This window comes from Anomaloglossus baeobatrachus, chromosome 4 (genome assembly GCF_048569485.1).
Source record: "Anomaloglossus baeobatrachus isolate aAnoBae1 chromosome 4, aAnoBae1.hap1, whole genome shotgun sequence".
In the NCBI taxonomy this organism is placed as follows: Eukaryota; Metazoa; Chordata; class Amphibia; order Anura; family Aromobatidae; genus Anomaloglossus; species Anomaloglossus baeobatrachus.
In genome coordinates, this window is record NC_134356.1 from 15,517,337 (window position 1) to 15,661,515 (window position 144,179).

Genomic DNA, 144,179 nt, shown 5'->3' on the forward strand with positions numbered 1-144,179 from the left:
GAGATCGGGGAATGGTAAGTATGAGAGAGGGGGGAACTGACCGACAGACAGCTAGAGGGACAGATAAGACAGAGAGACCGACCGACAGACATAGAGACCGACCGACGGACTGAGGGAGAGAACGAAACATAAAAAGAAAAAAGACTGACATGACATGAAAAAAGCACAAAACATACAGGGAACAAACAGAGATGCGTCCGTGTCACTCGGACGTGCGCACAGACCCATTGACTTTCATTGGGTCCGTGCTGCGTGTTGCGTGAATAAAACGGACATGCTGGCGTGAGACACGGCCCACAAAACGCATCACGGAGACGGACTAACGGACATAACCAAAAACGCAAGTGTAACCGCTGAGATATAGTAACATTGGTGCACGTTTGGCCGTGTCTCCAGTATACACGGAAACGGACCAAACACGCACGTGTTTCACGGATGTGTGTTTCAAGCCTTACCCTCATACATATTCGCTGCTTCCCCTCCCCATCGGCAGTATAAGCATCTGATTGGTTACAGTCAGACCGTGCCCCCATTTGGTATGACAGTATGTGTGATAGCTTGGAATCAGACGTTATCTGTGTCTCTATAGAAGTGTAAAAATAAATAAAATAATTGGCTTAAGGTCCTTCCATATTGTGATATCCAGCACAGATAAAGGCTACGGCTACAGGCTGCAGCTACAAAGCCCATGTGCTGATCTTGGCTGTATGTTAAAATAAAAGGGACTCTATGAGTTGTTCTTTTATTTTTCTTAATTATTTAAATAAATAATAAAAAAAACCTCTGTCATCCCCAAATTCTACACCCAGCAATGATAAAGCCGTCAGCTGCGGGCTGATATTCTCAGGCAGAGAAAGCCCATGTTTACTGGGCATCCCCAGTCTAAAAATAGCAACCTGCAGCCACCCAAATATGTTACATCCATTAGATGTAACAATCCCAGCACTTTACCCGACTCAGCCCGATTTCCTTGGCACAGTAAAAATCGTGGTAATACAAGTGGTTAATGACAGCTTACTGCTGCCACTAAGCCCTAGATAAGTAATGGGATGCTTTTTTCAGACCCATCCTCATTACTAATGCTATAAGTGAAAAGATATTAACCAACAGATAAAAAATACTTTATTTGAAATAAAATACAAAAAATCCCCACCCTATTTTTTAACCCCAACCACCCACTTGTGATGTAATCCACACTAGGCCCCACAACAATCCTGGATCTACTACATATTGAGGTCACAGCGGGCAGCCACAGAACATGACCGCACCCAATTGCGTCAGGCATAGTCTAACTGAGCCACAGCTGTGACATCACTCAGTTTATCTACGGTCACACCTGAAGGTTCCACGGTACCCCACCTGTGACCTGCAGGTAACCTGACCAAAGGTGACCTCATTGAACTCAGTGACCTCACCTCAGGTGAACAGAGTTTGCAGATCTGCATCTTCTGGCAGAAAACTGTTTTTCTTTTCTTTGTGGGGGTGTTGCCAAGAGATGCAGATTTAGTGCTGAAATTTATACACCATATTCCTGCACTGAATCTGCATCTTCTAGCAAAAAAGCATCAAAATGCAATGCGGCATTTATGCATTTTTTATGTTGGGGGTGGGGTAGTAGATGCAAGAATATGGTATATAAATTTCAGCACCAAATCTGCATCAGTAGATGCAGAAATCTGGTGAAGACGTTTCAGCACCAAATTTGTATCTTCTGGCAGAAAACCGCACCGAAACAGAGTCAAAACTATTTTTGTGTAGTTGTTTTGGAGGGAGGGGTTGCTAAGAGATGCAGATCTGGTGCTGAAATTTTTACACCATATCCTGCACCGAATCTGCATCTCCTACCCCCCACCTTCAAAAAAAAAAAAAACCAACAACAACAACCAGGGATGTGACTTACAGCCTAACATTAATTTGATTGCCATAGCAGCGGCTTTCAAATGTTGCCCTCTGCTGTTTCTTACGGCAGGGGACCTTTGCTTGACCTTGGGGTTTGATCGCTATGACTAAACCACTAAATACAGCGATCGGACTGTTTTGGGCTAAAAAAAATGCCCAAACCGTGCGATCCGGTATGATCCAGCAATGATTTGCTTCAACAGCATCAGATCATAGGATGGAGACCAGCAAACAGGGCATCATGGGGGTGTGTGGGGATATGCTGCAGAGCGCAGGATAAGAAAGAATCTACAGAGACAAGCTGCGGATGTGAAAAGTTATAAAGGCCTCTAGACAAGATGGAGATTAAAAGAAACATGACTCAGAGAAGATGGACCTGGATGTCACCGCTCACTGCATAGAGAGCGGCAGTTTTAACTGCACCTCTGTCACTTATTGACAGCCGTCCTTAATGATGACTTCCAAATGTGGCGCCCCTGAGGCTTCAGGCACCACAGGGTACTGCATCCCCGTTAGGGTGTAGGCTTAAGGGTACGTCTCACATAGCGAGATCGCTAGCGAGATTGCTGCTGAGTCACAGGTTTTGTGATGCACCAGTGACCTCATTAGCGATCTCGCTGTGTGTGACACTAAGCAGCGACCTGGCCCCTGCTCTGAAATCGCTGATCGTTACACACTGCTTTGGTTCATTTTTTGGTCCTCGGGCTCTCGCAGGTCAGCGCACATCGCTGTGTTTGACGCTGTGTGACAGTGTCCCAATGACCGCTGAGATCGTTATACAGGTCGCTTCTGCGACCTCTATTGTTAATGCATCGGTGGTAAGGTCTGACTGTGTGACATCTCACCAGTGACCTCCCAGTGACTTACCAGCGATCCCTATCAGGTCGTATCCAGGATCCAGGGAAGATTGGTACTGGTTCCCACCTGCACAAACATACAGTCAGTGGGTTGCCCTCAGCAATGGGGACTGGACTAGGGTCGGATCACAGTAGGGGGTCAATACAGCGGTGGGTTTATAGGACGTCACCACACCAGGGGCTCCCCAGATCCCCGGGACTGGAGACTCAGAGTCAGGGAGAAGCAACCACCAGGGTGAGTCAGCAGCACGCAGTGGGAAGAGCAGGTTGACCTAGTGAGAGTAGTGAACCAGCCGGTGGCAGCAGCTGGGGGTAACAGCTCAGAACACACAACACTACAGAAGGAGAACAGCTTCAGACACAGACAGAGCGGACGTGCCATGAGCAGATCTGTGGGTCAAGGCATTCAACATAGTCGCTGGGGAGAAGCAGGCGCTTTTGGGATACAAAATACTAGGACAGGAATACGTCACGTTGTCTACCAACTCTGCAAGGGTCACAGGGAACAGCTACAGTCACCAGACCCGTCCCACGAGTCTGTAGCAAGTAGCACATAGTATCCGGGGTTTAGTGTTTAGCGTGTGCTCCAGCATGTAAATGACTGGAATTGTCATGCTGATAATGGCATTGTCAGCGCTAAACATATTCCTCGCCATGTCGAAACTGTGCAGAAGGGTGCGTAGGTCCTTGATCTGAGACCACTCCATCAGGGTGATCTGCCCCACCTCTGCATCTCGTTGGCCCAGGCTATACGTCATGACGTATTGCACCAGGGCTCGGCGGTGCTGCCACAGTCGCTGTAACATGTGGAGAGTAGAATTCCAGCGTGTCGCCACATCACATTTCAGGCGATGAACCGGCAGGCCGAAAGACTTCTGGAGCGATACAAGTCGCTCAGCTGCGGCGGATGAAAGGCGGAAGTGAGCAGACAGTTTTCGTGCCCTGTTCAGAAGGCCATCTAGGCCAGGATAGTGTGTTAAAAATTGCTGGACAACAAGGTTCAACACGTGAGCCATACAAGGCACGTGTGTCACCTCGCCCAGGCGAAGGGCCGCACCCAGGTTTGCAGCATTGTCGCACACGGCCTTACCAAGCTGCAGGTTGAGTGGAGACAACCATTTACCAAACTCAGTCTCTAGAGCTGCCCACAACTCAGCCGCTGTGTGACTCTTATTTCCAAGACATTTCAAGATAAAGACCGCCTGATGCCGTTGCGCTCTCTTGCCAGCATAGTAATGAGGGGTGCGTGATTCCTTGTGCGCAGTTACAACGCTGGTGGCCTGACCAGGCAGGCTTGGGGCGGAGGTGGAGGAACCAGACGAGGTTGAGGAGGCAGAAGCAGTGGAGGAACTTGGACAGACAGAGGATTGATGCCCAAGTCGTGGGGACGGCAAGACTTGTGCAGCAGACCCTTCACCATCTATCACCATAGTTACCCAGTGCCCAGTCAGCGACATGTAACGCCCCTGTCCATGCTTACTGGTCCAAATATCAGTGGTGAAATGCACCCGTTCACACACAGAGTTTCTCAAGGAAGCGGTGGTGTTGTGTGCGACATGCTGGTGTAGCGCAGGCACACCTTTCTTAGAGAAGTAGTGGCGACTGGGCATCTGGTACTGGGGCACAGCGACAGACATAAGGTCTCGAAAATCCTGTGTGTCTACCAGGCGGAAAGGCAGCATTTAGGTAGCCAAGAGCTTACAGAGGGATAAAGTCAACCTCTTATCTTTGTCATGGGTCGCAGGAAATGGCCTTTTATTTGTCCACATCTGAGGGACAGAGATCTGGCTGCTGTTTGTAGACAGTGGTGAGTAGGGTGTCCCTGGAAAAATGCAGGTTTGTGAGGAAAGTGCAGGCGGAGACATGATGTTGCCTTCATCCAACGTTGGTGCTATCGATGTCTGAGAGAGCTGTACACATGCACTTGTTTCCCCTTCCAAACTAACTGACGACCTACCAAGAGTTTTTAAAGTGCAAAACAGTACAAATTTTTATTTAGACAAGGTGAGGGTAAACATCCAAAATATCATTAAAAACACATTAAAAGATTAATGACAGATTAGTCCCATATAAAATAGTGACATTGGCAATGGTGTACACGTAAAAAACACATGAAAGCAGCACTATCAGTTTTACAGGAAGGACACGTGGGCATTAGGTGTCAGTGAGCTGTTTCTCTAGATACCAAACAGCCCATAAGCATTACAGTATAAAATTGTATCTAGCCCAGATAGGGCAAATAGCCCCACTGCAACCCCTGCACCGATAGGCATGAATAGTGCCTATTAAAGAAGAAAACACCAATACTCAGCCAAAGAAGGTGGAGATAAGGGGGACACCGTCAGGAACGAGCCTCAAGATAACCTACGTACGTTTCGACTTTGACTAATGGTAATCTTCATCAGGGAGAGGCATCTCGTACCGCTCACTCCTGATGGCAGGCTTTAAATGTATGGTAGTAATCGCCACGGACCCGGAAGTCTCGCTAACGGCGGTTGCGCCAGTACGCCGAGCGAAGTCACGTGAGACGCTGGCTGTCACGTCACACTCGCACATGCGCGGGAGCGGGGACGCGTCTCCAAGGCTCCCGCGCATCAGATGATGGATCATACGATTAGTTTCTATGTCCTGTGGTGCTCTCCTGTGACAAATACGAACATGAAGTCCTCAGACAACTTCGTGACAGAAGCACCTATAAGAGACTCCCCTCCAACCCCCTGGTTGTGTTTTCCACCGAACTCACCGCGATATTACATAGGGCTCTGGATACCGGCCTCATCAATAAAAAGATGTTTGACGGATTATGTAAAAAACATCCCAGAGTTCCCACATTTTATATACTGCCCAAGATCCACAAAGATGCTGTCAATCCGCCTGGACGTCCGATTGTGTCCGGCATAGGGGGTTTATGTGATCCAATTTGCAAATTTATAGATTACCATTTAAAACCTTTGGTTGAGACATTACCCTCTTATGTCCAGGACACTACGGACATCCTTAGGCCCATTGACAGCATTTTTCTGGAGGATGACATGATCCTTGTGACAGCCGACATTGAGAGCCTCTACACGTGTATATCTCACACAGATGGAATATGAGCGGTCCGTTTCTTTCTTGAAGTGTCCGGTCGGGGTGGCGAGTTGAATGAGCTGATAATCGAGCTGCTTGAGTTTGCCCTGTCGCACAACTTTTTTGTATTCAAGGATGTCTACTATTTACAGCAGCGCGGCACTGCCATGGGCGCGGCTTGTGCGCCCTCGTACGCGGGCCTCTTCCTGGGCTACTGGGAGCCTGGGCTACTGGGAGAGGTTGGTCTTTGCTGACGAGGGCTCCAGGCTTAGTGCCCATGTGCAGTGCTGGCTAAGATACATTGACGACATTTTGTTTGTGTGGCAGGGCACGACTGAGCAGCTCGATCGGTTCATGGGACAGTTAAACATCAATAACTTTAATATCAAGCTCACTTATAAGAGTAGCAGATGTAGGACTGAATTCCTTGATATCTCGATTGAGGTGGATCAGAAGGGATCGATCCAGACGGATGTTTTCCGTAAGGAGACATCCGTCAACGCATTACTACATGCTTCATCTGCTCACAACCCCTCAACAATACGCGCCATCCCGACCAGTCAGTATTTAAGAATGAGACGGATTTGCTCTTCCAATAGTAGTTTTGAGGCTCAGTCGGCTGATCTCAGGGACCGATTCCGTGAAAGAGGTTACAGTGGCAGAAGTATCAGGGCAGGCTATAATCGGGCCAAGAGGACCTCCCCGCTACAGCTGCTCACGGATACCTCAAATAAACAGGCACAACGTGATGTCGCGGTGAGATTCATTGGAACATACAACCAGGAGTGGGAGACTATGCGTCACATCCTGAATAAGCACTGGCCGGTCCTAATGACAGACCCGGCCTTAACAGAAATACTTGCCCCGAACCCCTCAATGACCTCTAGGAGAGCAAGAAATTTGAAGGACCTTTTGGTCCAGAGCCACTACGTTCCACCTCAAGTGAATCCATTTGGGTCTCGGGGACCTCCACATGGATGCTTTCCATGTGGTCACTGTATGGCCTGCAGTAATGTCCTTCGGAGTAACACATTCAGTTCATCAGATGGACAGAAACAATTTAACATCAAACAATATATTACATGTGGAACTACATATGTAGTGTATTTTGCCACATGCACGTGCCCCCTGACCTACGTGGGACTCACCTCTCGGGAGCTCCGCGTTAGGGTCAGGGAGCACATGAGGGACATTGCTGCGGCCAAAACGGAGGAAGATCCGACGATACTCAAAACACTGCCCAGGCACTTCAGATCACACCACTCGTGTGATCCCTCGAAATTAAAGATTAGGGGAATTGATGTAGTAACGGGGGGAATCAGGGGTGGTGACCTTAAGAAACGCCTGGCGCAGTGTGAGACTAAATGGATAGTGACTCTGGACACATTAATTCCCAAGGGCCTTAATGAATCGGTGAGCTATGCTCCTTTTTTATAAATATAAGATGACACCGATCGTATGTATGTATATTTGTATATATGCATGTGTATGTGTGTGTATATGTATATATATATATATATATATGTATATGCTTGCTCCCTTTTATGTGGGTGTATGTGTATATATGTGTGTACATACTTGCTCCCCTGGAGATCATTGATCCCCACAGTATCTGGTCTATGCAATTACATATATTCATTTTTATATATGTGATACCTAACTACATGATATTAGGATTTTGTGATTTTGACATGTTTTCATTACCTGCATCCTTTATCTTTTAAGTTTTTTAACCTTTTTACCATGTGCTCGTACATCTCCCCCTGAAGTTCAGGCTTATGTAATTTTTTATATGTCCTTTTTGTTAATAGGACATAGAAACTAATCGTAGGATCCGTCATCTGAATAATTAAGATCTTTGTCCTACAAAGAAATCCAAGGATGAACTTCCTGATATGACGTTGTTATGCTCCATGAATATTGAACATCACAAGATGCGGATTACATGCACAGGGACTAATGTTTGTGATTACCTCTGCTGTTGTGATGCGCGGCTGTCTCTGTGCGGTCGCGCTTGGTGCCGGGGCTCTCCGCGCACAGCCGCGGCCGTCTATGCGTCGCGCGCATGCGCGGGAGCCTTGGAGACGCGTCCTCGCTCCCGCGCATGCGCGAGTGTGACGTGATGGTCAGCGTCTCGCGCGACTTCGCCCGGCGTACTGGTGCGACCGCCGTTAGCGAGACTTCCGGGTCCGTGGCAATTACTACCATACATATAAAGCCTGCCATCGGGAGTGAGCGGTACAAAATGCCTCTCCCTGATGACAATTACCATTAGTCAAAATCGAAACGTACGTAGGTTATCTTGAGGCTCGTTCCTGATGGTGTCCCCCTTATCTCCACCTTCTTTGGCTGAGTATTGGTGTTTACTTCTTTAATAGGCACTATTCATGCCTATCGGTGCAGGGGTTGCAGTGGGGCTCTTTGCCCTATCTGGGCTAGATACAACTTTATACTGTAATGCTTATGGGCTGTTTGGTATCTAGAGAAACAGCTCACTGACACCTAATGCCCACGTGTCCTTCCTGTAAAACTGATAGTGCTGCTTTCATGTGTTTTTTACGTGTACACCATTGCCAATGTCACTATTCTATATGGGACTAATCTGTCATTAATCTTTTAATGGGTTTTTAATGATATTTTGGATGTTTACCCTCACCTCGTCTAAATGAAAATTTGTACTGTTTTGCACTTTAAAAACTCTTGTTCTCTTATACTATGCTATGTTTTTGAGTTTGTGCTAATGGTGTGGGGTCCCAGCAGAATCTGGAACCACCCCTCAACCTTTTTGGTTCCTTGGAGTACCTTTTCCCTGACGACCTACCAAGTAAACTGCCTGTTGCGGTTACAGTGGTGGAAGGTGTGCGTGGAAAACCAGGTGTGACAGCTGTCCCCACAGTCCTAGAAGATGAAGAGCGCACGGATGCACTGGAAGGGGCAGGCGGTGGATGGTCCGCTCCGCTAGGCCGCATTGTAGCATGGTGAGCTTCCCACTGGGACATATGATATTTATTCATGTGACGATTCATGGAAGAAGTTGTCAAACTGCTGAGGTTTTTGCCTCTACTAACAGATTCCCGACACATTTTACAGATCACATGATTTGGGCGATCCTTTGCAAGGTAAAAAAAGGACCAGGCTAGGCAAGGCTTAGAGGACATGCGACCTGCTGAGCCACCACGACTAGTGCTCAGAGGCAGAGTGGTGGCTGAGGATGCAGTTGTAGACGTGCTTCCAGTACTCCTCCTCTGTCCAGGAAGGCGCAAGGTAACTTCGTCGTCAGTTGCATCCTCCTCCACGGCCTCTGTTGACCTCCTTGAGTGCCTGACTGTGGGTTGACAGTAGGTGGGATCTAGAACTTCCTCATCAAGCATTGTGTTTGCACTCCCCTCACCCTCAGACAGAGCTTCTTCCTGCCCTGACCGAATATTTAAGTTGTCATCCCAAACTAGTATCTGCGTCTCATCGTCATCAGTATGTTCCTTATTGTCTATAACAAAAGATGTTACAGTTTGTGAATAAGGGTCAACATTATGCTCAGAAACTTGGTCATCATGGCCTGAATCTGAGTCCTAAGGGTTCTGGGCATCACTGCAGACCATTTCCTAGTCTGTACTCACTGTAGCTTGGGAGCATACCTCTGATTCCCAGGCTATAGTGTGACTGAACAGCTCTGCAGACTCAGCCACCATACTGTGCAGGGCGGATGGAGACTTGAGAGCTGGGAGAAAGCAAGTGTGATTGGGATGACAACTCAGAGGACTGTTTTTTTTTTGGGATGCGGTAGTTGAGGTGGAGGAGAGGGCACTTGTTGGAGCACTTGAGATCCATTCAAGCATGTTCTTTTTGTGCATCATCTACCTTTCTTACAGTTGTTCGGGCCTGTAAAAAAGGAAGCACATCGGATTGTCCACGGAAAGTAGTAGACATCTTACTTTTGCTGGAAGATGGCCTATCTTCAGCAGATGTTAATGGAGCTTTGCCACCTTCCCCACAGACAAACTTTTTTTCCTTTGCCAACACGCCTGTTCCCCTTTCCCCCAGCATCTGTCATTTTGCCACTCATTTTGATTGCGACAAGATTGTCCACTTAAAATGTGGTAGAAAAAATTGAGAGGTGGTGTAGATTGCAGAGGTGGTCTAGCTTTATTGACAGCAGAAGAAACAACACTGACTATCCCTGACAATGCAACTACGGCCCTAAAACTGGCAGCACAGTTTGCTATTATAATAGCTTAGTAAAAATGAGTTTGAGGGTGCAATGCAGAGGTGCTGCAAATAGCTTTGCACCAGTGGGACACTAATGTAGTCCAACAGCCACTTTTTGGATGCCACTAAGTTTACTCAGTGTTTGCTATTATAATAGCTTAGTAAAAATGAGCTTGAGGTTGCAATGCAGAGGGCTGGAAATTGCTTGGCATCAGTGGGACACTAATGGAGTACAACAGCTACTTTTTGGATGCCACTAACTGGCAGCTCTCTTTTAAATTAAAATGGCTTTGCAAAAATGTGCAGGAGGGGAGAATGCAGAGGTGGTGGGACTTGCTTGGCACAAGTGCCACAATAATGGAGGACAGCAGCCACTCTTTGGATGGCACTAACTGGCAGCACTCTGCAATTAAAATAGCTTTGCTAAAAAGGGCAGGAGGGTACAGTGGCTGTGTTGTGGGTCAGTGTAGAGGAAAGGAAGCCTCACTTTCTATCCCTCCTAATGGTGAAATACAGCAAGGAAGTCCCTGAGCTTAGCTACACAGACGCTGCTATCTGTAGCTGTTAAAAACTGTTTCCACGGACCTGACTGCCACCTATGGCTCTGAGCCAGTTGTAATTAGTCATTAAAAGGGCTGAAATAAAATTCTGTCCCTAATCTGTAGAACGCTGTGTGTAGAGCGTACACAGCAGGATCGGCGACAGGAGCTGCGTGAGAGGTGACTGACACCCAGACGCAGAAGGCTGATAATGCCGTGCTGGAACAAAATATCCGTTTTTATAATGCAAGGACATGTGACATGGACATCCTATCACACATGCCCTTTCTTCTCTGGCAAAAAGTCCACTTAGCTGTGTGTGTGTGTCTGGGATTGGCTGACATGCTGGCCCGCCCCACTACACGCGCGCTTAGGGAAGGAAGAAAAGAAAAAAAAAATGTCGATCGCCATTATCCCAGCAGCAGTGATCTGAACGCGCAGCCCCCACACACTATACGCTGAAATTTCATAATAGTGTGAGTCACACTATTACAGCGAAAAGCCAGCTAGTAATTAGCTAGGCTTTTGCTGATAGAACCGTTCTCAAACGTAACTCGAGCTAACGAACTTTTAGCAAAAAGCTCGAGTTCTAGTTCGATCTAGAACAGCCCCCAAAATCTACTAATGATATTGCTAACATCAGCATGCAAATCCCAGTCACACACACACCAGTGGGTAGGTCTAGTGGAGAAAGGGCCGCCCAGCTAAGAGTCAGGAAGACTGTTGGGAGGTGACAGGGCAGTTGGCTTCAGGGGAGCAAGGTAGTGATGGGCAGGCCCGCTCTTTTTGGTGATCCAGTTCCCATGGCCGAGCTCACCAAAAAAACCTGGCTCTTTCAGCTCGTTCTTGGCTCCTTATTAAATATGTGTTCACCCCCAGTGAACCCATATTTAAGATTATAGTAACACCGCCAAAACCCCGCCCACCCGCGGCTAAACCCCGCCCACTTACAAGGGACCAAATATAATGTTGAGTAGGCGGAGTTTAGCCTTGGGTGGGCGGGGTTTCAGCAGCGAAAAGAGCCGTTTAGAGATTTTAGTGGCTCTCACTGGTGATCCGGCTCCTGTCGGTCACAGCAGGGAGCCGGATCTTTTGTGTCGGATCGTTCATGACCGACACATCATTAGAGCAAGGAGAGAGGAGTGAAGAAGTAGCTCTCCGGGGGAGAGAAATCAGGGGGTTGGAGCTCCCAGGATAGCGAAGCAGCAGCCCTTATGATGTGAGGGGCTGAGGAGTAGAAGCTCCCGGAAGGTCGGACTAGACTGGAACACAGCAAAGCAATATCATTGGGAGCGTACACCTGGACGGGCTCCCCTCCTGAGTGGGAGCGGTACTCCAGGACATTTGGTTTAACTACAGTCTGTGTGTGTAATGGCCTTCGAAAACAGAATCAACCTCATCCAGCACCATGACTACCAACCGTGAGTTCCCTGCTCCCTGCTTTCCAACCTCCCAAACCTACATCCCACGTGTGACCGATAGAAGCTGTATTGTGATATAGAATCAGCTAGCAACCAGCGGGATTAATAATGTGAAAAGGAGACAGGAAGTAGTTGTGGAGCTCCAGGGAATGCTGGGAAAAAAAGAGTGGTGTCCATGACAACCAGGTGAAAAACATCTGTGAGAGAGATTTTTTTGAGGGAACAGACCAGTGGGTTAGATCAGTGTTTTTCTTGAGAAACAGTCAATATAAATAAGGTGACTCAGGACAGACAAGATTCTGTATTATCTCAAGATAGGAGTAGAGGCAGCGTCAGACTGACTACCGGAGGAATCTCCAGTAATGCTTGGCCTGGATTCAGTTACCTGCTTTGCACTCCGGAGCTCTCAGCTGCAGCCCGGACCGATCTCAGAGTATGCAGGACTGCACCGCGAGTGCCGAGTGATGGATTCCCCGGCGATTGCGGTTCAGTTCATGACAGCTGCGGACAGGCCAGGCTGATCTCCGGGGTTCAGGTGAGAGCACTGGAGATCAGCCCGGCCTGTCCGCAGTTATCATGAACTGAACTGCAATCGCCGGGGAATCAATCACTCGGCGCTCGTGGTTCAGTCTAGGCTGCACTCTGGAGCTCAGGTGAGAGCTCCAGAGTGCAATGCAGGTAACTGAACCCAGGCCTGGCATTACTGGAGATTCCTCCGGTAGCCAGTCCGACGCTGAGTAGAGGGACAGCACAAACTATTTTCTTCCTACCACACCTCCATTGTATGAGGCGAGTACAGACTGCACAGTTCTAGACACGCTTTGAAGAGGACTGATCTGTGAGGAGAAATCCTTTGTATGGAGTTGTTGATGAGTTAAGGCCGCTTTACACGCTGCGATATCGGTACCGATATCGCTAGCGTGCTTACCTGCCCCCATCGTTTGTGCGTCACAGGCATATCGCTGCCCGTGGCGCACAAAATCGCGCGGACCCGTCACACATACTCACCTGCATAGTGACGTCACTTTGAACGGCATACCGCCTCCTTTCTAAGGGGGCGGTTCGTTCGGCGTCACAGGGACGTCACTGAGCGGCCGCCGAATCAAAACGGAGGGGCGGAGATGAGTGGGCCGAACATCCCGCCCACCTCCTTCCTTCCGCATTGCTGGCGGGATGTAGGTAAGGTGAAGTTCCTCGTTCCAACGGTGTCACACATAGCGATGCAGGAACGAGGAACAACATCGTCACTGCAGCAGCAACGATAATCGAGATTAGGGGGGGATGTCACCGTTTTTGTAACGTTTCAAAATCGCTAATAGCTGTCACAAGCAAAAACATCGCTAACGCGGCCGGATATGCATCACAAAATCCGTGACCCCACCGACATCACTTTAGCGATGTCGTAGCGTGTAAAGCGGCCTTTATCGTATGAAAAAAAGTAATTTCATGTATTGGAAAGAAGTTAAATAAAATCCCAATCATTACCTTCACTTTTGAATTGCGTGATAACTGTGCCTGAAGATCCGGCCCTCCCTTTACTGTACAGAAGAATAATGGTCGCCCTGTGTAAGATTTCCCTGGGATTCCAGAAGAACTCATGTTAAGTATAAGCCTTCACATACTGAGGGTCGTATTTGCAACATTGGTGGCCCGTACGGGGAATCCTGAGACGGAATAAGGCTGTAATTAAGCAGAGGCACAGCTATTGTAATGCACAGCAACACAACTCAGCTCTGCTAAACCATTTAAAAGGGACCAGCATTGTAAAAGCACTATAGCAGAATCAGTAGCGGTGGATGTGGAAACACAAATCAATAGTGTCAGTGAGCTGCTCCTGCAGTTATCTTTTGAGGAATTGAGTACAGTAACACAACAAAGTCAGCCACATTAGTGGGAAAAGAAAAGACCACGCCTGGACTCGACCTAAAGGAAAAACCACAGTTTCTGCTCAGCAACCAATTATCTGGACTTCAGATCACCAAGAGATGTTGGATGAATTAGTCGATTACCTTGTAAAACCACCTATAATGGCATATCCTGATTTCAACCAACCATTTGTTCTTCATTGTGATGCCTCTGAAAGGGGACTTGGAGCTGCCTTTTATCAGCATCAAAATGGTAGATTGAGAGTTATCGGCTATGGTTCCAGAACGTTGTCAGATGCCGAGAAAAAGTACCATCTACATTCTGGAAAACTGGAATTCCTGGCATTCAAGTGGGCTGTCTGCTAACGATTTAGAGATTATCTCTATTACAGTAAGGAGTTTGAGGTATACATTGATAACAACCCCATGACCTATGTCCTCACTACAGCTAATTGAATGCTACAGGTCAAAGATGGGTGGCTGAACTAGTTGACTTCAACTTTAGTATCAAGTATAGGCCAGGAAAAGGCAATGCGGATCCAGATGGATTATCAAGAATGCCAATAGAGCTTGAACAGTTGATGCAAGAATGCTTCGAAGAAGTCAGTCAAGAAGCTATTGTGAGCACCACTCAAGCAGTACAAGTGCATCATGCACACCGTTGTGGTGTCCGTTGACTGTAGCAACTACCGTGAAAGCACCAGAACAAGATCACCCTATGTACATGTCGCGGGCGGAGGAGGGGACGCTGCGCTCTCCCACTGCTCGGGTCCGGCTGCCTCTGCTGCTGCGGCCTCCGCTGCTCGGTGGCTCGAGCGATGGGCCGGATCCCGGGGACTCGAGCGGCGCTCCTCACCCGTGAGTGAAAAGGGGTTTGGTTTTGGGGATGTATTGTCCGTGACGCCACCCACGGTTGTGGTGATTGTGTGGACACCACCGCTGCTCTGTATGGGGATCCCGGGAGTGGTGACAGGGAGCAGCTTTGTTGTTATTTCTCCCCTCCGTGGGTAGGGGGTTGGTTGTCCCGGGGATCGGTGATGTGGTAGGGGTGGATGGCAGGCCGGGTGTGGGGCCTGGTGAGGTGCAGGGTCGCGGAGGAAGCGCTGTGCCGTACGGCACGGTGGTACTCACTCAGACTGAGACGTTGACACAGTTCTCGGTAAAACACACGGCTGGAAAGATGGTTCCCACGGACGGCTGCTGTTGCTTTTCCCCGGTAGTTAACGGTGACTGTCTCTTTCCCTGAACCTTGTGAAATGTTGGTAGCGATGGATTCCCACCGGTTACCCGCTCCCCGACTTGGATATGGGCCGGAGGAGCCCCTCTTTGCCCGCAGGCGCTGGCCCTTAGAAACTGGTACCTTGGCAGTGGCGGTGTCTCTCTCATACGGTTGGACGGTTGCCTTCAATCGGGACTTAGTTGTTTGGAGACCCGGAGGTCCCCTTCACTGACGGATTTGGCAAATTCACGGCGACTCCTAGCCTTGCCGGGATCCGAAAGGCCCCTGCCAATGGTGCTGGCTTCTCCTTGTATACCGGTCCTGTACCGCCGGGCCACTGCCCGTCCACGGTCCTTTCGGCAACCTTCGATCAGCCTCCACTGCGGTCACCGCCGTCTGCTAACCTTGCTGTCTCTGTCCGGGGCACACACCCGGACCAACTTCAGGCTCTACTTCTGTCACTTTTCTCCTCTCCACTCCTTTCCTCCTTCCACTTCCTCCTCCAAACTCTATGTGCCTGTGTTTTCCCTCCTCCAGGACTGTGAACTCCTCGGTGGGTGGAGCCAACCGCCTGGCCCACCCCCTGGTGTGGACGTCAGCCCCTGGAGGAAGGCAACAAGGATTTCTGGTCTAGCTTAGGTGTACCTAACCGGGGTGTAGGGTGTGGTGATGTCATTACCTGTGACCCCTGGCTTGCCCAGGGCGTCACATACATCCAACAGTTATCAAAAGAAACAATCTGGAAAGCTCAATGGGAAGATCAGATAATTAGCAGAATTCTACCTTATGTGGAACAAAACCGGTTTCCTAGGAAGAGAGAGAGAGATACAGAGTCACCAGCAGTAGCTGTGTTATGTAGAGAACGGGCGAAGATCTACCTCAGCACAGACGGTATCCTGTATAGAAAAAGAGGACAGAAGCAACAGCTACCGTGTTTCCCCGAAAGTAAGACAGTGTCTTACATTCTTTTTACCCCCAAAAGTGCCACTATGTCTTACTTTCGGGGTATGTCTTATATTGAAAAAATCCCACAGCAATCGCAGCAAGTATCCATGCAATGTACCGTATGGGGACTTGCCGCAATTGCGCCCTAAGTGTACCGCAAGTTAAGGAAACTTAACCACCAGCGGCTGCACATGAGGGCAATGAGGCTGCGTGATTTTGTATGTTGTCCATGGTCCTGATGGACCACGGACAACATTACTGCAACATTTCAACATTTCTCGGTAGCCGAGCGTTCAGCTGAGCGCCCGACCGCCGGCATGTGTCAGCTCTCAGCTGAGCGCTCAGCCGCAGGCATGTCAGGGCGCTCAGCTGAGCGCCCGACCGCCGGCATGTGTCAGCTCTCAGCTGAGCGCTAAGCCGCCGGCATGTCAGGGCGCTCAGCTGAGCGCCCGACCGCCGGCATGTGTCAGCTCTCAGCTGAGCGCTAAGCCGCCGGCATGTCAGGGCGCTCAGCTGAGCGCCCGACCGCTGGCATGTGTCAGCTCTCAGCTGAGCGCTCAGCCGCCGGCATGTCAGGGCGTTCAGCTGAGCGCCAGACCGCCGGCATGTATCAGCTCTCAGCTGAGCGCTAAGCCGCTGGCATGTCAGGGCGCTCAGCTGAGCGCCCGACCGCCGGCATGTGTCAGCTCTCAGCTGAGCGCTAAGCCGCCGGCATGTCAGGGCGCTCAGCTGAGCGCCCGACCGCCGGCATGTGTCAGCTCTCAGCTGAGCGCTCTGCCGCCGGCATGTCAGGGCGCTCAGCTGAGCGCCAGGCCGCCGGCATGTCAGGGCGCTCAGCTGAGCGCTCGGCCGCCGGCATGTTAGGGCGCTCAGCTGAGCGCTTTGCCGCCGGCAAGTCAGGGCGTTCAGCTGAGAGCTATCACATGCCGGCGGCATGTCAGGGCGCTCAGCTGAGCGCTCGGCCGCCGGCATGTTAGGGCGCTCAGCTGAGCGCTTTGCCTCCGGCTAGTCAGGGCGCTCAGCTGAGCGCTCGGCCACCGGCATGTCAGGGCGCTCAGCTGAGCGCTCGGCCGCTGTAACTGTACTATAAAGAAGAAAAAAAAAAAATAAATTTTTACTACGTCTAAAGCCCGCTACACACGCTTCAATATATCTCACAATCCGTCGTTGGGGTCAAGTTGTAAGTGACGCACATCCGGCATCGTTTGTGAGGTATCTGCGTGTGACATCTACTTGCGATCAGGATTGAACGCAAAACCGTTGATCGCAAACACATCGTATCATTCTCTAGAATTGAGCGTTTTGTTGCACGAACCTAGTGAATTGTAACGTGTGACATCCCTCATACGATTTTGGTGTCTGATGCTATGTGCGCAGGTGTGCGCTCTGCACCGCAGCTTAAAAAAGGTCTGCTTCAGAGCGCAGCTGAAAAGCTGCGTTCTGAAGCGCTTCACAATGTCTGTCATTCACTAATCTTGTCAGTCGGTCACTATCTCTGTCCCTCACTCTCTGTCCATGTCAGTCTATCCCCCTCTCTCATATACTCACCGATCCCCGTTCCCCGGCGCTGCACGGCGTTCACACTGCTCCGGCGGCTTTTACTGTTTTGAAAAAGCCGGCCGCCCATTAAACAATCTCGTATTCCCTGCTTTCCACGCCCACCGGCGCCTGTGATTGGTTACAGTGAGACACGCCCCCACTCTGAGTGACAGGTGTCACACTGCACCCAATCACAGCAGCCGGTGGGCGTGTCTATACTGTGTAGTGAAATAAATAATTAAATAATTAAAAAAAACGGCGTGCGGTTCCCCCCAATTTTAATACCAGCCAGATAAAGCCATACGGCTGAAGGCTGGTATTCTCAGGATGGGGAGCTCCACGTTATGGGGAGCCCCCCAGCCTAACAATATCAGCCAACAGCCGCCCAGAATTGCCGCATACATTATATGCGACAGTTCTGGGACTGTACCCGGCTCTTCCCGATTTACCCTGGTGCGTTGGCAAATCGGGGTAATAAGGAGTTATTGGCAGCCCATAGCTGACAATAAGTCCTAGATTAATCATGTCAGGCGTCTATGAGACACCTTCCATGATTAATCTGTAAATTACAGTAAATAAACACACACACCCGAAAAACTCTTTATTAGAAATAAAAAACACAAACATATACCCTGGTTCACCACTTTAATCAGCCCCAAAAAGCCCTCCATGTCCGGCGTAATCCAGGATGCTCCAGCGTCGCTTCCAGCGCTGCTGCATGGAGGTGACCGGAGCTGCAGAATACACCGCCGCTCCGGTCACCTCCACGCAGGTAATGAAGACAGCCGTGCGATCAGCTGCTGTCACTGAGGTTACCCGCTGTCACTGGATCCAGCGGTGGCCGCGGGTAACCTCAGTGACAGCTCAGCTGATCGCGCTACTCACCTCAGTTGCTGCGTGGAGGTGAGAGGAGCGGCGGTGAGTAGCGCGATCAGCTGAGCTGTCACTGAGGTTACCCGCGGCCACCGCTGCATCCACCGCTGGATCCAGTGACAGCGGGTAACCTCAGTGACAGCAGCTGATCGCTCGGCTGTGTTCATTACCTGCGTGGAGGTGACCGGAGCGGCGGTGTCTGCTGCAGCTCCGGTCACCTCCATGCAGCAGCGCTGGAAGCGACGCTGGAGCATCCTGGATTACGCCGGACATGGAGGGCTTTTTGGGGCTGATTAAAGTGGTGAACCAGGGTATATGTTTGTGTTTTTTATTTCTAATAAAGGATTTTTTCAGGTGTGTGTGTTTATTTACTGTAACTTACAGATTAATCATGGAGGGTGTCTCATAGACGCCTGACATGATTAATCTAGGACTTATTGGCAGCTATGGGCTGCCAATAACTCCTTATTACCCCGATTTGCCAACGCACCAGGGCAAATCGGGAAGAGCCGGGTACAGTCCCAGAACTGTCGCATATAATGTATGCGGCAATTCTGGGCGGCTGTTGGCTGATATTGTTAGGCTGGGGGGCTCCCCATAACGTGGAGCTCCCCATCCTGAGAATACCAGCCTTCAGCCGTATGGCTTTATCTGGCTGGTTTTAAAATTGGGGGGAACCGCATGCCGTTTTTTTTAATTATTTAATTATTTATTTCACTACACAGTATAGACCCGCCCACCGGCTGCTGTGATTGGGTGCAGTGTGACACCTGTCACTCAGCGTGGGGGCGTGTCTCACTGTAACCAATCATAGGCGCCGGTGGGCGGGGAAAGCAGGGAATACGAAATTGTTTAATGGGCGGCCGGCTTTTTCAAAACAGTAAAAGCCGCCGGAGCAGTGTGAACGCCGTGCAGCGCCGGGGATCGGGGATCGGTGAGTATGAGAGAGGGCTGCTAACTTCAGTAATTTAGGAGATTAGCGGTCACCGGTGAGTCCTTCACTGGTGACCGCTAATCAGGGCGCGACACAGACAGAGCCGCAGCATGACCGTGAAGTCGGGTGAAGTTCACCCGAGTTCATTCAGACAGTGCGGCTCTGTCTGTGTCTGCTGTCATCTGCCATTCTGCTCTGCTACATGGCTGTCTGTGTCTGCTGTTAGCGGCCATGTAGCAGAGCTGAACGGCAGATGACATAGTAAAAACACATCCCTACACAGTACACACGCTTGGCAAGTCAATAAATAAAAAAAAAAAAGGTGCCCAATGCATACGTCACAGAACACATGATCTAAAGGATCGCACACAAAATTGACCAATTTAACATAGACTACTAACGCTCGTGTGACAGCAAATGAACGACCAACGTGCAATCTCATAAGATCCCGTATGCAACCTGGGCGTGTCACATCGCAAATGCGATTGTACAACTAATTGCAACGTGTAAAGTGGGCTTTACTTTCGGGGTACGTCTTACATTAGCCGATCCCCCCAAAACCCCCACTGCGTCTTACTATCGGGGGTGTCTTACTATCGGGGAAACACGGTAGTACTACCAGCAAGATACCATCGACTGGTCTTCAAAGAACTACATGAAGACATGGGACATCTAGGTGTAGAAAGGACTACAATTTTGGTTCGGAAACAGTTCTTCTGGCCGTACATGCAGAGACATATCGAGAAGTTTGTGACCAGAGAGTGTGGTTGTTTGAAAGATAAGCATCCTAACACACCAACTCGAGCACCTATGGGCAACATCCAAATGACTTACCCATTTGAGCTGGTTTCAGTTGACTTTTTGCAGCTGGAGATGTGTAAAGGTGGATATGAATACATCTTAGTAGTGATGGACCATTTTACTCGATTTGCTCAAGCATATTCAACCACCAATAAGTCTGGCAAGACGGCGGCAGAGAAGATGTTCAATGACTTTGCTCTGAAGTTTGGGTTCCCAACCAGTCTACATCATGACCAAGCAAGAGAATTTGAGAACCAGCTCTTTGCCAAGTTAGGAAAATTCTGTAGGATCCAGAGATCTCACACTGCACCCTATCATCCTGAGGGTAATGGGCAAGTGGAACGCTTCAACCGTACATTATTGTCAATGTTGAGAATGTTACAGCTGACCAGAAAAAAGATTGGAAGAATTCTGTATCAAAAGTGATTCATGCCTACAATTGTACCAAGAGTGAGGCAACAGGTTATTCACCATTGTTTCTGTTGTTTGGTCGATCTCCAAGATTACCCATTGATATAATGTTCGATACTCCAGTTTCAGAGACTTATAAGACATACCCTGATTATGTTCAGAAATGGAAAGAACGAATGGCAGAAGCTTACATCATAGCATCGAAAATAGTTACAGAAGAGCAAAACAAGAGCAAAGAATACTATGATCGGAAATGTCATGGAGCGGAATTGATACCTGGAAGTCGGGTGCTAGTCAGAAACATACGTCAGAAAGGAGGTCCAGGAAAGCTTTGTTCGTACTAGGAAGACAAGGTATATGTGATCAGCAAGAGGATGTCAGACACCAGCCCAGTTTATGAGAACAGACAGGAAACGGGAGACAACAAAACTAGAATAGTGCATCGGAACCTGCTACTATCCTGTGATTACCTCCCACCGCAACAAGACATTCCAGAAGTGAATCATCGCCGATCAAAAACAGCAGAGAAAATACCACAGATTGAAAATTCTGAGGTGGACAGTGACCTTGAAAGTTCAGTTGAAGATCAAACTTTTGTACTTGAAAGTAAACTAAGTCGGTAAGCTCCAGTATTTGTACAAAGAAACTCAATGGAGGTCAATTTCCAATGTGATGATCAAACACAACTTGCTGGAGACATAGATAGGGATCTAGGATCAGAGAAATCATTGGAACATACAGAAATTGATGATCCGACAGAAGATTCAGAATCTACAGATATAGATCAAAGAGCATCGGAGGAAGTGCTGGAATTGAATTCAGAGGAAGAATCGGTATCAGCGGAACAACCTTGCAGGAGAACTTCAACTCGAGAAGTTAGAAAATCAATGATGCTGACCTATGATACACTAAGTGAACCGAGCAGAGCACCAAGGACTGTTGAATTGAAACAGGTATCACTGCCTATGGATAAGGTAAGCTTACCTGAGTGGAATCTCAGTGATGTACTTTACCCGAGATTTGACCTGAGTGAATAGACTCCTTGCCTGAACTTAAATTAAAAGACTTTGTAACCACAAGGAATGATAACCGTAGGTGAGACTAGTTAGCATTAGCGGGGTGAAGACGGACGGAAAGCTCCAGCTGAAGAGATGTTGATTGTTAAGTTGTTTTATGTTTTGCAGGAGATCTACAAGCAAGAGTTAGCTAGGATCAGATTGTGGTTAATATTGAACATACGATGTTATATGATTTTTAGCACCTTTTTCCATATACACAGATAAGGGACAATAACTCCTAGGATGGGTTAGACCATCGAGAAAGAATACGAATATCGGGACGACATTAAATTAGGAGGGAAGAGTGTGACCCATAGAAGCTGTACTGTGATATAGAATCAGCTACCAACTAGCGGGACTAACAATGTGAAAAGGAAACAGGAAGTAGTTGTGGAGCTCCAGGGAATGCTGGGAAAAAGAGAGTGGTGTCCATGACAACCAGGTGGAAAACATCTGTGAGAGAGATTTTTTTGAGGGAACAGACCAGTGGTTAGATCAGTGATTTTCTTGAGAAACAGTCAATATAAATAAGGAGACTCAGGACAGACAAGATTCTGTGTTATCTGAAGAGAGGAGTAGAGGGACAGCACAGACTATTTTCTTCCTACCACACCTCCATTGTATGAGGCGAGTACAGGCCGCACAGTTCTAGACACGCTGTGAAGAGGACGGGTCTGTGAGGAGAAACGCTTTGTATAGAGTTGTTGATGAGTTATCATATGAAGAAAAGTAATTTCATGTATTGGAAAGAAGTTGAATAAAATCCCAATCATTACCTTCACTTTTGAATTGTGTGATAACTGCCTGAAGATCCGGCCCTCCCTTTACTGTACAGGAGAATAATGGTCGCCCTGTGTAAGATTTCCCTGGGATTCCAGAAGAACTCATGTTAAGTATAAGCCTTCACATACTGAGGGTCGTACTTGCAACACAAGGCATACCCCACACCGAGTCCCAGGGCATTCCCCCTACCCGTGGAGGGTCACAACACCTGGCTGCCCCACTCCATCATCCCCGGGTACTCCCAACTGCAGCGGTGGTACTCCTAATTACAACATACCACAGGTGGCGTCACAAACTCTATAAAATCCCTTGTAAATAACCCCCTTCATTTGAGTGGCCGCATGACCCCGGGGTCCGGAGACCCTCGAGCCACTGAGAACCTGGATCCGAGCAGCTCGGCTGCTGATAGAGGGGCAGCACAGTAGGACGTGTCATGCACGCAGGCTTCAGAAGAAAGGAGAACAAAGATGGATGATAGAGGAGGCGCCGGTACAAGAGAACGGAGACTTCCATAAACATTAAAAGTTCAATAATTGCGTCATTTTCTAAAATGTTGCCAAATTTCTGATTTTTTCACAAATAAACACAAAAAATATCATCCTAAATTTAACAGTATCATGAAGTACAATATGTCACAAAAGAAACAATTTTATAATAACCAAGATTTGTTCAAGCTCCAGAGGTACTGCCTCATAAAATGACAGTGGTCAGAATTAAATTGAAAAAAAAATATTGACCTGATCAGGAAGGTGAAGAGTGGCTCTGGTGCAAAAGGGTTAATAGACTCTCGGCCGCAGGTTGTACAACGTCACATTTCCTGATATACGCCCTATAACAAACACTTTCAGTTTCCTTTCCTGAGAAAAACGAAGCCACAAAGCCATGGCGTCTGCTATTCTGAGTGAAGAGCTGCTCTGCTCCATCTGTCTGACCCTGTATACAGATCCTGTAACCCTGAGATGTGGACACAACTTCTGCCGGGAATGTATTGATCGTGTGCTGGATACACAGGACGAGGCTGGAGTTTATTCCTGTCCTGAATGTAGAGAAGAGTTTCAGGAGCGACCGACACTGAAGAGGAACATAACTCTGCGGAACGTAGCAGAACGTTTCCGGTCTACTCATCCACATCAGGAGCAGATCACCGGGATCCGCTGCACTTACTGCATTCACTCTCCTGTACCTGCTGTTAGATCCTGTCTGCTGTGTGAGGCTTCTCTGTGTGATGATCACCTGAGAGTTCACAGCAAAGGACCAGAACACGTCCTAACTGATCCCACCACTTCTCTGGAGAACCGGAAATGTTCTGTTCATAAGAAGATCCTGGAATATTACTGCACTGAGGACGCTGCTTGTATCTGTGTGTCCTGCAGTTTGGCCGGAGAACATCGGGGACATCGGGTGGAGATGCTGGATGAGGCCTCTGAGAAGAAGAAGATGAAACTGAGAAACATTCTCCAAAAACTGATCACAAAGAGAAAGAAGACTGAGGACAGAGTCCAGAGTCTGGAGGAAAACAGGAGAAAAGCTCAAGAAAAAGCGTCTGGAGAAGCCGAGAAAGTCACTGCTCTTTTTATGGGTATCAGGAGACGGGTGGATGAGTTGGAGAAGAAGGTCCTGAGTGAGATCTCCAGAGAGAAAAACCAGGTGTCACTGTCACTGTCTGATGTGATCCAGAAGCTGGAAATAAAGAAGGACGAGCTGTCCAGGAAGATGAGGCACATTGAGGAGCTGTGTAACATGACTGATCCACTGACCGTCTTACAGGAACTAGACACCGGTGACTTGTGTGATCCTGAGGAGGATGGAGGTGATGAGGACACAAGAGGACATAACAAACATGATATAGATGTGGATGTAATTACAGGGATGTTAGATGCAGGTTTCCGTGATATAATGACAATTCTACAGAACATCTCGCCTGCAAAACCAAAAGAAATTACAGCACAACCCTCCATTGCCCGATCTGTGACCAGTTACACACAAGATTTACATTTTTCGGGTATAAAATATGGGGGCAGTGATGTAATAGCAAGGACTAAGGGTGATCGGGAGAAGGTAATGGAGGGAGGGATCTATGGGGTCGGTCCTGCAGACATACTAATGGATGTAAACACGGCTGCTAATAATCTGCTTATATCAGATGACCTGAAAACTGCGACCTGGACAGGAATAAGACAGAATCGTCCAGAAACAGCAAAGAGATTCCAATGTCCTCAAGTGATGAGCAGGAGGGGATTTACCTCAAGACGACATTACTGGGATGTGGAGATCAGGAGATCACGTTGGTGGAAGGTGGGGATGTGTTACCCCAGTATAGACAGGAGGGGAGGTCAGTCACATATTGGAAATAATAACAAGTCCTGGTGTTTACAAAAAGGGCAGGGGTATAATAATCAGTGTTCAGTGACACATAACAGTAAAGTGATCCTGTTACCTCACCAGATCTCCAGTGATGGAGTCAGGATCTGTCTGGATTATGAGGCCGGGCAGCTGTCCTTTTATGAGTTGTGTGACCCCATCAGACACTTACACACCTTCACTGCCGCCTTCACCGACCCCCTTCATGCTGCACTGTGTGTATGGAATGGTTCTTTAAAGATAGGAGCAGTTGTGAGGAACCTTCATCATGGAAAAAAATCTACCCAGTAACTGGTGACATCACAGGGAGCAGAATACATGATTGGTGAAACATTCCGCCAGTGGGAGGAGCCTCATGAATGATTCTAGGGGTGTTTTTATATGAAATATTTTTGTCGCATATTTTACCGTTATTCTCTTTTTTTTCCCCCAAATACAAAGAATGATAGACAACAGATTATTCTGCTATCGCTCCTCAGAACAATTTCCGACCATATAAAAATTCTTTTAAAAGTTGCACTACTTTTTTGTAAAACAGGGAAAGAGATGATTTTCCTGAAGCTGTCACCAGAGGAAATGTCCCTGTATGGCCCGAGCCTTATATACGATATCAACCATAAACCTCTCATCACCGGGATCAGTGCAGATCCTGAAAAGAAGCTTCATTAATCTTTAAGGAGCGTCCACACTAGTCGGACACTGTGGGTTTTCTATACATGAATGGAGTGCAGAAAATCTGCAGCTTTTTACAACAGAAGCAAGAAGGATGAGATTTTAACCCATTCAGGACAGGACAATTTTTCTATATAGAGCTATATATAATATAATGTAGTGACAATGACTGATCACCATGATTCTGCAGGGCAATATGAGTGCGGCAATACCAAAACTCGGGTCGTTTATTGATATATTTTACTAGAGAAAAAAAAAATCTCAAATTCAAAAAAATAAATATTTTTTTATTTGTGGCACCAGTTTTTTGAGATCCATACCTTTTTTATTTTTCTATAGAGTTGTGTGAGGACTGTTTTTTTGCTTGGTGAAGCCGACAGTTTTATTGATACAAATTTAGTGCCCGCGCAGCAGATTAATCACTTTTTATTGTATTTTTGGGAACTGCGGAAACTGAAAAATCTCAAATTTTACTTTTTCAAAAAGTATAATTTTTAGTTTGTTAGACCAGACTTTTGTGGACTCGGTGATTCCAGTTTTGTTTATTTTTATTGTTTTTATTTTTTTTATTTTAAAACTTGAAAAAAAAGAATGGAGAGGATTTTAAAGTTTATTTTTTTAAGCATTTTTTTTAATTCAATTTTTTACTCCATCTAGGGGACAGGTAACCACAGTATTGCAATATATAGTATAAATTGCAGTCTCCGTTGAAGCTCGTCCTGTAGCTTCATACACGCGCAACCTGACTGTGACATATGGTTACGTCTGGGTGCAGGAAGGGGTTAAGAAATGTCATTAACTCAATGTAGAATAAAGTCCCAGATCTTCCCCATGGAACGTGACCGGTCGTGTGGATTAATTCTAGTTATTTTGTGGATTTTTACCCCAAATTAGAAAGAAATCTTCATCAAACCCTCAGTAATTATATTACAAATTTGTATTTGTCACTTCTGTTAAAGGAATTTTAATACTCATATTAACAATAGTCTGTATTCATTATAAGTATTGCTATAGGAATTGTAGTTTCATATAATCGCTGAATATTAGAAGTAATTTTAATACTCTGTACTCATCATTTCTGTATCTACTGATGTATTAGGAGGACGGAGTTACGGTAGTTATCTCCCCCCTTGCTTATCTACAGTGAAGGAAATAAGTATTGGATCCCTTGATGATTTTATAAGTTTCCCACTGACAAAGACATGAACAGTCTATAATTTTAAGGGTAGATTAATTTTAACAGTGAGAGAATATCCAAAATAATATCCAGACAATCACATTGTGTAAATTCTATAAATGTATTTGCATTTTGCAGAGAGTAATAAGTATTTGATCCCTCTTGTAAACAAGACTTAATACTTTGTGGCAAAACCCTTGTTGGCAGCAGTACAGTCAGACGTTTTTGTAGTTGATGATGAGGTTTGATGTCAGGAGGATTTTGCTCCACTTCTCTTTGAAGATCATCCCTAAATTATTAAGATTTGAGGCTGTCACTTCGCAACTCAGAGCTTCAGCTCCTCCATAAGTTTTCTATGGGAATAAGGTCTGGAGAATGGCTAGGCCACTCCATGACCTTAATGTGCTGTATGTTTTGGGTAATTTTCGTGCTGGAAGACCCAGCCATGACCCATTTTTAATGTCCTGGGGGAGGATGGAGGTTGTCACTCAGGATATTATGGTACATGACTCCATCCATTGTCCCATTCATGCTGTGAAGTAGTCCTGTGCCCTTAGCAGCATAGAAACACCCCTAAAACATGTTTCCACCTCCATGCTTGACAATGGGTATGGTGTTCTTTGGGTCATAGGCAGCATTTCACTCCCTGAAAACATGGCGAGTTAAGGTGAAAGAGCTCAATTTGTGTCTCATCTGACCACAGCACCTTCTCCCAATCACTCTCAGTACAATCCAGGTGTTAATTGCAAACTTCAGATGGGTCGGCTGCACATAGGCCTTCTTCAGACGGGCCGGCTGCACATGGACCTTCTTCAGCCAGGCCAGATGCACATGGACCCTCTTCAGACGGGCCGGCCGCACATGGACCTTCTTCAGACAGGCGGCTGCACATGGGCCTTCTTCAGACAGGCGGCTGCACATTGACCTTCTTTAGACAGGCGGCTGCACATGGGCCTTCTTCAGAAAGGCCGGCTGCACATGGGCCTTCTGAGCAGTGGGACTTTGCGGGTACTTCAGGATTTTAAGCCATTACGTCATAATGTGTTACCAATGGTTTTCTTGGTGACAGTTTTCCCAGCTGCCTTGAGATCATTAACAAGTTCCCCCCGTGTAGTTTTAGGCTGATCTCTGACCTTCCTCATGGTCCTGGAGACCCTATGAGATTAGATTTTTGAATGGAGCTCCAGATCGATGTTGATCGACACTCATTTTGTATTTCTTCCATTTTCTTACTATTCAACCAGCAGTTTCTCCTTCTCACCCAGCATCTTACTCATGGTTTTGTAGCCCATTCCAGCCTTGTGCAGGTCTAGGATCTTGTCCCTGACATCCTTAGAAAGCTCTTTGGTCGCCCATGTTGTAGAGCTTAGAGTCTGTGGATAGGAATCTACAGGTGAATGTAAGACAGCTGTCTTTAATGTAGGTAACGAGTTGATTAGAAGCATCTAAGGTGGGCTTTACACGTTGCGACATCGCTACCGATATATCGTCGGGGTCACGGTTGTTGTGACGCACATCTGGCGCCGATAGCGACATCGCAATGTGTAAATCCTAGGAGCGACAATGAACGAGCGTGGAATAGTCAAAAATCGCTGATCTGTGTCACGTCGTTCATTTTCATAATGTCGCTCCTGCTGCAGATACGATGTTGTTTGTCATTCCTGCAACATCACACAGCTGAAGCCGCAGGAACGACAAACATCTCCTTACCTGCGTCCACTGGCTATGCGGAAGAAAGGTGGGCAGGATGTTATGTCCCGCTCATCTCCGCCCCTCCGCTTCGATAGGCCGGCCGCTTAGTGACGTCGCTGTGACGCCGAATGCACCTCCCCCTTGAAGGAGGGATTGTTCGGCGGTCGCCGCGATGTCGCCGACCAGGTATGTGCTTGTGAAACTGCCGTAGAGCTATTGTTCGCTACGGCAGCAATCACCATATATTGCATGTGCGACGGGGGCGGGTGCTATCGCGCTGGACATCGCTAGAAATTGCTAACGATGTCGCAACGTGTAAAGTACCCCCTAGAGAGTCTGTGCCCAGTGTTGCCCAGGGAGGAGAAGAAGAAGAGAAAGAGGTGCTCTGACATTTCGGTCACATTGCATTGACCATTTTTTCAGCAATAAGTGTCTGTAGGAGCCAGAACTCTTAATGGATGGTAGGGGATCAAATTCTTGTTTCTCTCTACAAAATGCAAATAATTTTATATAATTTTTACAATGTGATTTTCTGGATTTTATTTTTGGATATTATATCTCTCACTGTTAAAATTAACCTGCACTTAAAATTACTAACTGTTCATGTCTTTGTCAGTGGGAAACTTACAAAATCAGCAAGGGGTCAAATAAATATTTCCTTCACTGTATGTTTCTCCTGCAAATCTCATGTGAACAATCCTATAACTGGCAACAGGTAACGGGAAATGTATTATATCTGTTTTTTCTTCCTGATCATTGTTATTTCCATGGTTGTATATTAGAGATCAGATGATAAATCCATGCACAGAGATTGTACGTTCTGTATTTGATACTTGGAGATATTAGGACAATCGCTGCCGCGGCTGCAGGATCCTCCTCTTTGTTGCTGCTTGATCAGTTGCTGAAAATCTACCAGAAAAGTCACAACCAAAATGGCGGCAAAAATCTTGTTATACTTTTTTACAATATGTCCGCCGACACAAACTGTAACATTTGTTGGGAGAAGGAATAAAAGTTTATGAAATGGTGAAAATAATAATGAAAGTGGTGACTGGTAATAAATATTCATTTCTGTAGCGATTGTCATTTATTGGAATAAATTTCTTATATTATCAGATAAAACATTACAGGAGTTTTTTTTTTTTTTTTTATTTTTGCCTGCCCCTAATTCCGGATTACACAGAAGCTGTGCGCTCCATAGAGCCTGTAAAAAAAGGTGTAAATTTCTCCGTGTCACATTTTGGACTGGAGGATGGATTAAAAAGTGGGATTAGAATAAATTGGCAGAGATTATTGTGCTGGTTTCTTCTAGCAGATTTGGGATGGGGGCGATGTCTGAGACAGACTAAGAACACCACGTTGTTCGAAACGTGTCCTCTTTGTGGGCTCCTACGACCCTGGAATGGACTTTTTAATATGCCTTTATAAATAAAGATTCTATAATTTTAAGAAAATAGCCGCTTTGGATCAGATTGCTGGAAACCCTCTCTTTCACCCCTCGATGCAAAGGTTTTGCCGACCTTCTCTTTTCCGTGCACGGTCCAAAGCAGTGGTCTCCATCTGAGCAGGTGAGCTGGATAAAAATCTTTTTCTTTTTTCTTGTAACATAAAAAGGAAGTCTTCGCATTCCACATTTCGGCCACTAAATGTAGACACAATTATGTGCAGCCTCTTCTACGGACACAGACAGGATAGGGCGAGTATATTGTGTGAATTCTATATATATTTGTGTCAATATCTTTAATGTCTGGAATCGTTATTTTTATTAAATCCTGGATGAAATATTGGAGCTTGGATTATGGGATGTTCTCAGGAATACCGCTCATATTTAAGTTATTTCTTCTGTTTCGATTTTCCAGATCTGCCATCTTTGCTTTTAGATTTTTTGTTTTCTCTCAGTTCTTTCTGGTCTTTATAAGTTGATTCTACGTCTTGTTCCATGTTGTTTATACACTTCCAGTTTTGTGTTAATATTTTGTATTGAGCTCTGGATAATATTACATTGTTTCTCTATATTTATTTGAATTGACTTGACAAACGCTTTAAAGACTTCTATAATATTCTCTTCTGTTGACGTTTCTTCCAGCTGTTCTTATATTGTCCCAATGATCTTCCTGATAGAGCTGGGTGGACTCGCAAATAACCGGGACTGGTGGGTCCCTGCTAAATTTTTAAAAAAAGCCCGGATGCGGTCTGGAATCTGGTACCCATATAAGTCTATGGGAATCAAAATCGGAAGATCAAATTTGTTGTTAGAAGGAGATAGAGGTGCTTCCAGGTCACGATTTCCCATCCGAAGCCAGCAATTAACCCTCATTGAATACAATGCTTTCCTCGCACATCGGCACATGTAATTGGTTGCAGTTAGACACGCCCCCACCCTGAATGGCAGTGTGTCAGCTGACTGCAACCAATCACAGGTGCCAGGATGGCCAGTGGGCAGAGAAAGCAATGCAAGTGTCTGCGGGTCAGTATTGGGGTATAAAAAAATAAATGAATTGATAAAACAATTGGTGCTGGATCTCAATATTTTGATACCAGCCCAGATAAAGGGCACGGCTGCAGACCCAGCTGCGGGCTGTATCATGGCTGTGTATCAGAATAAGGTCATAGTCACACACTTGCACGAGTCTTGCATCGCATCACCCGGCAGCAGCACACTTTCCTGACAGGAGGACGTCAGCCTTATGTATTTCTATGCAGCTGCACGCTCGTGTCCGGAGAGTGTGCGGCCGTTCCAGGGGATGCGATCCGATAGTCGTGCAAGTCATATGGCTCATGTAAGCGCACCGTAAGGCCGGAGTCATACTTGCGCGAGTCTCGCATCGCATTACCCGGCAGCCGCACACTCTCCTGACAGGAGCGGGTCGGCTGCATGTAGTTCTATGCAGCTGCACGCCCTGATGCGATGCAAGAATAGTGCGCGTGATACGGTTCGTGTGAGTGCACTGTAAGGCAGGAGTCACACTTGCACGAGTCTCGCATCGCATCACTCGGCATGGCCTGACGCAATCCAAACACGAGCGTGCAGCTGCATTGAACTACATGCAGCCGACCACGCTCCTGTCAGGAGAGTGTGTGCGGCCGTGCTGAGACTCATGCAAGTCCCTCTCAAGTGTGACTTCGGCCTAAGAGGAACCACATGCAACGTTTTTTTTTAAATTTAAGTAAATAATTTAAAAAAAAGGTTGCACAGTCCCCCCAATTTTGATACCCAGCCAAGATAAAGCTGATAGTTGGGGCTGTATTCTCAGGCTGGGGAGGTCCAGCCTAAAAATATCAGCCTCCTGCCGCCCAGAAGTGTCGCATCCATTAGATGTGACAATCCTGGAGCTTTATCTCGCTCTTCCCGCTTGCACTGGTGCAGTGGCAATTGGGGTAATTAAGAGTTAATGGCAGCCCACAGTAGCCACTAAATCCTGTATTGTAATGGCAGCGTCTATGACACCCTGTTACTAATCAGTGACAGTAAATAAACACAGACACCGAAAAAATATTTTATTTGGAATAAAATACAAAAAACACTTTCTTTCACCACTTTATTATCCCCAATACACCCTGCAGATCCGACGTAATTCACACAAGGTCCCACGACGATTCCAGCAATAATGAGCGGCGGCCGCAGGAGCAGCGTACAGCCGCACGGGAGCAGTTTACAACCGTTATGGAGCCTCGGTAAGTATGAAGCGCTCGTTTCACTCTTATTTTTTTTTCTTTTTTCTATTTAACTTTTCAAGTGCCGGATCCAGATCAAACAGCCGGAATCCCGTGCCCGACACCAGGGAAACATTGAAACCATGTGGATGCGGACTTGTACAGTCCGGTCCACTCAGCCGTACTCCTTGATCCTTATCTGAAGTATAGTAGATTGCTGATTATTTAACTTTAGGTGAGTCACCAAAATTTCTCCTGCGTTTTAATTTATTTGAGCTGTTGGAGGTGGATGAATATTCCGAATATTCTTCAACTTGTTCACAATCCTCCTCTGCTGCATCTGCCCCTGTAAGATTATGTTTATCTGAGTTTAGTGCTTTGTACAATGTTTCTGTGGGGTTTGTACCTCTTGTTTGGCTTTTGCTAATCTCGCTTCTTATATTAGAGGAGTAAGTACCTTGTGGGTAATCAGGGGTAAAATGTTCGGGCTTTCTGTAGAGACACTGATGTCTGCCTGCTTGATCTCGTTATGAGTGGACCTCTGACACATTGTACCCACTTCTCCCGGGACAGCACGTGATCGCTCATGGGAATCCCCACAGCCCTGGGAAGGTCTATGCCTATTCTGCTGCCACGAGGGAATGGCCCGAGTCTCTGACCTGATGGGAAAAGGATTAGACCAGCTCCACATCAGAACCTTGTCTTGTTTATCTAGCGTGGCAATGGGGTTTGTGTGTGTCTGAAGTGGTGGGCTCAGGCATCTAGGTATATCTTCTCATCGCCGCTGTGTATCTCTGGAGCTGCGGTGGAGGGTGCTGTGAGATTCTGTCATCTCCCGATCAGAGTGGTCTTTGCCTGTTGATACTAGTGTTGGGAACGGGTCCATGACAGGGGCTGAGGCTTAACCATTGTCATGCAAGTCTTAAGGATGCGCTGGGCTTTACCATGAGGCTGAGGGAGCTGCAAGAGTCTGAACTTTATTAGAGAGATCTTTTTTTGCTTCACAAATACTGAAGTCAAAATAAAAAAAAACAAACACAACTCACCAAATACTGAATGTAAGCACATGGCCTTAGGACTTATGGGGCCTTGAGGTGACATTGTTGTGGTGCGGGAGGGTTATTTTCTCCAAACATCTGCTTTAAAGTCGTTTTTCCAATTTTTGTTTCCTGGGAGCTAAGTCTTACTGCCACATAGACTGAGTGCGGGCCATGTGCCCTTTACATCACACACACACACACACACGCACGCACACACGCACACACGCACACACTGTTCAGCATTTTAATTGATTCCTTCCAAATAAATTTGGGCTATAAAATAAGTTTATGTAATACTCAAATAACCAAATACTTAAAAATAGGATCTAACAGTTTTACTGTGTTAGTGGTGAAAACATTAACTTTTTGCTTCAATTTTTCCAAATTGCTGAAAAAATGGTCAATACAATGTGACCGAAATGTCAGAGCACCTCTTTCTCTTCTTCTTCTCCTTCCTGGGCAACACTGGGCACAGACTCTCTAAGGGGTACTTTACACGTTGCGACATCGGTAGCAATTGCTAGCGATGTCCAGCGCGATAGCACCCGCCCCCGTCGCACATGCGATATCTAGTGATTGCTGCCGTAGTGAACATTATCGCTACAGCAGCTTCACACGCACATACCTGGTCGGGGACGTCGCTGTGACCACCGAACAATCCCTCCTTCAAGGGGGAGAGCGTTCGGCGTCACAGCGACGTCACTAATCGGCCGGCCAATAGAAGCGGAGGGGCGGAGATGGGCGGGACATAACATCCCGCCCACCTTCTCCCTTCCGCATTGCCGTCGGGCCGCTGGTAAGGAGATGTTTGTCGCTCCTGCGGGTTTACACACAGCGATGTGTGGAGCTACAGGAACGACAAACAACATCGAACTTGCGGCCGAACCGACATTATGGAAATGAACGACGTTACACAGATCAGCGATATTGTACGCTTCTGCGCTCGTTCATCGTCGCACCTAGGATTTACACGTTGGGATGTCGCTACCAGCGCCGGATGTGCGTCACTAACGAGGTGACCCTGACGATATATCGTTAGCGATGTCGCAATGTGTAAAGCCCGCCTAAGGGTCTAGAGACTGAAGATACAGTTTTATAGACTGCTGCAGGTGGACTTCTTTTATGGAAGAGGGAGGACAGCAAAAGCGAGGAGCCCCCTTAGTGAATATGAGCTGCCCAGTATTCACTCACAACACCAGGCTTTTAGGTCATAACTTACCATGCTACCACAGTTTAATGCTTTCACTCTGTGCATTAGAACAATTTTGATGCTCAGCCATGATCATGTTCCGGTTCTGTTGTAAGACGTTATAATGAAACCCTGAAGAGCACCCTGGATGAAGCTGCACCTGCTACATGCAGAGCAACTCGGCACAGATGGCAGCAGCCCTGGCACATGTTGCAAACACGTTTTCTCCAGAGGTGCTCCAGGTGCGCTGAACGTCTGTGTAGAAAATCCAATCTAGCCAAGGATTTCATCCATTATAAGTTTATGCACAAAACATACAATGCTGCCCTTCGCCTCTCCAAATAAGCGTACTTTAACACCCTCATCACCTCTCTAGCCAACAATCCTAAACGACTTTTTGATACTCTCCATTCCCTCCTCGGACCAAGAGTTCTAGCCCCAACCAACAACCTCAGCGCAGACGATCTGGCCAATTATTTTAAAGAAAAAATTGACCATATACGCCAGGAAATTTTGTCACAGCCTCATAACACCACACATTGTTTGGCCTACTACACTCCATTTAGCTCACTTTCACTCTTTGATCCAGTCACAGAAGAAGTTACTAGGTTCCTCGCATCTTCTCGCCCTACTACCTGCACCAATGACCCTATTTCCTAATATCTCCCTTAATCTGGCACCCCAGCTGTCAACACTCACCTAACTAAAATATTCAATCTCTCTCCTCTGGTGTCTTTGCCAGCATACACCCATTACTTAAAAAAACATCCCTGGACCACAACTGCGCTGCTATCTCCCCTTCCTCTCCAAACTCCTTGAACGCTTGGACCACTCCTGTCTAATCCGCTGTCAGATAACTCTCTCCTCGACCCTCTACAATCCGGTTTCCGATCCTTACATTCTATTGAAACTGCTCTTACTAAATTCTCTAATGATCTACTAACTGCTAAATCTAACTGTCACTGCTCCCTGCTGATCCTCCTTGATCTCTCTGCTGCATTTGATACTGTGGATCACCATCTCCTCCTCACCATGCTCCGCTCTATCGGGCTGAAGGACACCGTTACTTTTCTTCACAGGATGTTGTAACCTGTTATTCACCTATACATTAGTCCCTCCAAAATACAGATCGACTTCTACCTCTACCGCTGCGCTGGTCTATTGCACCTTACTTGTCCTCTCTACTGACGTGGAGGACGGTAATTAGTGAATTGCCAATGACAGACACAGAGTCCCTGCAGCCCATCTGTGTCAGGGGCTAACAAAGAAAGAACAATTAAAATCACCAGTGGAATATAATTACCAGCTCCGGTCTCCTGCTGTGAGAGAAACACTTCAGACTATGGGCCTCACAGTTCTTACTGCTGAGGTAAAATGAAAGCTGAGTGCTGATTGATTGCTGAGGTAAACTGAAAGCTGAGCTCTGATTGGTTGCTGTGGGAATAAAGGCAGTTTTGCTGTGAGGTTTTTCTGATGACTGAGGCCCTATAAGTGTCATCCTGTACAGACCGGACAAGGGGAACAGACGACCGGATCTGTGTTCTCACAATATGGGATGAGAGGGTAAAATACATTGACCCTTCTTGGACGGTAGACATATATATTGAGAAGATATATGAGATAAATAATGGAGTGGTTGCATGGAGCGGGCTCAGGAGCTGCGATTGCCACTGTTTAATCACTTAAATCCATTATCAGTTTTTGACAGAAGCATTTAAGTGGTATGATCCTGGTGCGGGGTCCATTCCTGAGCCCCCCACCTTACCCCTTTAACTCCTTTAGCCCCCAGGCATTTTGCATTTTTCCGGGTTTTTTTCTCCCTCTCTTCCTTCCGAGAGCCGTAACTTTTATATTTTTCTGTCAATCTTGCCATATAAGGGCTTGTTTTTTGCAAGATGAGTTGTAGTTTTAAATGGAACCATACGTTTTACCATATAATGTAGTGGAAAACGACAAAAACATTCCAATTGAGGAAAAATTGCAAAAAAAAGTGTGATCGCACGATAGTTTTTGGGATATTTTATTCACCGTGTTCACTATATGGTAAAACTGATGTGTTGTTGTGATTCCTGAGGTGGGTGTGAGTTTGTAGACACTAAACATGTATATGTGACGCCCTGGCCTATCAGGTCGTCACAGGGTACTGTGCAATCTGCCCTTCTGTACAGTATCCACCTCCTCCTTGGTTACGGGTCCCTGACCTTTGATGTTGCCAAAACAAGCCAATCAAAACCCTAGGAACACTCTGCACCACACCAACCAGAAACACCAGTGGCTGACCTGAGTGGAAAAGGGTCGCCCACTTGGGGGGTTGGTTAAGGGGAGGTCAGGAGTGTTAGGAGACAGTGAGTGAGTTGTCAAGTGATTCTCGAGAGGAGAGGTCAGAAGCTGGGTTCCTTGAGACTACTAGGTGGCAGACATTGGTGTAGACCTGGTAGGAGCTGGTCCCCAGTCGCAGGGGATCATGACAAGGGGCAAGGACTGTCGAGGAGGACAGCCGGCAGCCTTGTGCCATCACCGGGCAGGGGCCAGGGCATGACGGGGTACGTAGACCCTAGGTCAGGAAGGAGTTTCAGGTGTCCTGACAATTTACCCGACGAGGACGGAGCCTTCAAGATCCGTTCCCCACCCGCTCCAAAATCGGGGTACTAGCGCAACGAGGGGGATAGGACTTTCCCACTACATAGTCCAGAAAATTACAAGCGTGAACCCTGAGAGCAAGCTCACCCAATTAGCCACACTGGTAAGCAGAACCCGTTTGGTTCAGGCTAAAGGGAAAAACTAGAAGAACGAGGTGCCAAGGTAAAGGTTACAGACTAACAAGCAACACCATTGGGCATGGGATCCAGGCGTGCTCCCTCCCTGCTGCAGCAGTATCAAGAACTTTGGTTTACCACGGATGTCAGTGTCAGCGTTATTGGACTGAGTGAGAACGCAATTGCCCCTTACCGTTCCAATGGCACCTCCATGTCACCATCACCGAATCACGGGGCATTCCCCCCTACTCGTGGAGGGGTTAACCATCTGGCTGCCTGCACCATCGCCCTCGGGTACTCCCCATAGCAGCGGTGGTACTTCACCTTACCACGCACCCCCTTTATTCTGAGTGGCCGCGTGACCCCCACCCTCGGGTCGGGAGAACCCTCGTGCCACCGCGGATCCGGATGCTGACGAGTGGGCGGCACGGATACATAGCCCTCGCAAATTGTGCAATTTCATGTTGGAACACACCCTATAAAAGAAACTTTCAGTTTCCTTTTTGTAAATCCAGAAGTCATGGCGTCTGCTGATCTGAGAGAAGAGCTGGACTGCTCCATCTGTCTAAGCACTTATACAGATCCTGTAACCCTGAGATGTGGACACAACTTCTGCCGGGTCTGTATTAATCAGATATTGAACACACAGGACGGATCTGGAGTTTATTCCTGTCCTGAATGTAGAGAAGAATTCAAGGAGCGGCCGACACTGAAGAGGAACATAACTCTGCATAACGTAGCAGAACGTTTCCGGTCTACTCAGTCAGATCAGGAGGAGATCACCGGGATCCGCTGCACTTACTGTATTCGTTTGTCTGCGCCTGCTGTTAGATCCTGTCTGCTGTGTGAGGCTTCTCTGTGTGATAATCACCTGAAAGTTCACAGCAAAGGACCAGAACACGTCCTAACTGATCCCAGCACTTCTCTGGAGAGCCGCAAATGTTCTGTCCATAAGAAGATCCTGGAATATTACTGCACTGAAGAAGCTGTTTGTATCTGTGTGTCCTGCAGTTTGGCTGGAGAACATCGGGGACACCCGGTTGAGATGCTGGATGAGGCCTCTGAGAATAAGAAAAAGAATCTGAGAAATGTTCTCCAGAAACTAATCACAAAGAGAGAGAAGACTGAGGAAAAAGTCAAGAGTCTGGAGGAACACTGGAGAAAAGCTGAAGAAAAAGCATCTGGAGAATATGGAAGAGTCACTGCTCTTTTTATAGACATCAGGAGACGGATGGACGACCTGGAGAAAAGGGTCCTGAGTGTGATCTCCAAACGGGAAGAGAAGGTGTCACTGTCTGATGTGATCCAGAAGCTGGAAATAAAGAAGGACGAGCTGTCCAGGAAGATGAGGCACATTGAGGAGTTGTGTAACATGACTGATCCACTGACCGTCTTACAAGATCCAGACACCGGGGACTTGTGTGATCCTGAGGAGGACAGAGGTGATGAGGACACAGGAGGACATGATGGAGGTGATGAAGACTCAGGAGGACATGATGGAGGTGATGAGGACATTATAGGACATGATGGAGGTAATCGGGGTGCAAAGCTGATTTCTCACATATCTCACACAATATCTGATATAATAAGGGCTATAAATGGGACTTTCTATGTACAGGATCCTGCAGACATGTTACTGGATGTAAGTAATCTTATGTCAAACGACCTGAAAACTCCAATTTTGTCAAAAATATGGCAGAATCTTCCACAAACTGCGAAGAGATTGAATTATTCTCAGGTAATGAGCAGCCACAGATTTACCTCAGGACGACATTACTGGGATGTGGAGATCAGAGAGCTTGAATTGTGGAGGGTGGGGATGTGTTACCCCAGTATAGACAGGACGGATGGTCAGTCATTTATTGGAGATAATAACAAGTCCTGGGGTTTGTGTAAAGAGAAAGTATGTAATAATCAGTATACAGTCAGACATGGTGGTGAAGGTATCCGGTTACCTTACCAGATTTCTGGTTATGGAGTCAGGATCTGTCTGGATTATGAGGCCGGGCAGCTGTCCTTTTATGAGCTGTGTGACCCCATCAGACACTTACACACCGTCACTGCCACCTTCACAGAGCCCCTTCATGCTGCGTTATGTGGAGGTCTTATGGAGATATAAGGGGGAAACAGCTGTTGTAGAAGAAATCTAGTCAGACACTCGTGACATGACATGGAACAGAATATATGATTGGTGGAGCATTCAGCCAATGGAACGAGCCTCGTAAAGGATCTAGTTACTTGGGGAGTTTTTATATGAAATGATTCTTTGCCGTTATTATCAGAGACGAAGAGAAAATATTTTTTTTGTAAACTGCTACAAATTAACACATCTACGTAGCGATCCTTGTAATAGTTGCACAACATTTTGAAAAATAGGGAACTAGAGAGACAATTTTACTGCAGATGACACATGAGCAAAAGTCATTGTACAGCACGAGCCTTACAGGGATTTATATCAACCATAAACCTCTTATCACTGGGATCAGTACAGATGCTCAGCTTCTTACAGGGTAAATAAGGATTATTGTGCCATAAGGAATGTCCACATGGGTCAGATAGAAAAACAGGGCTACCGTCTACCCCCCAAAAAGAAAATGATTCTGTGCCATTCCTATTTTACCGACACCCATTGGCCCCCAAACTTTTTTTTCATTCAATGGTTCACAAAAATTTAACGTAAGTCTAATGGTTGTCCATGTAGTGTAACATATTGTTTGCAAACAGGAAGGACTTTATACTTGTGGATCAGTATGCAGAAAAGGAGCAGAATCAATCATGTAACTATGTTCTTTTAGACTTTGTGTAGTTTCAAAATTTTCCATCCTCGTTAATGTTGGTGACCGTGACTTATTATGGACACAGGTGGTGGTCCATGTAGACGGTTCCTCATGGTCAGAGTTCTGTGGCTATATGTTATTGACCTAAGAAAATATTCAAATTTTAGTAAACTCCCACTAACAACAGAGTGGCTATGATTTTTTTAAAAAATTGGTTATTTTTATCTGTTTGTATATTATTTTCACATTGTTTAACTTTCATTTATTAAGGCTTAAAAGGGGTATTCCCATCTCCAAGATCCTTTCTCAACATGTAGTAGAATTAATAATAATAATAATAATAATAATAATAATAATAATAATAATAATAATAAAAATAATAATAAAAATAATAATAGCAAATACCTCCACTTACAAATGTAGTATAGTTCTTCTGATTCACTGTGTCACTTACCTCATGTTCAGGGCTTTGCAGGACATTAGATATCCATCGTTATGACCATGAGCAACTGACTAAAACTATGACTATATGCGTGGTCATAACCATAAATAACTAAAGTCTTGCAATGCCCTGAACATGAGGTAAGTGACACAGTGAATCAGAAGAACTATACTACATTTCTAAGTGGAGGTATTTGCTAATAATAATAATAATAATATTATTATACCTACTACATACATTTTGGGATAGGGTCTAGGAGATGGGAATACCCCTCTAACTAGATGAATCCTTGACATATGTTCTCCCATATAATACCCATCACTGTTTATAAGTATTGCCATCCGTTCTGCTGGAAATGCAGAGATGTCCCCCTGTGACCTGAGTACTACAACAGGAAGAAATATGATTATATATTAGAAAGTCTGGAGTAGAAGAGACCAATAACAATTATGGCCTGTTATACATTATGGAATTATTCCGTGATCACACAGTGACCGGCCTAAACCAGGGTCTGAAGGGTCTTTTTGTGCCATAATAATGTACTTTATGGCAATATGAGCTTTTAGGTAGAACCAAGAGCTGCAGTGAGTTACTCTGCAAGACGCTCAGGACCACATCATCAGTCAACTACTTGCTATTGAATCATCCCTTTAGTTTTGAAAGAGAAACAATTTATAGAAAAGTATTTGTATTTTGTGGTTGGACATTTCACAGATTGAAGAGATTGTCTTCTAATAGGAAAGACCCTTCTGATTCCATATCTTTCCCCCAGGTAAAATAATAAAGCCTATACTCACCTCCTGTGCCGGTGCCCTTCCAGTGGTGTCCAGGGCTCATATGGGGTTGTGACGTCTTACAGGCCCTGCATCCAATCAGCACCGGTTTCCTTCATCCCCGCTTTTAGACCAAACAAGTCAATCAATAGGAAGTAAGCACAGCCACAAGACTCACTTCCTGTTGATTGGTTGTTTGGTCCGAAGGTGGGGAGAAGGAAGCCATTGCTGATTGGACGCGGAGCTTGTGTGATATCACAACCCCACGTGAGCACCGGAGCCACAATCCTGGACATCGCTAGAAGGCGCCGGTACGGGAGGTGAGTATAGGCTTTATTATTTTACCTGGGGTAAACATGTGGAATCAGAAGGGGTTTTCCTAGTAATGGATAACCATGACATTAATTGTAATTTAAGACAATTATAACGTTGTCATTTGTGTCTCACAGTAAGGCTGTAATCAGATTAGTTATTGTTTTTCCTTTCTGAAAATGTCAGTAAAATATTTTATCTCAATAACAGAAAACAGCATAAACCTCACATGTGAACACGGCCTATAACTAACAATAATTAATGGGAAATGTATTTACACCTGATTTTTTTTGCCTTGATAATTTTACTGATAATTATTTCTATCCGGAATATAACACTGGTCGTGTATTAGTGATCAGGAGACAAATCCATTCACAGTTTGTAAATCCAGCTTCTGATACTAAGAGATAATGGGACAATCACTGCGGCGGCTGCAGGATCCTCCTCCATGTCGGTTTATCAGCTGCTGAAAATCTAACACAAAAGTGACAACCAAAATGTGATGTAAACTTTTTTTTTTCTTAAGCAAAATACGGACACTGACACAAAATACTTGATCGGTGATGAAATACATTTTAACTTAAATTCATGAAAATATTAATATATTAATGAAAATGGTGATTCATAATGAAAATTAATTTCTGTAACGATTGGCATCTAATAATGAAGGTTTTACTGGAGTAAATTTTGTATATTATCAGATAAAATATTAATAAAATATTACATGATGGTTTTGTTCTTCATCTTCCCCTCATTCAGGATTACACAGAATTTGTACCGTCTGTAGTGATGGGCAGATAACCGGGATCGGCGAGTCTGGCCATATTTATAAAAACATAAATAAAAAATGGCTCTGGCACAGAATTTAATGCAGATGTCCGGCTGTATGCTGGTCTCCATGTAACTCTATGGGGACCAGAATTCGGCTCTTAAAAATGGTGGTAGAAGGGATAGGGGGATTGGATTATATGTTTTATACTTATTGAGTCTCCGGCGCGGCTGTAACTGCTTCCGGGCCGCTCATTCTGCTTCCGGGGCCGCTCATTTGCCTCATACATATTCACTTCTTCCCCCTGCCCACCGGCAGTCCTGGCATCTGTGATTAGTTACAGTCAGATGCGTCCCCAGCAAGAGTGAGTGTGTCAAACTATTTGCAATCACAGACCCTATCTGCAGGGCACTGTAGATTGGTGTAAAAATAAATTTAAAACAGAAATTGATATAGGGTCCCCCATATTATGATACCCAGCACAGGTAAAGCATACAGCTACAGGCTTCAGCCCCCAGCCTTGCGCTTATCTAGGCTGTGTATCAAAATAGAAATGTTATATATTTTGCTTCTTGATAGATACGGTGGCTCAGTGGTTATCACTGTAGTCCTGTGGTGGCCATGATTGGTGCATATACCAGGATGGGGCTATATACAAAGATACGGCCAGCATGGGGCTATATACCAGGATGGGGACATGATAGGGACATATACTATGATAGAGCTATATATCAAGATGTGGCCAAATATTGACATATACTAGGATGGGGCTATATACCAGGAAGGAGACATGATGGGGCTATATATACCAGGATGAGGACATGATGGGGCTATATATACCAGGATGAGGACATGATGGGGCCATATATACCAGGCTGAGGATATGATGAAACTATATAACAGGATAGGGACATGATTGGGACATATACTAGTATGGGGCCTTTCTACCAGGATGGAGACTTGATGGGGTCATATATTTGGGACAGGACAGCATGGGACAGGATTGGGCCCTATATACCAGGATGGTGACATGATGAAGTTATATATACACCAGGATGGGGATATGATGGGGCCATATATACCAGATAGGGGCATATATACCAGGATGGGGTAATGATGGGGACATACATACCAAAATGGGGACATGATGAGGCCATATATATCCGGATGGGTACATATATATATATATATATATATATATATATATATATATATATATATATATATATATATACACACCGTATATACCAGCATATAGTCATTGTTGGGTCATACAACAGGATGGGGGACATATTTATCAGGAAATGGCCCAAGATGGGGGGACATTAGTACAGGATGGGGGGGGGTCATTACCATGCAATTAAGAGGATGGGGGCAGCTTGCATGTCTTCATAGGATTTCAACTGCTACAATGGCTTAAATGGTTGGGTGGGTCACACTTTAGCATCCAATGGACCATGGTGCAGTCACGCCACTGCATAACTCTATATTTAAGGCTTACTTTTTTCTAAAAGTTGTACAGCAATGACTGTCAGTTCCCAGCGACATCCATGGGGGAAGGGGTTAGCGAACCACTGGTTGCCATGGTAATCCATCCACACAGGAGAACGCTCTATTTAAATGCTGCTGTTAATGATAGAGACCTATATCTAAATGGTTAAATAGTAAAAAGCACTAGCTCCACTCGCTGCTGTTACAGGCAGACGTATATTGCTGGTCCTGAGCCCACTCCATATTTGATGACCCCGCCCGGTCACCACCATTCAGGGAGAGAATCATGGCTGTGCTCCATGTGATAGTGTCATCATCTCCTCCAGCTAAAAGCAGGAGTCACCATAAGCCCCACAGAACGGGGTCACCTGTCACCAAAATACTGATCGGCTTCTACCACTGTTCTGTCACTCATCACTTTACTGACAGAAAACGGAGAGTAATGAATTTCCTAAGACAGACACGCGAGTCCCCAACCTGCCGTATCTATTAGGTGCCAACAAAAACACAACAACTAATATCACCGGAGGGAAAATGTCCTGCACCGACCGTCTCCTGCGAATGTCAGCCACTGACTGGAAGATTATAATGAGCCGCACACGTCTCTCACACTGATGAGGTAAAGCGAAAGCTGAGCGCTGATTGGTTGCCGAGGTAAAATCAAAATTGAGCATGGATTGGTTGCTGTTGTAAAAATGGAAACGATGTGATTGGTTGCTGTGGGAATAAAGGCAGTTTTTCTGGAAAGTGTCTCTGATGTCTAAGGGTACTTTCACACTTGCGTTGTTTTCCTTCCGTCACAATCCGCCCTTTTGGAAAACAGCGGAATCCGTTAACGGATTCTGCTGTTTCCCATAGACTTGTATGGATGACGGATTGTGGCAAAAGGACCTGCGTTGCTTCCGCTGGGCGACGCTCCGTTGCTTCCGCCCAGCGGGAGGAACGCAGCATGTAACTTTTTTTGAGCAGCGGAATCCTCAGGAGTTCACTGCGCATGCTCTCTCTGGCTCCCTGCACCCGTAATCAAGGTACATATCGGGTAACCAAGCTAAGTGCTTTGCCTAGTTATACCTGATATTTACCTACGTGTACAGGGAGCCCGACACTTCCCCACTTGGCTCCACCCCCTCCCACACTCCACTCCGCATGTATACACACACACACACACACCTACTCACCTGTCCTCAGCGCCATGACCCTGCTCTGCTCCCCCCGCACTCCGCCCCCGCACACATTCTCGGCGGCCGAGAGATCAGCTGATCACCCGGCGGCCGGCTACTGGGAGCGATCAGCTGATCACCAGGCGGCCGGCTACTGGGAGCGATCAGCTGATCACCCGGCGGCCGGCTACTGGGAGCGATCAGCTGATCACCCGGCGGCCGGCTACTGGGAGCGATCAGCTGATCACCCGGCGGCCGGCTGCAGGGAGCGATCAGCTGATCACCCGGCGGCCGGCTACTGGGAGCGATCAGCTGATCACCCGGCGGCCGGCTACTGGGAGCGATCAGCTGATCACCCGGCGGCCGGCTACTGGGAGCGATCAGCTGATCGTTCACAATAGTCTGCCGCCGGTAAACTGTAAAAAAAAAAAAAAAATCAAAAACGGATTCCGTTGTTTTGCAGCATCCGTTGTGCCACTATATGCAACACATCCGTTGCATCTGTCACACAACGCAATGCAACGGATACCGTTCAACGCAAGTGTGAAACTAGCCTAAGGTCCGATAAGCGTCATCGGCAGGATGGACCTGTGTCCTCACTATACAGTATGAGAGGGTAAACTCCAGCATCATGCTGAGAGAAGACAAATAATAACTGCTGTTAACAAAATAGAATGTATTAACAAAAATGTATTCTGCACACAAACACCACAAAACAAATAGAAATGTAATTATTAAAAGGCAAAAACTAAGCTAATAGAAGCATTTCACAACATATATTTCATCACCACAGATATTCCACACAGATTTAACTAAATTGGCCAAGTAATGGGCAAAGAGACAGACCTGGGAAAGAGACAGACAGAGCACGTCTGTCTCCCCCTCTCTTTGTCTGTCTCTTTTCCTGTCTGTCTCTTTCTTTCCTTGTTTTTCTCTATTTCTCTGTCTCTTTCCCCGTCTGTCTCTATCAAGGTCTGTGTCTTTCCCCATCTATCTTTCTCTGTCTCTCTGGTTGTCTCCTACTTCTCTGTCTACCTGTCTCTGTCCCTGTTCGCATGTCTGTCTGTCTCATTCCCTATCTGTCTCTTTCCAGGTCTGTCATTTTCCAGGTATGTCTCTTTCCCCGTCTATCTCTGTCGGTCTCTTTCCCTGTCGGTCTCTTTCCCTGTCGGTCTCTCTGTCTGACGGTCTCTCTCTGTCTGACGGTCTCTCTCTGTCTGTCTCTCTCTGTCTGTCTCTCTCTGTCTGTCTCTCTCTGTCTGTCGGTCTCTCTGTCTGTCGGTCTCTCTCTGTCTGTCGGTCTCTCTCTGTCTGACGGTCTCTCTCTGTCTGTCGGTCTCTCTCTGTCTGTCGGTCTCTCTCTGTCTGTCGGTCTCTCTCTGTTTCTTTCCCTGTCTGTCGCTGTCCGTCTCCCCACCGACATCTTATTACCTCACCAGACGTGTGAGTGTGCAAAATTTTGTGGCTGTAGCTGCAACGGTGCAGATGCCAATCCCGGACATACACACACACACACACACTATATATATATATATATATATATATATATATATATATATATATATATATATGATGACCTCCCCTGGCTCTGAGGATGTTCATTCGGTACTCTGTATTATTTGTAACTAGTGATGAGTGAGCACTACCATGCTCAGGTACTCTGTATTTGTAACTAGTGATGAGTGAGCACTACCATGCTCGGGTACTCTGTATTTGTAACTAGTGATGAGCGGGCACTACCATGCTCAGGTACTCTGTATTTGTAACTAGTGATGAGCGGGCACTACCATGCTCAGGTACTCTGTATTTGTAACTAGTGATGAGCGGGCACTACCATGCTCGGGTGCTCTGTACTCGTTAAGTGCAGTCGTATGCTCGGATGGGTGTGACTCGACTACCTGAGTATAATGGAAGTCAATGGGGAAATCTTCTAAAAAAATGCTGGAGTTTCCCATTGACTTCCGTTATACTCGAGTCGCGCCCATCCGAGGATGATCCGCTCTTAACGAGTACTGAGCCCCCAAGCATGGTACTGCTATATATAATATGTCAGTAGGTACAATATATGCTTTTAAGCTGTTCCTGCTTCATAAAGTATATGTGTGTGATGCCCCTAGACCACTGTATTCAGGTCGTCACAGGGTTCTGCGCGCTCCTTCTCCTTAGTGCGCTATTCAAATCCCTCATGGTTCTGGGTCTCCATCTTGCAGTGCTGTCTCCAACAGCAAATCAAATCCTAAGAACACCCTGCACCACACCCACCAGTGGGTGGCTTAAACATAATAGGGTCGCCCACCTAGGGGTCAGGAAGGGGAGGTGAGGAGTGAAGAGTGGAATGAAAAAGTGGAGTAGTACAGTGGAGGAGGCTGGGAGTAGCGGCTCCCAGGAGAAGCTGTCTAGGTTGCAGGCGGTGGTCTGGACCAAGAGGAGTCGGACCCCCGGTCGCAGGGGATTGAGGCAAGATGCCTAGACCTGTCAAAGAGGATGGTCAGCAGCCTGCTCCTATCACTGACCCGGGACTGAAGGTACGGCGGGGTACACGGACCCTAGGTCGGGGAGAAGCTTCAGGCAACCCGACAGTTAACCTGCGGAGAGCGGAGCCTTTATAGACTGTTCCCACTAGGTCCAGAATCGGGGCACTAGCGCAACGAGGGGGATAGGGCCTTCCATACAAGCAGCCCACTGAAATCCCAAGCGTGAGCCATGAGAGCAGTCTCCCACACTTAGCCACAGTGGGGAGCAGGGCCCGGCATGTTCCAGACTACTGGGCCACTACGGTGAATTTAAACTTTGTGGCAGGAGGCAGGTCACGCATCACCAGGCAGCACTGCGGGGGACGGGACCCGGACGAGCTCCCCGAGAGAGGCAGCGGCACCAGGGACTTGGATTACCCGGTTGTCAGCCTCTGTTTATTGGCTGAGTGAGTACCTGACTGATTTCCACTTAACGGCACCCAGTAGCATCATCCAGAGTTCTGGGGCCTACCCCTACCCGTGGAGGGTAATGACACCTTGTTGCCCCACTCCATCACCCTGGGTACTCCCAACGGCAGCAGCGGTACTCCCAGTTACCGCACACCACGGGTGGCGTCATGAACTACAACTCCTCTGTAAATATCCCCTTTTTACTTTAGAGTGTGGCCACTAAGCCCCCGGGTCCGGAGACCCTCGAGCCACGAACTGACACTATCTCGGATCCGAGCGGTTCGACCCGCTGCTGGGGCGGCACACGTGACTCATGAAGCCGGTGTATGAAGAAAGCTCAGTAACTGCTGCCGCTTCACTACTTAAGCCTCACTCCGGCATTTTTGTTATTGCACCTCTGGACTGGTGCTTTAAATCTAAGTCCCCTGACGCCGTCTGATACTCACCTTCCGGTGCCTTCACCTATGTTCAGCAGCGCTCCAGTCTCCGGGGATTTGTGACCTGCTGGCAGCGCGGGTGTTTTTTGGAGGTCACCAAGCAATGGATCTCCATGGGAGCCTCGTTCTGGCTCTCATAAGATGCATTGAGCTCTTGTGATGTAACTTCTGGCTTCCAACCAGTTACATGTCATGTGCACACGAAGGCGCCGCGGGATCGGAATGGTTCCTAAGTGGTGAAGATGCCAGAAGGTGAGTTCATGACCGGGGGCCACGCCATCGCTGAAAAAACAAACTAATGCAGGCGTGGTGCCAGGGCCGGCGTCAGCACCCGGCAAACCCGGGCAAATGCCGGGGCCCTGGAGAGCCGGGCGGGCCCACTCGGCCTCGTCAGTTCTCCTGTCCCTTGGCCGGGGCCCACTCGCCTTTACAGTTCTGCTGCCCCGGCCGAGTTCCGGGGACCGCAATCCTCGGCAGCAATCTGCGGCGCCGTCACTTTAAGGCGCGCAGACATCCTGGTTTGAACTTCATCTGCGGGCGGAGGTACCGCCTTCTCAGTCCCACAGGTGAAGGAGGCGAGCTTCTGTCCGGCGCTGTGTGGGCCCCCTCTCCACCGTGACCTAATCGGGTAAGTGCAGATTGTGTGTGTGTTTGTCTGTATGTAGCAGAGTTGTGTGTGTGTGTCTGTCTGTATGCAGCAGACTTGTGTGTGTGTCTGTATGCAGCAGACTTGTGTGTGTGTGCTTGTCTGTCTGTATGTAGCAGAGTTGTGTGTGTTTATCTGTATGTAGCAGAGTTGTGTGTGTGTGCTTGTCTGTCTGTATGTAGCAGAGTTGTGTGTGTTTATCTGTATGTAGCAGAGTTGTGTGTGTTTGTCTGCCTGTATGTAGCAGAGTTGTGTGTATTTGTCTGCCTGTAGCAGAGTTGTGTGTGTTTGCATGTAGCAGAGTTGTGTGTGTTTGTCTGCCTGTATGTAGCAGAGTTGTGTGTGTGTGTGTCTGTAAGTGTATATGACTGTATAGATTTGTCTGTTTATATGTATTTTTGTGACTTTGTCTTTAAATATGTATATGTACGTGTTCATATCGGTGCCTGTGTGTGGATGGGGCCCACTGGGACTCTTCTGCCCGGGGCCCACAAGAACCTGGAGCCGGCCCTGTGTGGTGCTTTTATGTCCAATGCCCAAGTCGATCTGTATAAAATAAAAAGCACCTTTTATAATACGCACCTGCGGGGCGGTCCAATGAGCATCGCTGGTCTTGATCCGCGCCTCCTCTTACGCTCCTCCGCACACGCACTTCTCTCTGCCCTGCAGAGAGCGCAACACAGTACAGTGATGCGCAGGCGTGGGGAGAGGTCAAACACCCGCGCCTGCGCACAGCTATGCTTTGACCTGCCCTCAGCAGGGCAGAGAGAAGTGCGTGTGCGGAGGAGCGCAATGGAGCAGGGACGGTGATCGCAAACAGAGGAGGCGCCGGATCAAGACGAGACCGCCCCCAGGTGAGTATAAGAAGTGTGTTTTACGTTATAGACATTGACCTGGGCTCTTATATACAATATTCTAGATTACTGTATATAAGAGCTCATTGGTGGCCACAGATTATAGGGGATACGTCTGGTGACAGGTTCCATTTAATACTTCTTTTCTGTTCTATCAACACAAAGGATCTTCTCAGCCGCCCACATCTTCTGAGGAGAAGCTACAGCTCCTGCTGCGGGGGGAGGGGCGGGAGATCGGCGCTGCGTTCGATCACTGCAGTCTGTGCTGCTCTATTGTCGGCTGGGAACATCGCGGGGACTAAGGAGATAACACTGAGCGCCTGAGGGCGGAGCCAGAGACCTGCTGAGTGCTGATTGGCTGAGCTGTGAATGTGAAATTCCCGCACAATGGCTAAGGGTTTCCCGCTCTGTGTGATCCGCGGGGTCAGGCGGAGGTCTCTGCTGTGCGGGAAGATCTGATCGTACATTACACCGCCACCTACAGTATACTCAGCGCTGTGCAGGGGTATACAGCGCTATATGGAGGGTGAGCGGCGCTCTGGGGTAATACAGCCATGAGGATTATACAGAATATTATATTCACAAAGGATCGGACCCGAAATCCCGGGAGCAACAGGATAAATACGAGACATTCCCGCAATTCCCGGCTCCTCTGATCTCACTCAGGTCCAAGGATCACCCGAGAACAGAAATGCTGAACCCTGTGGATGCGGCCGAGAGCGACTGTCTGCAGCGCCAACAGCGGCAGGGAGCGACTGTCTGCAGCGGCCGATGGCGAATACAGGCGAGAAACATGTCACACAAGTGCTGTATACGGACAGGTCAGGGGTATATAGCGCTATATGGGAGGCGGGGATCGGATATAAGCGGAGCAGTGAGAGCGAGTCACAACTCAGATCATAAACCCGAGTGCAACTAATTATACCCACTGAGCCAACCCCATAATACACAAAACTAAATCCACTGCCGGGTGCGGCTCATCCCCATCCCTCCTCTCCTGTCATTGACTGAATCTGAAGTTAGAAATGGAAATGAGACTTGTGGAACCACCAATGAGCTGCGAGGGCGGTGATCATGACGTCACATTGGTCACATGCCTTTGTCACCCAATAGAGCAGCGATGTGACCGCAGTGTCATTTGCATGGCCGGGCTATAAATACGGCCGCTCTGGGAGGAGCAGGATCATTATTCTCTCTCCAGTGAAGAGATCTTTTCCCTCTCATCATGCCTGATCCCGCCAAGTCCGCCCCAGCGGCCAAGAAGGGCTCCAAGAAAGCCGTGACCAAGACTCAGAAGAAGGACGGCAAGAAGCGGAGGAGGAGCCGGAAGGAGAGCTATGCCATCTACGTGTACAAGGTGCTGAAGCAGGTGCACCCCGACACCGGCATCTCCTCCAAGGCCATGGGCATCATGAACTGCTTCGTCGGTGACATCTTCGAGCGCATCGCAGGGGAAGCCTCCCGCCTGGCGCACTACAACAAGCGCCACACCATCACCTCCCGGGAGATCCAGACCGCCGTGCGCCTGCTGCTGCCCGGAGAGCTGGCCAAGCACGCCGTGTCCGAGGGCACCAAGGCCGTCACCAAGTACACCAGCGCCAAGTGATCACCACCGCTGCTCCACACCACAAAGGCTCTTCTAAGGGCCACCACATTGTCTAATCTGAGCTTTATACCTGTCAGTTTCTGGCTGTGGCAGTGATTGGAGCAGATCCTCTGCGCTGCGATGGTCGCTACAGATGAGGTTTGTGGCTGGAGGATTTTGGTGAGGATCGTGTATATGGGGGTTGGAGCTGCCCGGGGACTTGTTACCTCCAGCGGCCTCCGCTCTGTAGTGACCGGGAAGGATATGGAGGTATATACTGCACTGGGGGATATGTAGCAATGTACGGGAGGATACAGCGCTATATGGAGCAATGCGGTATCTGCCCGCAAAAGAGATATGTACATATCTAATGCAGCACATGGGGAGTGCGGGGGGATGAGGCTGCTCCGTGCAGTGACATAATCTATTACTGGTTTATCTGGGGCTGTGATTTGCAGTCACTGATCTGATATCGGCTGCTTCACGGTAAAATGGAAATATAAAGCGCTATATGGAGGTACACAGCAGTATATCAGGATTATGAAACACTATATGGGGAGATACAGCCCTAGCCCTACATGGATAAATACAACAGACTGAGGGGACATCTGGAAACTGTATGATCTGCATTGTGAGATCCGCATTGTATGATCCGCATTGTATGATCCGCATGCTATCAGAGATCGAGGGACTTTCTTCTGTTATTCTTTATTCTATGTTAGAAAAGTTTCTGATCCCTGTGGAATTATTATGTACTTTACTATGACCTGGAGATATGTAATTTTATGAGAAGTACTAAATTGCATATTTTATACGGTATAGGGAATAAGAATATTACAGGGCCTATATTTATGGGTGCTGTGTATGGTTACCATTGCCTATACTATAGACTGATTTGTTGTCCCAGCCACCCTTCCCCAATTCTGGAGGGTTACATTTTGCAGCCTTTTTCCTTACTATGCCCATTGTTGTCATGTTTTTTATTGAGTAACTAATAAAATGGAATTTTTATGGATTAATCAGCATCATTAGTATTCCTGCGGGGATGCAAGTGGTAATGAGGGGACATGGCTCAATGTTATCAGGCGGTGAGGATGCAAAGTCCAGCTCCCCAGTAATGCCTGAGTGCAGCCATGTGCGGAGCACGGATAGTTACTGCCGGGACTAACTGCAAAGAGGAGGAATCCGCTCCATGGACAGAAAGATATTTATTGCACATACAAAAAAAAAATCCATATCGGCAATGTCTACACTGACGCGTTTCTGGTGCATCAATCAAATTTAGTCATGATATTTAAAATGGCGTCAGAGTTCAATATAAATAGTCACTAACTGAGCTCCAGTGATCTCCTGTAGATCAACCCAAAGAGGTGATATCCAGCATTATACGGGACTATACAATGCTATATGGTAGTGTACAGCAGTAATATGGGGCTTTATGGCTCTATATGGTGGTTTTATCGCAGTATATGGAGATATTCACAATACTATTGGAATATACAGAGCTATAGAGAGTTTACTGGAATGAAGGTTATGTCTATATTTAACATTAACACTGTAGAAGCGGGAAAATAACCAGACAATGAGCGGGAAATTCAAAATTCCCAACAGTTCTGTGCTCAGCCAATCAGAAGAGGAGGGGAAGAGCAAAAGACTTAAATTTTCCGCCCTGGTACGCGTCATCCCTCCTGTTCTCTTTCTGGTCCTCCCTCGCTGGATATAAAGGAGGACTGTGCGCTCGTCAGTTTAAGGCTATGTGCGCACGTTGTGTACTAGCCTGCAGAAATTTCTGCAGCGATCTGAAGAGCACATGTGCGCTTTAGATCGCTGCAGAAATGTCCGTAGTGAGCGCCGACTCCATGCGCTCTGCCTGCAGCTCCTGCCATTAGTGATGGGTAAAATGCGATTTTTTGGTGAGTCGGCTCTTTTGGCTCCGAAAACGGCTCTTCATTTCCTATTACCTTTGGCTTTAAATTTGAAGCCCAATTCTGGTATGTTTTAACCCATGATTGTATACCTTTTAGTAAAAATCTACACATGTGCCAATTTATGACATAAAACAGAATAGTTTCCAGAATAACCAGATTTTATATTATTTGCTGTAAAAACTTTAACAAACACAATGTTTGATAAAAAAAAAATGCAGAAATCAAACAAGTGCAATTCAATTAGCTCAACACTACTGGCAATTGTATGCAAAATCGGATATGATGTGAGAGTGCTGTACTGCCTTGTATAGGACTAGTTCTGTGCATGAACTCGGTCCCTCAGATTGGCACTGCTATCATGTAACAGGGGCTGCTGGGAGGTCATTCACCAGAAACAACAGAACCATTCCAAGTTGCACTAGCTAATGGTGCATTTACACAGTCGATGCAGCCCCCGAGCCTGCGATCCAGTGATGCTCAATCCAGCATCGCGGATCATTTGTTCTCTTCCATTCAAGTGAATGGGAGAGAACAAGGGACGCACATTTACATCCGCTGTTTCTCCCTCGCCCAGCGAGGATTTACAAGCTGGCGGTAAATAACTATAATCAGGCTAAATCCAGATGTCAGTGTTCCTTTAATAAAGTGCCTGACTGCCTGACTGCTGCTTGTCACAGATTGGAGGGGGGCGGGGCTGTGAGTCAGTGCTATGTGCGGCAGCAGGAGGAGCATGCATTCTCAGTCTCCTGGAAAAGATCAGAGTGACTACTGCCGGGAGGGAGGGGCCGAGAGGGGCGGGGCAAGAGGGGACTGACTGTGGAAGGGAACTGGCAAAGAGCCGTTTACATTTCAATTGGCTCCTTGCCAGGAGCCGACTCATATGATTCACTATGAAGAGCCGGCTCGTTCAGGAGCTACCCATCACTACCTGCCATAGACAGAGCAGGAGCTGCCGGCAAAGCGCAGGAAAGAAGTGACATGTCACTTCTTTTTGCGCAGCGCTTCGGCAGTAGCCGAAGCGCTGCGCACTGAGACGCCACGTGCGCACGGCCCCTAAACAATCTCCATAGACTGTGCAGGGGACGCAGGACGCATGCAGTTACGCTGCGCTGCAAAGCGCAGCGTAACTGCATGAATTTACGCAACGTGCGCAGTCCTCTGCCGACTACATAGAAGATGTCTGGACGCGGCAAAGGAGGGAAAGGTCTGGGGAAGGGCGGCGCCAAGCGGCACAGGAAGGTTCTCCGGGACAACATCCAGGGCATCACCAAGCCCGCCATCCGCCGTCTCGCCCGCAGAGGAGGCGTCAAGCGCATCTCCGGCCTCATCTATGAGGAGACTCGCGGCGTCCTGAAAGTCTTCCTGGAGAACGTGATCCGTGACGCCGTCACCTACACCGAGCACGCCAAGAGGAAGACCGTCACCGCCATGGACGTGGTGTACGCGCTCCAGCGCCAGGGCCGCACTCTCTACGGCTTCGGGGGTTAATTCTGCTCTATCCTGACCACAAAAAGGCTCTTCTCAGCCGCCCACATCTTCTGAGAAGCTACAGCTCCTGCTGCGGGGGGAGGGGCTGCGCTCGATCACATCTGTTCTGGAAATTGGTGGGAACGCCGCCATTACTAAAGGGTTAAAATTGAGAGACTGAGAATAAACCTGTTGGCGGAGCCAGACTCGTGCTGATTGGCTGAGCACTGAATATGAGAATCCTGCACAATGGCTGCTAATTTCTTTCTCTCCCGCGTTGTATGGCGGGAGATCTCGTGTGGCCGGGGGTGAATGTCTGATTGATAGGGTATATTCAGCACTATATGGCATTACAGTGTATTTTTTATGAATATTCAGTGTTGTGTGGTGGGTGAACATTTTATTGCTTGAAGGTTTACTGCATTTTCTGTGGGATACAGCATCAGACTCTCCACTACCGTGGAAAGCTTCAAGAGGAACCTCAAGACCCACCTCTTCCAACAAGCCTACAACCTACAATAGCCCTCAGCCCAGTAGACCACTGCGCAACCAGCTCTGTCCTCACCTATTGTACCATCACCCATTCCCTGTAGACTGTGAGCCCTCGCGGGCAGGGTCCTCTCTCCTCCTATACCAGTCTGTCTTGTACTGTTAATGATTGTTGTACGTATACCCTCTTTCACTTGTAAAGCGCCATGGAATAAATGGCGCTATAATAATAAATAATAATAATAATAATAATGAGTATTATACAGGGCTATATGAAGGGTATACAAGACTAGAAAGCACATGATGCATGTAAAGCTCTATATGGCAGGAAGGGTGAAGGAGATGCAGCGCCATGTGGTGCACATACAACAATGTGGGCGTTTACAGCAGTGTATGGAGGTATAAAGCTCACTAGTAAGGGCTCTAATAGGGTTACGTGCAGCATGGAGGCTCAGTGGTTAGCACTGCAGTCTTGTGGTGGGTCAGTGGTTAGCACTGCAGTCTTGTGGTGGGTCAGTGGTTAGCACTGCAGTCTGGTGGCTCGGTGGTTAGAACTGCAGTCTTGTGGTGGTTCCGTGGTTAGCACCGTAATGTTGCAGCTCTGGGGTCCTGGTTTCAAATCCCACAAAGGACATCTGCATGGAGTCTGTATGTTCTCCCAGTGTTTCTGTGCGTTTCCCCGGTTCTCCCCACACTATAATATCTGATGGGGAATATATATATATAAATATTGAGCCCCACTAGTGGCAGTGATGGTCACATCTCTAAAGCTGTCAAATTAATAGAGCTGTATAAGTGAGTAAAATAAGCTGCATCGAGGATTTACAGCACTTTGAGGAAATACAGCAGAGTACGGCGGCTACACAGGGAGCCGGGAATACATGAGTGTATACAGCACAGAATATAAGGAGCACCAGAGAGTAATCTGCGCCATCTGGAGAGTATATTGTGGTGTATACCTGTACAGTGTATTCCTCAGCATTGAGCGGGGACATGCGCAGACATCACTAAGTAACACCATCAGATATAGGAGGAGCGAGGATCCTATAAGGAGATGGGGTCGCAATAGACAGAACGTGCTGTATAATGAAGGTTATAAATATATTGTATTTATTATCGTCACTTACTGCTGTAGATTCTTACATTGCAATGCATGGGGTCTGTGTCTGCATAAGTAATGATTGGGACCGACATCCATTGCCTATTGGTCGCTGGTGCTGCTTTGTGCAGCGCTATTGGCTGTGTTCGGCCGTGGTTACTGTTTTCCCATTGCTCCGCATTGATAGGCAGCAGTGTCCGTCATGTCATGGATCGGAGGCTGATTGGTGGACTGAAGGGAGGAAGCAGGAGCCGCTCCCCGCTGTAGCTATCATGCGCCCTACTATTGTTACATGCATCATATGTAACATCATGTAACTAGACAAGCTGCCACATACCCCTGATGAATCTGGGCAGCAATCAGGAATTCAGATAAAACGCGTAGGGCGCGTACACGATAGAGATCACAGGCACTAGAGATAAAATGATCTACCGCTCAGTACATTGCACAGGGCTTATCAGCAGTAGAGCTGTAGGGAATAGTCACCGTCCAACTCCCAGGCATCTTCACGTGGTCTGATATCAGTGACTGAGTATAGTAGAAATGATCACTTTTCTGGCTGGAGGTGCATACTATACCAGGAAAACCTGATTTAGTTACTGGAAAGGTTCCTCTAACGCTGCTACCAGCTCTCACATTTGGCCACTGAAAATGGGATATATAGCCTGTTTATTCTGACTGGTATTATTAGTCTACTCAGTCAATGACTAGAATGTTGTAATAGTCACTTGAGCATTTCATAAATCGATAATTGACTATCCATCAGGGTGACCTTATTGAATAGTTCTAATATGTTGGCCTCTCTCAGATCTATTGATCTATCAGCATTATTTGATCTGGTCTGTGACTGTTGCATTTAGTCTACTCTGGTTTTAAATAATCACAGAATGAATGCTTGATAAAAAGCCCGTGTAATATGTATTGTGGATGGGTAGATCATATTTAGGAAGCAGTTGGCACCTCCCATTATGTTTGTTTTCATTTTAGCGATGTCCATAATTGGACATTATAGGAATTGATTTTAAATGATCAAAAAGGGGTTGATTTTTATCTCCAAAATAAAGGAACCTGTGAAACAATTTAATAATTCTTTTTGGAGGACATTTATTACACGTTCAGTGAATGGGATGTAATGAACGTTATATGCTAAATAGACAGATAAAACCAGGCTGATGGACATTGCTCATTCATTCTCCTCTTCTTTTTCATCATCCTCATCTCTTGCACTTTTTAGGCTCAGCAGAGACTTTTTTGGCTCCATCTAGTTTGCCTTTGGACCGATACAGTGCTAAATCCTTGCACGTATTCAGTTTGGATGTTTTCTTCTCGTGAGGCGCCTTTTTTTCTGATGAAATGTTATTCCACATCTCTCCTCATTTCTTTGCCTCGTCCCCAATGATCAGACCTGGCTGCTGCCCTCTGATTTCAGGACGGAAGTCAGAGCAAAACAAGAAGAAAACAGAGGGAGCATTTGGGTCTTTAAACTTCTTTCCTGTTTCTCCTTTGGTGGCATGTAAGCTTTCATTTCACTTTCATAACGAAACTTTCCCTTCTCAGCAGCGGACATAGTCTTCCCCTGTTCCCAGCAATTATTGGGGAATTCTGCATGTTCAGATTTGCATCAGGATGATTTTCCATCTGCTCTTCTCTGCAAGTCTGTACAAAGTAGACATAGAAGATCACTATACTGTACACAATGCTGTATAAATTGTACACACAGCTGTATATATTGTACACACTGCTGTATATATTGTACACACTGCTGTATATATTGTACACACTGCTGTATATATTGTACACACAGCTGTATATATTGTACACTGTGTATACTAAACACCATGTTCTGTTATTATGGACACTTATAAGGCTGTTTGTCAGTGCTGTATATATTGTATACACTGATATATACACTATACCCTGTATATACTGTTTACCTTGATCTATTATTATGGACACTTATACAGCTGTTGATCAGTGCTGTGCTGATTGTGCAGTCTGTGCAGTATATACAGCGGTGCTCTGTGTGTGGATTCTGCATTTTGTTTCTCCGCTTCTCAGTATTTCGCCTTTTGCACAATAGTTGATGTCAGCTTATTTCTCTGTACATATGCCGATGTAAATTTCTTTCTTCTTTTTCCTCACCTCCTTTTTTTTTCTTTTCCTCACTATCGGCTCAGCTTTTCCCCATTGCTGCAGATGTACAGGTATTGATGGGAATCTGCGGTCCCCATTCTGCTCCTATGACGTCTAGTATGGGGATTAGAGCAGATGCAATATCCCCAGCAGAGCAGGTCGTACAATGAAGATGTTCGGGTTTAGGAGCTTTCATCTTCCTCTTTCTGCCCAGAACAAGAACATTTGTGCAATGAAATGTTGAGTTATAGATTGATCTGTGAGTGTATTATTATAAAGAGAAGATATGTAATAACTGTAATATAACTATAATCCTATACATGGCTATTATGCTCTGCTGCATAATCCCTGCGAGTCTGAGCATTGCATTTGCTGAGTAGAGCTGTTCTGTGTCTGATGTTGGGATAATCGGGATTGCTGCGATGGCGGCTGCAGTGTAGATACAATAATGCCGCTATGTATCAGCCCCGTGTTTAGCTCCTCATTATCACCTGCTTTGCTTGTATTGCAGGTAATTCATCTGATCTTATGCTAATGTCACAGCTAATAATAAACACATCATTGTTATCCCCGCGGCTGATATATTGCCGTGCACCTATAGAAGTGAATGGGCTTTGTGTTATACAGATTTAGGCCGGTCTCTTGTGAATTTATAATAAATGCTGATGTTAGTGACTGCTGGGGATAAATATAATGTAATTATTATCGTCACTGCTGCAGATTCTTACATTGCACTGCATGGGGTCTGTGTCTGCATAAGTAATGATTAGGACCGACATTCACTGCCTATTGGTCGCTCGTGCTGCATTGTGCAGCGCTATTGGCTGTGTTCGGCCGTGGTTACTGTTTCCTCATTGCTCCGCTTTGATAGGCCGCAGTCTCCTTCATATGTCATGGATCGGAGGCTGATTGGAGGACTGAAGGGAGGAAGCAGGAGCCGCTCCCCGCTGTAGCTATCATGTCGCCTACTATTGTTACATGCATCATATGTAACATCATGTAACTAGACAAGCTGCCACATACCCCTGATGAATCTGGGCAGCAATCAGGAATTCAGATAAAACGCGTAGAGCGCGTACACGATAGAGAGCACAGGCACTAGAGACAAAATGATCTGCGGCTCAGTACATTGCACAGGGCTTATTAGCAGTAGAGATGCGTGGAATCGTCACCTTCCAGCTCCCGGACACCTCCACGTGGTCTGACATCACTGCCTGAGTATCGTAGAAATGTTCACTCTTCTGGCTGGAGGTGCATACTATACCAGGAATTCTTTATGCACTTACTGAAAAGGCTCCTCTAACGCTATCTACTCTCACTTTTAGGCACTGAGAATGGGATCTATAGCCTGCTTTTTTTGCGACTGGTATCATTAGTCTTCTTAGCCACTTATTAGAATGTTATAATAGCCACTTGCGGATTTCATAAATAAGATAATTGAGTATCTATAGGGGAGACTTTAGTCAATATTTCTAATATGAAGTTATCCCTTCTCATATCTATTGATCTATCAGCATTATATGATCTGTTCAGTTATTAGTCTCCTATAATAGATCAATCAGCGCCATATTCATTCAGTCTGCTCTGGTTGTAAATAATGACAGTGCTTGATAACAAAGCCCTTGTAATATGTATTGTGGATGGAGAGATCATATTTAGGCAGCAGTTTGCACCTCACTTTTTATATTAGTGATTTCCATAATTGCACAATATAGGAATTTATTTTAAATGATCAAATAAAGCTTAATTTTGAACTGCAAAATAAGGAAATATGTGTAATAATTCTTTTTTGAGGAAAATATTACACGTTCAGTGTATGTGATGTACAGGGGGGGGGGTTAAATTATATATAGACAAATAAAAACAGACTGATGGAGATTGCTCATTTATCCTCCTCTTCTTCATCATCATCCTCCTCTCTTGCACTTTTCAGGCTCAGCAGGGACCTTTTTTTGCACTTTCTAGTTTGCCTTTGGACCGATACAGCGCCGTATCCGTGTACGTCTTCAGTTTGGGAGTTTTCTTCTCTTAAGGCGCCTTATTCCCTGATGAAATGTTATTCCACATCTCTCCTCATTTCTTTGCCTCGTCCCCAATGGTCAGACCTGGCTGCTGCCCTCTGATTTCAGGACGGATGTCAGAGCAAAACAAGAAGAAAACAGAGGGAGCATTTGGTCCGACTCCTTAAACTTCTTTCCTGTTTTTCCTTTGGTGGCATGTAAGCTTTCATTTCACTTCCATAACCAAACTATCCCTTCTCTGTAGCAAACATAGTCTTCCACTCTTCCCAGCAATTATTGGGAAATTCTGCAAAGTTCACAGATACATCAGGATGATTTTCCTTCTGCTCTTCTCTGCAAGTCTGTACAAAGTAGACATAGGAGGACACTATACTGTAAACACTGCTGTATATACTGTACATACTGCTGCATATATTGTACACAGTGCTAAATATAGTGTACATACTGCTGTATACACTATACCCTGTACAGACTGCAGACCCTCAGATATCATTGTGGACACTTACAAGGCTATTGATCAGTGCTGAATATATTGTACATACTATTGTATACATTATACACTGTAGATACTGTACACCATGTTCTCTTATTATGGACACTTATAAGGCTGTTGATCAGTGCTGACTATAATGTATATACAGCTATATACACTTCACAGTGCTGTATATATTGTATACACTATACCCTGTATATACTGTACACGCTGCTGTTATTATGGGCAATTATAATGCTGTTGATTAGTGCTGTGCTGATTGTGCAGTCTGTGCTGTATATACAGCGGTGCTCTGTGTGTGGATTCTGCATTTTGTGTCTCCGCTTCTTCCTCAGTATTTCACCTTTTGCACAATATTTGGTGTCACTTGTGTGAATTCATATTTCTGTGATCACACGGATTTTTTTCTGCTTTCTGATGGGGAGTGAGTCACATTGTGAAGCCATCGCCTGATCACAGCTCTTCCCTCCATTACAGGCCCCAGAGATAAAAGCTTCACAGAGGATAAGACACAATATTGTGCCGGAGATCGCACTCATCCTCCTCCGGGTGTGATCCACTAATGTGGGACGTGTCCTCCCCCCAATACTCTGCACACACGGGATAGATTTATATTCCAGCTCCGGGAGGTGCAGGCAGCGGAGGCCATCGCCTGTGTTACGCTTCTGGGCTGTCAGCAGCTCCAGGTCGCCCCCACATCGTACAATCCGCTTCCTGCACGATGGATATTGTAGTGAAGATCGCTGTGGTGGTGACAAGAGCCGGGAATAGGAGGACGAGTTCCCGCAGCAGGTTTATCTTCCCGGACACTCAGTGATGAGCAGATCGGGAGGACGGCGGCGCTGATCCCGGGATCCTCTGCGCTCTTTCCCGGCATCTCTGGCAGTGACGGCCACACACGCTCCGCGGAGATGATGGCGGAGGAGAAGTGATGGCGGAAGCTCCTCACCCGTCCGGCTGTAGCCGATAATATAGAGCTTTTATCCCGGGCAGGGAAGCACAAGGGGAGAGCGGAGCTTCACTGGGCTCAGCCGGGAGAAGGCGGGGCCTGTGCTCAGTGGCAGCCAATAGAGGCTCAGGAGCGTTCAGCTCAGCAACCAATCAGTGCGCAGTAAGACTGTATATATAACAGGCGCCTCCCGCTCCGGCCTCAGTATTTTTCTCTCAGGAGATTTTTTTTGCTTATTTCCCGATCACACGATGGCAGAGACCGCACCGGCCGCCGCTCCTCCTCCCGCCGAACCGGCCGCCAAGTCTAAGAAGGCGCCGAAGAAATCCGGGGCCGCCAAGAAAAGCAGCAAATCCTCCGGTCCCAGCGCCTCCGACCTGACCATGAAAGCCGTGTCCGCCTCCAAGGAGCGCAGTGGGGTGTCTCTGGCCGCCCTGAAGAAGCTTCTGTCTGCCGGAGGATACGATGTGGAGAAGAATAACAGCCGCCTGAAGCTGGCCATCAAGGCTCTGGTCAACAAGGGCTCCCTGCTCCAGGTGAAGGGCAGCGGCGCCTCCGGGTCCTTCAAGCTGAACAAGAAGCAGGAGACGAAGGACAAGGCGGCCAAGAAGAAGCCAGCAGCTGCGGCCAAGCCTAAGAAGCCGGCAGCCAAGAAAGCGGCCAAATCTCCGAAGAAGCCCAAGAAGGCTCCGGCCGCGGCCAAGAAGAGCCCGAGAAAGGCCAAGAAGCCCGCAGCAGCCGCCAAGAAAGCGGCAAAGAGCCCCAAGAAGCCGAAGACTGCTCCAAAGCCCAAGAAGGTGGCGAAGAGTCCGGCTAAGAAGGCGGCAAAACCCAAAGCTGCCAAGAGTCCGGCTAAGAAGGCGACTAAAGCCAAGAAGCCCGCGGCCAAGAAATAAGCGGAGCCGCTCTGTCCTCCTACCACAAAGGCTCTTCTCAGAGCCACCACCTTGTCCTGCAGAGCTGTATGATCAGTGCCACCACCTTGTGCTGCAGAGCTGTATGATCACAGTCACCACCTTGTCCTGCAGAGCTGTATGATCAGTGTCACCACCTTGTCCTGCAGAGCTGTATGATCAGTGTCACCACCTTGTCCTGCAGAGCTGTATGATCAGTGTCACCACCTTGTCCTGCAGAGCTGTATAATCCGTGTCACCACCTTGTCTTGCAGAGCTGTATGATTAGTGTCACGACCATATCCTGCAGAGCTGTATGATCAGTGTCACCACTTTGTCCTGCAGAGCTGTATGATCAGTGTCACCACCTTGTCCTGCAGAGCTGTATGATCAGTGCCACCACCTTGTCCTGCAGAGCTGTATGATCAGTGTCACTACCTTGTCCTGCAGAGCTGTATGATCAGTGTCACTACCTTGTCCTGCAGAGCTGTATGATCAGTGTCACCACCTTGTCCTGCAGAGCTGTATGATCAATGTCACTACCTTGTCCTGCAGAGCTGCATGATCAGTGTCACCACCTTGTCCTGCAGAGCTGTATGATCAGTGTCACTACCTTGTCCTGCAGAGCTGTATGATCAGTGTCACCACCTTGTCCTGCAGAGCTGTATGATCAATGTCACTACCTTGTCCTGCAGAGCTGTATGATCAGTGTCACAACTTGTCCTGCAGAGCTGTATGATCAGTGCCACCACCTTGTCCTGCAGAGCTGTATGATCAGAGCCACCACCTTGTCCTGCAGAGCTGTATGATGAGAGCCACCACCTTGTCCTGCAGAGCTGTATGATCAATGTCACTACCTTGTCCTGCAGAGCTGCATGATCAGTGCCACCACCTTGTCCTGCAGAGCTGTATGATCAGTGCCACCACCTTGTCCTGCAGAGCTGTATGATCAGTGTCACCACCTTGTCCTGCAGAGCTGTATGATCAGTGCCACAACCTTGTCCTGCAGAGCTGCATGATCAGTGCCACCACCTTGTCCTGCAGAGCTGTATGATCAGTGACACCACCTTGTCCTGCAGAGCTGTATGATCAGTGCCACCACCTTGTCCTGCAGAGCTGTATGATCAGTGTCACCACCTTGTCCTGCAGAGCTGTATGATCAGTGCCACCACCTTGTCCTGCAGAGCTGTATGATCAGTGTCACCACCTTGTCCTGCAGAGCTGTATGATCAGTGTCACCACCCTGTCCTGCAGAGCTGTATGATCAGTGCCACAACCTTGTCCTGCAGAGCTGTGTGATCAGTGTCACCACCTTGTCCTGCAGAGCTGTATGATCAGAGCCACCACCTTGTCCTGCAGAGCTGTATGATCAGAGCCACCACCTTGTCCTGCAGAGCTGTATGATCAGTGCCACCACCTTGTCCTGCAGAGCTGTATGATCAGTGTCACCACCTTGTCCTGCAGAGCTGTATGATCAGTGCCACAACCTTGTCCTGCAGAGCTGCATGATCAGTGCCACCACCTTGTCCTGCAGAGCTGTATGATCAGTGCCACAACCTTGTCCTGCAGAGCTGTGTGATCAGTGTCACCACCTTGTCCTGCAGAGCTGTATGATCAGTGTCACCACCCTGTCCTGCAGAGCTGTATGATCAGTGTCACCACCTTGTCCTGCAGAGCTGTATGATCAGAGCCACCACCTTGTCCTGCAGAGCTGTATGATCAGAGCCACCACCTTGTCCTGCAGAGCTGTATGATCAGAGCCACCACCTTGTCCTGCAGAGCTGTGTGATCAGTGTCTACACTTTGTCGTTTCCCTGTGATCAGTGACTGTCTACAGATTTGCGCGGTGATGTCATATACAGGGGGCGGTAGATGCCGGGAGCAGAGTTCTCGGGGATGTAGTGATTATGCGGGGGCTGCACTGTTCAGCGCTGTGTGCGGGGAGATGGAGCTGCAGTTACATCGATGTCGTTTGCTCCAGATCCGCGTGCAGCCTGGATGTGACTTGGAGGAGACAGAGGCGGGGCTACGGGGGAATGAAAGCGGGGTTAGTGGGGGGTGTGGAGCTTCTTCAGAAAAATGATTGGTCAGAGATATTGGATGTTTATTGGCTACATGATTTTCTTTTTTCGTAAGCAACCAATGGAGACCAGAGGGCGTGTTTCTCACAGACCAATGAGGACGCGCACAGGAGGATAAATACTCTGCTCCCGCCGCTCCTCACATCACTTCTGTTCTCTTTTATACATCGCTATGGCCAGAACTAAGCAGACCGCCCGTAAATCCACCGGAGGGAAAGCTCCCCGCAAGCAGCTGGCCACTAAGGCCGCCAGGAAGAGCGCTCCCGCCACCGGCGGAGTGAAGAAGCCGCATCGCTACCGGCCGGGGACAGTCGCTCTCCGGGAGATCCGCCGCTACCAGAAATCCACCGAGCTGCTGATCCGGAAGCTTCCCTTCCAGCGCCTGGTGAGAGAGATCGCCCAGGACTTCAAGACCGATCTGCGCTTCCAGAGCTCGGCCGTCATGGCCCTGCAGGAGGCCAGCGAGGCTTATCTGGTGGGGCTGTTCGAGGACACCAACCTGTGCGCCATCCACGCCAAGAGGGTCACCATCATGCCCAAAGACATCCAGCTGGCCCGCCGCATCCGCGGGGAGAGGGCGTAGATCTGTCCCGCACCCCCGAGCACAACACAAAGGCTCTTTTCAGAGCCACCACATCCTCCCTCAGACGAGCTGACTCCTGGCATCTGATTCTCCTCATTCCCCGCAGTGTCCGTTGCGCGGTCCCTACATGTGACGGGCGGCGCTGCGGAGTCTCCTGTTTGTTGCTTATTTTCTCTGCTCTGTCAGCACAAGCCGCAGCGTCCGCCTGGATCTGGATAATCGCACCAGCATCTGTCCTATTACTTGGATCGACTCACTGTGCGGTGCCCCCTTAATGTGGTGGTGGTGTGTGTGTGTGTGGGGGGGGGGGTGTTGGAGCTTTTTTTTTTTTATTCCATGCCCATAAGCTCCATTGTCCTCTCACCCTCTAGAGCAGGGGTCAGGAACCTTTTTGGCTAAGAGAGCCGTAAACGCCACATATTTTGAAATATAATTCCGCGAGAGCCGTACAATATGTTTAAAGGGCCATTGACAGATCAATCGCTCCAATGTTCACTTAGTACAGCAAGGAATGCTCCTCCCTGCTGTATAAAGCCACAACTGGACTGAAACAATGGTAATTAGCAGTAAAAAAATCAAATAAATAACTTACATTGTGAACTTGCGATGCATGACATCAGTCCAGCAGTCTGGCTTCTTCTTTTTCCTGCGCATGACTGGAAGCTGGCATTCTTCCCACCTGATGTTGAGAGAATGCCAGCTTTGAGGCATTCGCAGAAGAAAGAAGCTGGAATATTGGACATGTCACACAACGCATTGTCAGTTATGTCAATTATCTATTTTATTATTTTACAGCGAATTATTGTTTAGGTCCAGCGGTGGCTTAGTGCAGCAGAGAGGAACACTCCTTTGTGTACTAAGTGACCGCTGGAGCAATTGTATCTGTCAGTGGCCCAGACACCCTGCTTCCCATACAGCCTGCACCCCCCATATCACACACACACTGCTCCCCATACAGCCTGCACCCCCCATATCCCACACACTACACCCCCATATGTCGCATACCCTGCTCCCCATACAGCCTGCACCCCCATATCACACACACTACACCCCCATATCTCACACACCCTGCTTCCCATACAGCCTACACCCCCATATCTCTCACACCCTGCTTCCCATACAGCCTGCACCCCCCATATCACACACACACACACACACACTGCTCCCCATACGGCCTGCACCCCCCATATCCCACACACACACACACTGCTTCCCATACAGCCTGCACCCCCCAGATCTCACACACTACACCCCCATATGCCACATACCCTGATTCCCATACAGCCTGCACCCCCCATATCACACACAATACACCCCCATATCTCACACACCCTGCTCACATATCTCACCCTGCCTGTACCCCAACTTACCCCTCTCAAACACTCTGCACCCCTTCACATGCTTCTGTCACAGTCTGCAGCCCTCATATGCCCCTCACCCTGCAGCCCCCCTCACCCTCATGTCCCCTCTTTTCTTATTACCAGTCATGTGTCCACATCTCCTTCAGGATTCAGTATCTTGCTTTCTGCCCGGCCTCCTGTGTCTCCTCCCACACAGTCACATGGGCGTGACATCATCGCAGGTCCTGCAGGATGGAGATTCCGTCTGCTGTGCAGGTCAGGACTAGCACTCCTGCAGCTCAGACACGGCTGGTGGCCTCTCCAGGTCAGGGGCCCCTCTACTGACACTGGGCTCCCCTGACTCACAGTTCGGCCACTACACAGCAGCACTACACATAGACGCAGAGCGGCTGCCGGGCCCCTATGTGTACTAGTGCCGCTGTGTAGTGGCCGGCCTGTGAGTCAGGGGAGCCCAGTGTCAGTAGAGGGGCGGCTCACTTCTCGTTCCCCCGCTGATCCGGTCTCCTCGGCGCATCGTCCATTGCTGTCGCTCGCTGACCTCTCAGCAGGCGCGCAGTGATGACGTCACCGCGCTCGCTGCAGAGCTGTCAGAAGAACGCCGACAGTCACAGCGGGGAGAATAATAAGAGAGAGAGCGCGCCGCTCACTCTCTCATCATTGCTCTCAATTGTATCGGCACCTGCGATGCCGATGCAATTGAAAGCTCGATCCTCGGTGGGGGGCGGTGACAGCGCGGCCACCGGGCCCCCCTGAGTAGCGGTGCGCCACTCCTGCCACCGCGAGTGGGCCCCCCCGGCAGCTGACCGGGTTTGCCGGGTGCTGGCGCCGGCCCTGATCCTTCCCATAGACAGGTAGGAGCCCTGTCTCCGAGCCAGATACGGCCATCAAAAGAGCCATATCTGGCTCTCGAGCCATAGGTTCCCGACCCCTGCTCTAGAGTCTAGACCGATCTGTTCTAACAGTCTTTTCTCAGAGCCGCTACTTATCCTGGAGACGCTACAATTCCTGCTGTGTCGGGTGCAGTGATCGGATTGTGTGACGCTGGAGCAGGAGATGCTGTGGTTACTCCTTGCGGCTCCGGTCCCGTCAGGATCACAGCGATCAGTGACGGACGGAGGAAGGTTCCGCTGCGATATTGATGCGCCCCGTGATGCGGTTATTGGATCCGGTGTCTGATGTCGAAGCTGTGAGATCTGAAGATGTCGCAGAGGAATCCTCACTCCAGGTCGCTGCTCTGTTAGGAGAATATCTGCAGGTTGTGCGGAGATTTGTATCGGGCTGTAATTTCGCTCTGCTCAAATAGTGCCGTGTGTGTAATTAGTTAAGACTCGTGAGAAAGAGATAAAGAACCAACTTCATCGTCTGCAGATCGCACAGATCTGTGTCGGGTGCTGGGAATCGGCGGATTGTAGAAATCTCAGCTGAACGTCCACCCTAGGTCCCGTTTTAGGCTAAGTTCACACATCCTGTGTTTTCAATCCGTCAGGTCCGTCAGCAACGGATCAGTCATTTTCAAGATGTCAACTGATGCAACTGATGTGTTTTTCACAGGATTCCTTTCACAGGAATCCTGTGAAAAAACGGATCAGTTGCGTCCGTTACATCCGCTGTGCGTCCGTTTTTTGACGGATCAGTCATGATCCGTCTGTGTTTGGGACAGCCCAGTGGGCGTGCCAAGCATGCTGGGCATGCTCAGTAGAGCATGACTGAATCCTGCGCTGGATTCCGTTGTAAGACGGATTACGACGGAATCCAGCACCATAGACATGCATTACAAGCTTGACGGATGGCGACGGATTCCTGCGCAGCGCGTTAATTTTGACGGCCCGAAAAACGTTACATTCTGCGTTGCTCCCCGCTCGGCGGTCAGTCAAAAACGACGGACCGCGACGCAGCGGATGCAACGCAGGGTCATCAGTCGCAATCCGTCACTAATAGAAGTCTATGGGGAAATACAGGATTCCTGCAAAATATTTTGCAGGATTCCGTAATTCCTCAAGGCTACGGATTGTGACTGATGCAAAACACAGGATGTGTGAACTTAACACGGATGGAGACAAAGAGCGGGAGGAACTATCGGCCACTGAGCGGGAAGTTCAAATTCGGTTTTCAGCCAATCATCACTTTGCAGCAAGTTTCTTGCTCCGCCCACAGGCTGCTCCGGGTTACAGGCACCAAGTGATCTCATGTAGATCAACCAAAGAGGAGTATATGGCGGTATACAGCACACGTCACTATATGAAGGTATATAGTAGTAAAGTGTGTATGGGGAATATACAGCGCGATATGATCGTATACATCAGTATGTGGAGACTATACAGCGCTATATGCGAATATACAGCAGTGTATGGTGATTGCTAATGAAGATCAGAGTTCAGTATAAATAATGACTAACAGCTCCAGGGATCTTATTCATATAGATTGCCTCAAACAGAAGTATATGGCGGTATACAGGACTGTATTTGGGTATGCAGCGCTATATGGCGGTATACAGATCTATATCGAGATTACTGTACTATATTGGGTACACAGCACTTTATAGGGCAGCACAATATAGGAAGTAGAGTGCACTATATGGATGACGATTATACAGCACAATATGGTAATATCCAGCATTATACGGGACTATACAATACTATATGGTAGTGTACAGCACTAATATGGGGCTTTATGGCTCTATATGGTGGATTTATCGCAGTATATGGAGATATTCACAATAATATTAGAATATACAGAGCTATAGAGAGTTTATTGGAATAAAGGTTATGTCTATATTTAACATTAACACTGTAGATGCGGGAAAATAAACGGACAATGAGCGGGAAATTCAAAATCTCCAACAGTTATGTGCTCAGCCAATCAGCAGAGGAGGGGCGGAGTCGATAATACAAATTTTCCGCCCTGGTACGCGTCATCTCTCCTGTTCTCTTTCTGGTCCTCCCTCGCTCTATATAAAGGAGGACTGTGCGCTCGTCAGTTATAGTCTTTGCTGACTACATAGAAGATGTCTGGACGCGGCAAAGGAGGGAAAGGTCTGGGGAAGGGCGGCGCCAAGCGGCACAGGAAGGTTCTCCGGGACAACATCCAGGGCATCACCAAGCCCGCCATCCGCCGTCTCGCCCGCAGAGGAGGCGTCAAGCGCATCTCCGGCCTCATCTATGAGGAGACTCGCGGCGTCCTGAAAGTCTTCCTGGAGAACGTGATCCGTGACGCCGTCACCTACACCGAGCACGCCAAGAGGAAGACCGTCACCGCCATGGACGTGGTGTACGCGCTCAAGCGCCAGGGCCGCACTCTCTACGGCTTCGGGGGTTAATGCTTTTGCCTCCCACAACGAAAACACAAAGGCTCTTTTGAGAGCCACCCACAGTCTCTGAGAAAAAGCTATAGATCCTGCTGCGGAGAGGGGCGGGAGATCAGCGCTGCGGTCGATCACTGTAGGCTGCGCTGCTTTAGGGGCGGCTGGAAACATCGCGGGCACTAAGGAGTTAACGGTTAGGGTCTGTTGACGTAGACAGGCCTGCTTAGCGCTGATTGGCTGCGCATCGAATAATTCCCTGACTGGCTGCTTTTCTCTTTGTTCTGTGAGATCCGCGGTGTCAGGCGGGAGGGCTCCGGCTCAGAGTGAAGATTAAATATATCGGTTGTATTCCGCACTATATGGTGACTTATACTGTTAGGGGGCATCCAGCATTATATGGAGGTGCAGAGCACTTTTATGATGGGTAGAAAGCCCTGTATGGACGTTATACAGCGCTCTATGGCGGTGCAGAGCTCTATTGCAGCCCCGAAAAAAAATATGCTTTAAAATGCGACAGCTTAATAATCTCCCCGCTGTACTGTATACTCCATAATGTGCTGTATATCTATAAAGTGTTGGATCCTTCCATATAGTGGTGTATACGTCCACAAAGTACAGTATACCCCATGCAGTGCCTATACACCGTCCATAGTGCTGTATACTTCCATATTGTTCTGTTTATCATCCATAAAAAGCTTTATATCTATATAGTGCTGTGTTCTCCTTCCATACACCGCTTTATACTCCATGTGGAGCCGCTTATACTTTCTCCATAGTGGTGTAATCCCTCCAGTCTTACATTTCTATTCTGCTCTAAAGGCGGCTGGATTCATCACGGGTACTTAGCTGTTACCACCGAGCATCTGTGGGCGGAGCCAGGATCGTACTATGCGCTGATTGGCTGAGCTCTGAATTTGAAATCCCCGCACAATGGCTGAGTTTCCCGCTCTCTGTCCTCTGCGCCCCGCGGTGTCAGGGGGGGTCTGGGGCTGAGTGACTGTCTCTTCTGTAGGTTTATATTCAGCGCTATATGGGGGCTTATAATGGGGTCTGTGCAGCATAAAGAGAACGGAGCAGCGACTCCGAATACAGCAAATGTGAACACGTCCAATCCCCGCAGAATCCACAGAAGAATCCAGCGCCTCTGGAAGAGCCAAGATGTCTGCAAACCCCGAGTGTATGAAGTGTGAGCGGCGCCGCTGCTGTATGGAGAGAGGAGGTCAGGGCAGCGCAGGAGGCGGCTTGTCGCGGCTGATGGGAGCTCAGGAATCCACAAGCGTCTCCATTATTATCCCGTATATTCCATACAGCAGTGACGCCGCTCACATCTCATGTGCTCAGTGTTTAGATGCAGTAATGGGATTTACTATCACACATTGTCTGCAGGGATTGTATATAGATCCAGTGTGAGCGGCAGTGTCCGTGCGCCACACTGCACATGGGTAATGAGGTCATCAGGAGCCGCTGGCAGAGGAGCAGCATCTGCCCACATTATACCCTTCTAATGCCCGACACCCATCACCGGCCCCAACTACCCGGAGAAAGGCCAGAACAGCGGCTGACTCAGCGCCTCCCACTACAGATATGAAGGGTGGGGGAAGGGAATCGTGTATAAAGGAACGGAGCAGAAAACCCATATTATTAACATTAGTGCCACCTATACCCACTGTTCCACCCTTCTCATACACAGTGCACCGCCTGTAACTATATTCCTGCCTAAACTCCAGCATTATCCAGACACAATAGATGAGCGGGGCCAGCTCCTGTGAGGACGGGGCCAGCTCCTGTGAGGACGGGGCCAGCTCCTGTGAGGACGGGGCCAGCTCCTGTGAGGACGGGGCCAGCTCCTGTGAGGACGGGGCCAGCTCCTGTGAGGACGGGGCCAGCTCCTGTGAGGACGGGGCCAGCTCCTGTGAGGACGGGGCCAGCTCCTGTGAGGACGGGGTGGTGGCTCTTAGAAGAGCCTTTGTGTTGTGGAGGATGCGGGGTCAGCGGCGTCACTTGCCCTTCTTGCTGCTCTCCGTCTTCTTGGGCAGCAGCACGGCCTGGATGTTGGGCAGGACGCCTCCCTGGGCGATGGTCACCCCACCCAGCAGCCTGTTCAGCTCCTCGTCATTGCGCACGGCCAGCTGCAGGTGCCGGGGGATGATGCGGGTCTTCTTGTTGTCCCGGGCGGCATTGCCGGCCAATTCCAGGATCTCAGCGGTCAGATACTCCAGCACAGCGGCCAGATAGACCGGAGCGCCGGCGCCCACCCTCTCGGCGTAGTTGCCCTTGCGGAGAAGCCTGTGCACACGACCGACCGGGAACTGCAGTCCTGCCCGGGATGAGCGGGTCTTGGCCTTAGCTCGGGTCTTCCCTCCTTGTTTGCCGCGTCCAGACATGTTATTCAGAGTTCAAATATCAGTAGATAGAACAATCAAATGTGAGGACTGTGGCGGCTCCGGAGTGTTTTATAAGCTGCTGCTCCGCCCTCCTCTCCTGTCATTGACTGAATCTGAAGTTAGAAATGGAAATGAGACTTGTGGAACCACCAATGAGCTGCGAGGGCGGTGATCATGACGTCACATTGGTCACATGCCTTTGTCACCCAATAGAGCAGCGATGTGACAGCAGTGTCATTTGCATGGCCGGGCTATAAATACGGCCGCTCTGGGAGGAGCAGGATCATTATTCTCTCTCCAGTGAAGAGATCTTTTCCCTCTCATCATGCCTGATCCCGCCAAGTCCGCCCCAGCGCCCAAGAAGGGCTCCAAGAAAGCTGTGACCAAGACTCAGAAGAAGGACGGCAAGAAGCGGAGGAAGAGCCGGAGGGAGAGCTATGCCATCTACGTGTACAAGGTGCTGAAGCAGGTGCACCCCGACACCGGCATCTCCTCCAAGGCCATGGGCATCATGAACTGCTTCGTCGGTGACATCTTCGAGCGCATCGCAGGGGAAGCCTCCCGCCTGGCGCACTACAACAATAGTGATGGGTAAAATGCGATTTTTTGGTGAGCCGGCTCTTTTGGATCGGCTCACCAAAAAGAGTCGGCTCTTTTGGCTCCGAAAACGGCTCTTCATTTCCTATTACCTTTGGCTTTAAATTTGAAGCCCAATTCTGGTATGTTTTAACCCATGATTGTATACCTTTTAGTAAAAATCTACACATGTGCCAATTTATGACATAAAACAGAATAGTTTCCAGAATAACCAGATTTTATATTATTTGCTGTAAAAACTTTAACAAACACAATGTTTGATAAAAAAAAAGTGCAGAAATCAAACAAGTGCAATTCAATTAGCTCAACACTACTGGCAATTGTATGCAAAATCGGATGTGATGTGAGAGGCTGCACTGCCTTGTATAGGACTAGTTCTGTGCATGAACTCGGTCCCTCAGATTGGCACTGCTATCGTGTAACAGGGGCTGCTGGGAGGTTATTCACATACCAGCAACAACAGAACCATTCCAAGTTTCACTAGCTAATGGTGCATATACACAGTCGCTGCAGCCCCCGAGCCTGCGATCCAGTGATGCTCAATCCAGCATCGCGGATCATTTGTTCTCTTCCATTCAAGTGAATGGGAGAGAACAAGGGACGCACATTTACATCCGCTGTTTCTCCCTCGCTCAGCGAGGATTTACAAGCTGGCGGTAAATAACTATAATCAGGCTAAATCCAGATGTCAGTGTTCCTTTAATAAAGTGCCTGACTGCTGCTTGTCACAGATTGGAGGGGGGCGGGGCTGTGAGTCAGTGCTATGTGCGGCAGCAGGAGGAGCATGCATTCTCAGTCTCCTGGATAAGATCAGAGTGACTACTGCCGGGAGGGAGGGGCCGAGAGGGGCGGGGCAAGAGGGGACTGACTGTGGAATGGAACTGGCAAAGAGCCGTTTACATTTCAATTGGCTCCCTGCCAGGAGCCGACACATATGATTCACTATGAAGAGCCGGCTCTTAGAGCCGGCTCGTTCAGGAGCTACCCATCACTACCTCCGACCTGATCATGAAAGCCGTGTCCGCCTCCAAGGAGCGCAGTGGGGTGTCTCTGGCCGCCCTGAAGAAGCTTCTGTCTGCCGGAGGATACGATGTGGAGAGGAATAACAGCCGCCTGAAGCTGGCCATCAAGGCTCTGGTCAACAAGGGCTCCCTGCTCCAGGTGAAGGGCAGCGGCGCCTCCGGGTCCTTCAAGCTGAACAAGAAGCAGGAGACGAAGGACAAAGCGGCCAAGAAGAAGCCAGCAGCTGCGGCCAAGCCTAAGAAGCCGGCAGCCAAGAAAGCGGCCAAATCTCCGAAGAAGCCCAAGAAGGCTCCGGCCGCGGCCAAGAAAAGCCCGAAAAAGGCCAAGAAGCCCGCAGCAGCCGCCAAGAAAGCGGCAAAGAGCCCCAAGAAGCCGAAGGCCGCTCCAAAGCCCAAGAAGGTGACGAAGAGTCCGGCTAAGAAGGCGGCAAAACCCAAAGCTGCCAAGAGTCCGGCTAAGAAGGCGACTAAAGCCAAGAAGCCCGCGGCCAAGAAATAAGCGGGAGCCGCTCTGTCCTCCTACCACAAAGGCTCTTCTCAGAGCCACCACCTTGTCCTGCAGAGCTGTATGATCAGTGCCACCACCTTGTCCTGCAAAGCTGTATGATCAGTGCCACCACCTTGTCCTGCAGAGCTGTATGATCAGTGTCACCACCTTGTCCTGCAGAGCTGTATGATCAGTGTAACCACCTTGTCCTGCAGAGCTGTATGATCAGTGCCACCACCTTGCCCTGCAGAGCTGTATGATCAGTGCCACCACCTTGCCCTGCAGAGCTGTATGATCAGTGTCACCACCTTGTCCTGCAGAGCTGTATGATCAGTGTCACCACCTTGTCCTGCAGAGCTGTATGATCAGTGTCACCACCTTGTCCTGCAGAGCTGTATGATCAGTGCCACCACCTTGCCCTGCAGAGCTGTATGATCAGTGCCACCACCTTGTCCTGCAGAGCTGTATGATCAGTGTAACCACCTTGTCCTGCAGAGCTGTATGATCAGTGCCACCACCTTGCCCTGCAGAGCTGTATGATCAGTGCCACCACCTTGTCCTGCAGAGCTGTATGATCAGTGCCACCACCTTGTCCTGCAGAGCTGCATGATCAGAGCCACCACCTTGTCCTGCAGAGCTGTATGATCAGTGTCACCACCTTGTCCTGCAGAGCTGTATGATCAGTGCCACCACCTTGTCCTGCAGAGCTGTATGATCAGTGCCACCACCTTGTCCTGCAGAGCTGTATGATCAGTGCCACCACCTTGTCCTGCAGAGCTGTATGATCAGTGTCACCACCTTGCCCTGCAGAGCTGTATGATCAGTGTCACCACCTTGCCCTGCAGAGCTGTATGATCAGTGCCACCACCTTTTGCCTGCAGAGCTGTATGATCAGTGCCACCACCTTGTCCTGCAGAGCTGCATGATCAGAGCCACCACCTTGTCCTGCAGAGCTGTATGATCAGTGTCACCACCTTGTCCTGCAGAGCTGTGTGATCAGAGCCACCACCTTGTCCTGAAGAGCTGTATGATCAGTGCCACCACCTTGTCCTGCAGAGCTGTATGATCAGTGCCACAACCTTGTCCTGCAGAGCTGTATGATCAGTGCCACCACCTTGTCCTGCAGAGCTGTATGATCAGTGCCACCACCTTGTCCTGCAGAGCTGTATGATCAGTGTCACCACCTTGTCCTGCAGAGCTGTATGATTAGTGCCACCACCTTGTCCTGCAGAGCTGTATGATCAGTGCCACCACCTTGTCCCGCAGAGCTGTATGATCATTATCACCTTCTGCAGAGCTGTATGATCAGTGCCACCACCTTGTCCTGCAGAGCTGTTTCTGTGCCACCACCTTGTCCCCTCTGTATGATCAGTGTCACGACCTTGTCCCGCAGAGCTGTATGATCATTATCACCTTCTGCAGAGCTGTATGATCAGTGCCACCACCTTGTCCTGCAGAGCTGTTTCTGTGCCACCACCTTGTCCCCTGTGCATACACTTTATCGCTTCCCTTTGATCAGTGCTTGTCTATTGATTCGCGCGGTGATGTCATATACAAAGGGCGGTAGATGCCGGGAGCAGTTCTCGGGGATGTAGTGATTATGCGGGAGCTGCACTGTTCAGCGCTGTGTGCGGGGAGATGGAGCTGCAGTTACATCGGTGTCGTATGCTCCAAATCTGCGTGTAGCCTGGAGGGGATAAGGGGGGGGGGGGGGGGGGAGCTTCTAAAAATGATTGGTCACAGACATTGGATGATTTTCTTTTGTGGTAGTAGTCAATAGCGTGCAGGGGGGCGTGTTTCTCACAGACCAATGAGGACGCGCACAGGAGGATAAATACTCTGCTCCCGCCGCTTCTCTCATCACTCCTGTTCTCTTCTATACAGAGCTATGGCCAGAACTAAGCAGACCGCCCGTAAATCCACCGGAGGGAAAGCTCCCCGCAAGCAGCTGGCCACTAAGGCCGCCAGGAAGAGCGCTCCCGCCACCGGCGGAGTGAAGAAGCCGCATCGCTACCGGCCGGGGACTGTCGCTCTCCGGGAGATCCGCCGCTACCAGAAATCCACCGAGCTGCTGATCCGGAAGCTTCCCTTCCAGCGCCTGGTGAGAGAGATCGCCCAGGACTTCAAGACCGATCTGCGCTTCCAGAGCTCGGCCGTCATGGCCCTGCAGGAGGCCAGCGAGGCTTATCTGGTGGGGGTTCGAGGACACCAACCTGTGCGCCATCCACGCCAAGAGGGTCACCATCATGCCCAAAGACATCCAGCTGGCCCGCCGGATCCGCGGGGAGAGGGCGTAGATCTGTCCCGCACCCCCGAGCACAACACAGGCTCTTTTCAGAGCCACCAAATCCTCCCTCAGACGAGCTGATTCCTGGCATCTGATTCTCCTCATTCCCCGCAGTGTCCGGGGCGCGGTCTCTACATGTGACGGGCGGCGCTGCGGAGGCTCCTGTTCTTACTTTCCGCAGCTCTGCCTGTATCTGTAGTATCGCGCTGTTTATTTCAGTTTCTCCCCGTATTGAGAGCGGCTCATTGTGCGGTGTCTCCGGAGTCTGATGGCATCTCATTCACTCAGGAGTAATCTCGGGCTTTCGGCACTAAACTGACCCCCTCGAACCCCCCCCCCCCCCCTTATTATCCCTCTTGTCCTCCAGATGTCAGAAGCTGTGGGATCCCCTCTCTCACTCCAGGTCGTATTCTGTCTGGAGAATATCTGCAGGTTGGGCGCAGATTGTATCGGGTTGTGATACGGTTATTGGGATCCTGTGTCTGATGTCGGAAGCTGTGGGATCTGGAGATCTCGCAGGGGGATCCTCTCACTCCAGGTCGCTTTTCTGTCTGGAGAATGTCTGCAGATTGTATCGGGCTGTGATGTCGCTCTGCACATTCTTATAGTGACGCGTTTGTTATTAGTTCAGATTCTTAGACTCGTTTTTAATGAGGAGATGAATAAAAAACAACTTCAGCGTCTGCAGATCTGTGTCGGATTGTAGAGATCTCAGCAGAACGTCCGCCCTGAGGCCGCGTGTTACACGACGGAGACAAAGAGCGGGAGGAGCTATCAGCCACTGAGCGGGAAGTTCAAATTAGGGATTCAGCCAATCAGCACTCTGCATAAAAACTATGGCCCCGCCCACACGCTCCTCACGTTACAGGCACCACGTGGTTTCTGTGCTGGAGCTTCCCCGCAGTCATCGGGGCGGACCGCACAGAGGACTGCGGCTGATGACGCTTCAGCTCCGCCTCTTCCTCTAAATCTCGTTTTCCAATCTCCGTTGTTGTTTTTGCAGCTTCTAATGTGAAATATCTGAATGTAGAAGTAAAAGCCGCTCAGCACCGAGACTCCGCTCCTGCAGTCACTGCCATCCCCATGTTATACGGGGCATTACCGGTCACTGCAGAGCGGGGGCAGAGTGACGGGGCCCCGGGTGCACAGCGCCGTGTACACTGCGGGGTTTATAGCGCTGTATGGAGATCTGTAGTATGGGGGAGATACAGAGGAGAGAAGCTGCTGATGTGACGGCAGAGAGGAGGCAACCAATGAGCTGCAGGGGGTGGAGCTGGAACATTTTCCTTTGTCACCCAATAGAACAGCGATGTGCCAGCAGTGTCATTTGCATGGCCGGGCTATAAATACGGCCGCTCTGGGAGGAGCAGATCATTATTCTCTCTCCAGTGAAGAGATCTTTCTGCTCTCATCATGCCTGATCCCGCCAAGTCCGCCCCAGCGCCCAAGAAGGGCTCCAAGAAAGCCGTGACCAAGACTCCGAAGAAGGACGGCAAGAAGCGGAGGAAGAGCCGGAAGGAGAGCTATGCCATCTACGTGTACAAGGTGCTGAAGCAGGTGCACCCCGACACCGGCATCTCCTCCAAGGCCATGGGCATCATGAACTGCTTCGTCGGTGACATCTTCGAGCGCATCGCAGGGGAAGCCTCCCGCCTGGCGCACTACAACAAGCGCCACACCATCACCTCCCGGGAGATCCAGACCGCCGTGCGCCTGCTGCTGCCCGGAGAGCTGGCCAAGCACGCCGTGTCCGAGGGCACCAAGGCCGTCACCAAGTACACCAGCGCCAAGTGATCTGCACCGCTGCCCCACACCACAAAGGCTCTTCTAAGAGCCGCCACATTGTCTGATCTGAGCTTTATACTGCGCTGCATGGGGTATTGCGGTCTCCAGTGCGCTCCTGTCTGTGGCTCCTGTAACCGCCTTTCTCAATAGGTTTTATTGCAGTCGGAGCCGCCGCTGAGAGGACGGAGCACAATATGGAGGGAGTGAAGTATGAATACACTAGTATGGGGATGTTCCCGGATGTGGGTGAATGTTTCTTATACAGCTCTATGTGGTGAGTGCAGAGCAGTGTATGGTGGTGGTAGATGCAGGATATACAGCACTATATGGCAGTTGTTTTTGGGAAGCACGTTGTGGGAAGTATAGAGCACTATAAAAGGCTATACATTAGAATACGGTGGTGTACAGCACTATATGGGGGTTATATAGCGGTATATGGAGCTATTCAGCACTATATTGCAGTACACAGCAGTATATGGAGATTTGTCTATTAAACAGCGAGAAAAAATAACCGGGAAATTCAAAATCACAATGTTCTGCGCTCAGCCAATCAGCAAAAGAGGGGCGGAGCTGAAAATGGAAAGTGACTTATATCCCCGCCCCCTGCGTCACCTCCTTTTCTTCTCCAGTGCCGCTCTATATACGGGGATTGTGCATCAGTCTCTATAGTGGAAATAGATTGTTTCTGACTATGTTAAGGTGAGCGGCGCTGCGCTCGATCATTGCAGTCTGTGCTGCTCTAGGGTCAGCTGGGAATATCGCGGGCACAAAGGTGTTAACACTGAGCGCTTGTGGGTGGAGCCACAGCCGTACTGAGTGCTGATTGGCTGAGCGCTGAATGGGAAATTCCCGCACAATGGCTGAGTTTCACGCGCTCTTTGTTCCCTGTTATCCGCGGTGTCAGGCGGGAGCGGCTGCTGCGGGTGACGTCACATGCGCTGTTAGAGGGGTCCGGCCCCTTCTGTGTCCAGTTAGTGCAGTGTAACCCTTGTAGTGCTGGAGACACGTTATCCATACTGCTATACACCCCCATATAGTGCAGTAACCTCCCCTCATGGTGCTGGATATCGCCGTACACTGCTGTGTGCACCGCCTTATTGTGCTGTATAGTTTCCATCCACAAAGTTCTGTTCTTGCAGCATCTGGAGACATTTCGAGCACTAAAGGGTTATCACACTGTTCCTGTAGGCGGAGCTAAATTCATACTCTACTGATTGACTGAGCCCTCAATTTGAAATTCCCGCCAATGGCTGAGTCTCCCGCCCTCTGTATAACGCGCGGGGTCAGAGGCTGAGAGCGAGAACCTGATAGAGATAAATATACTGTATATATTATGTGTGAGGCGGTGTAATGTAGGGTTTGGGGGTATACAGCCCTATAGGTAAGGTATATAGCACGTCACGTGATCGCATACAGTTCCATATGGAGGTAATCTGCAGTGTTTGGGGGAGTGCAGCATGTGAGGAATATACAGCGGTATATGGAGGTATACAGCAATATATGGGGCGTATATAGCATTATATGGGGTAATACAGAATGTAGCGATTACTCCAGGATCAGCAGTGACTGTATGATTAGCCCCGGAGCCTCCGGCCGCACACACCGCTCCTCTCCACACACCGCACACACCGCTCCTCTCCACACTCCGCACACACCGCTCCTCTCCACACACCGCACACACTAGTGATGGGTAGCTCCTGAACGAGCCGGCTCTAAGAGCCGGCTCTTCATAGTGAATCATATGTGTCGGCTCCTGGCAGGGAGCCAATTGAAATGTAAACGGCTCTTTGCCAGTTCCATTCCACAGTCAGTCCCCTCTTGCCCCGCCCCTCTCGGCCCCTCCCTCCCGGCAGTAGTCACTCTGATCTTATCCAGGAGACTGAGAATGCATGCTCCTCCTGCTGCCGCACATAGCACTGACTCACAGCCCCGCCCCCCTCCAATCTGTGACAAGCAGCAGTCAGGCACTTTATTAAAGGAACACTGACATCTGGATTTAGCCTGATTATAGTTATTTACCGCCAGCTTGTAAATCCTCGCTGAGCGAGGGAGAAACAGCGGATGTAAATGTGCGTCCCTTGTTCTCTCCCATTCACTTGAATGGAAGAGAACAAATGATCCGCGATGCTGGATTGAGCATCACTGGATCGCAGGCTCGGGGGCTGCATCGACTGTGTATATGCACCATTAGCTAGTGAAACTTGGAATGGTTCTGTTGTTGCTGGTATGTGAATAACCTCCCAGCAGCCCCTGTTACATGATAGCAGTGCCAATCTGAGGGACCGAGTTCATGCACAGAACTAGTCCTATACAAGGCAGTGCAGCCTCTCACATCACATCCGATTTTGCATACAATTGCCAGTAGTGTTGAGCTAATTGAATTGCACTTGTTTGATTTCTGCACTTTTTTTTTATCAAACATTGTGTTTGTTAAAGTTTTTACAGCAAATAATATAAAATCTGGTTATTCTGGAAACTATTCTGTTTTATGTCATAAATTGGCACATGTGTAGATTTTTACTAAAAGGTATACAATCATGGGTTAAAACATACCAGAATTGGGCTTCAAATTTAAAGCCAAAGGTAATAGGAAATGAAGAGCCGTTTTCGGAGCCAAAAGAGCCGACTCTTTTTGGTGAGCCGATCCAAAAGAGCCGGCTCACCAAAAAATCGCATTTTACCCATCACTAGTCGGAGGCGCTGGGACCGGAGGATTTGCTGCTTTTCTTGGCGGCCCCGGATTTCTTCGGCGCCTTCTTAGACTTGGCGGCCGGTTCGGCGGGAGGAGGAGCGGCGGCCGGTGCGGTCTCTGCCATCGTGTGAGCGGGAAATAAGCACAAAAATCTCCTGAGAGGAAACCACTGAGGCCGGAGCTGGAGGCGCCTGTTATATATACATTCTTACTGCGCACTGATTGGCTGCTGAGCTGCACCCTCCTGAGCTTTTATTGGCTGACACTCAGCACAGGCCCCGCCTTCTCCCGGCTGAGCCCAGTGAAGCTCCGCTCTCTCCTTGTGCTTCCCTGCCCGGGATAAAAGCTCTATATTATCGGCTACAGCCGGACGGGTGAGGAGCTTCCGCCATCACTTCTCCTCCGCCATCATCTCCGCGGAGCGTGTGTGGCTGTCACTGCCAGAGATGCTGGGAAAGAGCGCAGAGGATCCCGGGATCAGCGCCGCCGTCCTCCCGATCTGCTCATCATTGAGTGTCCGGGAAGATAAACCTGCTGCGGGAGCTCGTCCTCCTATTCCCGGCTCTTGTCACCACCACAGGGATCTTCACTACAATATCCACCGTGCAGGAAGCGGATTGTACGATGTGGGGGCGACCTGGAGCTGCTGACAGCCCAGAAGGGTAACACAGGCGATGGCCTCCGCTGCCTGCACCTCCCGGAGCTGGAATATAAATCTATCCCGTGTGTGCAGAGTATTGGGGGGAGGACACGTCCCACATTAGTGGATCACACCCGGAGGAGGATGAGTGCGATCTCCGGCACAAGATTGTGTCTTATCCTTTGTGAAGCTTTTATCTCTGAGGCCTGTAATGGAGGGAAGAGCTGTGATCGGGCGATGGCTTCACAATGCGACTCACTCCCCATCAGAAAGCAGAAACAAATCCGTGTGATCACAGAAATATTAATTCACGCATCTGACACCAACTATTGTGCAAAAGGTGAAATACGGAGGAAAAAGCGGAGACACAATATACAGAATCCACACACAGAGCACCGCTGTATACACAGCACAGCACAACAGGCTTTTATAAGTATCCATAATAATAGAGCACAGAGTACAGTATATAGTGTATACAGAAGTATGTACAGTATATTTAGCACTATGTACAGTATATACAGCAGTGTATACAATATAGTGTCCTCCTATGTCTACTTTGTACAGACTTGCAGAGAAGAGCAGAAGGAAAATCATCCTGATACGTCTGTGAACTTTGCATTATTCTCCAGTAAGTGCTGGGAACAGGGGAAGACAATGTCTGCTACAGAGAAGGAAAAGTTCCATCCTGAAATCAGAGGGCAGCAGCCAGGTCTGACCATTGGGGACGCTGCAAAGAAATTAGGAGAGATGTGGAATTGCATTTCATCAGGATACAAGGCGCCTTACGAGAAGAAACATCCAAACTGAAGACGTACAAGGACATGGCGCTGTATCTGTACAAAGGCGAATTAGAGCCAAAAAAGGTCCCTGCTGAGCCTGAAAAGTTCAAGAGAGGAGGATGATGAAGAATAAGAGGAAGAAGATGATGAATGAGCAATCTCCACTAGCCTGTAATTATTTGTGTATTTAGCATTTAACCCCTCTGTACGTCCCTTTCACTAAACGTGTAATAGACGTCTTAAAAAAAACATATTTCACAGTTTTCCTTAATTTGGAGATAAAAATTGACCTTTATTTGATAATTTAAAATCCATTACTATAATGTTCAATTATGGAAATCACGAATATGAAAAAAGTAAGGTGCAAACTGCTGCCTAAATATGATCTACCCATCCACAATACATATTACATGGGCTTTTTAGCAAGCATTCCTTCTGCCATTATTTACAGAGCAGACTGAATGCATATGGCGTTGATTCCTCTATTATAGGAGACAAGTCACTGAACAGATCATATAATGCTGATAGATCAATAGGTCTGAGAGGGGACAAATTATTATTATAATTTTTCACTAATGGCAACCCTATCAGACATAGTCAATTATATTATGTATTAAATTCTCAAGTGACCATTACAACATTAAAGTCAGTGACTGAGTAGATTAATAAAACTGAGCGGTAGATCATTTTATCTCTAGTGCTTGTGCTCTCTATCGTGTACGCGCCCTACGCGTTTTATCTGAATTTCTGATTCCTGCACAGATTCATCAGGGGTATGTGGCAGCTTGTCTAGTTACATGATGTTACATATGATGCATGTAACAATAGTAGGCGACATGATCGCTACAGCGGGGAGCGACTCCTGCTTCCTCCCTTCAGTCCTGCAATCAGCTTCTGATCCATGACATGACGGACACTGCTGCCTATCAAAGCGGAGCAACGGGGAAACAGTAACCACGGCCGAACACAGCCAATAGCGCTGCTCAAAGCAGCATCAGCGACCAATAGGCAATGGATGTCGGTCCCAATCATCACTTATGCAGACACAGACGCCATGTAGTGCAATGTAAGAATCCGCAGCAGTAAGTGACGATAATAATTATATTATATGTATCACCAGCAGTCATTAACATCAGCATTTACTATAAATTCATAAGAGACCGGCCTAAATCTGTATAACATAAAGCCCATTCACTTCTATAGGTGAACGGCGATATATCAGTCGCGGGGATAATGATGTGTTTATTATTAGCTGTAACATTAGCATTAGATCAGATGAATTACCTGCAATACAAGCAAAGCAGATGACAATGAGGAGCTAAACACGGGGCTGATACATAGCGGCATTATTGTATCTACACTGCAGCCGCCATCGCAGCAATCCCGAATATTCCAATATCAGACACAGAACAGCTCTACTCAGCAAATACAATGCTCAGACTCGCAGGGATTATGCAGCAGAGCATAATAGCCATGTATAGGATTATATTACAATTATTACATATATTTTCTTTACAGCAATACATTCACAGATGGCATTAATAACGGCGAGTCTCGCATCGGCATCACCCGGCACGGCCACACACTCTCTGGACAGGAGCATCTGAGCAACATAGAAACACATAAAGCCGACCGCTCCTGTACGGAGAGTGTGCGGCCGTGCCGGGTGATGCCGAGTCTCCGAGTCATTATCACGTGTGGCTCTGGCCTTACTGAGACTCCAGTGGCTGTCTCACTACTTCTAGGTCCGCGCATTAGATCTCCCTCTGTGCCGGCTTCTATGGTTGCTGCCCTAACACGAGATGTCTGGGTCCCCGAACTGGAGAGTAAAAGCAAATAAATAATTGAAAAAATGGCATAAAGTCCTCCATGTATTGACACCCGCTGCCAGACTGCCGGATTACGTGACACGGCCGCACGGAAATCCGGCAGAGGTTTCAGCTTTGAGGGCAGTGGGGAACCCTGAGTGTGAGCTCCGGTGACCTGCCTGCCAGATTGCCAGACACAGACGTCTGATGTGAGACTCCCATCCTCCATAATGTGAACCTCTGTCTTCAGGACTTCTCGTGTGATGAGCCAGTTTTCTGGAATGCACTATGCTGGACGATCAGTTCAATATCTAGCCCCCCATATGATTCGGCCTATCTCATCACTTTACTGACACTCTTCTCTGTTCCCTCTAATCTTTCCTCACATTCTGCTCTTTTCTTTTCATGTCTCCACGTTATCCTATTTTATAGGAATTATCTTATAAAGCTGCAGGAGCCGTCATCAGCCGGGATTTAATTGCTCTTATCAGGAGCTACTGGGTGGAAGGAGGATGTTTATGACAATGATGGCCGGACCCTCATTATACAGCACGTTCTGTCTATTGTGACCCCATCTCCTTATAGGATCCTCCTGTACCTGATGGTGTCACTTAGTGATGTCTGCGCATGTCCCCACTCAATGCTGAGGAATACAATATACAGGTATACAGCACAATATACTCTCCAGATGGCGCAGATTACTCTCTGGTGCTCCTTATATTCTGTGCTGATTGGATGCAGTGAGACAGCGGTCACTCAGCTTGGGGGCGTGTCCGACTACAATCAATCATAGGCGCCTGGGCTGAGGAAGCAGTGAATACGAGATTGAATATTGAGCTGCTGGCATTTTCAAAAAAGAAAAAGCCACTGGAGGTTTTTCACAGCTGTGCAGCGCCGCGCCCCTGATCGGGGATCCGTGAGTATGCGAGAGGGGGAGAGACCGACCGACGGACAGAGAGAGGGACAGACAGAGTGACCATCTGACAGCGAAAGAAACCGACCGACAGAGGGAGATTGACCGACATCGCATCCAGAATTCACCAAAAAAACCGCACACGGATGGGTAGAACACGGACATGCTACGTGTCACATACGTGCAGACACAGACCCATTCACTTTAGCGGTCCGTGCCTGCGTGATGCCGAAGAAAAACGGACATGTTGAGAGTGTGTAAAAATGCACACACATACAAACGACACGCACACACGTTCTGTGGTTTTACGTGTGTGCGGCTGTTACCATAGGGTAACATTGGTGTACGTGTCTCCATGCCACCGATACGTGCAAAAACGTACCAAACACGTACCGACGGCATTGATGTGTGTCGGAGGCCTTATATAGCGCTTTTAGTGTCAAAGATTTAGAGATGTGACCATCACTGCCACTAGTGGGGCTCAATCTAAATTCCCCAACAGTTATTGTAGTGTGGGAAGAACCGAGGAAACGCACAGAAACACAGGGAAAAATTACACACTCCATGCAGATGTTGTCCTTTGTGGGATTTGAAAACAGGAACTCAGAGCTGCAAGACTACGGTGCTAACCACCAAGCCACCACAACACTGCAGTGCTAACCACTGAGGCACCACAAGACTGCAGTGCTAACCACTAAGGCACCACAAGACTGCAGTGCTAACCACTAAGGCACCACAAGACTGCAGTGCTAACCACTAAGGCACCACAAGACTGCAGTACTAACCACTAAGGCACCACAAGACTGCAGTACTAACCACTAAGGCACCACAAGACTGCAGTACTAACCACTAAGGCACCACAAGACTGCAGTGCTAACCACTAAGGCACCACAAGACTGCAGTGCTAACCACTGAGGCACCAAGCTCCATATAACGCCCTTACTCGAGCTGTATACCAAAATACACTGCTATAAACGCTATAATGTTGTATGTCACCACATGGCGCTGAATATCTTTCATCCTTACTGCCATATAGAGCTTTATATGCAACATGTGCTTTCTAGTCTTGTATACCCTTCATATAGTGCTGTGTAATACTTGTATGCGTATCCCACACAAAATACAGTAAACATCCAAACAATACAATGTTCACCCACCACACAACACTGGATACCCATAAAAATACATTATACCGCCACATAGTGCTGAATATACTCTATATACATCAGACATTCACCCCCAGCCACACGCAAAGGAGAAATTAGCAGCCATTGTGCGGGAATTCATACTCAGTCAGTCCTCAGCCACAGGTTTATTCCCAGCAGCTTTTTTAACCCTTTAGTGATCAGTGATGGCGGTGTTCCCAGACGCCCAAAGAACAGATGTAATGATCGAGTGCAGCGCCGACCTCCCGCCCCTCCCCCCGCAGCAGGAGCTGTAGCCTCTCCTTGGAAGATGTGGGCGGCTCTGAGAAGAGCCTTTGTGTTTTTGTTTTAGGTTTGGAGCAGAAGTATTAACCCCCGTAGCCGTAGAGAGTGCGGCCCTGGCGCTTGAGCGCGTACACCACGTCCATGGCGGTGACGGTCTTCCTCTTGGCGTGCTCGGTGTAGGTGACGGCGTCACGGATCACGTTCTCCAGGAAGACTTTCAGGACGCCGCGAGTCTCCTCATAGATGAGGCCGGAGATGCGCTTGACGCCTCCTCTGCGGGCGAGACGGCGGATGGCGGGCTTGGTGATGCCCTGGATGTTGTCCCGGAGAACCTTCCTGTGCCGCTTGGCGCCGCCCTTCCCCAGACCTTTCCCTCCTTTGCCACGTCCAGACATCTTCCACGTAGTCAGCAGAAAACTATGACTGAGGAGCGCACAGTCCTCCTTTATATAGAGCGAGGGAGGACCAGAAAGAAAACAGGGGGGATGACGCGAATACGGGGCGGAAAATGTTACTTGTTTTGCTCCGCCTCTCCTCTGCTGATTGGCTGAGCGCAGAACTGTTGGAGATTTTGAATTTCCCGCTCATTGTCCGGTTATTTATAATTATTATATTATAGTTATTATTATTTTATTATAGCCCGGCCATGCAAATGAGCACTGCTGTCACATCGCTGTTCTGTTGGGTGACAGAGGCATGTGAACAGTGTAAACGTCATGATTACCGCCCCCTGCAGCTCATTGGTGGATCCACGAGTCTCATTTCCATTTCTGACTTCAGATTCAGCCAATGACAGAAGAGGAGGGCGGAGCAGCAGCTTATAAAATACGCCGGAGCCGGCACACTCGTCATTTACTTCTATATCTGCCGATATTTCAAAGTAGCGATGTCTGGACGCGGCAAACAAGGCGGGAAGACTCGTGCTAAGGCCAAGACCCGCTCATCCCGGGCAGGACTGCAGTTCCCGGTCGGTCGTGTGCACAGGCTTCTCCGCAAGGGCAACTACGCCGAGAGGGTGGGCGCCGGCGCTCCGGTCTATCTGGCCGCTGTGCTGGAGTATCTGACCGCTGAGATCCTGGAATTGGCCGGCAATGCCGCCCGAGACAACAAGAAGACCCGCATCATCCCCCGGCACCTGCAGCTGGCCGTGCGCAATGACGAGGAGCTGAACAGGCTGCTGGGTGGGGTGACCATCGCCCAGGGAGGCGTCCTGCCCAACATCCAGGCCGTGCTGCTGCCCAAGAAGACGGAGAGCAGCAAGAAGGGCAAGTGACGCCGCTGACCCCGCATCCTCCACAACACAAAGGCTCTTCTAAGAGCCACCACCCCGTCCTCACAGGAGCTGGCCCCGTCCTCACAGGAGCTGGCCCCGTCCTCACAGGAGCTGGCCCCGTCCTCACAGGAGCTGGCCCCGTCCTCACAGGAGCTGGCCCCGTCCTCACAGGAGCTGGCGCCGTCCTCACAGGAGCTGGCGCCGTCCTCACAGGAGCTGGCGCCGTCCTCACAGGAGCTGGCGCCGTCCTCACAGGAGCTGGCCCCGTCCTCACAGGAGCTGGCCCCGTCCTCACAGGAGCTGGCCCCGTCCTCACAGGAGCTGGCCCCGTCCTCACAGGAGCTGGCGCCGCTCATCTCTGCTGTGATCTCTGCAGATGTTATTTGGTGGAGTCTCTATATTAAGGGGGATGAGGATGAGCCGCACCCCGCAGTGGATTTAGTGCTGTGTATTAGGTTGGCTCAGTGGGTATAATAAGTTGTCACTTATGATCTGGGTTGTGACTCGCTCTCACTGCTCCGCTTATACCCGATCCCCGCCTCCCATATAGCGCTATATACCCCTGACCTGTCAGTATACAGCACTCGTGTTACATTCGTTTCTTGCCTGTATTCGCCGTCAGTCGCTCCGGCCGCATCCACAGGGTTCAGCTTTTCTGTTCTCGGTTGATCCTTGGTAGTGAAGGGAAATCTAGTTCATTTTGGTGATTAGTTCACTGAAAAGATTAGTTCAAAAGATTAGCTCATTTAGTTCAGTATTTCTCTCCTGTGAGGAGCTGATAGGAAATGCATCATGTGACCTGTGAACTAAATGAACTATATGAGCTGCTGAACTGAATGTTCTACTGAGAATGAATCAGGACAGCCTAGTTCAGTCTGATGTATCTCACTGAGCCCAGCAGCGCCCCCTGTGTAGAGTGTAGAGTACTGACCCATAATGAATGTGTATGAGGGAGCTGAGGAGCAGTTCAGCAGCCACCATTTTGAGAACAGAACAGGAGCCAGTGGTAAAGATTTTAGCAAGACTGATCTAGGCTACAGGAGGGTGATCCTATCAGACAGGTGAGGGGCATGAACCACACACAGAAAAACTCTCTCTCTCATACACACATGAGCTGTGTCTGTCTACTGTGCAATTTCAGTTTTTATTAATATTATTATTACTATTATATTTGTATTTGATGTGTGGTATAGTGTTACTCCCTTCTTTTCCAGCATCAGGCGCTATAAAGAGCCAGTGTGAGAGCAGGAGCCTCCTGGAGCTGTAGAGGATCACTCTCTGTCTCCTCACACTGCTGTTTAGTTCATAATGAACTAATCACTGTCAGGATGGTGACTAGATGAACTAGTTCACTCTGAAGATTAGTTCATTTTGAACTACTCACTCACGAACTACCCATCACTACTCTATTTATACATAGCGCTAACATATTCCGAAGCGCTTTAGATACATCATCATCATCAGGGGTGTAACTACCACAGTCGCAGTGGTCGCTATAGCGACCTGGCCCGGTAGGTCAGGGGCCTGCGGCCGCACGGCAGATCAGCAGCCAGCTCCTTTCAGTGAGAGAGAAGCTTCACCGATCTGTTGCAGACTTTGCGGCTGCTATATGACCCGGTGCAGCCACCGCCCCCCACCCCCGGTGTCAGCGGTGGCAGCAGAGGGTCCCCATTACCCGTCATCGTGCAGAGCAATGATGATGCATAGAGCGTCCGTCACCGCTCTATGCATCATCATTATCCCCCTGTGACTGCTGTGCTGAGAGCACAAGAGCGCAGGACAGGAGGATGCCGACCGGAGCAGCGGGGGAACAAGGAGAGGTGAGGACGGAGCAGCGGTGGAAGGAGAAGAGAGGTGAGGACGGAGCAGTGAAGGAACGAGGAGAGAGGTGAGTACTTGTTGTTTTTCTATATAAAATAGTGAGTGCAAGGTGACCAGAGGCCTGGGGAGGCTGGCTGCATTATACATGGAGGCCTGGAGAGGCTGGCTGTATTATACATGGAGGCCTTGAGAGGCTGGCTGCATTATACATGGAGGCCTTGGGAGGCTGGCTGCATTATACATGGAGGCCTGGGGAGGCTGGCTGCATTATTATACATGGAGGCCTGGGGAGGCTGGCTGCATTATACATGGAGGCCTGGGGAGGCTGGCTGCATTATACATGGAGGCCTAGGGAGGATAGCTGCAATATTAAACATGGAGGCCTGGGGAGGCTGGCTGCATTATACATGGAGGTCTGGGAGGCTGGCTGCATTATTATACATAGAGGCCTGGGGAGATTGGCTCCATTACTATACATGGAGGCCTGGGGAGGCTGGTTGCATTACTATACCAGGAGGCCTGGGGAGGCTGGTTGCATTATTATACATGGAGGCCTGGGGAGGCTGGTTGCATTATTATACATGGAGGCCTGGGGAGGCTATTTGCATTATTATACATAGAGGCCTGGGGAGGCTGGCTGCATTATTATACATGGAGGTCTGGGGGGCTGCATTATATATGGAGATCTATGGGGCTGCATAATAAACATGAAAGACACCTTATACATGGATTATAGGGGTGTATTATACATGGTGGTCTACGGAGCTTCATTATACATGTAGGTCTATGGGATGCATTATACAACATGAAAGACACCTTATACATGGAATATAGGGGTGCATTATACATGGAAGAGTATAGGGATGCCTAATACAAAATCAAGTTTTATGGGGTTGCGTTAAAATTAGGGATGATCGAATATCACAAATATTCGGCGACGCGAATATTCGCCGAATAGGTCGAAGCTATGTGAATATTAGATGCGCAATGTAAGTCTATGGGAAGTCTGAATAGTTGCTATTCGGCAACTATTCGGGTTTCCCACAGACTTACATTACACATCGAATATTCTCAAATAGTCGAATAGCAGAAACCTATTCGTCGAATATGGGTGTAGCGGAATATTTGAGGTATTCGAACATCCCTAGTTATAATACATAAAGGACTATGGGGGCTACATTATAATGTATGGAGGACTATGGAGCCTACATTATACATGGACTAAGGGGTGCATTATAAAACACAGAGGCCTATGTGGTGCAGTATAATATATGGAGAACTATGGGTTAAATTATAATATAACTATGGGTTAAATTATAATATATGGAGAATTATGAGAAATTAATTATAATAATTGGAGGGCTACTTCATACATGGAGGACTATGGAGCTAACCTTATACATGGACTATGGGGGTGCATTATAAAACATGGAGGCCTATGTGGTGAAGAATAATATATGAAGAAGTATGAGAAATGCATTATAATAATTGGAGGGCTACTTTACACATGGAGGACTATGGGGGTGCATTATAATATATGAAGGGTTATGTTGGACCCTTTATACTATATGGAAGACTATGTGGGGGCCATTATTGTATTTGGAGAACTATATGCAAGGGGGGATAGAGATACAAGTAGGGAATGGAAATGTTTTGTGCTGAGGGAAAAGGGCTCTTTCCCTCAGCACCCAGCTTTTCCATGCCTTGCTATACATCTTTTCTCGTCACTCAGCTTTCCCATGTCGTGTCAGTGTCATTATCCCATACCCCAAGTGTCAGTGTACGTGGAGGGGGAGGGGGAGGATGGCAGGTCTGAGCTTTGCACCGGGGCTCCTCAAACTCTAGTTATGCCACTGATCATCATTGTCCCTATTGGGGCTCACAATCCAAATTCCCTATAACTGTATGTCTCTGGAGTATGGGAGGAAACAGGAGAACCCGGAGGAAATCCACAAACACGGGGAGAACATACACATTTTAAATTGGCTCTTGTCATCTGCCATTTGGTCCCCAGATCTGGGTGATTTCTTCTTGCTGCAGGACATGTGTAAGTATGAGAAGTGGCAGGTGACTGGCATGCATGCATGCAAAAGTCCTCACAATATTCCTCACATGGGGACCAGTATTTACACATATGGAAACCAGGATGAAACCAGTAAGACACATGAGGACCAGGATGGAACATATATTGGGAATTTGGATGACGTTGGGATGAGAATGCCTCATGGTGACCAGAATCTAACACATATAGGACCAGGATTAAATCAGAATGACAAATAAGGACCAGGAAGGTAGACATATGAACATCTGAATGGAACACATCTGTGGAAAAGGATGGGAGACATATGAGGACAAGGATCTAAGACAAATGGGGACCAGGAAGGAATGTATATAGGGACTTGAATGGCAGACAAATGGGGACCAGGAAGTAAGGCATATGGTGACCAGAATAGGAAACATAGGGGGACCAGGATGATTTATGAGTACAAAGATGGAACACATATGGGGAATAGGATGGGAGACAAATGGTCACCAGTAAAACATATCAGGACCAGTATGGAAAACATATGGGGAACAGAAGACAAGACATAGGAATACAAGGATGGAACAGATATGGTTCTGCTCCGAGATCCCAAGATATTTCCTATCCTGGTCCCCAAAATATGGCGCCCGCGCTCCAAGGATATTTGAATGAGTTTGAATAGTGGTTCACCCATCACCAGCTACAACAATCGGTGCAGAAACAAAGGATTTCTGCACAATCTTTTGAAATCCCTCTCATAGAAGCTCATCTGCAGATCATCGTCCTCATCAGGATCTCCTCCCTCCACCTTATGGAGATAAGGTATGCACACCAGTGACTATGCAAGGGGAATACATGTAATAGCAGAAACTGCTGTGTGAATACTGACATGAAAAATTCAATAGCTATATGTAAGAATGAAATGCGAAAGATGGAATCTGCATTACTGCCTTGAATATATGAATAAAGAGAAATTTAGCTACTGAATTGATCAATGCAATAGAGCCCCAACACTACGCCAAAGTATTTCTCTACGTTGGGGTCCCTAGCTTGTGTGTGTCCTCTCATGCAGTTAAAAGACTTACCGTGTATGGGAAGCTGAGACCCAGGCTATATATGCGTATGATATGGATTGGCAATAGGTGTGGTTGGGGAGGGTTCACAAACGAAAAACTACTAACAAATAAGGAATAACGTTTGGAACTCCATTCAATGTCTGAACTGGGTGCAAAAACCTAAAAAAACCCACCCCGTTTGTCCATTACAGCGCTGTATACAGCAATATAGTGTGACCATATCAATCACTCCCGGCCTGAGAAGATCACCCGAATCACCGCGTGTTACCAACAACAAAGAGCGGAAACTCTCAGCCATAGGGCGGGATTTTTTTTCAGCACTCAGCCAATCAGCACTCAGTATTGCTCTGGCTCCGCCCACAGACGCTGTGTTAGGCTACTTTCACACTTGCGTTGGACAACTTCCGTTGCTATCCGCAGCCATGTGGAATTACGGTAACCGTTGCAGGAAAACGTTTGACTCCTCACAGACTTCTATTAGCTACGGATAGCAATGGATGGCCTTGCATTGCGTCAGCCCCGCATCAGTTGTTTTGACGCTGACCGTCAGTGACCGTTGGGCGGATGGAACGCTGCATGTAGCGTTTTTCTGCACTTGGCGGAGTGTCAAAAAAATGCAACCTGCAGGAATCCGTTGGCGTTAGAATATGTCATTTGACGTATTCCGTTAACGCATAGGTCTTTACACAACTGCGCATGCCCAGATGAGCAAAGTCAAGGAAAAAAAACTATAACGGATTGCGTTATTTAGTATGATCCGTAGCATCCGTTGTGCCACTGTATGCAACGCATCTGTTGCATGCGTCACACAACGCAATGCTACGGATGCCGTTCAACGCAAGTGTGAAAGTAGCCTAAGCCCCTATAACCCGCGATGTTCCCAGCCGCTTCTAGCCCCTTAACGACCCATGACGTACTGGGTACATCATGGATCGTGTGCCGTTAAGCCCCGCCCCCTGCCGCGGGCAGGCGGCGATCCCCTTTACTAGTCCCTAGGGGGACTAGTAAAATAAAAAAAAGTTAAAAGAAAAGTCTAAAAAAAAACAAAACCCTAAAAGTTCAAATCACCCCCCTTTCCCCCCATTGAAAATTAAAGGGTTAAAAGAATACAAAAATATACACATATTTGGTATCGCCGCGTTCAGAAATGCCCGAGCTATCAATATATAAAATCAATTAATCTGATCAGTAAATGGCGTAGCGGCAAAAAAATTCCAAACGCCAAAATTACATTTTTTGTTCGCCGCACATTTTGCGCAAAATGCAATATGGCTAAGTTCACATTTCCGTTGTTTTGCATCAGTCACAATCCGTCGCCTTGAGGAATTACAGTATCCTGCAAAATATTTTGCAGGAATCCTGTTTTTCCCCATAGACTTCTATTAGTGACGGATTGCGACTGATGATGCTGCGTTGTATCCGCTGCGTTGCGGTCAGTCGTCTTTTAACTGACCGCCGGGCGGGAGCAATGCAGCATGTAACGTTTTTTGAGCAGCGCGATCTGTAGTATTTTGCTGCGCATGCTCTCTCTGGCTCCCTGCACCCCGTAACAAGGATAAACATCGGGTAACCAAGCAATGCGCTTTGGTTAGTTACCCGATATTTACAGTGGTTATTGTAAAGAAATTTACATTATCAGCTCCGCCCCTCCTCTGCTGATTGGCTGAGCGCAGAACTGTTAATGACTTAAATCTCCCGCTCATTGTCCGGTTATTTTCTAGTAAACCCAAACATACGGATATATAATAATTCCATATAGTACTGTATACAGCTTTATAGCCTCATAGTACTGTACACTAGTGATGGGTAGTTCGTGAGTGAGTAGTTCAAAATTAACTACTCCTCAGAGTGACCTAGTTCATCTATCACCATCCTGACAGAGATTAGTTCATTATGAACTAAACAGCAAGTGACAGAGAGTGATCCTCTACAGCTCCAGGAGGCTCCTGCTCTCACACTGGCTCTTTATAGCTCCTGATGCTGGAAAAGAAGGTAGTAAAATACTAGACCACACATCAAATACAAATATAATGGTGGTAATATTAATAAAACTGAAGTTGCACAGTAGACGGACACAGCTCATATGTGTGTATGAGAGAGAGAGTTTCTGTGTGTGGTTCATGCCCCTCACCTGTCTGTGATAAGATCAGCCTCCTGTAGCCTAGATCAGTCTTGCTAAAATCTTTACCACTGGCTCATGTTCTGTTCTCAAAATGGTGGCTGCTGAACTGCTCCTCAGCTCCCTCATACACATTCATTATGGGTCAGTACTCTACAGTCTACACAGGGGGCGCTGCTGGGCTCAGTGAGAAGCATCAGACTGAACTAGGCTGCTCTGATTTATTCTCAATACAACATTTAGTTCAGCAGTTCATAGGTCACATGATGCATTTCCTGTCAGCTACTCACAGGAGAGAAATACTGAACTAAATGAACTAATCTTTTCACTGAACTAATCACCAAAATGAACATGATTTCCCATCACTACTGTACACGTCCATATACTGCTATATATCCCCATATAGTACTGTATAACCATATGCCAGGTAACCACATAGCTCTGAATAGTGCAGTATATTCCTAATCTAGTTCTGTATACCGCAATATTGTGCTACACATCTATATAGAAAGTGCTTTATAGTCTAACAATACACCGCGCTATTGTGCTGTATACTCAGTTACACCAGTATAGAGCTCTGCTGTAGACAATGTGGTGGCTCTTAGAAGAGCCTTTGTGGTGCGGAGCAGCGGTGGTGATCACTTGGCGCTGGTGTACTTGGTGACGGCCTTGGTGCCCTCGGACACGGCGTGCTTGGCCAGCTCTCCGGGCAGCAGCAGGCGCACGGCGGTCTGGATCTCCCGGGAGGTGATGGTGTGGCGCTTGTTGTATAGTGATGGGTAGCTCCTGAACGAGCCGGCTCTAAGAGCCGGCTCTTCATAGTGAATCATATGTGTCGGCTCCTGGCAGGGAGCCAATTGAAATGTAAACGGCTCTTTGCCAGTTCCATTCCACAGTCAGTCCCCTCTTGCCCCGCCCCTCTCGGCCCCTCCCTCCCGGCAGTAGTCACTCTGATCTTATCCAGGAGACTGAGAATGCATGCTCCTCCTGCTGCCGCACATAGCACTGACTCACAGCCCCGCCCCCCTCCAATCTGTGACAAGCAGCAGTCAGGCAGTCAGGCACTTTATTAAAGGAACACTGACATCTGGATTTAGCCTGATTATAGTTATTTACCGCCAGTTTGTAAATCCTCGCTGAGCGAGGGAGAAACAGCGGATGTAAATGTGCGTCCCTTGTTCTCTCCCATTCACTTGAATGGAAGAGAACAAATGATCCGCGATGCTGGATTGAGCATCACTGGATCGCAGGCTCGGGGGCTGCAGCGACTGTGTATATGCACCATTAGCTAGTGAAACTTGGAATGGTTCTGTTGTTGCTGGTGAATAACCTCCCAGCAGCCCCTGTTACATGATAGCAGTGCCAATCTGAGGGACCGAGTTCATGCACAGAACTAGTCCTATACAAGGCAGTGCAGCCTCTCACATCACATCCGATTTTGCATACAATTGCCAGTAGTGTTGAGCTAATTGAATTGCACTTGTTTGATTTCTGCACTTTTTTTTTATCAAACATTGTGTTTGTTAAAGTTTTTACAGCAAATAATATAAAATCTGGTTATTCTGGAAACTATTCTGTTTTATGTCATAAATTGGCACATGTGTAGATTTTTACTAAAAGGTATACAATCATGGGTTAAAACATACCAGAATTGGGCTTCAAATTTAAAGCCAAAGGTAATAGGAAATGAAGAGCCGTTTTCGGAGCCAAAAGAGCCGACTCTTTTTGGTGAGCCGATCCAAAAGAGCCGGCTCACCAAAAAATCGCATTTTACCCATCACTAGCACACACCGCTCCTCTCCACACTCCGCACACACCGCCCCTCTCCACACTCTGCACGCACCGCTCCTCTCCACACTCCGCACACACCGCTCCTCTCCACACTCCGCACACACCGCTCCTCTCCACACTCCGCACACACCGCTCCTCTCCACACCCCGCACACACCGCTCCTCTCCACACACCGCTCCTCTCCACACTCCGCACACACCGCCCCTCTCCACACTCCGCACACACCGCTCCTCTCCACACTCCGCACACACCGCTCCTCTCCACACTCCGCACACACCGCTCCTCTCCACACTCCGCACACACCGCTCCTCTCCACACTCCGCACACACCGCTCCTCTCCACACTCCGCACACACCGCTCCTCTCCACTCTCCGCACACACCGCTCCTCTCCACACTCCGCACACCCCGCTCCTCTCCACACTCCGCACACATCGCTCCTCTCCACACTCCGCACACACCGCTCCTCTCCACACTCCGCACACACCGCTCCTCTCCACACCCCGCACACACCGCCCCTCTCCACACACCGCTCCTCTCCACACACCGCTCCTCTCCACACTCCGCACACACCGCTCCTCTCCACACTCCGCACACACCGCTCCTCTCCACTCTCCGCACACACCGCTCCTCTCCACACTCCGCACACCCCGCTCCTCTCCACACTCCGCACACATCGCTCCTCTCCACACTCCGCACACACCGCTCCTCTCCACACTCCGCACACACCGCTCCTCTCCACACTCCGCACACACCGCTCCTCTCCACACTCCGCACACACCGCTCCTCTCCACACTCCGCACACACCGCTCCTCTCCACTCTCCGCACACACCGCTCCTCTCCACACTCCGCACACCCCGCTCCTCTCCACACTCCGCACACATCGCTCCTCTCCACACTCCGCACACACCGCTCCTCTCCACTCTCCGCACACACCGCTCCTCTCCACACTCCGCACACACCGCTCCTCTCCACACCCCGCACACACCGCTCCTCTCCACACTCCGCACACACCGCTCCTCTCCACACACCGCTCCTCTCCACACTCCGCACACACCGCTCCTCTCCACACTCCGCACACACCGCTCCTCTCCACACTCCGCACACACCGCTCCTCTCCACACTCCGCACACACCGCTCCTCTCCACACACCGCTCCTCTCCACTCTCCGCACACACCGCTCCTCTCCACACTCCGCACACACCGCTCCTCTCCACACACCGCTCCTCTCCACTCTCCGCACACACCGCTCCTCTCCACACTCCGCACGCACCGCTCCTCTCCACACTCCGCACACACCGCTCCTCTCCACACACCGCTCCTCTCCACACTCCACACACACCGCTCCTCTCCACACACCGCTCCTCTCCACACTCCACACACACCGCTCCTCTCCACTCTCCGCACACACCGCTCCTCTCCACACTCCGCACACACCGCTCCTCTCCACACTCCGCACACACCGCTCCTCTCCACACACCGCTCCTCTCCACTCTCCGCACACACCGCTCCTCTCCACACTCCGCACACACCGCTCCTCTCCACACACCGCTCCTCTCCACTCTCCGCACACACCGCTCCTCTCCACACTCCGCACGCACCGCTCCTCTCCACACTCCGCACACACCGCTCCTCTCCACACACCGCTCCTCTCCACACTCCACACACACCGCTCCTCTCCACACACCGCTCCTCTCCACACTCCACACACACCGCTCCTCTCCACTCTCCGCACACACCGCTCCTCTCCACACTCCGCACACACCGCTCCTCTCCACACTCCGCACACACCGCTCCTCTCCACACACCGCTCCTCTCCACTCTCCGCACACACCGCTCCTCTCCACACTCCGCACACACCGCTCCTCTCCACACACCGCTCCTCTCCACTCTCCGCACACACCGCTCCTCTCCACACTCCGCACACACCGCTCCTCTCCACACACCGCACACACCGCTCCTCTCCACACTCCGCACACACCGCTCCTCTCCACACTCCGCACACACCGCTCCTCTCCACACTCCGCACACACCGCTCCTCTCCACACTCCGCACACACCGCTCCTCTCCACACTCCGCACACACCGCTCCTCTCCACTCTCCGCACACACCGCTCCTCTCCACACTCCGCACACACCGCTCCTCTCCACACCCCGCACACACCGCTCCTCTCCACACTCCGCACACACCGCTCCTCTCCACACACCGCTCCTCTCCACACTCCGCACACACCGCTCCTCTCCACACTCCGCACACACCGCTCCTCTCCACACTCCGCACACACCGCTCCTCTCCACACTCCGCACACACCGCTCCTCTCCACACACCGCTCCTCTCCACTCTCCGCACACACCGCTCCTCTCCACACTCCGCACACACCGCTCCTCTCCACTCTCCGCACACACCGCTCCTCTCCACACTCCGCACGCACCGCTCCTCTCCACACTCCGCACACACCGCTCCTCTCCACACTCCACACACACCGCTCCTCTCCACTCTCCGCACACACCGCTCCTCTCCACACTCCGCACACACCGCTCCTCTCCACACTCCGCACACACCGCTCCTCTCCACACACCGCTCCTCTCCACTCTCCGCACACACCGCTCCTCTCCACACTCCGCACACACCGCTCCTCTCCACACACCGCTCCTCTCCACTCTCCGCACACACCGCTCCTCTCCACACTCCGCACACACCGCTCCTCTCCACTCTCCGCACACACCGCTCCTCTCCACACTCCGCACACACCGCTCCTCTCCACACTCCGCACGCACCGCTCCTCTCCACACTCCGCACACACCGCTCCTCTCCACACTCCGCACACACCGCTCCTCTCCACACACCGCTCCTCTCCACTCTCCGCACACACCGCTCCTCTCCACACTCCGCGCACACCGCTCCTCTCCACACTCCGCACACACCGCTCCTCTCCACACTCCGCGCACACCGCTCCTCTCCACACTCCGCGCACACCGCTCCTCTCCACACTCCGCGCACACCGCTCCTCTCCACACTCCGCACACACCGCTCCTCTCCACACTCCGCACACACCGCTCCTCTCCACACTCCGCACACACCGCTCCTCTCCACACTCCGCACGCACCGCTCCTCTCCACACTCCGCACGCACCGCTCCTCTCCACACACCGCTCCTCTCCACACTCCGCACGCACCGCTCCTCTCCACACTCCGCACACACCGCTCCTCTCCACACTCCGCACGCACCGCTCCTCTCCACACACCGCACGCACCGCTCCTCTCCACACACCGCACGCACCGCTCCTCTCCACACACCGCACACACCGCTCCTCTCCACACACCGCTCCTCTCCACACACCGCTCCTCTCCACACTCCGCACGCACCGCTCCTCTCCACACTCCGCACGCACCGCTCCTCTCCACACACCGCACGCACCGCTCCTCTCCACACACCGCACACACCGCTCCTCTCCACACTCCGCACACACCGCTCCTCTCCACACACCGCACACACCGCTCCTCTCCACACTCCGCACACACCGCCCCTCTCCACACTCTGCACGCACCGCTCCTCTCCACAATCCGCACACACCGCTCCTCTCCACACTCCGCACACACCGCCCCTCTCCACACTCCGCACACACCGCTCCTCTCCACACACCGCTCCTCTCCACACTCCGCACACACCGCTCCTCTCCACACTCCGCACACACCGCTCCTCTCCACACTCCGCACACACCGCTCCTCTCCACACTCCGCACACACCGCTCCTCTCCACACTCCGCACACACCGCTCCTCTCCACTCTCCGCACACACCGCTCCTCTCCACACTCCGCACACCCCGCTCCTCTCCACACTCCGCACACACCGCTCCTCTCCACACTCCGCACACACCGCTCCTCTCCACACTCCGCACACACCGCTCCTCTCCACACTCCGCACACACCGCTCCTCTCCACACACCGCTCCTCTCCACACACCGCTCCTCTCCACACTCCGCACACACCGCTTCTCTCCACACTCCGCACACACCGCTCCTCTCCACACTCCGCACACACCGCTCCTCTCCACACTCCGCACACACCGCTCCTCTCCACACTCCGCACGCACCGCTCCTCTCCACACACCGCACACACCGCTCCTCTCCACACTCCGCACACACCGCTCCTCTCCACACTCCGCACACACCGCTCCTCTCCACACTCCGCACACACCGCTCCTCTCCACACTCCGCACATACCGCTCCTCTCCACACACCGCTCCTCTCCACACTCCGCACGCACCGCTCCTCTCCACACACCGCACACACCGCTCCTCTCCACACTCCGCACACACCGCTCCTCTCCACACTCCGCACACACCGCTCCTCTCCACACTCCGCACACACCGCTCCTCTCCACACTCCGCACACACCGCTCCTCTCCACACTCCGCACACACCGCTCCTCTCCACTCTCCGCACACACCGCTCCTCTCCACACTCCGCACACACCGCTCCTCTCCACACCCCGCACACACCGCTCCTCTCCACACTCCGCACACACCGCTCCTCTCCACACACCGCTCCTCTCCACACTCCGCACACACCGCTCCTCTCCACACTCCGCACACACCGCTCCTCTCCACACTCCGCACACACCGCTCCTCTCCACACTCCGCACACACCGCTCCTCTCCACACTCCGCACACACCGCTCCTCTCCACACACCGCTCCTCTCCACTCTCCGCACACACCGCTCCTCTCCACACTCCGCACACACCGCTCCTCTCCACACACCGCTCCTCTCCACTCTCCGCACACACCGCTCCTCTCCACACTCCGCACGCACCGCTCCTCTCCACACTCCGCACACACCGCTCCTCTCCACACTCCACACACACCGCTCCTCTCCACTCTCCGCACACACCGCTCCTCTCCACACTCCGCACACACCGCTCCTCTCCACACTCCGCACACACCGCTCCTCTCCACACACCGCTCCTCTCCACTCTCCGCACACACCGCTCCTCTCCACACTCCGCACACACCGCTCCTCTCCACACACCGCTCCTCTCCACTCTCCGCACACACCGCTCCTCTCCACACTCCGCACACACCGCTCCTCTCCACACACTGCACACACCGCTCCTCTCCACACTCCGCACACACCGCTCCTCTCCACACTCCGCACACACCGCTCCTCTCCACACTCCGCACACACCGCTCCTCTCCACACTCCGCACACACCGCTCCTCTCCACACTCCGCACACACCGCTCCTCTCCACTCTCCGCACACACCGCTCCTCTCCACACTCCGCACACACCGCTCCTCTCCACACCCCGCACACACCGCTCCTCTCCACACTCCGCACACACCGCTCCTCTCCACACACCGCTCCTCTCCACACTCCGCACACACCGCTCCTCTCCACACTCCGCACACACCGCTCCTCTCCACACTCCGCACACACCGCTCCTCTCCACACTCCGCACACACCGCTCCTCTCCACACACCGCTCCTCTCCACTCTCCGCACACACCGCTCCTCTCCACACTCCGCACACACCGCTCCTCTCCACACACCGCTCCTCTCCACTCTCCGCACACACCGCTCCTCTCCACACTCCGCACGCACCGCTCCTCTCCACACTCCGCACACACCGCTCCTCTCCACACTCCACACACACCGCTCCTCTCCACTCTCCGCACACACCGCTCCTCTCCACACTCCGCACACACCGCTCCTCTCCACACTCCGCACACACCGCTCCTCTCCACACACCGCTCCTCTCCACTCTCCGCACACACCGCTCCTCTCCACACTCCGCACACACCGCTCCTCTCCACACACCGCTCCTCTCCACTCTCCGCACACACCGCTCCTCTCCACACTCCGCACACACCGCTCCTCTCCACACACCGCACACACCGCTCCTCTCCACTCTCCGCACACACCGCTCCTCTCCACACTCCGCACGCACCGCTCCTCTCCACACTCCGCACACACCGCTCCTCTCCACACTCCGCACACACCGCTCCTCTCCACACACCGCTCCTCTCCACTCTCCGCACACACCGCTCCTCTCCACACTCCGCACACACCGCTCCTCTCCACACACCGCACACACCGCTCCTCTCCACACTCCGCTCCTCTCCCCGCACACACCGCTCCTCTCCACACTCCGCACGCACCGCTCCTCTCCACACTCCGCACACACCGCTCCTCTCCACACTCCGCACGCACCGCTCCTCTCCACACTCCGCACACACCGCTCCTCTCCACACTCCGCGCACACCGCTCCTCTCCACACTCCGCACACACCGCTCCTCCCCACACTCCGCGCACACCGCTCCTCTCCACACTCCGCACACACCGCTCCTCTCCACACTCCGCGCACACCGCTCCTCTCCACACTCCGCGCACACCGCTCCTCTCCACACTCCGCACACACCGCTCCTCTCCACACTCCGCGCACACCGCTCCTCTCCACACTCCGCGCACACCGCTCCTCTCCACACTCCGCGCACACCGCTCCTCTCCACACTCCGCACACACCGCTCCTCTCCACACTCCGCACACACCGCTCCTCTCCACACTCCGCACACACCGCTCCTCTCCACACTCCGCACGCACCGCTCCTCTCCACACTCCGCACGCACCGCTCCTCTCCACACACCGCTCCTCTCCACACTCCGCACGCACCGCTCCTCTCCACACTCCGCACACACCGCTCCTCTCCACACTCCGCACGCACCGCTCCTCTCCACACACCGCACGCACCGCTCCTCTCCACACACCGCACGCACCGCTCCTCTCCACACACCGCACACACCGCTCCTCTCCACACACCGCTCCTCTCCACACACCGCTCCTCTCCACACTCCGCACGCACCGCTCCTCTCCACACTCCGCACGCACCGCTCCTCTCCACACACCGCACGCACCGCTCCTCTCCACACACCGCACACACCGCTCCTCTCCACACTCCGCACACACCGCCCCTCTCCACACTCCGCACGCACCGCTCCTCTCCACACACCGCACACACCGCTCCTCTCCACACACCGCACACACCGCTCCTCTCCACACTCCGCACACACCGCTCCTCTCCACACTCCGCACACACCGCCCCTCTCCACACTCTGCACGCACCGCTCCTCTCCACACTCCGCACACACCGCTCCTCTCCACACTCCGCACACACCGCCCTCTCCACACTCCGCACACACCGCTCCTCTCCACACACCGCTCCTCTCCACACTCCGCACACACCGCTCCTCTCCACACTCCGCACACACCGCTCCTCTCCACACTCCGCACACACCGCTCCTCTCCACACTCCGCACACACCGCTCCTCTCCACTCTCCGCACACACCGCTCCTCTCCACACTCCGCACACCCCGCTCCTCTCCACACTCCGCACACACCGCTCCTCTCCACACTCCGCACACACCGCTCCTCTCCACACTCCGCACACACCGCTCCTCTCCACACTCCGCACACACCGCTCCTCTCCACACACCGCTCCTCTCCACACACCGCTCCTCTCCACACTCCGCACACACCGCTTCTCTCCACACTCCGCACACACCGCTCCTCTCCACACTCCGCACACACCGCTCCTCTCCACACTCCGCACACACCGCTCCTCTCCACACTCCGCACGCACCGCTCCTCTCCACACACCGCACACACCGCTCCTCTCCACACTCCGCACACACCGCTCCTCTCCACACTCCGCACACACCGCTCCTCTCCACACTCCGCACACACCGCTCCTCTCCACACTCCGCACACACCGCTCCTCTCCACACACCGCTCCTCTCCACACTCCGCACGCACCGCTCCTCTCCACACACCGCACACACCGCTCCTCTCCACACTCCGCACACACCGCTCCTCTCCACACTCCGCACACACCGCTCCTCTCCACACTCCGCACACACCGCTCCTCTCCACACTCCGCACACACCGCTCCTCTCCACACTCCGCACACACCGCTCCTCTCCACACTCTGCACGCACCGCTCCTCTCCACACTCCGCACACACCGCCCCTCTCCACACTCTGCACGCACCGCTCCTCTCCACACTCCGCACACACCGCTCCTCTCCACACTCCGCACACACCGCTCCTCTCCACACTCCGCACACACCGCTCCTCTTCACACCCCGCACACACCGCTCCTCTCCACACACCGCTCCTCTCCACACTCCGCACACACCGCCCCTCTCCACACTCCGCACACACCGCTCCTCTCCACACACCGCTCCTCTCCACACTCCGCACACACCGCTCCTCTCCACACTCCGCACACACCGCTCCTCTCCACACTCCGCACACACCGCTCCTCTCCACACTCCGCACACACCGCTCCTCTCCACTCTCCGCACACACCGCTCCTCTCCACACTCCGCACACCCCGCTCCTCTCCACACTCCGCACACACCGCTCCTCTCCACACTCCGCACACACCGCTCCTCTCCACACTCCGCACACACCGCTCCTCTCCACACCCCGCACACACCGCTCCTCTCCACACACCGCTCCTCTCCACACACCGCTCCTCTCCACACTCCGCACACACCGCTTCTCTCCACACTCCGCACACACCGCTCCTCTCCACACTCCGCACACACCGCTCCTCTCCACACTCCGCACACACCGCTCCTCTCCACACTCCGCACGCACCGCTCCTCTCCACACACCGCACACACCGCTCCTCTCCACACTCCGCACACACCGCTCCTCTCCACACTCCGCACACACCGCTCCTCTCCACACTCCGCACACACCGCTCCTCTCCACACACCGCTCCTCTCCACACTCCGCACGCACCGCTCCTCTCCACACACCGCACACACCGCTCCTCTCCACACTCCGCACACACCGCTCCTCTCCACACTCCGCACACACCGCTCCTCTCCACACTCCGCACACACCGCTCCTCTCCACACTCCGCACACACCGCTCCTCTCCACACTCCGCACACACCGCTCCTCTCCACTCTCCGCACACACCGCTCCTCTCCACACTCCGCACACACCGCTCCTCTCCACACCCCGCACACACCGCTCCTCTCCACACTCCGCACACACCGCTCCTCTCCACACACCGCTCCTCTCCACACTCCGCACACACCGCTCCTCTCCACACTCCGCACACACCGCTCCTCTCCACACTCCGCACACACCGCTCCTCTCCACACTCCGCACACACCGCTCCTCTCCACACACCGCTCCTCTCCACTCTCCGCACACACCGCTCCTCTCCACACTCCGCACACACCGCTCCTCTCCACACTCCGCACGCACCGCTCCTCTCCACACTCCGCACACACCGCTCCTCTCCACACTCCACACACACCGCTCCTCTCCACTCTCCGCACACACCGCTCCTCTCCACACTCCGCACACACCGCTCCTCTCCACACTCCGCACACACCGCTCCTCTCCACACACCGCTCCTCTCCACTCTCCGCACACACCGCTCCTCTCCACACTCCGCACACACCGCTCCTCTCCACACACCGCTCCTCTCCACTCTCCGCACACACCGCTCCTCTCCACACTCCGCACACACCGCTCCTCTCCACACACCGCACACACCGCTCCTCTCCACACTCCGCACACACCGCTCCTCTCCACACTCCGCACACACCGCTCCTCTCCACACTCCGCACACACCGCTCCTCTCCACACTCCGCACACACCGCTCCTCTCCACACTCCGCACACACCGCTCCTCTCCACTCTCCGCACACACCGCTCCTCTCCACACTCCGCACACACCGCTCCTCTCCACACCCCGCACACACCGCTCCTCTCCACACTCCGCACACACCGCTCCTCTCCACACACCGCTCCTCTCCACACTCCGCACACACCGCTCCTCTCCACACTCCGCACACACCGCTCCTCTCCACACTCCGCACACACCGCTCCTCTCCACACTCCGCACACACCGCTCCTCTCCACACACCGCTCCTCTCCACTCTCCGCACACACCGCTCCTCTCCACACTCCGCACACACCGCTCCTCTCCACTCTCCGCACACACCGCTCCTCTCCACACTCCGCACGCACCGCTCCTCTCCACACTCCGCACACACCGCTCCTCTCCACACTCCACACACACCGCTCCTCTCCACTCTCCGCACACACCGCTCCTCTCCACACTCCGCACACACCGCTCCTCTCCACACTCCGCACACACCGCTCCTCTCCACACACCGCTCCTCTCCACTCTCCGCACACACCGCTCCTCTCCACACTCCGCACACACCGCTCCTCTCCACACACCGCTCCTCTCCACTCTCCGCACACACCGCTCCTCTCCACACTCCGCACACACCGCTCCTCTCCACTCTCCGCACACACCGCTCCTCTCCACACTCCGCACACACCGCTCCTCTCCACACTCCGCACGCACCGCTCCTCTCCACACTCCGCACACACCGCTCCTCTCCACACTCCGCACACACCGCTCCTCTCCACACACCGCTCCTCTCCACTCTCCGCACACACCGCTCCTCTCCACACTCCGCGCACACCGCTCCTCTCCACACTCCGCACACACCGCTCCTCTCCACACTCCGCGCACACCGCTCCTCTCCACACTCCGCGCACACCGCTCCTCTCCACACTCCGCGCACACCGCTCCTCTCCACACTCCGCACACACCGCTCCTCTCCACACTCCGCACACACCGCTCCTCTCCACACTCCGCACACACCGCTCCTCTCCACACTCCGCACGCACCGCTCCTCTCCACACTCCGCACGCACCGCTCCTCTCCACACACCGCTCCTCTCCACACTCCGCACGCACCGCTCCTCTCCACACTCCGCACACACCGCTCCTCTCCACACTCCGCACGCACCGCTCCTCTCCACACACCGCACGCACCGCTCCTCTCCACACACCGCACGCACCGCTCCTCTCCACACACCGCACACACCGCTCCTCTCCACACACCGCTCCTCTCCACACACCGCTCCTCTCCACACTCCGCACGCACCGCTCCTCTCCACACTCCGCACGCACCGCTCCTCTCCACACACCGCACGCACCGCTCCTCTCCACACACCGCACACACCGCTCCTCTCCACACTCCGCACACACCGCTCCTCTCCACACACCGCACACACCGCTCCTCTCCACACTCCGCACACACCGCCCCTCTCCACACTCTGCACGCACCGCTCCTCTCCACAATCCGCACACACCGCTCCTCTCCACACTCCGCACACACCGCCCCTCTCCACACTCCGCACACACCGCTCCTCTCCACACACCGCTCCTCTCCACACTCCGCACACACCGCTCCTCTCCACACTCCGCACACACCGCTCCTCTCCACACTCCGCACACACCGCTCCTCTCCACACTCCGCACACACCGCTCCTCTCCACACTCCGCACACACCGCTCCTCTCCACTCTCCGCACACACCGCTCCTCTCCACACTCCGCACACCCCGCTCCTCTCCACACTCCGCACACACCGCTCCTCTCCACACTCCGCACACACCGCTCCTCTCCACACTCCGCACACACCGCTCCTCTCCACACTCCGCACACACCGCTCCTCTCCACACACCGCTCCTCTCCACACACCGCTCCTCTCCACACTCCGCACACACCGCTTCTCTCCACACTCCGCACACACCGCTCCTCTCCACACTCCGCACACACCGCTCCTCTCCACACTCCGCACACACCGCTCCTCTCCACACTCCGCACGCACCGCTCCTCTCCACACACCGCACACACCGCTCCTCTCCACACTCCGCACACACCGCTCCTCTCCACACTCCGCACACACCGCTCCTCTCCACACTCCGCACACACCGCTCCTCTCCACACTCCGCACATACCGCTCCTCTCCACACACCGCTCCTCTCCACACTCCGCACGCACCGCTCCTCTCCACACACCGCACACACCGCTCCTCTCCACACTCCGCACACACCGCTCCTCTCCACACTCCGCACACACCGCTCCTCTCCACACTCCGCACACACCGCTCCTCTCCACACTCCGCACACACCGCTCCTCTCCACACTCCGCACACACCGCTCCTCTCCACTCTCCGCACACACCGCTCCTCTCCACACTCCGCACACACCGCTCCTCTCCACACCCCGCACACACCGCTCCTCTCCACACTCCGCACACACCGCTCCTCTCCACACACCGCTCCTCTCCACACTCCGCACACACCGCTCCTCTCCACACTCCGCACACACCGCTCCTCTCCACACTCCGCACACACCGCTCCTCTCCACACTCCGCACACACCGCTCCTCTCCACACTCCGCACACACCGCTCCTCTCCACACACCGCTCCTCTCCACTCTCCGCACACACCGCTCCTCTCCACACTCCGCACACACCGCTCCTCTCCACACACCGCTCCTCTCCACTCTCCGCACACACCGCTCCTCTCCACACTCCGCACGCACCGCTCCTCTCCACACTCCGCACACACCGCTCCTCTCCACACTCCACACACACCGCTCCTCTCCACTCTCCGCACACACCGCTCCTCTCCACACTCCGCACACACCGCTCCTCTCCACACTCCGCACACACCGCTCCTCTCCACACACCGCTCCTCTCCACTCTCCGCACACACCGCTCCTCTCCACACTCCGCACACACCGCTCCTCTCCACACACCGCTCCTCTCCACTCTCCGCACACACCGCTCCTCTCCACACTCCGCACACACCGCTCCTCTCCACACACCGCACACACCGCTCCTCTCCACACTCCGCACACACCGCTCCTCTCCACACTCCGCACACACCGCTCCTCTCCACACTCCGCACACACCGCTCCTCTCCACACTCCGCACACACCGCTCCTCTCCACACTCCGCACACACCGCTCCTCTCCACTCTCCGCACACACCGCTCCTCTCCACACTCCGCACACACCGCTCCTCTCCACACCCCGCACACACCGCTCCTCTCCACACTCCGCACACACCGCTCCTCTCCACACACCGCTCCTCTCCACACTCCGCACACACCGCTCCTCTCCACACTCCGCACACACCGCTCCTCTCCACACTCCGCACACACCGCTCCTCTCCACACTCCGCACACACCGCTCCTCTCCACACACCGCTCCTCTCCACTCTCCGCACACACCGCTCCTCTCCACACTCCGCACACACCGCTCCTCTCCACACACCGCTCCTCTCCACTCTCCGCACACACCGCTCCTCTCCACACTCCGCACGCACCGCTCCTCTCCACACTCCGCACACACCGCTCCTCTCCACACTCCACACACACCGCTCCTCTCCACTCTCCGCACACACCGCTCCTCTCCACACTCCGCACACACCGCTCCTCTCCACACTCCGCACACACCGCTCCTCTCCACACACCGCTCCTCTCCACTCTCCGCACACACCGCTCCTCTCCACACTCCGCACACACCGCTCCTCTCCACACACCGCTCCTCTCCACTCTCCGCACACACCGCTCCTCTCCACACTCCGCACACACCGCTCCTCTCCACACACCGCACACACCGCTCCTCTCCACTCTCCGCACACACCGCTCCTCTCCACACTCCGCACGCACCGCTCCTCTCCACACTCCGCACACACCGCTCCTCTCCACACTCCGCACACACCGCTCCTCTCCACACACCGCTCCTCTCCACTCTCCGCACACACCGCTCCTCTCCACACTCCGCACACACCGCTCCTCTCCACACACCGCACACACCGCTCCTCTCCACACTCCGCTCCTCTCCACTCTCCGCACACACCGCTCCTCTCCACACTCCGCACGCACCGCTCCTCTCCACACTCCGCACACACCGCTCCTCTCCACACTCCGCACGCACCGCTCCTCTCCACACTCCGCACACACCGCTCCTCTCCACACTCCGCGCACACCGCTCCTCTCCACACTCCGCACACACCGCTCCTCCCCACACTCCGCGCACACCGCTCCTCTCCACACTCCGCACACACCGCTCCTCTCCACACTCCGCGCACACCGCTCCTCTCCACACTCCGCGCACACCGCTCCTCTCCACACTCCGCACACACCGCTCCTCTCCACACTCCGCGCACACCGCTCCTCTCCACACTCCGCGCACACCGCTCCTCTCCACACTCCGCGCACACCGCTCCTCTCCACACTCCGCACACACCGCTCCTCTCCACACTCCGCACACACCGCTCCTCTCCACACTCCGCACACACCGCTCCTCTCCACACTCCGCACGCACCGCTCCTCTCCACACTCCGCACGCACCGCTCCTCTCCACACACCGCTCCTCTCCACACTCCGCACGCACCGCTCCTCTCCACACTCCGCACACACCGCTCCTCTCCACACTCCGCACGCACCGCTCCTCTCCACACACCGCACGCACCGCTCCTCTCCACACACCGCACGCACCGCTCCTCTCCACACACCGCACACACCGCTCCTCTCCACACACCGCTCCTCTCCACACACCGCTCCTCTCCACACTCCGCACGCACCGCTCCTCTCCACACTCCGCACGCACCGCTCCTCTCCACACACCGCACGCACCGCTCCTCTCCACACACCGCACACACCGCTCCTCTCCACACTCCGCACACACCGCCCCTCTCCACACTCCGCACGCACCGCTCCTCTCCACACACCGCACACACCGCTCCTCTCCACACACCGCACACACCGCTCCTCTCCACACTCCGCACACACCGCTCCTCTCCACACTCCGCACACACCGCCCCTCTCCACACTCTGCACGCACCGCTCCTCTCCACACTCCGCACACACCGCTCCTCTCCACACTCCGCACACACCGCCCCTCTCCACACTCCGCACACACCGCTCCTCTCCACTCTCTGCACACACCGCTCCTCTCCACACTCCGCACACCCCGCTCCTCTCCACACTCCGCACACACCGCTCCTCTCCACACTCCGCACACACCGCTCCTCTCCACACTCCGCACACACCGCTCCTCTCCACACTCCGCACACACCGCTCCTCTCCACACACCGCTCCTCTCCACACACCGCTCCTCTCCACACTCCGCACACACCGCTTCTCTCCACACTCCGCACACACCGCTCCTCTCCACACTCCGCACACACCGCTCCTCTCCACACTCCGCACACACCGCTCCTCTCCACACTCCGCACGCACCGCTCCTCTCCACACACCGCACACACCGCTCCTCTCCACACTCCGCACACACCGCTCCTCTCCACACTCCGCACACACCGCTCCTCTCCACACTCCGCACACACCGCTCCTCTCCACACTCCGCACACACCGCTCCTCTCCACACACCGCTCCTCTCCACACTCCGCACGCACCGCTCCTCTCCACACACCGCACACACCGCTCCTCTCCACACTCCGCACACACCGCTCCTCTCCACACTCCGCACACACCGCTCCTCTCCACACTCCGCACACACCGCTCCTCTCCACACTCCGCACACACCGCTCCTCTCCACACTCCGCACACACCGCTCCTCTCCACTCTCCGCACACACCGCTCCTCTCCACACTCCGCACACACCGCTCCTCTCCACACCCCGCACACACCGCTCCTCTCCACACTCCGCACACACCGCTCCTCTCCACACACCGCTCCTCTCCACACTCCGCACACACCGCTCCTCTCCACACTCCGCACACACCGCTCCTCTCCACACTCCGCACACACCGCTCCTCTCCACACTCCGCACACACCGCTCCTCTCCACACACCGCTCCTCTCCACTCTCCGCACACACCGCTCCTCTCCACACTCCGCACACACCGCTCCTTTCCACACACCGCTCCTCTCCACTCTCCGCACACACCGCTCCTCTCCACACTCCGCACGCACCGCTCCTCTCCACACTCCGCACACACCGCTCCTCTCCACACTCCACACACACCGCTCCTCTCCACTCTCCGCACACACCGCTCCTCTCCACACTCCGCACACACCGCTCCTCTCCACACTCCGCACACACCGCTCCTCTCCACACACCGCTCCTCTCCACTCTCCGCACACACCGCTCCTCTCCACACTCCGCACACACCGCTCCTCTCCACACACCGCTCCTCTCCACTCTCCGCACACACCGCTCCTCTCCACACTCCGCACACACCGCTCCTCTCCACACACCGCACACACCGCTCCTCTCCACTCTCCGCACACACCGCTCCTCTCCACACTCCGCATTCACAGCTCCTCTCCACACTCCGCACACACCGCTCCTCTCCACACTCCGCACACACCGCTCCTCTCCACACACCGCTCCTCTCCACTCTCCGCACACACCGCTCCTCTCCACACTCCGCACACACCGCTCCTCTCCACACACCGCACACACCGCTCCTCTCCACACTCCGCTCCTCTCCACTCTCCGCACACACCGCTCCTCTCCACACTCCGCACGCACCGCTCCTCTCCACACTCCGCACACACCGCTCCTCTCCACACTCCGCACGCACCGCTCCTCTCCACACTCCGCACACACCGCTCCTCTCCACACCCCGCACACACCGCTCCTCTCCACACACCGCTCCTCTCCACACACCGCACACACCGCTCCTCTCCACACACCGCACACACCGCTCCTCTCCACACACCGCTCCTCTCCACACTCTCCACACACCGCTCCTCTCCACACTCCGCACACACCGCTCCTCTCCACACTCCGCACGCACCGCTCCTCTCCACACACCGCACACACCGCTCCTCTCCACACCCCGCACACACCGCTCCTCTCCACACACCGCTCCTCTCCACACACCGCACACACCGCTCCTCTCCACACCCCGCACACACCGCTCCTCTCCACAAACCGCTCCTCTCCACACACCGCACACACCGCTCCTCTCCACACACCGCTCCTCTCCACACACCGCACACACCGCTCCTCTCCACACACCGCTCCTCTCCACACTCTCCACACACCGCTCCTCTCCGCACACACCGCTCCTCTCCACACCCCGCACGCACCGCTCCTCTCCACACTCCGCACGCACCGCTCCTCTCCACACACCGCTCCTCTCCACACACCGTACACACCGCTCCTCTCCACACTCCGCACGCACCGCTCCTCTCCACACTCCGCACGCACCGCTCCTCTCCACACTCTCCACACACCGCTCCTCTCCACACTCCGCACACACCGCTCCTCTCCACACTCCGCACGCACCGCTCCTCTCCACACACCGCTCCTCTCCACTCTCCGCACACACCGCTCCTCTCCACACTCCGCACACACCGCTCCTCTCCACACACCGCTCCTCTCCACTCTCCGCACACACCGCTCCTCTCCACACTCCGCACACACCGCTCCTCTCCACACACCGCACACACCGCTCCTCTCCACTCTCCGCACACACCGCTCCTCTCCACACTCCGCATTCACCGCTCCTCTCCACACTCCGCACACACCGCTCCTCTCCACACTCCGCACACACCGCTCCTCTCCACACACCGCTCCTCTCCACTCTCCGCACACACCGCTCCTCTCCACACTCCGCACACACCGCTCCTCTCCACACACCGCACACACCGCTCCTCTCCACACTCCGCTCCTCTCCACTCTCCGCACACACCGCTCCTCTCCACACTCCGCACGCACCGCTCCTCTCCACACTCCGCACACACCGCTCCTCTCCACACTCCGCACGCACCGCTCCTCTCCACACTCCGCACACACCGCTCCTCTCCACACCCCGCACACACCGCTCCTCTCCACACACCGCTCCTCTCCACACACCGCACACACCGCTCCTCTCCACACACCGCACACACCGCTCCTCTCCACACACCGCTCCTCTCCACACTCTCCACACACCGCTCCTCTCCACACTCCGCACACACCGCTCCTCTCCACACTCCGCACGCACCGCTCCTCTCCACACACCGCACACACCGCTCCTCTCCACACCCCGCACACACCGCTCCTCTCCACACACCGCTCCTCTCCACACACCGCACACACCGCTCCTCTCCACACCCCGCACACACCGCTCCTCTCCACAAACCGCTCCTCTCCACACACCGCACACACCGCTCCTCTCCACACACCGCTCCTCTCCACACACCGCACACACCGCTCCTCTCCACACACCGCTCCTCTCCACACTCTCCACACACCGCTCCTCTCCGCACACACCGCTCCTCTCCACACCCCGCACGCACCGCTCCTCTCCACACTCCGCACGCACCGCTCCTCTCCACACACCGCTCCTCTCCACACACCGCACACACCGCTCCTCTCCACACTCCGCACGCACCGCTCCTCTCCACACTCCGCACGCACCGCTCCTCTCCACACTCTCCACACACCGCTCCTCTCCACACTCCGCACACACCGCTCCTCTCCACACTCCGCACGCACCGCTCCTCTCCACACACCGCTCCTCTCCACACACCGCACACACCGCTCCTCTCCACACTCCGCACGCACCGCTCCTCTCCACACTCCGCACGCACCGCTCCTCTCCACACTCTCCACACACCGCTCCTCTCCACACTCCGCACGCACCGCTCCTCTCCACACTCCGCACGCACCGCTCCTCTCCACACTCCGCACGCACCGCTCCTCTCCACACTCCGCACGCACCGCTCCTCTCCACACTCCGCACGCACCGCTCCTCTCCACACTCCGCACGCACCGCTCCTCTCCACACTCCGCACGCACCGCTTCTCTCCACACTCCGCACGCACCGCTCCTCTCCACACTCCGCACGCACCGCTCCTCTCCACACTCCGCACGCACCGCTCCTCTCCACACTCCGCACGCACCGCTCCTCTCCACACTCCGCACGCACCGCTCCTCTCCACACTCCGCACGCACCGCTCCTCTCCACACTCCGCACGCACCGCTCCTCTCCACACTCCGCACGCACCGCTCCTCTCCACACTCCGCACGCACCGCTCCTCTCCACACTCCGCACACACCGCTCCTCTCCACACTCCGCACACACCGCCCCTCTCCACACTCCGCACGCACCGCTCCTCTCCACACACCGCACGCACCGCTCCTCTCCACACTCCGCACGCACCGCTCCTCTCCACACACCGCACGCACCGCTCCTCTCCACACTCCGCACGCACCGCCCCTCTCCACACTCCGCACGCACCGCCCCTCTCCACACTCCGCACGCACCGCTCCTCTCCACACACCGCACGCACCGCTCCTCTCCAAACTCCGCACGCACCGCTCCTCTCCACACACCGCACGCACCGCTCCTCTCCACACTCCGCACGCACCGCTCCTCTCCACACACCGCACACACCGCTCCTCTCCACACACACCGCTCCTCTCCACACTCCGCGCACTCCGCTCCTCTCCACACTCCGCACACACCGCTCCTCTCCACACTCCGCACACACCGCTCCTCTCCACACTCCGCACACACCGCTCCTCCCCACACACCGCTCTTCTCCACACTCCGCACACACCGCTCCTCCGCACTCCGCACACAGCGCTCCTCGCCACACTCCGCTCCTCCCCACACTCCGCACACACCGCTCCTCTCCACACTCCGCACACCGCTCCTCCCCACACTCTGCACACACCGCTCCTCCCCACACTCTGCACACACCGCTCCTCCCCACACTCCGCACACACCGCTCCTCTCCACACTCCGTTCCTCCCCACACTCCGCACACACCGCTCCTCCCCACACTCCGCACACACCGCTCCTCTCCACACACCGCTCCTCTCCACACACCGCACACACCGCTCCTCTCCACACGCCGCACACACCGCTCCTCTCCACACTCCGCACACACCGCTCCTCTCCACACTCCGCACACACCGCTCCTCCCCACACTCCGCACACACCGCTCCTCTCCACACTCCACGCACACCGCTCCTCTCCACACTCCGCGCACACCGCTCCTCTCCACACTCCACGCACACCGCTCCTCCCCACACTCCGCACACACCGCTCCTCTCCACACTCCGCACACACCGCTCCTCTCCACACTCCGCTCCTCTCCACACTCCGCACGCACCTCTCCGCACACCGCGCACACCGCTCCTCCCCACACTCCGCACACACCGCTCCTCTCCACACTCCGCGCACTCCGCTCCTCTCCACACTCCGCACGCACCGCTCCTCTCCACACTCCGCACGCACCTCTCCGCACACACCGCTCCTCTCCACACTCCGCGCACTCCGCTCCTCTCCACACTCCGCACACACCGCTCCTCTCCACACTCCGCACGCACCGCTCCTCTCCACAATCCGCACACAACGCTCCTGTCCACACTCCGCACACACCGCTCCTCCCCACACACCGCTCTTCTCCACACTCCGCACACACCGCTCCTCCACACTCCGCACACACCGCTCCTCCGCACTCCGCACACAGCGCTCCTCTCCACACTCCGCTCCTCCCCACACTCCGCACACACCGCTCCTCTCCACACTCCGCACACCGCTCCTCCCCACACTCTGCACACACCGCTCCTCCCCACACTCTGCACACACCGCTCCTCCCCACACTCCGCACACACCGCTCTTCTCTACACTCCGTTCCTCCCCACACTCCGCACACACCGCTCCTCCCCACACTCCGCGCACACCGCTGCTCCCCACACTCCGCGCACACCGCTCCTCCCCACACTCTGCACACACCGCTCCTCCCCACACTCTGCACACACCGCTCCTCCCCACACTCCGCACACACCGCTCCTCTCCACACTCCGTTCCTCCCCACACTCCGCACACACCGCTCCTCCCCACACTCCGCGCACACCGCTCCTCCCCACACTCCGCACACACCGCTCCTCTCCACACTCCGCACACACCGCTCCTCTCCACACACTGCTCCTCTCCACACTCCGCACACACCGCTCCTCCCCACACTCCGCACACACCGCTCCTCTCCACACTCCGCGCACTCCGCTCCTCTCCACACTCCGCGCACTCCGCTCCTCTCCACACTCCGCACACACCACTCCTCCGCACTCCGCACACACCGCTCCTCTCCACACTCCGCTCCTCCCCACACTCTGCACACTCCGCTCCTCCCCACACTCCGCACACACCGCTCCTCCCCACACTCCGCACACACCGCTCCTCTCCACACTCCGCACACACCGCTCCTCTCCGCACTCCGCGCACACCGCTCCTCTCCACACTCCGCTCCTCTCCACACTCCGCACACACCACTCCTCTCCGCACTCCGCACACACCGCTCCTCTCCACACTCCGCTCCTCTCCACACTCCGCATACACCGCTCCTCTCCGCACTCCGCGCACACCGCTCCTCTCCACACTCCGCTCCTCTCCACACTCCGCACACACCACTCCTCTCCACACTCCGCACACACCGCTCCTCTCCACACTCCGCACACACCGTCCCTCTCCACACTCCGCACACACCGCTCCTCTCCACACACCGCACGCACCGCTCCTCTCCACACTCCGCACGCACCGCTCCTCTCCACACACCGCACGCACCGCTCCTCTCCACACTCCGCACGCACCGCTCCTCTCCACACACCGCACACACCGCTCCTCTCCACACACACCGCTCCTCTCCACACTCCGCGCACTCCGCTCCTCTCCACACTCCGCACGCACCGCTCCTCTCCACACTCCGCACGCACCGCTCCTCTCCACACTCCGCACACACCGCTCCTCTCCACACTCCGCACACACCGCTCCTCTCCACACTCCGCATACACCGCTCCTCTCCACACTCCGCACACACCGCTCCTCCCCACACTCCGCACACACCGCTCCTCTCCACACTCCACGCACAACGCTCCTCTCCACACTCCACGCACACCGCTCCTCTCCACACTCCACGCACACCGCTCCTCCCCACACTCCGCACACACCGCTCCTCTCCACACTCCGCACACACCGCTCCTCTCCACACTCCGCACACACCACTCCTCCGCACTCCGCACACACCGCTCCTCTCCACACTCCGCTCCTCCCCACACTCTGCACACTCCGCTCCTCCCCACACTCCGCACACACCGCTCCTCCCCACACTCCGCACACACCGCTCCTCTCCACACTCCGCACACACCGCTCCTCTCCGCACTCCGCGCACACCGCTCCTCTCCACACTCCGCTCCTCTCCACACTCCGCACACACCACTCCTCTCCGCACTCCGCACACACCGCTCCTCTCCACACTCCGCTCCTCTCCACACTCCGCATACACCGCTCCTCTCCGCACTCCGCGCACACCGCTCCTCTCCACACTCCGCTCCTCTCCACACTCCGCACACACCGCTCCTCTCCACACTCCGCACACACCGCCCCTCTCCACACTCCGCACACACCGCTCCTCTCCACACACCGCACGCACCGCTCCTCTCCACACTCCGCACGCACCGCTCCTCTCCACACACCGCACGCACCGCTCCTCTCCACACTCCGCACGCACCGCTCCTCTCCACACACCGCACACACCGCTCCTCTCCACACACACCGCTCCTCTCCGCACTCCGCTCCTCTCCACACTCCGCACGCACCGCTCCTCTCCACACTCCGCACGCACCGCTCCTCTCCACACTCCGCACACACCGCTCCTCTCCACACTCCGCACACACCGCTCCTCTCCACACTCCGCACACACCGCTCCTCTCCACACTCCGCACACACCGCTCCCCCCCACACTCCGCACACACCGCTCCTCTCCACACTCCACGCACAACGCTCCTCTCCACACTCCACGCACACCGCTCCTCTCCACACTCCACGCACACCGCTCCTCCCCACACTCCGCACACACCGCTCCTCTCCACACTCCGCACACACCGCTCCTCTCCACACTCCGCTCCTCTCCACACTCCGCCACGCACCTCTCCGCACACACCGCTCCTCTCCACACTCCGCGCACTCCGCTCCTCTCCACACTCCGCACGCACCTCTCCGCACACACCGCTCCTCTCCACACTCCGCGCACTCCGCTCCTCTCCACACTCCGCACGCACCGCTCCTCTCCACACTCTGCACGCACCGCTCCTCTCCACACTCCGCACGCACCTCTCCGCACACACCGCTCCTCTCCACACTCCGCGCACTCCGCTCCTCTCCACACTCCGCACACACCGCTCCTCTCCACACTCCGCACACACCGCTCCTCCCCACACACCGCTCTTCTCCACACTCCGCACACACCGCTCCTCCCCACACACCGCTCTTCTCCACACTCCGCACACACCGCTCCTCTCCACACTCCGCACACACCGCTCCTCCCCACACACCGCTCTTCTCCACACTCCGCACACACCGCTCCTCCCCACACACCGCTCTTCTCCACACTCCGCACACACCGCTCCTCTCCACACTCCGCACACACCGCTCCTCTCCACACTCCGCACACACCGCTCCTCCCCACACACCGCTCTTCTCCACACTCCGCACACACCGCTCCTCCGCACTCCGCACACAGCGCTCCTCTCCACACTCCGCTCCTCCCCACACTCCGCACACACCACTCCTCTCCACACTCCACACACCGCTCCTCCCCACACTCTGCACACACCGCTCCTCCCCACACTCTGCACACACCGCTCCTCCCCACACTCCGCACACACCGCTCCTCTCCACACTCCGTTCCTCCCCACACTCCGCACACACCGCTCCTCCCCACACTCCGCACACACCGCTCCTCTCCACACACCGCTCCTCTCCACACACCGCACACAACGCTCCTCTCCACACCCCGCACACACCGCTCCTCTCCACACTCCGCACACACCGCTCCTCTCCACACTCCGCACACACCGCTCCTCCCCACACTCCGCACACACCGCTCCTCTCCACACTCCACGCACACCGCTCCTCTCCACACTCCGCACACACCGCTCCTCCCCACACTCCGCGCACACCGCTCCTCCCCACACTCCGCACACACCGCTCCTCTCCACACTCCGCACACACCGCTCCTCTCCACACTCCGCTCCTCTCCACACTCCGCACGCACCTCTCCGCACACCGCGCACACCGCTCCTCCCCACACTCCGCACACACCGCTCCTCTCCACACTCCGCACACACCGCTCCTCTCCACACTCCGCGCACTCCGCTCCTCTCCACACTCCGCACGCACCGCTCCTCTCCACACTCCGCACGCACCTCTCCGCACACACCGCTCCTCTCCACACTCCGCGCACTCCGCTCCTCTCCACACTCCGCACACACCGCTCCTCTCCACACTCCGCACGCACCGCTCCTCTCCACACTCCGCACACACCGCTCCTCTCCACACTCCGCACACACCGCTCCTCCCCACACACCGCTCTTCTCCACTTTCCGCACACACCGCTCCTCCACACTCCGCACACACCGCTCCTCCGCACTCCGCGCTCCTCTCCACACTCCGCTCCTCCCCACACTCCGCACACACCGCTCCTCTCCACACTCCGCACACCGCTCCTCCCCACACTCTGCACACACCGCTCCTCCCCACACTCTGCACACACCGCTCCTCCCCACACTCTGCACACACCGCTCCTCCCCACACTCCGCACACACCGCTCCTCTCCACACTCCGTTCCTCCCCACACTCCGCACACACCGCTCCTCCCCACACTCCGCACACACCGCTGTTCCCCACACTCCGCGCACACCGCTCCTCCCCACACTCCGCGCACACCGCTCCTCCCCACACTCCGCACACACCGCTCCTCTCCACACTCCGCACACACCGCTCCTCTCCACACACCGCTCCTCTCCACACTCCGCACACACCGCTCCTCCCCACACTCCGCACACACCGCTCCTCTCCACACTCCGCGCACTCCGCTCCTCTCCACACTCCGCGCACTCCGCTCCTCTCCACACTCCGCACACACCGCTCCTCCGCACTCCGCACACACCGCTCCTCTCCACACTCCGCTCCTCCCCACACTCTGCACACACCGCTCCTCCCCACACTCCGCACACACCGCTCCTCTCCACACTCCGCTCCTCCCCACACTCCGCACACACCGCTCCTCCCCACACTCCGCACACACCGCTCCTCTCCACACTCCGCACACACCGCTCCTCTCCGCACTCCGCGCACACCGCTCCTCTCCACACTCCGCTCCTCTCCACACTCCGCACACACCACTCCTCTCCGCACTCCGCACACACCGCTCCTCTCCACACTCCGCTCCTCTCCACACACCGCTGCTCCCCACACTCCGCACACACCGCCCCTCCCGACACACCGCTCCTCTCCACACTCCGCACACACCGCTCCTCTCCACACTCCGCACACACCGCTCCTCTCCACACTCCGCACACACCGCTCCTCTCCACACTCCGCTCCTCCCCACACTCTGCACACACCGCTCCTCCCCACACTCCGCACACACCGCTCCTTTCCACACTCCGCTCCTCCCCACACTCCGCACACACCGCTCCTCCCCACACTCCGCACACACCGCTCCTCCCCACACTCTGCACACACTGCTCCTCCCCACACTCTGCACACACCGCTCCTCCCCACACTCTGCACACACCGCTCCTCCCCACAATCCGCACACACCGCTCCTCCCCACACTCCGCTCCTCCCCACACTCCGCACACACCGCTCCTCTCCACACTCCGCACACACCGCTCCTCTCCGCACTCCGCGCACTCCACTCCTCTCCGCACTCCGCTCCTCTCCACACTCCGCGCACACCGCTCCTCTCCACACTCCGCGCACACCGCTCCTCTCCACACTCCGCGCACACCGCTCCTCTCCACACTCCGCGCACACCGCTCCTCTCCACACTCCGCGCACACCGCTCCTCTCCACACTCCGCGCACACCGCTCCTCTCCACACTCCGCGCACACCGCCCCTCTCCACACTCCGCGCACACCGCCCCTCTCCACACTCCGCGCACACCGCCCCTCTCCACACTCCGCGCACACCGCCCCTCTCCACACTCCGCGAACACCGCTCCTCTCCACACTCCGCGCACACCGCTCCTCTCCACACTCCGCGCACACCGCTCCTCTCCACACTCCGCGCACACCGCTCCTCTCCACACTCCGCGCACACCGCTCCTCTCCACACTCCGCGCACACCGCTCCTCTCCACACTCCGCGCACACCGCTCCTCTCCACACTCCGCGCACACCGCTCCTCTCCACACTCCGCGCACACCGCTCCTCTCCACACTCCGCGCACACCGCTCCTCTCCACACTCCGCGCACACCGCTCCTCTCCACACTCCGCGCACACCGCTCCTCTCCACACTCCGCGCACACCGCTCCTCTCCACACTCTGCGCACACCGCTCCTCTCCACACTCTGCGCACACCGCTCCTCTCCACACTCTGCGCACACCGCTCCTCTCCACACTCTGCGCACACCGCTCCTCTCCACACTCTGCGCACACCGCTCCTCTCCACACTCTGCGCACACCGCTCCTCTCCACACTCTGCGCACACCGCTCCTCTCCACACTCTGCGCACACCGCTCCTCTCCACACTCTGCGCACACCGCTCCTCTCCACACTCTGCGCACACCGCTCCTCTCCACACTCTGCGCACACCGCTCCTCTCCACACTCTGCGCACACCGCTCCTCTCCACACTCTGCGCACACCGCTCCTCTCCACACTCCGCGCACACCGCTCCTCTCCACACTCCGCGCACACCGCTCCTCCCCACACTCCGCTCCTCCGCACACACCGCTCCTCTCCACACTCCGCACACACCGCTCCTCTCCACACTCCGCGCACACCGCTCCTCCCCACACTCCGCACACACCGCTCCTCTCCACACTCCGCACACACCGGTCCTCTCCACACTCCGCACACACCGCTCCTCTCCACACTCCGCACACTTCGCTCCTCTCCACACTCCGCACGCACCTCTCCGCACACACCGCTCCTCTCCACCGCACGCACCTCTCCGCACACACCGCTCCTCTCCACACTCCGCACACACCGCTCCTCTCCACACTCCGCGCACTCCGCTCCTCTCCACACTCCACACACACCGCTCCTCTCCGCACTCTTTACACAACGCTCCTCTCCACACTCCGCTCCTCTCCACACACCGCCCCTCCCCACACACCGCTCCTCCGCACACACCGCTCCTCCGCACACACCGCTCCTCTCCACACTCCGCTCCTCCGCACTCCGCACACAGCGCTCCTCTCCACACTCCGCTCCTCCCCACACTCCGCACACACCGCTCCTCTCCACACTCCGCACACACCGCCCCTCCCCACACACCGCTCCTCCGCACACACCGCTCCTCTCCACACTCCGCTCCTCCGCACTCCGCACACAGCGCTCCTCTCCACACACCGCTCCTCCCCACACTCTGCACACACCGCTCTTCCCCACACTCCGCACACACCGCTCCTCTCCACACTCCGCTCCTCCCCACACTCCGCACACACCGCTCCTCCCCACACTCCGCACACACCGCTCCTCCCCACACTCTGCGCACACCGCTCCTCCCCACACTCTGCGCACACCGCTCCTCCCCACACTCTGCGCACACCGCTCCTCCCCACACTCTGCGCACACCGCTCCTCCCCACACTCTGCGCACACCGCTCCTCCCCACACTCTGCGCACACCGCTCCTCCCCACACTCTGCGCACACCGCTCCTCCCCACACTCTGCGCACACCGCTCCTCCCCACACTCTGCGCACACCGCTCCTCCCCACACTCTGCACACACCGCTCCTCCCCACACTCCGCACACACCGCTCCTCCCCACACTCCGCGCACACCGCTCCTCCCCACACTCCGCACACACAGCTCCTCCCCACACTCCGCTCCTCCGCACACTCCGCTCCTCCCCACACTCCGCACACACCGCTCCTCTCCACACTCCGCACACACCGCTCCTCTCCGCACTCCGCTCCTCTCCGCACTCACCGCTCCTCTCCGCACTCCGCACACACCGCTCCTCTCCACACTCCGCACACACCGCTCCTCTCCACACTCCGCTCCTCCGCACACACCGCTCCTCTCCGCACTCCGCACACACCGCTCCTCTCCACACTCCGCACACACCGCTCCTCCCCACACTCCGCTCCTCCGCACACACCGCTCCTCTCCACATCCCGCACACACCGCTCCTCTCCGCACTCCGCACACACCGCTCCTCTCCGCACTCCGCACACACTGCTCCTCTCCACACTCCGCACACACCGCACCTCTCCACACTCCGCACTCTCCTCTCCACACTCCGCGCACACTGCTCCTCTCCACACTCCGCACTCTCCTCTCCTCTATGAGGATTATTCCGCTGTGAAGACACAAGGTTCATTTCCCTCCTGATCTGCAGCTTCTCTGGGATTTCTGCTGATGTTACATTGACCCTGTCGCTCCCGAGGCCGATGGAGGCGCCTGATCCATTATTAATGTGATAAGAAAGTGATTTATTTCCAGGTGTGAATCTCACATTGTCAGTAATGGAGAATTCAGCAAAGTATTTATCCATCAGAAGGAGGAGGAGGAGGAACATCACATCAGGAGAGGAAAACTCCACATCACCAACAGTTATCACTAACGTCTATGCATCCGGATTTGCATTTCTGGCCTCTTGGGGCCCCCCTTTCACTAATACTAGTTCATGCATAATCAATATGTATTGATATAATCATCTGATCGCTGGAGGGTGTTTGCATGACACTGCCCACTCTGGGCGCATGCGCGGGAGCTATGGAGACGTTCGCTCTCCCGCGCATGCGCCCTGCTATGCAGTGGTCTTCTGTCTGTTTCGTCCTCTGGTCTCCGCCCCGGCGCATGCGCAGTAGCGGCCACCGTAGTACCATGATTCTCTACACCTGCGCTGACTCCTTATATTCTGTCAGCGCTTTCAAACAGATTACCTTCTTGAAAAAGCGCCTAAGCGAAACGGACGTTGGAGCCCTCCCTCCACCTCCCCGCTCTGCCACCCCACCAGGAAATCTCTGGCCCTTTGATTGTCGCGTCAGCGATGCCCTTGGCATCCATTTACATTGCTCTCAGCTGACACGGTCCTTTACCTCATATCTGCCTGCAGTACATTCTTCTTTTTCATACTCTTTCCTGCCCCTCACTTCCCTTTACCTGTTGGATGATCCGGTTTGCGGGTGTGCCGCGGTCCACCACAGCAGCATAGTTTACTTTCCTGTCTACCCTTTGGCATTCCTTGTTTTATACAGGTTTATGTATCTGGGCTGTACACAATTAATTTACTATTTTTGCTGCTGTGGTCGGCACTGGTACCTCTGCTCACCATCCCTCCTACTTTCTCCTTTCTTCTTCTTTTGGATTTCCATTCCTATATATACTATTTCAGTGTTGATATTATTTGCACATATCCCATGTGGTCTGGTATAATATATATAAGGGGGCTGCACAGTTTACGTTGGTACTTTTTGGCCAAACCCGTTATTTACAATTGGCCTCTACTTACATTGATTCATACCTTATTTGAGCCAACTTTTTCTTTGCAACCTGACCTCTGTGACCCACGGCTATTCTTTACATACTATAACCACAGGGTTTGTTTTTGATCATTGGTGGGCTGCATATGTAGTGATTTCTGGCCGTACCCTCGTGACCCATGACTATATACATTATTCTAGTGTTGATGTAATTGTATATGTTGCGGGCGAAGGAGGGCGTGCTGCGCTCTCGCCCACTGCTCGGGTCCGGCGGTGCTGCGGCCTGCTTGCTCGCTGCTCGGTGGCTCGAGCGGTGGGCCGGATCCCGGGGCCTCGAGTGGCGCTCCTCGCCCGTGAGTGAAAAGGAGGAATTGGTTTTGGGGATTTGATTGTCCGTGACGCCACCCACGGTTGTGGTGAGGTTGTGACACCACCGCTGCTCTGGACGGGGATCCCGGGAGCGATGACTGGGAGCAGCTTGGATGTTGGTTCTCCCCTCCGTGGGTAGGGGGTTGGTTGTCCCGGGGCCCGGTGAGGGTTAGGGATGGCAGGCGGATTACGGGGCCTGGTGGGGTGCAGGGTCGCGGGGGCAGCGCGGGCACGGTAGTACTCACTCAGCCAATCACGAAGACAAAGTCCTTGGTAAAACACACGGCTGCATGGTCGGGGCCCACTGACGGCTGTGGTGGTTTCTGTTCCCGGCAGGTTGATGTTGACTGCCTTTCTCTGCACCTGTGTTGTGTTACGGTTCTAATGGCTTCCCACCGGTAACCCGCTCCCCAGCTTGGATATATGCTGAGGCACCCTCCCCTTTTACTGCAGCCTTCTATAGAGCCGCCTACCTGGTTCTTTTTCAACTCTTTTATGTGGCAGGGTTAACAGGGGTGTTTTGGTTTTATTACAATTGTGTTCTTCATTGTATCCATCATTGTCATCCATCCACACCTCTTTGACCTCGATTTTATCATTTTTCTTGCAAACGTTTTGATTGTTTTGATACTAAAGATTAAATATTTTGATTTCAATATTCTCTAATAAACATTATTTTCTTTGCATAATTCAAGTGTCATTTCCTTCTTTGCCCTCCTTGTATAACAAAGTATTTATCCAGCAGCAGAAGGAGGAGACCAGGAACATCAGAAGAGGGAAACTCCACATCACTAACAGTTATTACTAACGTCTCATCATGTGTCATATCATGTCCTCCTGTGTCCTCATCACTTCCATCATGTCGTCCTGTGTCCTCATCACTTCCATCATGTCGTCCTGTGTCCTCATCACCTCCATCATGTCGTCCTGTGTCCTCATCACCTCCATCATGTCCTCCTGTGTCCTCATCACCTCCATCATGTCCTCCTGCGTCCTCCTCACCTCCATCATGTCGTCCTGTGTCCTCATCACCTCCTTCATGTCGTCCTGTGTCCTCATCACTTCCATCATGTCGTCCTGTGTCCTCATCACTTCCATCATGTCGTCCTGTGTCCTCATCACCTCCATCATGTCGTCCTGTGTCCTCATCACCTCCATCATGTCCTCCTGTGTCCTCATCACCTCCATCATGTCTTCCTGCGTCCTCCTCACCTCCATCATGTCGTCCTGTGTCCTCATCACCTCCATCATGTCCTCCTGTGTCCTCATCACTTCCATCATGTCGTCCTGTGTCCTCATCACTTCCATCATGTCGTCCTGTGTCCTCATCACTTCCATCATGTCGTCCTGTGTCCTCATCACCTCCATCATGTCGTCCTGTGTCCTCATCACTTCCATCATGTCGTCCTGTGTCCTCATCACCTCCATCATGTCCTCCTGTGTCCTCATCACCTCCATCATGTCCTCCTGTGTCCTCATCACTTCCATCATGTCGTCCTGTGTCCTCATCACCTCCATCATGTCGTCCTGTGTCCTCATCACTTCCATCATGTCGTCCTGTGTCCTCATCACCTCCATCATGTTGTCCTGTGTCCTCATCACCTCCATCATGTCCTCCTGTGTCCTCATCACTTCCATCATGTCGTCCTGTGTCCTCATCACTTCCATCATGTTGTCCTGTGTCCTCATCACCTCCATCATGTCCTCCTGTGTCCTCATCACCTCCATCATGTCCTCCTGCGTCCTCCTCACCTCCATCATGTCGTCCTGTGTCCTCATCACCTCCTTCATGTCGTCCTGTGTCCTCATCACTTCCATCATGTCGTCCTGTGTCCTCATCACCTCCATCATGTCGTCCTGTGTCCTCATCACCTCCATCATGTCCTCCTGTGTCCTCATCACTTCCATCATGTCGTCCTGTGTCCTCATCACTTCCATCATGTCGTCCTGTGTCCTCATCACCTCCATCATGTCGTCCTGTGTCCTCATCACCTCCATCATGTCGTCCTGTGTCCTCATCACCTCCATCATGTCCTCCTGTGTCCTCATCACCTCCATCATGTCCTCCTGCGTCCTCCTCACCTCCATCATGTCGTCCTGTGTCCTCATCACCTCCTTCATGTCGTCCTGTGTCCTCATCACTTCCATCATGTCGTCCTGTGTCCTCATCACTTCCATCATGTCGTCCTGTGTCCTCATCACTTCCATCATGTCGTCCTGTGTCCTCATCACCTCCATCATGTCGTCCTGTGTCCTCATCACTTCCATCATGTCGTCCTGTGTCCTCATCACCTCCATCATGTCCTCCTGTGTCCTCATCACCTCCATCATGTCCTCCTGTGTCCTCATCACTTCCATCATGTCGTCCTGTGTCCTCATCACTTCCATCATGTCCTCCTGCGTCCTCCTCACCTCCATCATGTCGTCCTGTGTCCTCATCACCTCCTTCATGTCGTCTTGAGTCCTCATCACTTCCATCATGTCGTCCTGTGTCCTCATCACTTCCATCATGTCGTCCTGTGTCCTCATCACTTCCATCATGTTGTCCTGTGTCCTCATCACCTCCATCATGTCGTCCTGTGTCCTCATCACTTCCATCATGTCGTCCTGTGTCCTCATCACCTCCTTCATGTCGTCCTGTGTCCTCATCACTTCCATCATGTCGTCCTGTGTCCTCATCACTTCCATCATGTCGTCCTGTGTCCTCATCACTTCCATCATGTCGTCCTGTGTCCTCATCACCTCCATCATGTCGTCCTGTGTCCTCATCACTTCCATCATGTCGTCCTGTGTCCTCATCACTTCCATCATGTTGTCCTGTGTCCTCATCACCTCCATCATGTCCTCCTGTGTCCTCATCACCTCCATCATGTCCTCCTGCGTCCTCCTCACCTCAATCATGTCGTCCTGTGTCCTCATCACCTCCTTCATGTCGTCCTGTGTCCTCATCACTTCCATCATGTCGTCCTGTGTCCTCATCACTTCCATCATGTCGTCCTGTGTCCTCATCACTTCCATCATGTCGTCCTGTGTCCTCATCACTTCCATCATGTCGTCCTGTGTCCTCATCACCTCCATCATGTCGTCCTGTGTCCTCATCACCTCCATCATGTCCTCCTGCGTCCTCCTCACCGCCATCATGTCCTCCTGCGTCCTCCTCACCTCCATCATATTGTTACGGGGGGACCGGCAGATTAGGACCAGGGGGTATATATCCTAATCGCCAGTCGGGGCCCACCGTGCTCCAGATGACAAAGGAGCTGCTGGCACCTGAGGGTTAGGCGGAGACTATAGAGCTGGATGGCTCTGAGATAACCCAGGAACTCTGGGAACCGGTCACGTGTGTTGGGACACGTCAGACCGGACGACAACCCGATTAGCGTTTTGGTGCACCTAGCGCTACACCAACCACGTGTGCAGGAAACACGTCAGGCCGGGTGGTAACCAGGTAGCGTTGACCGGAAGACCGCCACGAAAGCGCCCTGTCGGCCACGTGTGTAGGACACGTCAGGCCGAGCGGTCCTCCGATTAGCGTTTCTGGCCACCTCTCGACTGGCCACGTGTGTGTAGGACACGGCAGGCCAGATGGGTACACCAGTAGCGTTGACCGGGAAGCCGAGGAAAATAAGGAACACCCTGTTAACTCCACAGGGGTCCTGGAGTATGCTGTCCGTGTGCGTAGGGGGCACAACCGAACAGGTGGCGCAGCAGGTGCGTTGTCCGTGTGCGTAGGGGGCACAATCAGACAGGTGGCGCAGCAGGTGCGTTGTCCGTGTGCGTAGGGGGCACAATCGGACAGGAAGCACAACAGCCGCAGCCCAGTTAACGCCACTGGGCTGCTATAGCAAGACTGGAACGGCAGGAGGGAAGCACGGCGCCTGACCCTGATGTGCCGAGCCACGAATCTTGGCGTGACAGGCACCGTTCGCCTAACCCTACCTACCGCTTCCCAACATAGGCTTATGCCGCAATGAGGCTCTAACATGGAGGTGTGCTCTGACTGAGCAAAAGTGAAGACTGCGCACCTCCATGTTGTCTCCAGCCCCTTTTATAAACTGGGTCCGCCCCAAACCCAGGGTGGAACCACCAAGGTCCAATAGCAGAGTGCCATGTCATCAGTGACGTCACATGCGACCTATCCGGAACCGCCACGTCATTGATGACCTCATGGCAGCCACGCCCCAAACACTTCACCAGTCATCGTCTGACGACCAATACTGAGGTGCCATATCATAGGGGCGGGCCTCTGCGAGCCAGTCCGGAGTTGCCACGTCATGAGGACACCTGACACCCTCTGCCCTATCAGGGCCTGCCACCTCCTGGACATGCTCAGTGAGGTCCTTACCAGACCTAGCCTCTGGTGCACCAAGTGCCTGAGCATGCCCAGTAGCCTGAGCAACAGGCTCAGAAAGCAGACTATCAGTTTGAGCATGCTCAGTAGGCACATCCCAGCAATTAGACACAGCACGAAGTCCAAGTACCTGTGCAAAGAGGCTGTTAGGGTTAATTGTTGGAGCATGCTCAGTAGCCTGAACTGAGAACTTAGTCTCAGACATAACACAATCAGGCTGAGCATGCTCACTAGGCAAAACACCGGGCTTAAACTCTGGCTGGGGTAAATCGGCGCACGCATGTGCACTAGCCGCCTCTCCACACTTAGACGTGGTGGAAGGAACAGCCAACTGGACGACCCGAGGCACGGCCAAGAACGGCAGCCGGCGCCTGGGCGCAACAGGAACCGCAGCAGGCTGCTTGCGGCTATGGCGGCGCCGGTTCGTAACAGTACCCCCCCCCCCTCTAGCGGCCCTCCCACTCGAATGGTCTATAGTCGCCACAGATACCACTGAGCGACGGGCGGAAGATGGAGACATGCAGTGGGAGCTACAAGACTCGCTCCACCGCGTAATCACCCCAGACGACCAGTCGATATGTGGGGAATGTTGCTTTAACCAAGGAATACCCAGCAGAATATCATCTGCACCCTTAGGGAGAACCAGAAATGAAATGGTCTCCCTATGCCCAGATGACATGGCAAGGGTAATGGGCACTGTCCGCTGGTGAATTACCTTGGGCAACAAGGACCCATCCAATACACGGACTCTCACTGGCCTTGGCATTTGCACCAGTGGGATGGCATGCCACCGGGCAAAAGAGGAGGAGATGAAACTATCCCCAGCATCTGTGTCCACACTTGCCCTTGTGGACCATGTTGACCCCTTAAAGGAAATGGACGCGGGAAACGTCACCCTAATGGATGACGCAGAGTCCAGTCTACCTTCAGCTATGGTCACCAATCGCGGTCGCTTACCCTGACGCTTTGGGCAACGGTTGGCATAATGACCATACTGCCCACAAGCGAAACAGGAAATGCCCTTGCGACTCGAAGACCTAGCAACACCAACCCTAGCAATGTCCATAGGGACAGAGATGTCCTCTAAGGGAGGTGCAGTAGGAGAGACCACTACAGTGGCTGAACGACCCTCTGACCTGCGCTACAGCTGACGTTCGGAGGTCCGCAGGTCAATGCGGGTAGCCAGAGTCATGAGGCCCTCAAGGGTAGTTGGTACCTCACGCGACGCTAATGCGTCCTTCACGTGCGAGGCTAATCCCCTCCAGAACAGTGGAATGAGAGTCCTCTCTGACCACCCCAGTTCTGCAGCAAGTGTCCTGAAACTCACAGCATATTGACTTGAGGAGGTACGCCGCTGCTCCAAAGTCAGTAGCTGTAGGGCCGAGTCGTGAGTGACCTGAGGCCCCAGGAACACTTGTCGCAAGGACTCCAAAAACTCCTTAGAGTCCTGTACTACGGGGTCATTCCTCTCCCACAATGGTGTAGCCCACTCCAGTGCTCTATCAGAGAGCAAGGAGATGATAAACCCCACCTTCGACCTCTCTGTAGGAAACCGTGCAGCCAACAGCTCTAGATGGACTGAGCACTGGTTCACGAATCCCCTACATGCCTTGCTGTTCCCCGTAAACTTGTTGGGCAGCGAGAGGTGAGGGAGGGTTGGAGTAGGCTTGGTGACTGACACCATTGCAGCCGCTTGAGCCACCACATCATCCATATCAGCAGCAAGAGCAGACTTCTCCAGAGACCTCACTCTGGCATCAGGCTGCAGCATGAACTGACGTAGCTGCTCCATCTCCGCCATGCCAGCCAGACCCTGGAGCAGTCTTACTGTTACGGGGGGACCGGCAGATTAGGACCAGGGGGTATATATCTTAATCGCCAGTCGGGGCCCACCGTGCTCCAGATGACAAAGGAGCTGCTGGCACCTGAGGGTTAGGCGGAGACTATAGAGCTGGATGGCTCTGAGATAACCCAGGAACTCTGGGAACCGGTCACGTGTGTTGGGACACGTCAGACCGGACGACAACCCGATTAGCGTTTTGGTGCACCTAGCGCTACACCAACCACGTGTGCAGGAAACACGTCAGGCCGGGTGGTAACCAGGTAGCGTTGACCGGAAGACCGCCACGAAAGCGCCCTGTCGGCCACGTGTGTAGGACACGTCAGGCCGAGCGGTCCTCCGATTAGCGTTTCTGGCCACCTCTCGACTGGCCACGTGTGTGTAGGACACGGCAGGCCAGATGGGTACACCAGTAGCGTTGACCGGGAAGCCGAGGAAAATAAGGAACACCCTGTTAACTCCACAGGGGTCCTGGAGTATGCTGTCCGTGTGCGTAGGGGGCACAACCGGACAGGTGGCGCAGCAGGTGCGTTGTCCGTGTGCGTAGGGGGCACAATCAGACAGGTGGCGCAGCAGGTGCGTTGTCCGTGTGCGTAGGGGGCACAATCGGACAGGAAGCACAACAGCCGCAGCCCAGTTAACGCCACTGGGCTGCTATAGCAAGACTGGAACGGCAGGAGGGAAGCACGGCGCCTGACCCTGATGTGCCGAGCCACGAATCTTGGCGTGACAGGCACCGTTCGCCTAACCCTACCTACCGCTTCCCAACATAGGCTTATGCCGCAATGAGGCTCTAACATGGAGGTGTGCTCTGACTGAGCAAAAGTGAAGACTGCGCACCTCCATGTTGTCTCCAGCCCCTTTTATAAACTGGGTCCGCCCCAAACCCAGGGTGGAACCACCAAGGTCCAATAGCAGAGTGCCATGTCATCAGTGACGTCACATGCGACCTATCCGGAACCGCCACGTCATTGATGACCTCATGGCAGCCACGCCCCAAACACTTCACCAGTCATCGTCTGACGACCAATACTGAGGTGCCATATCATAGGGGCGGGCCTCTGCGAGCCAGTCCGGAGTTGCCACGTCATCAGGACACCTGACACCCTCTGCCCTATCAGGGCCTGCCACCTCCTGGACATGCTCAGTGAGGTCCTTACCGGACCTAGCCTCTGGTGCACCAAGTGCCTGAGCATGCCCAGTAGCCTGAGCAACAGGCTCAGAAAGCAGACTATCAGTTTGAGCATGCTCAGTAGGCACATCCCAGCAATTAGACACAGCACGAAGTCCAAGTACCTGTGCAAAGAGGCTGTTAGGGTTAATTGTTGGAGCATGCTCAGTAGCCAGAACTGAGAACTTAGTCTCAGACATAACACAATCAGGCTGAGCATGCTCACTAGGCAAAACACCGGGCTTAAACTCTGGCTGGGGTAAATCGGCGCACGCATGTGCACTAGCCGCCTCTCCACACTTAGACGTGATGGAAGGAACAGCCAACTGGACGACCCGAGGCACGGCCAAGAACGGCAGCCGGCGCCTGGGCGCAACAGGAACCGCAGCAGGCTGCTTGCGGCTATGGCGGCGCCGGTTCGTAACACATGTCCTCCTGCGTCCTCCTCACCTCCATCATGTCCTCCTGCGTCCTCCTCACCTCCATCATGTCCTCCTGCGTCCTCCTCACCTCCATCATGTCGTCCTGCGTCCTCCTCACCTCCATCATGCCCCCCTGTGTCCTCATCACTTCCATCATGCCCCCCTGTGTCCTCATCACCTCCATCATGCCCCCCTGTGTACTCATCACCTCCATCATGTTCCCCTGTGTCCTCATCACCTCCATCATGCCCTCCTGTGTCCTCCTCACCTCCATCATGTCGTCCTGTGTCCTCCTCACCTCCATCATGCCCCCATGTCCTCAGTCTCCTTCTGTCTCCATCACCTACATCAGGTCCTCCTGTGTTCTCGTCACCTCCATAATGTCCCATATATAACCAAACTAATGTTACCAAACTAAACATAATGAGTATATGTTAAATCTATATCAAATTTGGAGAGAAAAGGGTTAATAAACCGCTCTGCTGTAGAAAGGAAGATCCATGTGGAAGGAATGATTTTATTTGTCTACGTGTTTCTCAGGTTCATGGCTTCTTCCTCAGGACACATCATATACCAATTAGAATCATTCCTTCTACATGGATCCTCCTTTCTACGGCAGCGCAGTTTATTAGCCATTTTCTCTCCAAAATTGAACTGCATCTCCACGTGGGTTCTGCTGCAGCCATATTACAGTGGTTGTGACTCTCACATCCACACCAGGTGAGTCTACCCTTACAGCACCATCACTGACAGTGTTTTAGGATAAGACCCTATTTACGTTTACTGTCTCTTCCAGAACTTTTAACAACTATATGTTACATTTAAAATACACAATGACTGAATATGTCAATTGCGAAATTAACTGGCGAAACCCAGGAACCACTGAATCGCTTTCACTCCATCCAGACAAGGTCACTTATGGACCGCCGACACCTTCCCCAGATCTATCTTCTAGCTGCTGTCGGGGATTATGTAGTCCAGAAGGGAAGGGATTTCTGTTGCACATTGGTATTGTTGGATCCTGAAGAAGGAGCACGCTAGCTCCGAAACGCATAGAATTATGAACAATACAATCTGCTGATCATTTCAATTCCTCTCCTGAATCCATTTGGCAGTGCAGCATGACAACCCATTACTTTCTACTCCACAAATTAATAAACATGACATTATTACCAGAAGAAAAGATAAGTTATGAATCTGTGAACACTTCCTCAGCATTTGACATTTTAGTGCATCCAATGTTGAGTTTTTCTCCTTCATGCAAAGCTCAAGAACTGAAAATAATCCAAGATTGTAGATCTGCCTGGATGTGAAGGATCAGGTGGAGAATCACCCCAACAAAATACAAAGGTTTTCCAAATTGTGTTATATATAACATCGGTTGCAAAAAAAGACAGTTTATTATTATTATAGCGCCATCAATTCCATGGCGCTTTACATGTGAAAGGGGTATACATAATAGGGACAAGTACAATAATCATAAACAGTACAAGGCACAGACAGTTACAGGAGGAGAGAGGTCCCTGCCTGCGAGGGCTCACAGTCTACAAGGGATAGGTGAGGATACAGTAGGTGAGGGTAGAACTGGTTGTGCGGCGCTGCATCAGACTGAGGGTTACGGCAGGTTGTAGGCTTGTCGGAAGAGGTGGGTCTTCAGGTACCTTTTGAAGCTTGGCAAGGTAGGCGAGAGTCTGATGTGTTGTGGCAGAGCATTCCAGAGTATGGGGGAAGCACGTGAGAAATCTTGGATGCGATGATGGGAAGAGGAGATGAGAGGGGAGCAGAGAAGGAGAGAAGGAGATCTTGTGAATATCGAAAGTTACGTGCAGGTAAGTACCGGGAGACTAGGTCACAGATGTAGGGAGGAGACAGGTTGTGGATGGCTTTATATGTCATGGTTAGTGTTTTGAACTGGAGTTGTTGGGCAATGGGAAGCCAGTGAAGGGATTGGCAGAGAGGAGAGGTCGGGAAGTAGCGGGGGTCAGGTGGATTAGCTGGGTCAGCATAGTTTAGAATAGATGGTAGGGGTGCGAGACTGTTAGAAGGGAGGCCACAGAGCAGGAGGTTGCAATAATCCAGGCGGGAGATAATTAGGGCATGTACTAGGGTTTTTGCAGCTTCTTGGGAAAGGAATGTACGGTTCTGGGGAAATATTTTTGAGTTGGAGGCGGCAGGAGGTGAAAAGGGCTTGGATGTGTGGCTGGAAAGAGACATCAGATTCTAGAGTTACTCCCAGGCAGCGAGCACGTGGCACTGGGGAAAGTGAGCAGCCATTGACATTGATGGATATGTCAGGTGGGGGAGTTGAGTGAGGAGGAGGAAAGACAATGAATTCTGTTTTGTCCATGTTCAGTTTTAGGAATCGAGCAGAGAAAAAGGATGAAATAGCAGACAGACATTGTGGGATTCTGCTTAGTATGGAGGTGATGTCAGGTCCAGAGAGGTAGATCTGTGTGTCATCGGCATAGAGATGATACTGAAAGCCGTGGGACTCTATGAGCTGTCCCAGGCCGAAGGTGTATATGGAGAACAGCAGGGGTCCAAGAACTGAACCTTGGGGGACCCTGACAGGAGGCGAGATGAGGAAGTGGTGTGAGAGTGGGGGACGTTGAAAGTTTGGTTGGATAAGTATGAGGAGATCCAAGATATAACGTCAAGTCTGTGATGCCCAGAGATGAGAGAGTTTGTAATAGAAGAAAGTGGTCTACTGTGTTAAAGGCAGAGGACAGGTCCAGGAGGAGGAGGACAGAGTAGTGTCGCTTGGCTTTTGCGGTTAGTAGGTCGTTAATGACTTTGGTTAGGGCAGTTTCAGTGGAATGATGGGGTCGGAAGCTAGATTGTAACCGATCAAAGAGAGAGCAGGAGGAGAGGTATGAGGACAATTCAAGATGGACATGCTGTTCTAGTAGTTTTGAGGCGTAGGGGAGAAGTGATATGGGCCGATAGTTTGACACAGAGGATGGGTCAAGGGAGGGCTTTTTGAGGATGGGTGTAATTGAGGCATGTTTAAAGCATGAAGGGAATACATCAGCTGTTAGTGATAGGTTGAAGAGATGGTTAGGGCTGGGATGAGGACTGCGGTGATGTTGGGGATGAGGTGCGATGGGAGCGGGTCCAATGCACAGGTGGTTAGATGTGATCTTGAGAGTATTGTGGAAAGATGGTCTTCTGTCATGGTGGAGAAGCTGGATTTTGAGGAAGAAGGCTGAGTTGTTGTGAGGAGGGGCTGTGGTGATTGTGGGCCAAAGCTTGCTCTGATGTTGTCAATCTTCTGCTTGAAGAAAGAGGCAAAGTCTTCAGCTGAGATGAGAGGAGAGGGAGGTGGTGCCGGGGGACGGAGGAGAGAGTTGAAAGTGTTGAATAGCTGTTTAGGGTTGTGTGATAGAGAGGATATGAGGGATAAGAAGTAGGTTTGTTTTGCAGCAGTGAGTGCAGACTTGAAAGTGGTGAGAGCTTGTTTGTATGTAATGAAGTGCTCAGTGGAATGAGACCTCTTCCATCTGCGCTCAGCAGTTCTGGAAGCCCGTCTCAATTCTTTAGTCTGACTCGTGTGCCAGGGTTGCCTGTTGATTGTGCGGGTTTTGGTGTGTGTGAGGGGGGCAGCTGATTCGAGAGCTGCAGAGATGGTGGTGTTGTATAAAGTGGCAGCAGCATCTGCATTGTTTAAAGAAGCAATGTCTGTGAGGGGGAGAAGGGACTGAGAAAGTGAGTGTAAGTCAAGGTGATTGAGATTTCTGCGAGGGTGTGAAGGTTTGTGGGGGGGGGGTGTGAATTTGGAGAAGAGAGGGAAGAGAATGTGAGTAGGTTGTGGTCAGACAGTGGGAGAGGTGAGTTAGAGAGGTTAGATAGGGAACAGAGGCGAGTGAAGATGAGGTCCAGCATGTGGCCATCTTTGTGAGTGGCTGCAGAGGACCATTGAGTGAGGCCGAAGGAGGAAGTGAGTGTTAGAAGTTTAGAGACAGATGAGTGAGAAGTGTCAATGGGGATGTTAGTCACCCATGATGATGGTGGGGATGTTGGTGGAAAGGAAATGTAGTAGCCAGGTGGTGAAATGGTCAAAAAAGGCAGTGGCTGGCCCTGGAGGGCGAAAAATGACAGCCGGTTGGAGGGGGCGTAGATGCGTACGGAGTGCACCTCAAAAGAGGGGAGAGTAACCGAGGGCAGTAGTGGAATTGGGGTAAAGGAGAATTGGTTGGACAGGAGCAAACCCACTCCTCCACCATGCTTGTTACTGGGGCGGGGGGTGGGAGAGAGTTGGAGACCGCCATAAGAAAGTGCAGCAGGAGAGGCAGTGTCAGAGGGGGTGAGCCAGGAGAGGCAGTGTCAGAGGGGGTGAGCCGGGAGAGGCAGTGTCAGAGGGGGTGAGCCAGGAGAGGCAGTGTCACAGGGGGTGAGCCAGGAGAAGCAGTGTCAGAGGGGGTGAGCCAGGATAGGCCGTGTCAGAGGGGGTGAGCCATATTTCTGTGATGCCGAGGAAGGAAAGTTTATTAGTGATGAAAAGATCATGGATGTAGGATAGTTTATTGCAGACAGAGCGAGCGTTCCATAGAGCTCCTGTTAGTGGGACTGGGGGAGCGGGGGCTGGGTGAATATGTATAAGGTTAGAGAGGTTGCGGAAATTGGTGTTAGAGTGTGGATGGCAGTTAGATGTGACAATGGGGATGTGGCGAGGAGGGCCAGGATTTGGGGAGATATCCCCAGCAGTGAGGAGAAGCAGTGAGAGTGTTAATAGGTGGGAGCAGGAGAGGCCGTGAGGTGGCCGTGTGTGTCTGGAGACAGAGTATTTAAAGTGGAGGAACAGATCTGAGGAGAGGGTGAGATGGGTGGGGAGGATGGAGGGAGAGATGAAAAGCTCATTACTGGGTGTAGGGATTATAGGGGAAGATAGAAAGTGAAGTATTATAAGTTTGCGCTCTGATAATGCTAAAGTATGGAAACCATGAATGTGTGAACATGGACCTGCATTACTGGTAAGGACAATCTAAGAAAAATGAGATATTTAGCATATATAAATGGCCATTTGTAAATCTGCCCAGTTGCCCCTTCACGGCATATCTCATAACTGGGTACCTAACGCTCTGCTGAAGCCTCTCTCTGGGTTAAAAACCTCCTGTGTATGGGCACGTAGGAACCTGCTATATATGATGATATTACCTGTGGCAAACCCAGAGAGCGGCTCCAGCAGAGCGTTAGGTACCCAGTTACGAGATATGCCGTGAAGGAGCAACTGGGCAGATTTACAAATGGCCATTTCTATATGCTAAATATCTCATTTTTCTTAGATTTTCCTTAGCAGTAATGCAGGTCCATGTTCACACATTCATGGTTTCCATACGTTAGCATTATCAGAGCGCAAACTGTCTTTTTTTTGCATTTTATGTCATGTTCAGTTATGCACCTGTTCACACGTCAGGTTGACGGAGTGTAGTCAGTCTTTTTTGTATATATTACATCTGTGACTTTCTACTTTGTTGAGTAAGGATATCAGCCTGAGAGATCCTCTGGATGTGAGAATTTGGCTTTCAGAGTCCATGCTGTCAGACTTAAAGGTGGGTCACTGCTGAAGAAGATCCTCGGCTGTTAGAAGAATAAATGACTGTTCTACCTTTATCTTGTTCGGAAATATAAACTATTTTGTTTTTGGGCCAGAGCAGTGCAATTAGAATTGACAACTAGTGGGGGGCAATCCCAGACCCTGTAAAATTTGGAATATGTACAGGATACTTAGTATCTATGCACTGAATCCGAACATGACGTTCTAAGGGATTTCCATGTAAGTTTTTGGGTTCGGCCACTCAGATAAGGAAAAATAAAGAAACTAGGGAATAAAGTAGGAGCGTTATACTTACTGAGTCTCTGCGCTGCACTAACACTATTTCCAGGGCTGCTCATTACCCTCATACATATTCGCTGCTTCCCCTCCCCATTGGCAGTATAAGCATCTGATTGGTTACAGTCAGACCGTGCCCCCATTTGGTATGACAGTGTGTGTGATAGCTTGGAATCAGACGTTATCTGTGTCTCTATAAAAGTGTAAAAATAAATAAAATAATTGGCTTAAGGTCCTTCCATATTGTGATATCCAGCACAGATAAAGGCTACGGCTACAGGCTGCAGCTACAAAGCCCATGTGCTGATCTTGGCTGTATGTTAAAATAAAAGGGACCCTATGAGTTGTTCTTTTATTTTTCTTAATTATTTAAATAAATAATAAAAAAACCCTCTGTCATCCCCAAATTCTACACCCAGCAATGATAAAGCCGTCAGCTGCGGGCTGATATTCTCAGGCAGAGAAAGCCCATGTTTATTGGGCATCCCCAGTCTAAAAATAGCAACCTGCAGCCACCCAGATATGTTATATCCGTTAGATGTAACAATCCCAGCACTTTCCCCGACTCAGCCCGATTTCCTTTGCGCAGTAAAAATCGTGGTAATACAAGTGGTTAATGACAGCTTACTGCTGCCACTAAGCCCTAGATAAGTAATGGGGTACTTTTTTCAGAACCCTCCTCATTACTAATGCTATAAGTGAAAAGATATTAACCAACAGAGAAAAAATACTTTATTTGAAATAAAATCCAAAAAATCCCCACCCTATTTTTTAACCCCAACCACACACTTGTGATGTAATTCACACTAGGCCCCACAACAATCCTGGATCTACTACATATTGAGGTCACAGCGGGCAGCCACAGAACATGACCGCACCCAATTGCGTCAGGCATAGACTAACTGAGCCACAGCTGTGACATCACTCAGTTTATCTACGGTCACACCTGAAGGTTCCACGGTACCCCACCTGTGACCTGCAGGTAACCTGACCAAAGGTGACCTCATTGAACTCAGTGACCTCACCTCAGGTGAACAGAGTTTGCAGATATGCATCTTCTGGCAGAAAACTGTTTTTCTTTTCTTTGTGGGGGTGTTGCCAAGAGATGCAGATTTAGTGCTGAAATTTATACACCATATTCCTAAACTGAATCTGCATCTTATGGCAAAAAAGCATCAAAATGCAATGCGGCACTTATGCATTTTTTATGTTGGGGGTGGGGTAGTAGATGCAAGAATATGGTATATAAATTTCAGCACCAAATCTGCATCAGTAGATGCAGAAATCTGGTGCAGACGTTTCAGCACCAAATTTGTATCTTCTGGCAGAAAACCGCACCGAAACAGAGTCAAAACTATTTTTGTGTAGTTGTTTGGGAGGGATTGCTAAGAGGTGCAGATCTGGTGCTGAAATTTTTACACCATATCCTGCACTGAATCTGCATCTCCTACCCCCCACCTTCAAAAAAAAAAAAAAACAACAACAACCAGGGATGTGACTTACAGCCTAACATTAATTTGATTGCCATAGCAGCGGCTTTCAATTGTTGCCCTCTGCTGTTTCTTACGGCAGGGGAACTTTGCTTGACCTTGGGGTTTGATCGCTATGACTAAACCACTAAATACAGCGATCGGACTGTTTTGGGCTAAAAAAAAATGCCCAAACCGTGTGATCCGGTATGATCTAGCATCAGATCATAGGATGGAGACCAGCAAACAGGGCATCATGGGGGTGTGTGGGGATATGCTGCAGAGCGCAGGATAAGACAGAATCTACAGAGACAAGCTGCGGATGTGAAAAGTTATAAAGGCCTCTAGACAAGATGGAGATTAAAAGAAACATGACTCAGAGAAGATGTACCTGGTTGTCACCGCTCACTGCATAGAGAGCGGCAGCTATAACTGCACCTCTGTCACTGATTGACAGCCGTCCTTAATGATGACTTCCAAATGTGGCGCCCCTGAGGCTTCAGGCATCACAGGGTACTGCACCCGCGTTAGGGTGTAGGGCTTAAGGGAACTTCTCACATAGCGAGAACGCAACGGCATCAGGTGGTCTTTATCTTGAAATGTCTTGGAAATAGGAGTCACACAGCGGCTGAGTTGTGGGCAGCTCTGGAGACTAAATTTGGTAAATGGTTGTCTCCACTCAACCTGCAGCCAGGTAAGGCCGTGTGCAACAATGCTGCAAACCTGGGTGCGGCCCTTTAACTGGGCAAGGTGACACACCTGCCTTGTATGGCTCACGTGTTGAACCTTGCTGTCCAGCAATTTTTAACACACTATCCCGGCCTAGATGGTCTTCTCCACAGGGCAAGAAAACTGTCTGCTCACTTCCGCCGTTCAACCGCCGCACCTGAGCGACTTGCATCGCTCCAGAAGTCTTTCGGCCTGCCGGTTCATCGCCTGAAATGCAATGTGCCGACACGCTGGAATTCTACTCTCCACATGTTACAGCGACTGTGGCAGCACTGCCGAGCCCTGGTGCAATATGTCATGACGTATAGCCTGGACCAACGAGATGCAGAGGTGGGGCAGATCACCCTCATGGAGTGGTCTCAGATCAAGGACCTACGTACCCTTCTGCACAGTTTCGACATGACGACGAATATGTTTAGCGTTGACAATGCCATTATCAGCATGACAATTCCAGTCATTTACAGGCAGAGTGGTGGCTGAGGATGCAGTTGTAGACATGCTACCAGTACTATGACTCTGTCCAGGAAGGCGCAAGGTAACTTTGTCGTCAGTTGCATCCTCCTCCACCGCCTCTGTTGACCTCCTCGAGTGCCTGACTGTGGGTTGACAGTAGGTGGGATCTAGAACTTCCTCATCAAGCGTTGTGTTTGCACTCCCCTCACCCTCAGACCGAGCCTCTTCCTGCCCTGACCAAATATTTAAGTTGTCATCCCAATCTGGTATCTGCGTCTCATCGTCATCAGTATGTTCCTCATTGTCTATAACAACAGATGTTACAGTTTGTGAATAAGGGTCAACATTATGCTCAGAAACTTGGTCATCGTGGCCTGAATCAGAGTCACAAAGGTTCTGGGCATCACTGCAGACCATTTCCTGGTCTGTACTCACTGTACCTTGGGAGCAGACCTCTGATTCCCAGGCTATAGTGTGACTGAACAGCTCTGCAGACTCAGCCATCTCTGTTCCACCATACTGTGCAGGGCGGATGGAGACTTGAGAGCTGGGAGAAAGCAAGTGTGATTGGGATGACAACTCAGAGGACTGTTTTTTTGGGATGCGGTAGTTGAGGTGGAGGAGAGGGCAATTGTTAGAGCACTTGGGATCCATTAAAGCATGTTCTTTATTTGTGCATCATCTACCTTTCTTACAGTCGTTCGGGTCCGTAAAAAAGGGAGCACATCGGATTGTCCACGGAAAGTAGTAGACATCTTACTTTTGCTGGAAGATGGCCTATCTTCAGATGTTAATGTAGCTTTGCCACCTTCCCCATGGACAAAAACTTTTTCTCCTTTGCCAACACGCCTGTTCCCCTTTCAACCAGCATCTGTCATTTTGCCACTCATTTTGATTGCAACAAGATTGTCCACCTAAAATGTGGTAGCAAAAATTGAGAGGTGGTTTAGATTGCAGAGGTGGTCTAGCTTTATTGACAGCAGAAAAAACAACACTGACTATCCCTGACAATGCAAATATGGCCCGTAAACTGGCAGCACAGTTTGCTATTATAATAGCTTAGTAACAATGAGCTTGAGGGTGCAATGCAGAGGTGCTGGAAATTACTTGGCACTAGTGGGACACTAATGGAGTCAAACAGCCACTTTTTGGATGCCACTAAGTTTCCTCAGTGTTTGCTATTATAATAGCTTAGTAACAATGAGCTTGAGGGTGCAATGCAGAGGTGCTGGAAATTGCTTGGCACCAGTGGGACATTAATGGAGTACAACAGCCACTTTTTGGATGCCACTAACTGGCAGCACTCTTTTAAATTAAAATGGCTTTGCAAAAATGTGCAGGAGGGGAGAATGCAGAGGTGGTGGGACTTGCTTGACACAAGTGGCACAATAAT

General features: G+C 52.0%; 5 protein-coding genes and 2 pseudogenes across 5 annotated transcripts; 5 read left to right on the plus strand and 2 right to left on the minus strand.

Moving 5' to 3' along the window:
* Window positions 1-23,300: 23,300 nt before the first annotated feature.
* Window positions 23,301-26,648, plus strand: LOC142300982 (E3 ubiquitin/ISG15 ligase TRIM25-like). Its single transcript, XM_075342002.1, has one exon. It carries the CDS (start codon window positions 23,302-23,304, stop codon window positions 25,069-25,071), a length of 1,770 nt encoding a protein of 589 aa, XP_075198117.1. The 5' UTR covers window position 23,301; the 3' UTR covers window positions 25,072-26,648.
* A 10,826-nt stretch (window positions 26,649-37,474) lies between these two features.
* Window positions 37,475-40,130, plus strand: LOC142302619 (E3 ubiquitin/ISG15 ligase TRIM25-like). Its single transcript, XM_075343723.1, has one exon. It carries the CDS (start codon window positions 37,481-37,483, stop codon window positions 39,077-39,079), a length of 1,599 nt encoding a protein of 532 aa, XP_075199838.1. The 5' UTR covers window positions 37,475-37,480; the 3' UTR covers window positions 39,080-40,130.
* A 17,166-nt stretch (window positions 40,131-57,296) lies between these two features.
* On the minus strand, window positions 57,297-58,344 carry LOC142302223 (high mobility group protein B1 pseudogene; annotated as a pseudogene).
* A 1,784-nt stretch (window positions 58,345-60,128) lies between these two features.
* LOC142302224 (high mobility group protein B1 pseudogene) lies at window positions 60,129-60,668 on the minus strand (annotated as a pseudogene).
* A 1,292-nt stretch (window positions 60,669-61,960) lies between these two features.
* Window positions 61,961-62,605, plus strand: LOC142302620 (histone H1.01-like). The gene has a single exon (XM_075343724.1). It carries the CDS (start codon window positions 61,961-61,963, stop codon window positions 62,603-62,605), a length of 645 nt encoding a protein of 214 aa, XP_075199839.1.
* A 2,247-nt stretch (window positions 62,606-64,852) lies between these two features.
* On the plus strand, window positions 64,853-65,266 carry LOC142302621 (histone H3). The gene has a single exon (XM_075343725.1). It carries the CDS (start codon window positions 64,856-64,858, stop codon window positions 65,264-65,266), a length of 411 nt encoding a protein of 136 aa, XP_075199840.1. The 5' UTR covers window positions 64,853-64,855.
* A 7,371-nt stretch (window positions 65,267-72,637) lies between these two features.
* LOC142302225 (histone H1-like) lies at window positions 72,638-74,430 on the plus strand. Its single transcript, XM_075343311.1, has 2 exons — window positions 72,638-72,691; window positions 73,873-74,430. The coding sequence occupies exons 1-2, from the start codon at window positions 72,638-72,640 to the stop codon at window positions 74,428-74,430; spliced, it is 612 nt and encodes a 203-aa protein (XP_075199426.1).
* Window positions 74,431-144,179: the final 69,749 nt, after the last annotated feature.

What these genes read in the sequence shown, in the direction of transcription:
- LOC142302621 (XM_075343725.1), top strand. Translation starts at nt 64,856, where the DNA reads ATGGCCAGAACTAAGCAGACCGCCCGTAAATCCACCGGAGGGAAAGCT.
- LOC142302619 (XM_075343723.1), top strand. Translation starts at nt 37,481, where the DNA reads ATGGCGTCTGCTGATCTGAGAGAAGAGCTGGACTGCTCCATCTGTCTA.
- LOC142302225 (XM_075343311.1), top strand. Translation starts at nt 72,638, where the DNA reads ATGCCTGATCCCGCCAAGTCCGCCCCAGCGCCCAAGAAGGGCTCCAAG. An exon ending in AGAAGGGCTCCAAGAAAGCT is followed by an intron (nt 72,692 to 73,872) that starts GTGACCAAGACT and finishes GCCGGCTCTTAG; the next exon opens with AGCCGGCTCGTTCAGGAGCT.
- LOC142302620 (XM_075343724.1), top strand. Translation starts at nt 61,961, where the DNA reads ATGGCAGAGACCGCACCGGCCGCCGCTCCTCCTCCCGCCGAACCGGCC.
- LOC142300982 (XM_075342002.1), top strand. Translation starts at nt 23,302, where the DNA reads ATGGCGTCTGCTATTCTGAGTGAAGAGCTGCTCTGCTCCATCTGTCTG.